A 143865-nucleotide genomic window follows, 5' to 3' on the forward strand; every position below is an offset into this window, starting at 1 on the left:
CAGGAGATGCAAGTTGGATCCCTGGGTCAGGAAGAGCCCCTGGAGAAGGCTATGGCAACCCACTCCAGTATTCTTGCCTGGAGAATCTCATGGACAGAGAGAGGAGCCTGGCGAGCTACGGTCCATAGGGTCTCGGAAGAATGGGACATGACTGAGCGACTAAACAACAGCAATAAAAAGGGGGAATCCTGGAAAGCAAACGGGATCACAGCCAAAGCAGAGAGCGCGGACTCCACAGTGTGCGGGTTGCCAGTCCAGGAACAGAACCTGAGCTACGGGACGAGAGCTCTAGCATCCGTCCCTGTGACGCTGGGCAGCTAGAATGGATCCTTCTTCACAAAGCCTGGATTCTGAAGAACTGCTCTGCCGACAAAAGCCGGACAAGAAATGCTACACCCTCTGGAACACGAGGAAGAAGTGGACCTTGGGTGGAAGAAGTCACTGGGGCCATGTGTATGTGGGATCCAGGGTTACACTCCCTTTCCAGACCAACTGAAGACACTGGGGCCCTTCAGAAGCAGCCATGAATGTGTTCTAAAGAAGTTTTTATAGCAGAAGTCATCAGATTCACCCAGAGGGGAACTCACAATGAGGAACTCACAATCAGAAACCACAGTCACCGTGGAGTCAGACCCACACCTGCACTTAGCTAGACCATTTGGAATCACAGCATATGAATATTTTCTCTTCTTCTAAAAGTTAACATCAACTCAACTATTACCAGAGTCTTCAACCCCCTCATTTCCAATGGATATAAATATTCCATTTGAACAAACTCTTTTTCATTCATTCACTCCTTTTTTGTTGAATACAGAGGCCACTTCTAACATCTTGCTGTCATGTATGCCATTCACAGGAATGCTTTCTCCTCATGAATAATAAGCAATGTGTCTATGTTTCTTTTTTCCCTTTAGGTACCAAGAAATGCGGACTCAGATCTATGATTTATGTGTAGCAACATATAGCCTGCTTCTCTAGGCCGTAATTTTACATAGGTGTATATGCCTAGCTCATCGTTTCATCTCTTATTTATTTATAACCCTGCTGCTTATTTATATTTTCTTATGCTTCCTATTGGCCTCCTCAGAAGTTTGTGGAACTGTTACAAAAGAATTTAATGAAATGTCAAAGTGACCATCTGTAGGCGTATAACTCTTCCTCTCTCTAGGAACTGTTTGGTGGTTCAGATGGTAAAATAATCTGCCTGTAATGTGGGAGACCTGGTTTCAGTCCCTGGGTTGGGAAGATCCCCTGGAGGAGGGCATGGCAACCCACTTCTGAATTTTTGCCTGGAGAATCCCATGGAGAGAGGAGCCTGGCGGGCCGTAGTCCACAGGGTCGCAGACAGTCAGACCCAACTGAGAGACTAAGCACAGTCCAGCACATACTTAGTACAGTTGCTGAGAATCACATGAGCAGATCAAACGAGCACAGTATCGTTCAGCCCTTAATACACACGACCCCAGAGCTTGCCAAAGAAGATAGGGGATCGTGGCTGAAACGTGATAGAGGCAACAAAAAGGAACCCTCAGTTACACCACCAAATGCAGGGCCAAAGACTGGGTCAGGCTGGTGTCAAAGATGAGGTTGGAGGGCTGGGAGTGTCAGCTGTGGCCTGCCTCTGACTTTCTCCCTTTCACTCACTAGCTCCTCGTTGTACCATGGGGCGTGCAGTGGGCACTCTGTCCAATCTTGTCAATGGAAGGAAGGAAGAAGAGCTAGGAAGAAAGAAGGGGCGGGAGATACCATCTCAGCCTCAGTAGCTCCTGGCTTTCCTGCACAACCTGCCTACCCTGCCTACCCTTTGGAAATTTCAGCCTGCAATGCATTTTGAGCCAAAGACATTTCACACGGCCTGTCCCATGAGCGACATGTCAGGCTCGTTATAGCATCGTGGGGCTTGGACAGAGAGAGTGACCACCCACTTCTAGACAGGACCTCTGGGTTCACATCCTGGGACATGTCCCACACTAGACGTTTCTCAATTTCATAGTTACACATTAAACCTCTCTTAGCTCCAGAGAAATGGCAACCCACTCCAGTACTCTTGCCTGGGAAATCCCATGGACGGAGGAGCCTGGGAGGCTACAGTCCAAGGGGTCGCGAAGAGTGGGACATGACTGAGCTACTTCACTTTCACTTTTCTCTTTCATGCACTGGAGAAGGAAATGGCAACCCACTCCAGTGTTCTTGCCTGGAGAATCCTAGGGATGGGAGCCTGGTGGGCTGCGTTCCATGGGGTCACACAGAGTCAGACACGACTGATGTGACTTAGCAGCAGCAGACATTTCTCATTTTTTACATCTTTGATTATAAAAGGTCACAGGAACACAGGTATATTCCGATCATGGCCTGTGAGCAGGAAACCACAGTAAGGGGAAACAGTTTGGATGGTGGCAAGACACATGGATGCCTGGGACAAGGACTGGGTTTCCTAATCTGTAACAAAGGACACGTCTCCTCCAGCCTCCTGTTGGACTCCGTGCTCCCATCTGAAAGACAGAACTCTGACTGTCGGTTCACTCACTGCCTCCCCAGCTAATTGGGAGTTATCTAAGCCCTGGACTGCATCTTCAGGGCCTAGGAGTATGGGGCACTCAGGAGGAACTCTGGGATCATTAAGGTAATAAATAACTGAATAGATGGGTGGATGTCCCTTTCTCCCCACTAAAAGGTAAACCCCAGGAACTCAGAGGTGAGTCTTAATGATCAGTAACTTCTGAGCAGAGTCTGACACAGCATAAATCTTTGATAAATGTTCATTAATGAATAACTTGTAGATGGTTGGCTGGATGGATAAATAAATGGATGGATGATGGATAGAATGGATGGATAGATGGATGGATAAAAGGATAAGAGGGTAGATGGATGGATGGATGGACAGGTAGATGGGTGGATGGATAGATAGACAGATGGGTGGATAAACAGGTAGACAGACAGATGGATGGCTGGATAAACGAACAGAGGGATGTACTATACTTTAGGGTTTGGGAGAAGATTCCTATATGAGACGAATTTGTACTAGATGCTTTTCAGAGTCCAACTAACTATCTGACTTTGCTTCTCCGTGGGCTTTACTGTGCTTTCCCAACAACCATGCGTTTTCCTGCGCCATACCTTCTGCGAGACAAGCCATTTCTCCTCACCTGTCCTCATCTTCCTGGAGAATCCTTACACATTTTTCAAAGAGCAGCACAATTTCCCGAATCCTCCCTCTCCACAGCCGATTACTGCCTCCCTCTTCCAGGCTCCTCTCACTGCCCACGTTGCCCCACAGAGCCTTGTTTCATAAGGCATTTCTCTCATTAAACAAGGAAGCCCCCAAGAGCAAAGACCAAGCCTGACTTCCCTGTGTGCCCAGGCCTGACCGCCAGCTCAGTCTTGGCTGTGGGAGCTAAATAGACTTTTAAGCTCGCTCTGCTTTGACTTCTTTAGCACATCCTGAACGGTCTTTAACCAGAATCCTATAAAATTGTTTTGAAGGTTAGGCAGAGCAGGCAATTAGTGAGTAAGATTTTACCAGCACATAAGAAAGGCAGAATTTCATCTTCCCTGGCTTGAAAGTTACAAGTTTCATTATCTGTTTCATCACATTAGCGTTTTTTATAAAAGCTCTATTCATTTCATTTTACCTCCGAAGTAGAAGAGGATGTTTTCCGGCTTTAACCGCTGAACTTACAGCTCAAGAGTGAGTTGTTTAGCAGCCTGCTCTGAGGTCCCAGCCATGCTTGGGACCACTTGGAAAAAGAGGAAACGAGACTCTATGACTTGAGACTGGCGACTCCAAGGTACAGCCACCAAAAACACGGGATTTTCTGTTATTGAGAACCCATTCTCACCCTGATTTTCACTAGCTAAATACGGAACATTTCTGACTTTAACTTTCCCATCAAATTTTGTTCCTCTCTGTGCACACGACATGCTGATCTGAAGGCTAAATGTGTCCTTCCAGATGACCTTAACCCTCCATTTTACAGATAGGGAAACTGAGGCCCAGAGAAGGGAAAGGACTGGCCTGAGGTCACAGAGGCCCTGGTGAGATAATGAAGACTGAGGGGAGCTTTTCCTTTGTTTGCCCTGCTGGTGATCTCTAAACTGGGCCTTCTTAGAAGAGCTGGGCCTGAAGGGACCGGCTGAGTGTGAATGACACGTCATCCCAAGCGCTGTTTGTGCTCAGTTTAGGGGTTTGTTCCTCAACCTTCAGATGCAGGTTCATCCCCAGATGAGCACATTCCCCTGTGCTCTAGTAAAAAAGCAACTGAGCATTTCAATTCTGCTATTTGCTCAGTTTTCTAGGCAGGAAAAGTCACATGGCTCAGACACGGGCATCCTAAAGCCGGTGAGAGATAGACCTGGAGCCCAGGGCCTACAGAAAAGAACGTAATTCTTCGCAGGGAGTTTTTATTCTCTACACCCTAGAAATTTTGTTCATTGGAGCAACTGATGCTGAGGCTAAAGCTCCAATACTTCAGCCACCTGAGGCAAAAAGCCGACTCCCCGGAAAAGACTCTGATGCTGGGAAAGATTGAAGGCAGGAGAAGGGGATGACAGAGGACAAGATGGTTAGATGGCATCACCAACTCACCAACGTGAGTTTGAGCAAGCTCCAGGAGACGGTGAAGAACAGGGAAGCCTGGCATGCTGCCATCCATGGGGTCACAAAGAGTCTGACACAGCTGAGCGACTGGACAAACAAACCAAACAAAAAACAGCCTAGAAATCAGGGCAGGGCTTCTCCTGAAAGGTCACCCATTCCATCTTTGGTGCTGGACTTTAAATCCAGCACCTGTATCTTTAAACCTGCATCTACCCAGTGCTTAGATACATTGGGAGAATGGTGACTTTCTGGAGACAGGACACAGAGGCACACATGGCCCTCACTCCTGCCACCACCTCTGTGGGCAGAACCCGCACAGCATCTTCATAAACACAGCTCGGTGCTGCTTTCATTTTTTGCAAAGTCTCCTTTCGAAGATTCCCAGGTTGCCTACCTGGTTTGTGGATGGTGCCCAGAGAGTTGGTGGAAAAGCGACTTGAGTGGAACATTTTTTGTGTCTTATAGAGCCAGAAGCATGAGAAGAGTGGTCAAGCGGGACCTCCCTGACAGTCCAGTGGTTAAGACTTCATGCTTTCACTGCAGAGGGCGCAGGTTCCATCCCTGGTCAGGCAACTAGGAGCCCACATGCCTTGGGATGTGACTAGAAAAAAAAAAAAAAAAAAGAATAGTCGAGAACTCAGTGGGTCTTTGATCCCTTTTCACTCAGGGGTGGGCTCTGCCTCTCACTCATAGAAGGAAAACAGTGGTTTATTAAGTGGCTGAAACCCATCTTCCCCTTCCATCTTGCTGACTGCTCCACGCCCAGCACTGGGAAAAGCCCAGTGAAAGGCTATTTCCTTCCAAAAGACCATGCCTCTTCCTCTGGATCTGTGATATTATTCCCAAGAAAAGCATGCTCCGATCTATCAACCTCTCACACAGGGGACGGGAAGAAGGTGGTGCTCCTGTGTGATTCCATTCAAACTCATGGGTGGGTGCGGATGCCCTCTACTCGAGCAGCCTCCTTCACGATGCGGACCCAAGGGCACCAGACCAAGGACACAGGGCAGCCAGACCTCTGTCCCACTGATTTCTGACCCCTCAAGGCCTCACCCAGTGGCTCTCCCTGGGAATTCAGAAAATGTTAGCTGAAAGAAACTAGACCCAAGTCTTGTCATTCCCAGACGAGGGCTTTTACTTCTAACCCACTTGGTCTCAAACTTGGCTGTTTGCGAGTCACCTGGGTCATTTTCAAAAATACCAGTGCCGAGATCTCTCCTCGAAAGAGTCTGATAGAAATTGGTCTGGGGTGGGGCCTGGACACGGATTTTGAAAAACTCTCACGTGATTCCAGTGTGTAACCAGGAGTGAGAACCACTTTTCCACATCACAGTGCTTCACAGAGGTAAAGAAAAAGCACTGCCGGCCTCTCATGCCATTATTTCCTGTCCTCTCAGATACAAGAGTAACGGGTTTGCGTCAGGAGAAAAATGGAGAAAGACCTTTAATTCACCCTTGGAAATAAGCTGTCCATCCCCTACCCTGGAAAGACACAGAAAAGGACAAGGTTTGGAGATCAAGTTAAATGTCCAATTTATTTTTATAACTTGAAACCAGAACAAACTTGGTTTTGAACAAGCGTACAAATGAAATGGCAGACACATGCTGAACTGAACATTGTGACATTAAGGGGAAAAAAAGAGGCCCAAAATCTTGTACAGAGAATAAAAGGAACAATAAATATTTTACTAAGCCATATTGAAATGACCTCCTGTCATCTCAACATTTTATCCATAATAAAAAAAAAAGTGCCCGTTTCTTAAACAGAGCACAAATACCAAGCAATAATAAATAGTTCCAAACTTGTAGTAAAAGACAGAACCTCCAAGTAAACAACAAAAGCTCATACAATAAGTAATAGAAAAGGTAATAAAAATATTTCGCCTTGCCAGTACAAATGCAAGCAATTTGACTCAATGTAACTTTGCTTCGCAGAGCTGATACAAGGAGCACCAAAATTCATGGGTTTGCCTGTGTTCCACGAAAATCCTTGACCGTCACTTAGGACGGGAACGAAAGGCTGACTTCCCTACTTTTCACATTTTTGCTTAGAGGAAGTCAGCCTCCTCCTCCTCCTCCTCCCCCATGAAAGACCCTCAAATGGCAAGTGGCAGGTTCCAATTGGGGGCAACTTTGAACCAAGTTGTGGCAGTGTGGAAAACCGGCCTGGGGTCAGCTGGGTCCCCCCGGGGCCCGGGGCCTCTCTCACTGGGTCATCTGCTTCAGTGTTGGCTTTTTAAACACAAAAAAAGGGAAGCAAAAATGCTCATTTCTCTGCAGTCGTCAGAGACACACTCTTTGTGCTTTGGGATGGCTTGATTCTGGCATCGTGGTGACTTTGCGGAAGCTGGTGAGAGCTGGCTAGCTTTTGTAACTACAGGAGGATTGCCTTGGAGGCTGCTCAAGGACCTCCCCAGGGCACCCAGAGAAAAGGGCAGCCCGTGGGGCTTCAGGTCAAACAGGTAGGAAACAAACATCTCAGCTTGATCTTCTGCCTCCTCCCCCCTTCTTTTTACTTTGCAAAGGTAAGTGGCAAGGAGGAAAAGCGTATCAAACAGAAAAGCGCCCAGAAGAGAGATTTCTGCATTTGGTAAAGAAATTGCCCAAAAGGATGCTTGCTTATACTTTCATAACCTGAAATATAATGGTTTCTTAGAGTTCCTGAAATAAAAAATGGCTTCCTGATATAGGCATTTTTTTTTAAACGTATTATTCCCTCATCCAAAAAACCACCACTTTATTATCTTAAAGCTACTTGGCTTTACAAAAACAAAGGGGGGCGGGGGGGGGACAGAGAGAGAGAAATAAATCAGATAAACATGAGCACACCGAGGACCGACAGGGGTGGGAAGATGGAGAGGAAACACGTGGGAAGGAAAGAGAAAGAACTACGGAAAGGCACCGAATTCGTCCCAGGCCCCAGGCATTTGGAGACTGATGGAATGTAGGTTCCGGAGAGACAGCAGCAGAGCAGGTAAGAAAGACAGCAGGCCACCACTGTCCACCACGAAAAGGTCCTGGCTGTGATGGGGACCCCTTCCTGAAATTCAATTGGCGCTGGTCCCAGCCGCAGACCACGTCACCTGCGCCTGGCTGATACGCCAGCTCCCTTTATCACATTCTGTTTTGTTTTGCTTTGCTTGCTTGTTTGACGTTCTCTCAAGGACTAGAGAAAGCTCGGTTTGCGTTTCTTTCTGCTCTGAAGGGTGGGAGAGGTGGTAGTGGTGGTGGGTGGTGAAGAGAAGGCCTGCGCTCTCTCCTCCACGTCTGACATCTTTACAGATGCCTCGCAGAGAAGGGAGGGCTCTGTGAAATGGTACCGACATCTTGACAAAAAAACTGATTTCTCCACTCAACACGAATAAAGAATTTCCCATCCGATCTGCTGTGGCCACACCAGGGAGCCTTGATGCAAGGTTCAGGGCACTCAGACTGAAGCCCTATTTTGAACAGTCCTTGGTAGAGGCCAATTCTGACAAAAATATATACAACTAAAATGATTTGTGAACCAAAGCATTTAGCTATTTCCTTTTGTTTCTTTTCCTCGAAGGTTGTCAAACAACCCTTTTTTTTTTTTTCCTCCTGTACAATAGGTCTTAACATACAAATTTTTTTTTGCAATATTTTATCCTGCCAAATTAAAAAAATATATTATGGCAGCCTGCTTGTTTTTGTTTTTTTTTCTTTTTATTTCCAAATTCACTAACAAAAAGGTACATTAAATCCCTTTAAAAGGACAAGCTTACAGTTAAAAAATTACAAGCTCCAGTAAAAATACAGCAAGTGCCTACATCATATGAACCAACCAATATATCCATTCCAGAGGGAGGTGGGAGGAGAGAATTAAGCACAGATCAGAAATGTGGGGGGTTTTTTTCTGCAAAGCAATAACAATATTAAGCACTTTTTTTTCTACATACTTTTTCTACATGGTGTAGCAATCCCCTTTTAATCCCCAAATACAAGTTTCTATACATTTTTTTGAAATAAAAATTCAACACCCAAGGCAGAAAAAAATTTACTAAAACTCCGACTTTACAGTTACTGTGACAAGAACAAATTATTATAGACCCACCATTTAAATTTTACTGCAACATTTTCAAGGAAAAGAAAAGGGGTTTTTTTTTTTCTTGTTTTGTCAAATGCCCAGGCATTCTCGATTATTACAAATACTGGTCCACTTTTACAGTAATCAAGAAATTTTCATATATATAATATATACTAAAACCCCGTCACCAAAAGAAAACAATATACACGCAGCCACTGTGGCATTTTTTTTTAATAACCTATTAAGCAAACTTTGAAAAAAACGATCGCTCCAACACACATACACACAATTTGTTTTTACCCTTGTATGTATCCAATACTGTAAACGTATTTTTAAGACAGAGTGCACTAAATTTAACTTTAGAAAAAAATTAGCCATTGTTCCTGAATTGTTTTTTCATTCAACAATATCAACTTGTACCTTGTGTCACTTGAGTTTTAATTCAGCAGTAAGTCACCTCCACTCCACATCTAAGCAGCGTTGTCCCACAGGCAAAAGGGGCTGAGGTTAATTCAGCTAATGGATATCCAGGGTTGTGCTGGGTTTATTTCTTCATTTGATTGGGTGTTATGGCATTTTCACGTCTTCAACCAGGATTTTTGAAAATTTATTTAAAGTAAATGTGGCTTTGTTTCTAAAGAAATGTACTTTTCTCATTTTATTTTTTTAAAAAGTCTTTTCATTGCAAAAGAAAAAAAAAAGTTTTGCATTTGTCTCAAGAGACTCAGATAGGAAGATCAGTTTTCAAGGCACTCACATCAAATTGAATGGCAGTAGAAACACTGTCCAATAAATTATTATTTTATTTTGTTCTTTATAGTGCCAGTACTGTGAATGCCATGCTTAGCAATACTGACACTCAATCTCAGCCATCCCTTACAGTTTAACCCACCTCTGGGCCAAAAAGAAGAAGATGCTGCAATTTCTTGTTGAGAAGCCATTTAATTTAAATGCAAACAAAAGCTTTAAAGTGCGGGTCAACAGAATTCAAATGTCTAATCTGAACAGTCCAATGCTTAGTACCTTCCAACCTAATGGGATAGGAAAAAAAAAAAAAACCGGAAGTAGCGCTGGGCACCTTCGGATGGAACTCTTCCCGCTTTGCAGTAAAAGGGAACTGAAATTGGCAAGATTCCGCCCACCCCATCCGTATAATGTCATCAGTGTGCAGAGAGAATACTAACTTCCCTCCAGCCACCATCAGGACACTTGTCTCCTTGAGAAACGGTCTGTTGTCACTGGTAGCAACGTATGACTTAGGATTTCTGTGGTGAGGGTGATAAAAAGAGAGAAAGAAACTGTCAAGCCAGAAGAAGCCTGAAAGAACATGGCTGGTTTCTTTCCTTTCTGTGTTATTGCAGGCCACCACCATCTATCTACCCCCCAAAGTACCCTCAGCCTATTTTATTTCGTCTAATCTATGGCAAATAGCAGAGATGGCATTCCAGGGCACACTGACATTCCAAGAAACGAATGGGATCTGCTGGGAATGCACTATTTTAGAACGCTCTTGGGCCGTTTCCTGGGGCAAAGTCCTCAAAAACTCCTGTTTCTCTGGCAGTGCTGAGTATTTGCGGGGGAGAGGAGGGAAAGCCCACCATTCAAAGGTTTCTTTATGTATGGTAAGGTTGAAGTCAACACAGAAAAGGCCTCCCTTACTCAGGACATCATCAGTGCTACATCTCCATTTCAATTCTGAAACAAAGTGCTACAACTTTAAAGATTGTTATCCGCTGTACATCCACCCCCCTCCCCCCCGCCCCAAAAAACGCATGCCACTTTTTATTTCAGGACAAAAAAAAAAAGAATAAAAAAGTAAACAACTTTAAAAGTCATTTAAGTGTTGGCTTCTTCACAAGAAATTACACATGCTTAGCTTAGATTTCAAAAAAAGCAGCGCCCTCCCCCCCCCAAAATTATAATTTAAAAGATAGCTTCCCCTCTACAGAGCTCAGGAGTGCGCTCAGGCTACTACTGGGTTAAAGAAAAAAAAAAACCAACTAAAGAAGGGATGGATACCCAACAAAATCTCTTAAAGGAATTTCAACAGAAAGAATAACAATAAAAAGTACCTGCACATGCCAAAAAAATTACAAAACCCAATAAATACAGAAATTATTGCACAGTTAAAAGGCTCCACAATATTTTTTTGTTTGTTTTTACTGCCTTAATCAACCCTCGGGTTTCCATAGGACTTCGCAGACACAGGTTAGGTTGGAGGGCCGCCTCCCCTGGGCCCTGGGGACCCGCGGGGGGCGCCGAGCGGCGGTGACGCGGAGGCAAGTGTCAGGTCAGCATTCTCTCGCTTGGCGACGGGGCGACTGTACAGGTGCGCGGGGTGGGGCCCGGGCCCGCGCGCGCGCGCACACACGCGCACACGCGCTTAGCTCCTCTCCGCCTGCTCGATTTTGACGTCGTTAGTCAGCAAGTGCTCGCCGTGCCACTTTTTCATGTGTTTCTCCAGGGTGCTATAGACGCTGAAGGGCATTTGGCAGATGTCGCAGCGGTACACCTCCTTGCCGATCTGCCCGTGCGTCTTCATGTGGCGCGTGAGCTTGCTGCTCTGCGCGCACGCGTAGTTGCACAGCTCGCACTTGTAAGGCCGCTCGCCGGTGTGGCTCCGTCGGTGCACCGTCAGGTTGCTGCAGTTCTTGAACACTTTGCCGCAGTACTCGCACGTGTCGCTGCGCCGGCCCTCCTTGGAGCTCGGCCGCCCGGGGCCTGGGCCGCCCAGATGCGGCGTGCTGCCCCCGCTGGCCGTGCCGCTGCGGCCCGACAACCCGCCGTCCAGCAGGTCCCCGGGCGGCGTGGAGAAGCGTAGGCTGCCGTTCTCGGACGAGTGCTCGGACGACGTGGCGAAGGGCGACTGGCGCGCGTCCGTGAAGCCCAGGAAGGGGTCCTTCATGAAGTGCCGCGACGCCGCATAGCCCACCAGCCACTGCGAGTACACATTCTCCGACGGGATGAGCGCGGCAGGCGGCAGCTCCAGGTCCTTCTCCACCTTGATGCGCTTGGCCGCGCTGTTGAGGCCGGGGCTGGGCAGCGGCGCCGGCTTGCGCGGGAAGAGCCCGGGGAAAGGCTCGGTGCCGGGCGCGAAGCCGCCGCCGCGCCCGTTGACCGCACCCCCGGGGCCCGCGTCGCCGCAGCCCCCGGCGGCGTCGTCGTCGCCCGGGTCCCCGCCGCCCCCGCCACCGCCGGCCGCGCGCTTCAGGAAGGCGCCGCGCTTCTGCTTGTCGGCCAGCAGGTCGCCGTATGGCGGCAGCGCGCCCAGGCCCACGTTCTCCATGACCTTGCCCAGCACCAGCGCCTTCTCGTCAGCCAGCGCCTTGGCCGCGGCGCCGCCGCCCGCGCCCGGCACGCCGGCCACCCCGCCGCCGCCGCCGGCGCCGTTCTCCCGGTTGCGGCTGAGCTCCGAGTCCATGCTGAAGCTCGACTCGGGCCGGCTCTCGTTCTCCAGCAGCAGCTCCTCCTCCTCCTCCTCCTCCTCTTCGTCCTCCTCCTCGGGCTCATGGCCCAGGGAAGGGTCGCTCTCGTGGTGGCGGAAGTCACCGTCGGCCGCCTTGAGGCCCTCACCGGTCAGCTCGCTGGTGCCGGGCTCCGGGGAGCTGGCAGCCGAGAGCCCGTCATCGGAGCGGCCTGCCAGCGAGCCGGCCTTGTGCATGTGCGTCTTCATGTGGCGCTTGAGCTTGCTCGCCTGCGAGCACGCGTGGTCGCACAGCTGGCACTTGTAGGGCTTCTCGCCCGTGTGGCTGCGCCGGTGCACAATGAGATTGCTCTGGAACTTGAAGGTCTTGCCGCAGAACTCACACGACTTGCTCTTGGCCGGCGGCTGCGGTGGCGGCGTGCCACCGGGGGGCATGGGCGGCAGCGGCGGCGTGCTCAGGAACGGGGACTTGGGGCTGGGCTGGAAGGGGTTCAGGAGCCGGTGCATAGGGTTGCCGCGGCCCGGGGACACAGGCGGCGGCGTGGAGCTGTTGCCCGCCAGCTCGCGGAGCCGCCGCGAGAAGTCCATGGCGGGCGAGTCAATGGCCATGGGGTTCAGGCGCATGACTCGGTCGAAGGCACTGGGGTGCTGGGCGACGAGCCCCATCTCCTCGGCGCTGAGGCGGTGCGGGTCCAGGTGGTGGCGCGGCGGCGGGCTGAAGAGCGGCGGCGTGCCGGGCAGGCGGCCCTCGCCAAAGCCCGGGTGGTCCCGCAGGATGGGGCCCGTCATGCGCAGCAGGTTGAAGGGGTTGCTGTCGCCCAGGAAATTCATGAGCGGGGACTGGGCCACGGCCTCGGGCCCCAGCGGCGGCGGGATGGTGAGCCGTGGCGTGAGCGAGCTGCTGGCCGGCCCGGGCTCCAGGTAGATGCGGAAGCCATGCGTGTTCTGCGCGTGCTGCAGCAGGAACCACGCGCTGTTGAAGGGCTGCTTGCATGTGGTGCAAATGTAGCTGGAAGGCTCATCTTTACCTGCGGAGACACACGGACAGAAAGAGGCAGGAGAGATGTGAGATGCGGGCGGCGGCGCGGCTCTCGGGAGCGGCAGCGGACCACTGCCGAGCAGGCCCAGGCCAGCGACCCCCTGCAGACCCCCTGGTGCACAGGCTAGAGAAGCCTCTGTGTGGCTGTTACTCCAATTGGTAGACCTCGCTCTGTGCCCTTGTAACATAGTGTCTTTAAACCCATCATCTCAGAAGCCAAAGGAGATGTTATTTGTGAAAAAGCCTGATTCCAACAATGGCAAATATACGAAGGCTGGGCTGCCTAAAAGACAGCGGGGCAAAGTTCAGCCATCCTGTAGATCCTGGTAGTTCTTTGAGGGTGGGGTGGGGAGTGGGAGGGGTACTGTCCTGGGCCTTGTAGGATGTTTGGAGGCATACCCACTAGAAGCCAGTCGCACTCCCTCCCCTCCCAGTCATGAGGATCAAAAATCTCTCCAGGCATTGCCAAACCTCTCTGGGGGACAAAACAACTCCCCCCACCTCCCCACCCAGTCATAACTAGGCAAATCTTCAATCCAAGGATGTTCTAAGAAACACAAATCAAACTGAATCACCTTGCAAACATTTTAAGAGAACTGGCTGATAACCTCTGCGTCATTTGGGAGTTGAACTACTGGAAATCGTAGGGTTTCATACACCAGTGTCTGTGCAGAAAGCACCATCCAAGTTAAACAGGGATGCGCATATGAACAGGACTTCAGCGTCGTAAGAACATCACCGCAGCTGCCCACCCCACCCCCCATCACTGCCCTTGCGGCCTCATGCACACACACACATACACCCCTAACCACAGCATGGAATCTGGCCTTGAAACCCCCCAGGGCAGGGCACTGGCGTATATGAGGTCCCTTGCCAGAAGGCTGAATGAAAGAGTGTCACCTCTGACAGGGCGATCAGGATGAACAGTGGCAAGTGTGAGTTTGTGACAAACTGGGCTCTGGCATCGGGAGCCACTGTTAGTGGACGTTGGTGGCATGGAGCCAAAACATCCTTGTCTTTGTCCATCGTTGGGGGCGGTCACAAAATGGGAGCCTGGACCTTCCAACCAGCACCTATTTCGTGGCCGACATCCTCAACCTGCGGGTGAAACTGGCTGTTTCTCCAGCCTGAAGCTCTCCTAACACTCTGTGAAACAGGACAGGTGTGGGCAGGCCCTGCCCTGCCCCCTCAGACTCGCTCACTGGCTGGAGAAGGGAAAGGGAACATGGCATCACAGCCGAGGTCTTGGAAAAAAAAAAAAACCCTTTTTGTTTTTTCAGACTTCCTTGTACCTGGAAGATTTTAACACTGATAAAGTACAATAGCTGCAAACTCCCCAGTGAAGCCAAAGGTGTGTGTTAGTTTCCAAACCCGGGATCAGGAAGGGAAGGGGAAGTATAGCTTCTGAAATCCCATATAGAGATGGAGTTTTTGTTTCTTTGATTCCCACCCAAGAAGTATGTTTCTTGGGGGCTTCACCCTTAGCAGTCAAAACTCTGTGGACTCTGAGATCAAATACCCCAAGTTCCTTATGGGTTAGACTTGATGGCTTCAAAGGAGCCTGGACCTCACTGAGCCATGCAGTGTGTGTGGGGGTCCTCCAGGAGTCAGGGGTCAGCATGGAGATTCTCCACAACACAGAACCAACTGGGCCAGATCACCCACCGCTGGGAACTAAGACATGCCTTCCAAGTCTGGTGGTCCACGGTCATCACTGCACACTCGTATCCAACAGGACATGTGTCTCCAGATTTGGTAGTGAGGAGACCAGTGGGTGGGTGATGGGGGAACGGACAGAAAGGGAAAAAGGATTCCAAAGCTCAGCTTCCCCTCGTTTTTAAACCCAGCTCCAGGAGAACTTCTGAGGCCATTTTCTTTCTCCAGGGTGTCTGGGAAACTTCCTTCTCCCAGCATGTCTGCATCAATTCAGTTCCCCATGCTGGAGCCCCTCAGGAGAATCTTCCCCCCCAGAAACGGGCAGGGAGGCCTTCCCAAGGCCCTGGGCAGCTGTGTTCCTCGCTTTGGGAGCGGTAAGGCCACACTGACACTTCAGCCTTCCCTTCCTGTGTGCCTACCCACTGTCGCAACAAAAGGCCATTTTTTGGGGGGGTGCATTTCATCGTCACATGACCGCCGAAGAAGGCCAGGCCAGGACCACGTCCCTACTGGCACATGACGATGCTACAGCCCAGAGATGCACAGTCTTCTTGGAGGTGCCATCTCCTGTCCTGGCTTATTAGGTGATATATGTGGGGAACGACAGACCAGTTCACCTCAGTCTCATGGGAGAGCTGGCCAGACGCCATAGTGTTTGCTGCTGCTGCTAAGTCGCTTCAGTCTCTGTGCGACCCCATAGACGGCAGCCCACCAGGCTCCCCCGTCCCTGGGATTCTCCAGGCAAGAACACTGGAGTGGGTTGCCATTTCCTTCTCCAATGCATGAAAGTGAAAAGTGAAAGTGAAGTGGCTCAGTCGTGTCCGACTCTTCAAGACCCCATGGACTGCAGCCTACCAGGCTCCTCCATCCATGGGGTTTTCCAGCCAAGAGTACTGGAGTGGGGTGCCATCGCCCTCCTCAAATCCTTTTCTGGAACAAGGCAGAATAAATAAGTAATAAATAAGAAGATAAAGAAAACATCCTTCTCTGACACCAGGAGCTAATAATAACACAAATGAAGTGCCACCTCCCACAAGGCCATAGATCTTCCAGTTAAAGATTGCTGGACTTCCCTGGTGGCTGGATGGTAATGAAGCCGCCTGCCAGTGCAGGAGACGTGGGTTCGATCCCTGATCCGGGAAGAGCCCACTTGTGGCAGAGCAACTCAGCCCGTGCACCTCAACTACTGTGCCTGTGCTCTGGAGCCCAGGACCCACAAATACCTACTGAGCCCACGCGCCCTAGAGATGTGCTCTGCAGCAAGAGAAGCCACCACAGTGAGAACTCAGAGCACCGCAACTAGAAAAAGCGCACACAGCAGCAAAGACCCGGCACAGCCAATAAACAATTTTAAAAATCCGTTGCTTTCAACTGTAAATCAATAAAAATAAATTGAAAAAAAAATAAAGAGCACTCTGGACTCTGCACCGGGGCTCCAGCCACTCTCAGTAACCGAGTTCCACACACACAGCAGCTCTGGCTCCTTGTGTTTTCAACTTGGGCCACCTCCTTTCCCCCAATCTCTTTTTTCATCATCTTCATTTCCTTGGGTCTCTCTGGAGCACTTCCTGTTTCTTGTTCTGATGGCCACACACTTCCTGGAAAGTTCTATTGCCCCTGAGGAATGCGGGTATCAGAAGACAGTGCAAAACTCTCAGGCAGACCAGGAATGAAATGGCCGATTGAAATAAATTTTTTTAAACTCAAGCAGCAGCTGCTGAGAAGCGTGTAGCTGCACGTTCTAAAGAACTCAGAGGTTTCCATTTCTTGTTTTTTGTTTCTTTTAAAGACAAAACAAAAAGAGTGAAAGACATTTATAAGATTCTAACTTAGAGAAGTCTAAGGAGGAAGTTTTGCTTGCTGTAGTCTCATCCTTCAGTCCTGTCCAACTCTTTCGCGACCCCAAGGACTGTAGCCAGCCAGGCTCCTCTGTCCATGAGATTTCCCAGGCAAGAATACTGGAGTGGGTAGCTATTTCCTCCTCCAAGAGTTTCTTTCCCACCCAGGGATCAAACCTGTGTCTCCTGCGTTGGCAGGCGGATTCTTTACCTCTGGGCCACCAGGAAAGCCAGAAGGAGGACGTTAACCTGTTCGGAATTTATCATCAGGTGGGGGAAGAGCTCTATGCATGCACCCACCAAATCAGATTCCACGGTCCCAGATCATGTCAGGATAAGCGCTTTTCCTTGCCTTTGAACAATCTGGTCCCCTCACTTCCCTCCACGCCACGGCAAGATTCACAGCAGGGGACAGTCTATCCCAGGATCTGACAGCTTCCAATGTTTTTAAATCTCCCATTCCTCAAAGCCCCTTCCTAAACAACGCTCTTTCCACTCTCCCCTTAACTTTTTTTTTTTTAATAAAATGTTCATTTCCATACTTCCACTTCACGGTTATCTGTTGCCTAGAAGTAGCCTTGAGCACTGAGACTGCTCACTTTTGAAAACTGAACAATGTCAGAAAGGCTTTGAAGAGCCACTCAGAACATTCTTCTATTCAAAAACTCACTAAATATTTTAGAAGGCAGCACACAGTCACAGACGGCTCATTTTTAAATGTGGCAGAAGCCCCTCGGTGAGAGGGCTGCTTCGGACGCCGGGCTGTCCCTGCTCCTGGAGCTCAGGGCCACTTGCCCAGAGGTGAGTTGGAAGCTCCAGCTGGTGCCAGCTTTGCTGATGGCCCAGACAGGGGCCATGCCCCAACACGCTGCCACTGTGGCTGCCACCAAGGTTCCAACCGAGAGGTCAACCCCTAGGTTATTTTGAAGCGACCTGGAAGTTGAAAAGTGTTAGTTGCTCGGTCGTGTAGGACTCTTTGCAACCCCTTGGGGTGTAGCCCACCAGCCTCCTCTGTCCATAGACTTCTCCAGGCAAGAATACTGGAGTGGGTTGCCATTCCCTTCCCCAGGGGATCCTTCTGACCCATGGATCGAACCCACATCTCCCTCAATGCAGGCAGATTCTTTACCATCTGAGCCACCAGGGAAGCCCTGAAGCAACTTACCCAGCAACATTAAGCCTGGCCTACAGACCTAGAAATGTCAGCTGCATTGGGATCACTACATCGGGCCTGGCGACTCAGAACCCAAGGCCAGCGTGTTTCCTTGTTCGCTTCCTTCCCTTTTCCTTCCTCAGACGCTTTTGGTATCTGTTGGCAGAAACCCACACCGGACCTTCTTTGCTGTACTGGCTTTCAAGAGAGACCCTTGTGTTTTTCTGTAATTCAAAACCCTCCCTGAGATCACTGTTACAAGAACCCTGAACAGCGGCACAAGTTCATACCTTGCCATTCCCTGCAGGAAGATGTCAATCAAGGGGCTTCCCAGGTGGCTCAGTGGTAAAGAATCTGCCTACAATGCAGGAAACATGGGTTCAATCCCTGGGTCAGGAGAAGGAAGTGGCAACACACTCCAGTATTCTTGCCTGGGAAATCCCATGGACAGAAGAGCCTGGCAGGCTATGTGTGTTGTGTATGTTAATTGCTTAGTCGTGTCCGACTCTTTGCAACCCACAGTCTGTAGCCCACCAAGGCTCCCCTGTCCATGGGATTCTCCAGGCAAGAACACTAGAGTGGGTTGTCATTCCCTTCTCCAAAAGGAACCACAGAAAGAAAGAAAGTGAATTCGCTCAGTCGTGTCCGACTCTTTTTGACCCCATGGACTACAGCCTACCAGGCTCCTCCATCCATGGAATTTTCCAGGCGAGAGTACTGGAGTGGGTTGCCATTTTCTTCGTCCATGGGGTCACAAAGAGTCGGACATACTTAGCAATTAAACAACAAGGTCAACCAAGTCACTTTACCCCTCTGAGCTTCATTTCCTCATCAGTAGAATGGGAATAACATGCCAGCTTCCGAAGCGGGCTGGGGGAGCAAATGAGATCCCACGCGATCCTTATAAAATCCACACATCCCCACGCATGCACATATTATGGTTGGGCTTTGTATGTTTCGTGTTTTATTATCCATCTTGTACCTGGCTGTGGATGTTTCAGGCGGTGCCCTTCTATGTAACTCTGGCTGTAATAAAACCCTAGAGGAATTTTAATGCAGCCGGCCTAATGCATTAGAGGTTCCAGGGAAATAGAAACTTGCAAACATTGAGGAAACATCATTTTTTATTGTGACTCTTGGGAACCAACACGCAACTGGGCTCCTGCAATGAAATGCTGCTCTCCCTCTTGGGGGTGTGTGTGTGTGTGTGTGTGTGTGTGCGTGTGCGTGTTTTAATGAGCACTGAAATAATTGTTCCTCCCTATTATGCTGGTTACTCTAATAATACCAATAAAGGTATCAGGGATGTTCAATAAAAAGCACACCTTTAATTGAGTTATTATTCAATAAAAAGGCCGTAATTGAGAGCAATAGTTTAAAAGGGCTCTCCTAAGGCCAAGTGATACCAACTAGAAGGGTATTGCTGCCTGCGGGGGATTTAGTGGTTCAGGGCTTCTCCAGAGCCACAAGCGGACATCGCCACCCAGCTCAAGCAGGGCCTGCGGTGATCGCCAGCCAGGGCCTTCCTCCACCCAAAGGTGGAGGCAAAAGTGAGAGTCCTGACACTTGGATGCTGAAGAACGAACTGAGTCTTGGCTTCACGTGTCCCTCTGTGGCTTGCGAAGCACTTGACAGGTGGTTTGGCATTTTCACAGCCATCAAGGCATTTTGCTCAAATATGACCTCTGAGGGGGCCAGGCCAGGTCCACATCCCTGCCGGCACACGGGGATGCTGCAACTGAGAGAAGCAAGAGCCCCGCCTCCCCTCGAGAGCAAGGGGAGGGCCACGCCCCTGCACAGGCTTCCCCACCCCTGGCTCCATCCCATTGCCCCCCAGCAGCACCTGAGAGATGGACCGTTCGCTCCTTTGTCGGGGCCTGTTTCACAATGTAAAGGTCCTCCTGCCATGCTGTGTGTGCCCTCCCAGTGAAGTACATCGATTACCCTTTGATGGAAGCCAGTCGGGTCCACCACGGGCTTGTCCCAGGAGTGGAGATGTTTCACAAGAGCAGGTGAGTCCCCGAGACAACAGGTCACTCAGGACCTGGAGAAGGGGTGATGAGATGCTGGGCAGTCAGATGGAAGGGCAGGCTGCTGGATTCAGGGTCCACCACCCCTGCCGCTTTCCCTCTCTGGGTTTTATGATGCCCAGTGCCCAAGGAGAGGGCTGGACTCACTGGCCGGCCACCTAGTCCTCCAACAGAATCTATACCTACTAACAGTGCCGTCTCTTCAGTCCCAAAATGATAATAATTATTATCAATATTATCAGATCCCCTGGATGAGGGCATGGCAATCCACTCTAGTATTCTTGCCTGGAGAATCTCATGGACAGAGGAGCCTGCTAGGCTACAGTCCATGGGGTTGCAAAGAGTCGGACACAACTGCAGCAACTAAGGACATTATCTCTAGATATGTAGACCCCTTATTAAAGAGTATCTCCCCTTTCATGATCCCAGAAAGAAAACTTTCAATTGGTTTCCTTGGGTGGGGGGGGAACCTTTGTAAGTTTCATATTCATATCATTTCTGAGCATAGTCATCTATGAAATCTACAAGCACCCCTGCTTGTTCTGAAACAGTTCGGTTCAGTCGCTCAGCCGTGTCCAACTCTTTGCGACTGCAGCACACCAGGCTTCCCTGTCCATCACCAATTCCCGGAGCTTGCTCAAACTCATGTCCATTAAGCCAGTGATGCCATCCAACCATCTCATCCTCCGTCATCCCCTTCTCCTCCTGCCTTCAATCTTTCCCAGCATCAGGATCTTTTCCAACGAGTCAGTTTTTAGTATCAGTATTAGTTGCAGCTTCAGCATCAGTACTTCCAACACACGCTACCAAACAAACCTCAGCCTCTCCGAGAGAGGTGGTGGAGCTGGGGGGGAAATAATGGCAGCAGTAACAATCAACTGTCCTTAAAGCCTTCCATGAGCCTCACGCAATTAAGGCAGACTGTCTTCACAACAACCCCCAAGGTCAAGGACTGTCATCAGCACCATTTCACAGATGAGGAAACTGAGGACTAGAAGAGAGAAGGTGATCCGCCCAAAGCCACACAGCCAGCTGTGGTCTGGATAGAGGCCTGGTCAAAAGAGGAAAGGGTGCAGACCCAGGCCCCTCCCAAGTCAAAGGACCCGGGGCAGGAGACGGGGCAGTCGTGTACACCTTAGGATCGCTTACCTTTCCTCCCAGCCACGTGCTAGGCAATGTGCAGACGCGTTGTTCTTGGCGAGAACTGCAACAAGTCAGTGAAACCCTGCTGACTATCTCGTGCAGAAGCAGTGGGTGTGCTCTGTTGGGTATTGGTGCCGGTTGGTAGTGACGGCAGTAGCAAGACTACTGTGTGTGCCAAGTCGCCCAGCCGCGTCTGACTCTTTGTGACCTGTGGACAGTAGCCCCCAGGCTCCTCTGTCCATGGGATTCTCCAGGCAAGAAGACTGGAGTGGGTTGCCATGCCCTTCTCCAGGGGAACTTCCCAACGCAGGGAGGGAACCTGAGTCTCCTGCCTCTCCTGCTTCAGCAGGCGGCGGGTCCTTTCCCACTAGCACCACCTGGGAAACACTACTGCTACTAAGTGGTCTCCCTGCTGCTGAAGTTGCAGAGCCAGCCTCAGTCCAACACAGCCAAGGCCCCTCTGCCAGTGGCTGTGGCAGACATCAACCGGTCCACCCCCGCACTTGCCCTGCCAGCCTCGGAATCTTCTTGAACCCAAAGCTCTGGACAGCTGCAACTGCCATCCCTGGACCTCAGCTCATACAAGCCCAGGAAGTGGGAAACCAGCATACAGGGCTGAATGGGCAGGTAGCAGGCTGTGTCCTATACTTGCCTTGCATTCACTCACTGAACAAGCAGGAGCTGGCCACCCTTGATCCACCAGCTATTCTGCTGGTCTCCAGAGATGCAGCTCTCGAATCCCAGAGGAGACAGGAACGCCTGGTAACCCTCTTGATTATTTCATGAAAAATGAGTGCTAGGGTCAAGTTCAAGGTGCTGGGAGAGAGAAGCATGCAAGGGCTTGGCGGACTTCGGGGCTTAGAACCTGCATCACTCCATGTAGTCTGCTGACTCTAAGCCTGTGACCATTTGCGACAGAGGCAGCTCAGAGAGCGCAAGCAGGTTGTATGAGACCACCCGACTGGGCTTGGGTTATTTATTTAAAATCCATCATCGGAACAGGAGTCCAGGCTCCCTGAGGACCGAGCTGACCCTCCACTGCCAGGACTCGCCACGCACAGGGTGACAAACGCACACGTGCTTCAGAGTCAGGCGTGCCTGTGTTAGCTGGGTTCTGGCTGCTTGCTCCCCTGCAGTCGGGGTCCCTGGAATCATCACAGGTAGGAGAAGGGCGTCTGCCCGGGTCTGCGTGAACCTGCCCTCCAGGTGAGGCCCTCCGGGCGAGGCCGCCTGGGGAGCAGGGCTCAGCTCAGCGTTCAACAACACCCCGCTCCCCCGGCTCACCGGGCAGGGCCCCACCCAGCACGCCCACGCCTCCCTGCTGGCTGTGTTCCACCCACCGGAGCACGCTGGGATCCAGGTGACTCTAAAGAATCTAGACACTCTTCCACCGCCCCGACCCACCTCTGAGCCACCCCGGCAGAGTGGGCAAGTAGGCGGGCCAGCGACCTTCCTGAGTCACAGCCTTGATGGTCCTGCTGCCCAGAGGAAGGGCCAAGCACTCAGCCTTCAGCATCTGGCTGGACTCACTGCCCACCAGTGCCCTGGCCCCCCGCAACCCTCCTGGTCCTTGCCTTGCCCGTGCAACTCACAGCTCCGTGCACCTGCCATTCCTGCCACCTGGAAGACCTGCCCTTCCTTCTCACCCGGCAAGCATCTTCTGAGACCTGGTCCCAGGACAGCCCCCTCTGTATCCCCACGGCCTTGCAGGTTTAGCTGCTCAGTCATGTCCAACTCTTTGCAACCCTATTGACTGTAGCCTGCCAGACTCCTCTGTCCATAAGATTTCTCAAGCAAAAATACTGGAGTGGGTTGCCATTTCCTCCTCCAGGAGATCTTCCCAACCCAGGGATCGAACCAGGGTCTCCTGCCTCTCCTATGCTGGCAGACAGATTCTTCACTGCTGAGCCACCTGGGACTCCCCCACAGCCTTGGGGGATTGCTACTTGACGTTCATCACTGCATGTCATCACCTTTCCTTGACTTTGCTGGGCTTGACACACATACAAGCTGCACGAGCCAGTGGTGGCTTTGTGCTCTCCAAAGGGCACTCACAGAGACTCTGAAAAGTGGGTTCTAATCCAGGTTCTGCATAAAAAAGAAACTCAGTCTCATCACAGTTAAGTGAGGGGCCCCAGATCAGACAGCTGGGTCACAGAGCCCAGATTCACACCTGGGTCTGAGCCCCAGGCCTGGGTTGTATCCGACACACACCTGGCTGCCCCTCCACCGGGCCTGCAGACTCTGCTGTAACCGGCCTTGAGGTGGGGCCTGAACCCACCACAGCAAACCATTCCACCAGCTTCCGTGCACCCTAGCGAGCTGACCGGTGCCGCAAGCTGCAGGCTGTGTGCAGGAAATGCCACGCGGAGCTTGGCTGAGAATAGAGCGGCCTAACATGTGAGAAACCTCACTCCACCACAGTCCACTCACTCTGAGAGCATCCTGCGGTAGAGGTCACCTCTGTGCTCCAGGTGCCCGGAGTTACCCTGGGCTGGGGGACTGGGCCCCCAGCCTCCACCACAGCCTCACACTGAGGCCCCGCCGTCCCCCAAGACGGCCCAGGTGCACAGAAACACGAGCGGAGCGAGAGTGGCATCTTTGGAAGTTACTTCACCCAAGGAGTAATCTTGTCCCAAACGGTCTAGGGACAGGCCTTTCTCATTCATTCATTCACTCATCCATCCGGTCGACATGTGCTGGGTGCTAGGACCCACAGCAGGACCTACTTGGAGGGATCAGCCAAGACCCCTCCCCACCCCCAGGAGACCACAGGTGGGGACCAGGGAGCAGGAATGGGCTAAGCTGTGACACAAAGGATTCTGAGGCACACCAGGGCCTGCCGAGTGACCTCAGTGCATCCAGGGAGCAGGCAGGCAGGAAACACCACATGGAGGTGAGTTCCAGACAGAAGGAAAGCAGCGCCTGCCCAGATCCAGGATGGGGGGCCATGCACGAGCACCTTTGGGTGAACTGAACAGAAAGCAGCTCTGGTGGCTGCAGACGGAGGCAAGGGGGAGCAGGAAGGGAGAGGCGATGAGGAAGGCCAGGCTCTGCAGAGAATTCTGCAGGCGTTTTCATCCGAGGCTGAAACCTGCTGGCTCTGCAGGGTTCCAGCGCAGGGAACATGCACATGCCATCCAAAGCCAGGGCTAACCAGTCAGTGTGAAGAGGTTCCCAGCTTTCAGTAGTCTTAGTCTCCTCCTAGAAAGCCAGGAGCCCTTCAGGACAACACCCAAGGTCACACTCCACCTCTACCCAGAGACCATACTGAGGAAGCAAAAGCCAGGAGGCTTTTCTCAGCACGTCTATACCTTTGTCCCTTCTTCCTTTCTTTCCTTCACACAGGCAGGCAGTGTTGTTCTGCGTGCCAGGCCGACGCTGAGCAGAAGGATGCCCACATGGAGCCTGCACTCCAGAGCAAGAGGCTACTGACTCCACAAGCGTCCACTAAGGCTCAGACCACTAGGTCACTAAGAAAGCATGTGCCAGGACCCAGAGGAGGAGAGGGTGATAGGCTGGGAGGACGAGGGGGACTTCTCCCGAGAGGAGACCCTGGGGCTGATCTCAGAAGGAAACGTGAGTCCACGTTGCAGAGAAAGGAAAGAAAGGATGTGCCCTGCAGATGAAACTGCAGGCCTGAAGGCTTAGAGGTGGGACCCTGGATTGACGGAGGGTAGGGACTGGATGTGGAACTGAAGAGCGGACGTGGGATCCATCTATGGAGGCTCTGAAAACAGGCAAGACACTGAGCCGCAGACAGACCACATTCCACTGCTGCGAATTCCATCACAAGGAAAACTTTTTTTTTTTTTTTAATGAAGATTTTCAAGCCCATACTAGAGGCCTTACTCGAATCACAAACTGTTCAGTATAACAAAATCTCAGGACAACGAAAGGATGGAGGTGAACCTCTGGGAGAGTTTGGTTTCAGACCAGACCTGCCCAAAGTATGAAACCATAAGGCATAAAGACATGAAACGGGCGGGGTGGGAGGGCGGGCCAGGTAGAAAACACAAAGAGAGAATTCCAAACCCCATCTATGAGGATCACTAGCCTCGGAAGCGAGGAGGCTTCTAAATCGGCCTCCCCGGTGTAAGTTCTGTTATGCCAGCCAGCCGCTTATCCGAGCACCAAAGTCTGTGAAGCCACCTTCAGGAATGGCTCGGTCCAGACTCTCAGCGGAACAGGGAAGGATGAAAACTGAACCACAGCTGCAAGCACCATGCACCCTAGATTTCCCCCCCAAACAGTCTCGATTTCAACTGCTCAATTCTGTGGTCACACCAGGTGTGCAGTTCAGGCTCAGGAAGCAGCCAGCCGGCCCCGAAACAAAGCGACACCGCTAACTGCGGGGACATCTTGGGGCTGGCTGAGAACTGTGGTGTTTGCGAGTCAGATGGAAGAGCCAGAGGCAGGACACACAGAGTCGGTTTGTATGTGGCAACTCACGGCATTCTCAGAAACCTGCGGCCCATTCCCCCAGACCATCTTTATACAGTACCCACGCCCCACGTTGCATAGGCATTGGGAATAACACGTCTTCCCTGAGACAGACGAATACACCATCAGAAATCTGCTTTCTGTAGACTTCACTGCAAAGAACCTACACTTTTCCAGTGGGTGCTGGTGAGCTGACAGATGTATATATTCTTCCCCCCACCCCAATATAAGGCTTTCTGAAAGGATTCTAGAACGCTAGGGACAGGAATTTAGCAGAGAACATGAAGAGGAAGCATAGAGCAGATCATCCTTATCACTTAATGGAAAAATACAGAGCAAATTAAGAAATTAAGGGGCAAAACCAATCATGCGGTAAGCTGCTCGCATGCGTGAATGCTGGCGTGTACACACGCATGCACACACCAAGCACATCTCACGCACATGTTCTGGCTGACACAGGAAGTCTCCCCTCTCTGAAATTCACAACTTCCTTCATGCAGCAGGCCTCCATCCTCCGTTTCCTTAAATCCACAAAAATCTCCACATTTCACCCCAAGAAGTATTACAGGGGCAGTAAATCTCGTTTTAATGGAGTGTACGTTTAGCTCGGAGGAGATAATTGACGTTATGGAGAGCCTCAACGCTGAGCTATATAGGTTAGCTAACGCAGAGGGGACTCATAGCCACACACCACAAACAAGCAGTAATATATGTATATTGTTCTGAGTGGCGTTACAGCAAAAGTGTTCGGGTCCGCAGGGATTGATAAAACACAAGAAAACAGCACACGCACACTTGTAAATTTGCCTCATTTGTCTCTGAAGTTAAAGGTTATTCCCTTGTTCTGAATCTGTAATAAAAACACGCTAGCCCAAGGTTTGTGGAGAATGTTTGAATATTTAAATTGTGTATAATGATGGGCAATTATAGGGTAAAAACTGGACCTTATGAATGGGGCAGCGCTGTCTGGATCACCAAGTGTTTCCCCAACCAACGACTCATTTATATTTAATGCATAAGCACTTCCAACCCTCCCCTCCACCCCTCCCCGCCTCCCCCACACCCACCCCGCCAAAGAGCTGGAGGGGCTGTTAACAGATCTCACCGCCACTAACCAGTAACCAGCCAAGCTGGGCTTTGCCCCGGTGAGCAGATTCCTTTCTTTCTCTTTCCTTTTCTCTTTTTAGTTCTGTTTTCTTAAGTACACCTAGTACGTCCCTGCAACCAAGAGCTGAGACCGAGGTCGTGACTCTCCAGGACAACTTCTGAGGCATCATCTTTCCCCATGGCCGGTCATTGCCTCTGTGTTGCCTGGGAGCCGAGGCCAGGAGGGTGGGGGTGGGGCGGGGGGTCTCCACCCCGAAGGGGGCGCCTGCTCCCCGGCGCCCTCCCTGGAGGACAGCAGGGGGCCCTGCAGGGAGCCCCAGCTGTGCTGCCCTCCGAGGTGGCACCTTGGCTTCTGGGCTGGAACCGAGGTGCCCGGTTGGCCCCAACCAGGTTAACCAACTGCAGTGTTAGAGTAACTGCAGCCAGCTTGTCACCGAGCACAAAAGTCATCAGCAAGTGAATGTTCTTTTCTGCACCACAATTAAGACGAATCAATACGACGTGCCACAAATGGTATTTTACTCTCAATAAGAACTCGAGCTGAGTTTATTCAGAATATTTTAGCGCTTCCCCGGGGGATTTTGGGCCGACGCAGATGGCAAATAAAGTACTCAGCCTAAGGCTACAGCACATTATGGTAATTCTAATGTCAGATGTACTTTAATATACAGCTCTATTTAATCACCCCATTATTTCACATTTCCATATGAAAACCTGCGGCACTTCTGCGACGCCTCGCCTCTGCCACAGCGCCAGCTCCCTCCAACCTGCGGGCAGCGGGGAGATGGCCATCCTCGCCAGGCCCGGCTCCCAGCGCCAGGGTTTCCGGATGCCCTCCGCACAGCGGAGCTGCCCGGCGTGATCGGGAAGTCAGAGGGTTCGGAGAGGCGCCAGACACCTCAGGAGGTGAGGGAAAAGAGGGGGCCAGCTACACACCTGCTACACACAGGTTCATGCAAAAATGCAGGTGTACACACACACACACCCTCAGATGGGGGAGAGAATTATACCAGGCTCACCCCTCCGCCACTCTCCAAACACCAGCATCGAGGCTGGATGGCCCAGTGGCTAGACCCAACCAAGGATTTAGCAAGGAGGCTGGCAAGACGTGCTTCCTGCCCCGTGGCTGGCACAGCACCACCCACCCACCAGCCCCACGAGGGCAGAGGGAGGCAGCGGCAAGGCCAAGGGTGAGAGGATGTATGCAGGGTGAGTGGAGGCTGTCTGGTGACAAAGGAGATGGGGAGAGCGAGCATTAGACAGGCATGTGGGGCAAAGGGGCTGCCGCTCAAGCTGCCCATGAGCCCGCAGGCACGAAGCCCCCAGAACGGTCCTGTGGGCTTTGCACCGGACAGTCTGAAGGGGAGGAGCCCAGGGCCCAGGGGAGGTGGAGCCACATGATTCCAAGTGGCTCGGCACCTCAAGGGCTGGCGCGGGCGGCCAGCTGGCGGGGAGAAGCCGGCGGAAGCCGGGGCTTTGGCTGAGCCCAGGAAATCGCTCACACGCTGTCACATGTAGACTTGGCCACACGGCACTGCAGAGAGGCCCAGCACGAAACCCGCTGCCGGCCCAACGTGAGATTTCTCAAAGATGGGCTGCTGATGGGCGAAAGGAAACCCAGCACCTGGCACCTGACCCTATTGGGTGCCCTGTGAACAAGTCAACATTTAAAGGCACAGCACAGGATTCCTGGAGACGGTTACAGCAGATGTATCCACATGAGACTCCAGCCTGCAAGCAGGCAAGGTTCCACTGCTGACACGTGCATGGGAGCGGGGGTGGGGCGGGGGGACCGCCTCTCAGGGAAGCAGGGAGGCGAGCCGAGAGGAAGGGATGGGGGGACAGAAGAAAGAAAGAGAACCAATATAACTGAGACGGTCCTAGCACGTATCGCCAGAAACGCTAGCAAATTCCTCAGAACTGTCCATTTACCAATAATGCGATCAGATACCTAATTCTAGCAGATATGCCTCGTAAGCGCAGTCAGCGAAAACTTTTTTTTTTTGAGGAAAACTGCTTGATGACTTGAACGTGCAGATTCTGGCTATTCCAAATCCTGCAGGTACCGCTGTGACCACAGCTCACCACCCACTGTCCACCACCTACCATCCACCACCCCTCAGAGTGGGATCATCCTGTGACTTCTTTATAAAACACACTTCAGGGGGTAAATTCAACAGTGGGAACTCACTCTTGATATCCAAGGCCTTTGATTCCACCCTATTATTATTGGTGATTCGTGAACCTAAAAATAGATACTAATATTCCCCAGTTCTCTTCCTGGCTGCAGCAACTGCCAGTTTGGCGGGCGGAGGTGGGGGTGGGGGGGAAGAGCTAGAACAGTGGTTCTAACTGATGACTATTCTGCCCCTCTCTGGGATTTTGGCAATGTCTGGAGATATTTTCAACTGCCGTGATTAGGAGGCTGGGGGTGCTACCAGCATCTAACGGGCAGAGGCAAGGATGCTGCTAAACATCCTGTGGCAAAGAGTGGTCCAGCTCCAAAGGACAGCGGTGCTGGGGTGGCCAGTCCTGAGCGAGATGCTCCGCCTAAGTTAACAGGGCTTCCCAGGAGCACCGTGGCTGCACCCAGCAAAGCTGACTGCAAGAGGAAAGTGGGAATCAGGGTGAGGCAGAGTGAGGAGGAGAGGAGAGAGAGGGTGGACAGAAAGTCTGAGACCAGAGGGGAGAGAGAGGAGGGGCCCCCATCACTGGCTTTTGGCAGTAAGCAGACTTGTGGAATCCCAGTCAATTTCATCATTATAGAAATCATGTGAATTCCAGAACTGCCTGGAGATGCAAATATCCGGGGCTCCTAGGGAGCTCTGTGCCTCGAAAAGGGGAAATGCCACCCCGCACAGGCAGAGGAGCAAGCAGCCAACGTGTTAGCACCCTCTCTCCCCGGCCCACCACCAAAAAAAAGAAAAAAATCCATCCGTGACGGACACCTCCCCTCCAGAACAGGGCTCAGCCACCAATGCCAGGGACGGCAGGGGCTGCCCTAGATTCAGCTGCTCAGACGTGAGCCTTGCAACAGCGGCTGCAGGAGATGAAAACCCAAATATACTTCCTGAAGTCAAAGAGATAAAAATACAATTTCTGCTGCGTACACCACTGTTTAACTCCGGCAGCAATCCTGACAGGTGGGGAGCAGGGGGAGGGGGAGTGGGGAGGATGACCACGCAAGCTTAAGTCCATTTAAACACAGACACACACACACACACACACACACACATACGATCTGGAGAGATTAAATAAAAAGTACAATTAGGACCACTCAGAATCCCAAGGCCTTGGAGGACATGCTGCCTCCGGAATATTTTTAGAATAATCACTAGAGTGATTCTTCTTAGTTGCAGAAACACTCCAAATCAGAAAGTCAATTTTTCCTCTATTTGCAGAAGTGAGCTGGCTCCACTGGACAGAATGTGTGTGTTTTGCTTGGCGGCTGTTCACAACGCTGTCTTGGCAGCGTTTCCTTGGAGCGCGCACGGCGAACCTGGCGCTCACACAGTAGCACTTTCATCTGAAGCGCCCGGGCCACGCTTCCCTAATAACAGCCTGGGAGCTGCAAAACCCCTGCAAGCCCAGCCCTTCACACGGGGAACAGAGCAGGGCTTTCGGGCCCCCTCTCGCCACAATAGGGACTGTAAACTGGGGCTGGTGCTTTGAACAAAACTACTAAAAGGCGGAAAAGAAAACAATGCCAGCGCATTCTGGCCACCTTTCGCCTCGCCCCCTGCCACACACACACACACACACCCCCAACCCCAGTGGTTTCTCCGTCCCTCCCGCTGCCCACACAGGCACCAGATTATCTTTGGATGGGTAGGGACGCGGCCGCCGCAAAGCCACACTGAGGCTGGGTCCCAGGGCCTGACAGATCTGGTTCTCCTGCTTGGTGGCCTCGGCTGAACATGAATGTGTGAACTCAACTCTGAGCTCTGGTTTCCTTCTCCACCAGTGGGGTTAATACCTGTCTTGAGTATCTAGAGCAGGCGTGTCAAGAATCTTAACATTGGGTCAGTGCCCCAGGGAGGAAGCTCTTTGAGGGTAAGGATGTGAATGGGTGAGTCAGGGAATGAGTGAATGGATGAACGAGTGAATATATGAGGGAAAGAATGAGTGGATGAATGAATGACCCAGTGAATAGATGAATGACTGGGTGAGTGAGTGAACTGAGTGAGTAGTGAATAAATGAGTAAGTGAATGAATGACAACAGGATGGGGCCAGGGGGAGGAGCAGGAGGAGAGGGAGCTCTCATGAGCCCACCCTGCTCCATCACTGATCAGGAGCCAGGGTCCCGCCCTCCCCGTCAGAGGAGCTGTCACTCAAAAAAGGGACTTCCAGGTACCATTTCCGCCCCGCCCTGGCTTCAAGAAACGTAGTTATTTTGGCCTCTTAGAACTGGCTCATCACCACTGTTTCTGCTTCACACGTTCCTCTTTCTTTCTCTCTGTGTTGTTTACAAAGGTTTCATTATGTTTTCAACTAATCAGAAAGGCCCCGCTAATACACAATTAACATGTGATTATAAAAAAAAATTAAAATAGCTTCCAGAAGAAGGAAATGTAATTAAGTAGAGAATGCTTTTCAATAAGTGCTTGCTTTAACCCATTGTCAGAACACAGTCTGCATTCGTCCACAATGCCTGGAACAGATGCCAAGGGCAGAATGTTAAAAGCAAGTTTAAAAAAAAAAAAAGGTCATTATTTTCTGGGGGAATAATAACCATCAACTTGGCACACCATGCTAGAAAACTCAGATTCCGGCTGCAGAGGGCTGACCTCCCCCACCCCAAATCCTCTCAGCACCGTTTTCTGCAAAAACACTTCCCTTCTAAAATATAAGATAAATGATTAGACCCAAATCTAACATAATAAGTGAAACAAAGTGAAGAAACAACAGCCAAACACACACATTTACAAACTCCACCATTAACAGAAGTTCTGGTCCAGACCCTGAAGAGAGCTTGACATCACCACTTTTTAAGCATGTCTGGGATCATTTTATTTCAATTATTTCGACCAAGTTTCAGAAGGAATCTGTCTTTTAAAAAAAAAAACAAATCTAAAATGGATTTTTAACCTCACATTCGAGAAGCAATCTGACAAATCAAAGGGTTTTGTCTTCTCCTCCTTTTCCTGCAGCCACCCCAAATAAATTCTTTATGTCAATTTATGGGCCCTATTGGAAAACACCCTGATGCTGGGAAAGACTGAAGCCAGGAGCAGAAGGGGATGACAGAGGATGAGATGGTTGGATGGCATCACTGACTTGATGGACATGAGTTTGAGCAGGCTCTGGGAGTTGGTGATGGACACGGAGGCCTAGCGTGCTGCAGTCCATGCGGTCACAAAGAGCTGGACATGACTGAGGGACCAAACTGGCTGACTGATGGGCCCCTATGTTGATGGTTTCTGCCAACCAAGTGGTGCCCCAGTAAACTGGAAGTTCAAGGAGTTCCCTTTTCCTTGAGAGGTCTGAGAAATGTGCGTGTCCCTACACATGAAACGCCTGGTCCTCACCATAATTTTCCCAAAATAATGGAGAAGAAGCAATATCGGAAAGCCCAGGGCTGGTGGCAAGGCCACCACACAAGTCACCTGCCTTCCTCCTTCAAACCTGAGCACAGAGCAAACGCTCCCAGCCCCAGACTATCCCCAGCTGCGGGCGGGCAGGCAGTGAACAGCCCACACCAACCTGGCTGGCCAAGGGGCTGGGGCTTCTGGACACGCATCCCACCACGGAGGTCGCCTCTGGGCCCTTCTGGGCACCGTCCAGTGCTGCCCCCAGTACCCTGAGCCAAGCACGAGGCACCAGGCTTCTGCTAATGGCATGGCAGCGGTTAGCTGGGCGACCCTGGGCAAGGTGCCCGACTTCTCTGGATCCAGCGTCTGGTGTGACATTCCCCATCTGTGAAATGGCCCCAAGAGGAAGCAAATTTCTCTTACAGGAAGAAAAGTGAGCGTCAAAAGGTTTAGGTGTTTGACCTGAGGTCCTGTAGGAAGTGCGAGCCTGGACGATAGGGCCCAAGAGCCTGTATTCTTAACTAGGGGGCCAACTGCAGCCCCCTGGAGCCGACAAGACCCTCGGGGGCGCTGGGCACCCACGGGCACTGCGTCAGCAGAACCTCACGTCATCCCACAAGGTCTGTGCTCTCACTACAACCCATGGGTGAGGAGCCTGCCCCTGAGGGTTTATTTGTGTCTGCCCAGGGGCCACCTGAAGTGTACAAGTAAGGCAGGTGACCACAAGGTCACTCAGCCCTCCGCGCGGTACCAGGTGGGGAAACTGAGGCTGTCCGGTGGAAGAAAGACTTCCCGTGTCACAAGTGTGTTCAGCGAGTCAAGCCCTGATTCCTAACCCGGCCTTCTAAATTGCTCGGCAAACTCACCCCAGGCACCAACAGGCTGGTCCACTCTGACCCAGGGCTCCTTTCGAAGAAAAGGAGGTGAGGTCACCGATGGCTCCCCTCAGCACTCCCATTGCACAGGTGAGACAAGAGAGGAGAAGGCACACAACAGGCCCACAGCCGACGCTTCCCAGCCCAGCACCCTGTCACCACCCCACCCCACACCCACCGAGACTCAGGACTCTTCCCTGGAACCCCTGAGACTATGACTTGCATTAACTTTATGTCTCTTCACTAACTCCTATTGGGGTCATTGCCTTGGGTTCAGATGGAGAATTTCAAGGCTCAGAGAGGTAAAGCAACCTGCCTGAGGTCACACAGCTGGAACCCATCCTGGGGCCAACAGCCCGGATGACCCTCAAAACTAACTGCAAATACGTTTCCCAATAACAGCACCCCAACTCTCCCCTAAAGAACAGGTCTCTCCAGAGTGGGAACCTCGATCCATCCATTCCTGAATCCCTTCATCACTCAGCACCGTCTGACACATAGTAGGTGCTCTTTCAACACTGGCTGGACCGAATCCTGCCCGCTGTCCAGAAGAGCCGTTAAAATTCTGCAGCCGGCGCCTGCCCTGTGCGTCTGCACGGCGCAGCAAGAACTGACAATTCTTCCTAGATAAATATCTGGAAAGAAGTCGGGAAACAATTAAAACTAGAAGCTAATAAATGATGGAGAAGCCCAGGAGCCAAGTCCTGGCCCACATCCCAGTCTTCATTCATGCATCAAAAATACCCCAGCAGTCCGAGCCTTCGAGAGGGCAGCTGGGCAGTGAGGCTGTCCAGCGTAATATAAATGGGAATTAGATATGATCGAACGTACTCATTGCATTCCCAACGGCAGACACTATCTCCCAACTCCCCCTCCTGTGTCTCCCCAGCCAAGCCCCCTCCTCAGGAACTCGTGACAGATGATCTTGTAACCAGGCAACCAGGAGGAGGAAAGGGCCCCGAGTTCCTCCACGGGATGCGGACGGCTGCGTTCCGCTGAGGGCGCTCCTGGGATGCAGGGCCGTGACACCCTCTTGTGAACTTTAAAAAGTCGGGGGGAGAGGGGTGCACGAGCTATCCCCCCACCAAGAAAACTTTAGCGCTCTGGCTTCCTCCTTCACCTCCTGAGCCAGGCCAGCTTTGCAGGGAGACAGGTTTCCATGTCCCCCACCCAATGACAAGTATAACTACTGACGAACCGGCAACAGAAGGTCCCAGGCCACAGTCTTTCCAGAAAAGACTCTTGCTCTGCAGCGGCCCATCCTCCTTGACTGTTTGCCACCTGCAGCTGTCTTGACAAATGCTCCCAAGGATTCCAGGGAGCCTCAGAGGCTCAACCTGGTCAGCTGCACTCTGGGCAAATATGTGACTGCAAAGACAGCGCTCTGTATTCATGGGAGTGCACGTGCTTAGTCCCTTAGTCGTGTCCAACTCTTTGCAACCCTATGGACTATAGCCCACCAGGCTTCTCTGTCCATGGCATTCTCCAGGCAAGAATACTGGAGTGGATTGCCATACTCTTCTCCAGGATTCATGGGAGGACACAGAAAAAGGCTCTCAGGGTTCTAGGCAGATGAAACGGAAGCTCTGTGAGCAGGGCGCACATATGCCCATCCGCTCTGACAAGTCAAAGTACTTTTGAGGCTGTGTTAGACACCTCGAGAGCTCTTTCGCTGGGCATGAGCCAGGTGTCTTCACATCCAAGGTGATGTTGGTCCTCACGGGTTAGGTGGGTGTCACGGTTATCACGCTGATGGTGCTAACAGTGAGGATCGGGGCTAGAGAGCGGAGAAGGAACATGTACCACGAGCTAGGAACTGGCTAGGAACCTGGCTGGAGGGATTTGCATACATGACCTCGTGAACTTTATTCTCAGCCTGGGACAATGCTGAGACCCAAGATCTACAACCAGGAGGCAACTGCATGGCTTCCTGCCTTCCTCACCTGTGCCCTTCCCACGGTTCAGGACAGAGCTTTTTGCTACCAGTCATCTTGCTTTAGGGAACTGTGCAGGTTTATCGTTGGTGGCACCAAGCAGACGAGTGAGAAGAGGACCACAGGCAGGGGGGCACGTGCACAGAAAGCCCAGCGCCCGCCAGGCACCACCCCAGGGTCTAAAGAACCCTCAGCCCCTTCCTGCCAGCTAGCTGAAGTCGGTATGCAAAGCAGGGTCCAGATGCTCGGAATTCAGGGCAGAGCTGTCATTTCCTTTCTTTCTCTCCAATAACCATAGTGCACTTAATAAAGAAAAGGAGTGAAGTCGGAAAATTGAAAATTGGAAAAAGAATAATTCTTTTCCGGGAGGCAAGCCTGTAGGAGGGTCCTGTGGGTATCAGAGGGTAAGGGGCACTCAGGGAGGAAATGAAGACCCTGTCTGGGGGGTGGATATGATCCAAGTATCTAATAAGGCTCTTCTGACGATGCTAAGATACACACACAGCCCCGCACGCTCCCTCTTCTGAGCTGCATGAACAGACGCGAATCTTGCTAACATCTCTATCAAAATGGAAATGACCACCGCCAAAGACTGGGCAGACACTGGAGCAGAGGAGATGCAGAGACTTGAGTCCATCAGCTCAACAGAGGTCCTCACGATACACGCCCCACCACCTCTGGACCAGGCAGCCCCAGAGGAGGAGGCCCTCTGACTCCCACGTTGGGGCCACAAGAAGGGAATGGAAATCATGGCAATAAAAAGAAGATACCTTCCAAAAGCACAGGTCTCCAAGCCTTTCGTGTTGGTGAGCCATCCATCACCATGGGGGTGACACAGTGTTTTCAGCTCATATCCCCCTGTTTCATCTAAGGGCCGGATGGTTTTCCAGGAAGTGGGAGGAGCTAATAAAACCACAAGCTTTGCAGAGCCTGAGGCAGGGTGCCGGGCTAAAAACTTCTCTTTCCAATCAGCCAAAGCCACCACAACTTTAAATCAATGTCACTGCATCTTCTGATTTTTAAAGGGACACTTTCTTCTTGTATTAATCGAAAACTTTACAAATACAGACCAGATACGGAAGAAAAACAGAAACCATCAAAGTAAACTGCCGTTAACAATTTGGCCGTCCCTACAGGCCCATTTCCAGTGGACTCAGGCACGCAGACGCCTACCGACTGAGCGCTTGCTGTGTACGTTTTTGGTCTGTGCGTTTCTCCCTTGATATTACACTGGATGCTCTCCCCCACATCTCTGGAAACACTGTGATGTCATTATCTTTCATTGCTGTGGGATGTCCTGTCGTATGGCTGGAATGCCATTCATGGAGTTCCTCTCCTCCTGGAATCCACTTGCTTCCAAAACTTTCCACTATGCCAGGTGGCGCAAGTGGTAAAGAAGCCGCCTGCCAATGCAGGAGACACAAGGGATGCGACTCCAATCCCTGGGGTTGGGACGATCCCCTGGAGAAGGAAATGGCAACTCACTCCAGTATTTCTTATCTGGAAAATTCCATGGACAGAGGCACCTGGAGGGCTACAGTCCACAGGGTCCCAGAGTTGGACACGACAAGGACACAGCAGGGGCACGTCCACGTTATCAGGCATATCCCCTGTTAGTCCTCAGGATGGGGACCCTGAAGTGATAATAGAATTCCTGGCTCCAGGGGTTTACGGGATCTCGTTTCTTATTCCCAGTTATGCCTCTGACCCTCCAGATACTGCCCTGCTTGACAACTCACCCTTAAAGGGCACAGGAATACCTACATGTTCTCAAGTCAAGAAAACTTTCCAGTTTTTAGTGTCTTTTTGTCTTATGGCTGCGAGATATGTGCGATCTTCATTCCCTGATCAGGGATTGAACCGGCAACCCCTGCACTGGAAGGCGAACTCTTAACCACGGGACCACCGGGAAATCCCTGAAAGCTTTCCATCTGATGGAAAATTTGGGAGAAAAAACTTTCCCAGCAGGGCTGGCAGGCATGCACGCATGCTCCTGGTCCCTGCCAGTCTGACAACATCTATGGTGCAGTTGGATGGCATCACCGACTCAATGGACATGAGTTTGAGCAAACTCCAGGAGATGGTGAGGGACAAGGAAGCCCAGTTGCAAAGAGTTGGACACGACTTGGCGACTGAACACCACCACCACCACCATCGTGCAGGACAGCTGTCTTCCCCAGGGCACCCCAGAAGTATGCCAGGGCACCCCGGAAGCACACCTAGCCCCAATGACCCACCAGTGTGCCTCCCTGGACACCCTGGACACCCTGGACACCAGCTCCCTCCCCACGGAATGATACCATTGTCCACAAACAATCACTTTTCAAAAAACAAACAGAAGGAGCATGTCGGCCCGATACTTTTGCGAGATAACTCGTCCGCTTCCTGAAAATGCGAGATAATGAATAAAAATGTTCATTACGGAATTATTCACTTTCCTCCCCGATTCACGTCTTGGTAATTACCGTGACCAGCCTAATAAAAACTGCTACAAACCGAAGGTCAACTGGCAGTTAGAAGTGTTCATTTTCATTTCAATGTATTCATCTCTGGCTCCTAATGGCCTCATTTTCTCCCATGCTCCTTAATAAATACCACTGAATTACAGGTTAAATAGCTAAATTAAATTATTGCAATTACAGCGTGCAGAGCCCTGAATCTGGGTTTACCTTTCCCAGTTCAATTAGAGGCGAAGTTTCAACAGCCGCGGAATTCTGATTGCTGTCAATATTCTCAATTGCTGAGAATCCGCGCGGATGCCCAGATATTTGGTGAGAGGGGCTTTTTCTCCCCCCCTGTTGTTTCCAAGGGGCTGACTGGAGCGCTCTAGACTGAAACAAAATCACACCATCAAAAGTGGTTTTTGGAAAGAGACCACAAGGCATAATTGATTCTTTTCGACTGAAAAGGGAAAAAACTTAGCAGGGTTCTGGCTAAATGTTCTGTGTGTGTGCGTGCGCTTGTGTGTGTGTGTGTGTGTGTGTGTGTGTGTGTGTGTGTGTGTGTGTACACACAAAAGAAAACCCCATCTTCTGAAGAGGAAAAGTACATTTCAATAAATCCTGACCCCCCCATCCACTGGCCCACAGTGATTTTACGGGTCCACATTAAAGAGCCTCCTCATTATTTAAATATATTTGAACGCTTGTTGCTATTGTCTTGCCACAGGATTAATTATCCAACATTCCTTATAAGACAGAGTGTCTTAATAATACAGAGTGCCTGGGAAGGGAAAAAAAAACCCTCGCCAGCTCCGTTTCCCCAAATCCCAAGATATGAGTGTCTATTTCTTGTGAAACAGCTCCCCCTTACTTCTCCATCCCTCTGCTTCGGAAGGCACCACATTCCACCACGGACAGGGACTCTCATCTCAGTGGATTTGGTTTTGTTTTTGAACAATCTTATTAACACACAGCACGGGTGAGCTCAGAAACCCGCTAGCCCCACCCAGGAGTGTTTAGAAACCTGCGACATTGTGGGGGTCCGTGTCACAGAGAAGAAAGCCCACCCACTTCCCTGCCCCCTGCCCCGAGCCCAGGGATGGTCAGACCTAAAGGGAGGACCAATCCCCCTTGGGTGGGCAGGTGGGCAGGGGAGGTGGGGATGCAGGACGGCTGAAATACCATTTGGAGCTTTCCTGTCCCTGTTCCGAAAGCCCACAGCTGAGCAGGTGCCAAGCACTGCCAGGGCCAGGGGGCGTGGGTGGCAACCGAGACCCCGCCCACATCGGCTACCAGGGCCAGGGGTCTGCTCCCCGCACTTGGCTTGAGAACCCACATCTGGAAGCCCTCCCACCACGACAGACGTCCTCCGGAGGCCTGGGCACTTGACGGAGGAAGCTCTGCCCAGGGCCCCAGGAAGACACATTGTCCATGAAGCTGGCATGGGGGGTGGGGGTGGAATCTGTGTTCACACCACGAGGCCCACCCCTCCACCCAGGATCGTGGCCAGGACTCTGCCCTGCAAAGGCCTGGGCCTCAGCCCCCCGGGGCCCCATGCCCCGGGACACAGGGCAGGAGGCTGGCATGACCGCTTCCAGGTCAACCCAGAAAAGAATCAGAAGCAAGGAGTCCAGACAGGGAGCTCCCCAGGGTGAGGCCTGCATGCAGGTCACCTCTGGGGCCTTCCCCTAGGCCTGGCACAGAGAGGCCCTCAGTCAATATTTGCTGACCCATACTGAATGGGAAGCAGCCTCCCAGCTGTCCACGGGCCGGCCAGACGGAGCCAGGCCTCCCTGCCCACAGCCAGCTGCCTCGGGCAGGCCCTCCACCCACACCAAGCTTTGCTGACATACAGAAGTGGGCACAGCCAGGACCGGTGTGGTGAGGAGAGGCCTGGGCACTGAGACAGATCAGAGAATGGACACACATCATCCCAACTTTCCAAGCCCCCAGCACTTTCCTAAGGACAGGATTAACACCACAGAGCATCCAGTTTCCCAGGAGAGGTGGCCAACGGCCCAAGCAAATATTTCTACAGAGGAAAACCTAACTCCAGCCAGGGATTTCTAACCCTGGAAGCCAAACCAAGACTCATTTTAAAGAATGCCTAAAAAACAAATTGACCATTCACTGCTTAAAGCAGATCAGTAGTTGAAAAGTTGTCACATATAATTAACACGTGAAATACTGGGGCTTTGCGGGGGCAGAGGAAGACACTGGAGATACAGCAGCCCTCCCGTGTACTAGGCTGGAGCCCACCTAGATCCTCACTCGAGCCTTGCAACAATCTGAGGACGCATCACCGCCATCACCGTCATTCTCCAGTTTTCCGACAACAACCTAAGATTCAGAGAGGGGCAGGGACTTATCCAAGGTCACACAGCTGCGGGCCCTCCATCTCCCATGGGAGGGCTGCCCCCTGGAGAAACAGCATCCCGCCCCCCCCCAGCCTGGCACCGGGGTGCCTCTTGAAGTGCTGCCAGCAGCCTGCTCCGCCCCCTCCGCACCTTGGCCGAGGCCCCAGAGTCAGGCCGGCAGCTTGTAGAGTCGGAGGGCCTTCTCCCTCACACCCGGTGAGCTGTCACTCATTCCCTCTGCCTCCAGGGACCTCCCATCCTCTGTGCAGACTGGGGAGGGACTCACGGCCGCCTTCATGTCCCGAGTCAGCCATGCTTGCAGAGCTCTCAGCCTCCCTTGATGGTCCCTGGACCCATCACACAGTCTCTTGGTCCTGTACCTGCTGTCTCCAAGGATCACATCCCTTGTCTCCGCATCCCACTGCCCAGAACACAGAAGGGCCTGAACAAGACCCTTCCCCTCCCTGGGCCTGGGTCTCTGGCTGCAGAGGGAGCCAGGCAGACAACGCTCCCACCCTCCACCGCGAACCCAGGGCCCCACAGCCTGAGTGCTCTGGGGCAGGTGTGGCCACTGCAAAGCTATGTCCAGGGAGAATCACGGGGCCTCCCCTGGTCCCTGTCCTCGGCCGTCCAATACCGCTGGGTCACTTGGACAGAACAGAGGAAAGCTGCCTTCCCAAAGCCTCCAGCACGCCCAGGCACCAGGCTGGGCCCTTCCACACGTCATCTCAAATAACTCTCCACTTCCTGGAGGAGGAAACTGAGGCTCAGAGATGGGAAAAAGGTTCCCGGCCACCGAGGGGGAAGGCAGCAGCTACTCCACTGCCCAGCAGCCCTGCTCTCATCCCTGAGGCCTCAGTAGGCAGAGCAGGCCTCGACAGCCACGTGAGCAAGGACCCACCAGACGGTCCGCCCCTGCACATCTCACCGTCATGGGTGTAGTCAATTAATTACTCAGTTCAGTCACTCAGTCGTGTCCGACTCTCTATGACCCCATGGACTGCACCACGCCAGGCCTCCCTGTCTGTCACCAACTCCCAGAGCTTACTTAAACTCAGTTCCATCAAGTCGGTGATGCCATCCAACCATCTCATCCTCTTTCGTCCCCTTCTCCTCCCACCTTCAATCTTTCCCAGCATCATGGGTATAAACAGTGTGTAAACCGTGCAGACATCCCCAGGCTCCGAGCTGGGTGGGGCATGCAATTATAACAGGAGCCCCCCCAACACACACGCGTTACACACACATTACAGCACAGCAGGAGGCAAGCACCTCTGCCCCTGGAGACCTGATCAATCCTCTGCATCACCCCCACCCCAGCGCCTCTCACCCCCATCTTTGGGCCAATGGACATGGCCAAAAGGTCCCGGGTACCACGCGGCCACCCAGTCTTCCCAAGACCCTGCAGATGGAAAGGCTTCTTCCCTTGGCTGGGATCACTGCCCCTGCCCCCGACCTCCAGGCCCTGCCCAGTCCTCAGAGCGTGGGCCCTCTGGGACCCCACTCAGTCCCAGCTAGCCTTGGAACAGAAAAGTCTGCATCGGGCAGGATGGTGGGGTGTGCGGATAAAGGAGGGGGTGATAGTTCGGTCCTGGGTGGTTGCTGCAGACAGGATCCAAGCCTCAGCTGTGGGGTGGCCCCTGGGGAACTCTGGAGAACTAGCTATTCCTGGGGGTCTGGGGGTGAAGGCTGCATGCTCCCTGGCACAGGACAGAGGCTGAGGCTTCGGTGAAGCCCCAGCTGGCCTGAGCTGAGCGCCCTGAGCTCCCCCTGTCTACAGTGACAGAAGGCATCTCACCCTACAGCGCAGGGTGGGCACAGAGGCATGGGGGCAGGGAGGCAGGTGGGGGACCCAGGACTTTGCTCCCCTCCTCCCAGCATTTCATCCCAGCAGCACACAGGTAAGGGCTGCACGGAGACCCCTTTCCCCGCCAACATGGCTCCACACATGTCCAGCCAGTACCCACCTTGACCCCTGAGCTGCTCACCCCAGAGCTGTTCAGTGCAGCCCCAGTGACAGGGCCAGGGCTGGGCAGCTGGGAGCCGGACACGGTCACATGCCTAACAAAGAGTCTTGACCCTTCTCCCTGAAAGGTGACTGACTGCCTTCCTCCCATGAACCTGGGCAGAGGGTGAGCTTGAGCCCAAGTAGGGGAAGAAATGTTTCACACTAAACTGAGAGTTAACATCCTGGTCACTCCCTTGGGTCCCTGAAGGTGGTCATGAAGTACATTCCTTGTTCAAAAAGGTCAAAAAAGAAAAAAACACCTTAATAAACTCACAAACTCATCCCCAGTAAGGCCACACAGGCAACATGAACATAGTCACTTGAAGTGAAGTCGCTCAGTCGTATCTGACTCTTTGTGACCCTGTGGACTGTAGCCCACCAGGCTCCTCCGTCCATGGGATTTTCCAAGCAAGAGTATTGGAGTGGGTTGCCATTTCTTTCTCCAGGGAATCTTCCCGACCCAGGGATTGAACCCAGGTCTCCCGAATTGTAGGCAGACGCCTTTCTGTCTGAGCCACTAGGGAAGTACAAGTTACTTGGTTTGGGCCCTAACTTAAGCCCACGTGGTGTGACAACTTCTCTTATCAAGGGTACCTGGGACAGGACAGGTGAGCCAGGCCCCAGACCTGTGGGCAGGCGTTCAGAAGATGTACCTCCATCAAATTACTTTTAAAGGGAGGATGAAATGATTGTTGCTTAATGAAATGTGATTTCACAGCAGCGGAAAGGGAGAATTAAAACAGGTCCTTGAAGGAACAGTGGGACTGTCCTGGGAAGGTGAGCATGAATTCTGGGGCTGGTAACTTTGACTGTGATTTATTCTCAGGCTTCTCTTCAGGGTAGTGTGGCCAGTGATTCTCCAGACCCCAAAAGTGAGAATCGGGGAACAACTCTAACACAGACACCAGGGCCAGCTAGGCCCAGGGAGAGATCCCATTCACTCTGGGTGCCCCATCCAGGTTGCACACAGTCTGGGGAAATTCAAGGATTTTCCCCAAAGCCTGCACCAGCCACTTCTGACAACAGTTAGCTAAAAGCAGCCACTGTGCAAGGTGTCGGCCACACAGACATCCAGGGAAAGAGGAAAAGTCAATTCCTGCACCTCCTATGTGCCAGGCCCCACCCCAGAAGCTTTACAAACCTCCACTTTCCAGAGGAGGAAAAGGAGCTCAAAGTATATCTATGCAGTCCTGCCCCTTCGCAGCCCTTATAGAATGAGGTCAGGAATAAGTTAATAAGCAAACTGAGTGTAAGTGGTAATGAGCAGAATTCAAAGAAATCTATTGCCTCCAACCATCAAAAAAAAAAAAAAAAACTAGTCCAACTACCTCTTAATCGTTGTGGAGCCATAAAGCCGGCCCCAAGGTCTTCCTTCAAATTCCTTTCCTTTGCGGAACAACTGCTGAAGGAACATCAAGGTCACCCTTCGAGGGGAGCCCTTTACAGGAAGCAAGCCTGTAGGACCGGGGCTGCCTTAACACCTGAGGCTGGAGCTCTGGCAAGGGAGCACACGAGCCAGCGAGGTTCACCTGCCCGGAGCTGGAGCCACTGGGGTCCTTCACCGGATTCTCTCTCCAGGGATGAAGAAGCAGAATGACGTCTGGGGATGCGGAATAAGAGCACCAGGCCCCCCAGTACAAGACGGTTCTGACGGTGCCATTGAGTGTGTGAATAATGTTTCATCTCAACTTCTACCGGCGTCAGTCTGAGAACCTGTCTCCAACTTCTGTATGCTAAAATGCCATCGTGATCCGTCCCTGTGATATTCTCTGTTCCTTATCTCGGGGATCCTCAAACTACAAGTCATGGAATGGCTGCTGTTTTTGCAAATAAAGTTCTATTGAAACAGCCACCCTCATCCAGTACACATCATCCACAGATGCTCTTGCCCTGTGATGGCAGAGCTGAGTAGCTGCAGCAGAGATGGTTGGGGCCCACAGAGCCTAAAATACCTACTATCCGGACCTTTATCTCAGATAAAGCCCTATCTTATCTAAAAAAAAAAAAGAAAAAGCCCTGTGATCAAGTCTCCCAGACTTGAAGTTGATGCAAAAATCTCTCTATCCTAAACCATTATGCTTCCTTTCATAAACAAATCAGAATTCATCATGTCTCCCTTTTTGCCAAGGCTGCCAGGAAGCTCAGAACTAAAGTCTGTGCTCCACTGCAGTGTGGGTCACTGGAACACCCTTCCCCATCCCTTGAAGGTAGGACTCCTGTTGTTTCATCATCATTCTAATGCTTCTGTTACTGGTTTACTTAAAGTAAGAGACTCCATATTCCTTCATTATGGAAGCGGCTATGGTATAAATATTAAACAGAGAGGACAGGAAGATGCTGCAGCTCAGGGGTCCCTCTGCACCATGATAAGTCTTTGCAGAGACCCCATTCTCAGAATTCACCCAGGGAAGGGAGCCCCATTTCTTCCCTTTCAGTCTCAACTTCCTCCAGCTGAGTCCTCTGGACCATGAAGCTGGGTGAGCTCCAGACACTTACTGTGGTCTCTTCCAGTGCCCTACCAGCTTCTGACAGGCAAGACACTCATGCTCTCAGACCTTCCTGGGCAGGGTCTGAGGGATAAGACCCGGAGACAGAAACACAAAACACAAAGACATAAATACAGTCCATGCCCTGGGAGCCTCCCGCTCCTCCACACAAGGGTGCACGGTGAAGGGCTCAGTCCAGAGGTGTGTACTGCATGCCGCCCAGCGGAGCCAATCCCATCCCAGGGATGCGTCTCTGTGGGAGTAAGCGGGCTGCCCAGAGTGACTCCGGAGCTTGCCGAGTGAAGTGCAGCCAGGCCAAAGGGCAGAGATACCCAGGGCCCAGAAAGGAGGCCAAACTCAGACACTCCCCAGCCACCACCAGGGCTGAACGATGGGGTTCTGGCCAAGCTCCAGCATCTCACGGCTCCACCTGGAAACCAGGTGCGTGGACGGGGTGACCCTGAGCTAACGCCCTCACACCAATGTCACAGCAGCAGCCTTCGGAACACTCGAGTATTTCATCAAATGAAGCTACAACAGGTGGCCGGGTACAAGGGGTGGAACCCAGTGGCAGCTCTGGGAGGTGAACTCCAAAGGCTCCAGAGAAGTTTACTTCCCCCTGGGCACTCCAGGGGGTCCCGACGCTTAAAAGCAAGAGCTCAGGGTTCAGTCCCTTGACCTCCTAAGCAGAACAGTTTGAACCTGAGCTCAGCCAAGGCTGCCACCCCTTCCCCCTGCAGAAAAGCCCATAGGGTGTCACGAGGGTGTCGGCCACAGACCCTGGGACTTCACTGAGCCCTGGATCCCAGGTGTGGACAGGGGCCTGCCCCCAACAGAGGCCAGTGTCTCCAGGGCCACCATCCACCAATCACTGCATTGCTTACTCAGAGTTTATCAGGCAGTTGCTGCCACTGCTTGCTGGCAGGCTCTCCTATTTACACCTAGCTTTCTCAAGGTCTCCCCAAGTGCAGAGGTAATAAAAGAGCCATTCCTTCGCAATGCAGACAGGGAGACTAACCCAAGCAAAGCCTAGCAAGGGCTGTGTTTAACAAGAGGAGAGGGGCTTTGGGACTCCCTCTGGCTCAACTTGGGAATTCTGGTTAATAGCGCTCACCTGGGAAGTGACCTGCCCAGCTGCCTCCATCCCATCCAGGGAGGCTGAGGGCAGAGCCTCCACCCAGAATTCAGTCGGACTTGTTTGAGGCACTCCTGGCCCAGGGCACCATGGGCGGCATGAAGGGGTGTTCGCTGGAAGGACCACTCTGCTTGTCCACCCACTCATCCCCCAGACCTCAGCAGGCCCCTTCAGTGAGCCAGGCAGGATGCTCACGTCAGAGAGGCAGAAGTGACTGAGTGATCCCTGCCTCAGTCTTGAGGCGGAGGGGCCAGGGGTAGACGGGACACACAGCCGGAACCTACACCGCAGCCAGCAGCCAGCCCAGGACACCCAAGAGGAGAGAAGGAGCCGCTCCCTGCAGGCAGAGAGCAGAGACAGCTGCACGGGAGGGAGGCAGCTTCCAGCCAGGTCTGAGTGAGTGAGTGTGTGTGTGTATGTTCTCAGTCGTGTCCAACTCTTTGCAATCCCATGGACTGTAGCCCACCAGGCTCCTCTGTCCAAGGGAGTCTCCAGGCAAGAAGACTGGAGTGGGTTGCCACGCCCTCCTCCCAGGGATCTCCCCGACACAGGGATTGAACTGGTGTCTCTTGTGTCTCCTGCGTTGGCAGGCAGATTCTGTACTACGTCTAGAGGGCTGGGGCCCTAGAAACCTGGGACGAGCCCCCCTCTGCTGCTGCTTCATACCCTTGTGGTTCTACAGGAGATCCTCGACCCATCTGAGCCTCAGTTTCCACATCTGTAAGGTGGGAGTGGCCACCCCATCTCAGGGAGGCTATGGTGAGGATTCAAGAGGTAAAGGGTTGGAAAGATGGGCCCCACAGGGCCCCCATCTCTCTCAGCTCACATTCCTACTGGACCCCAAAACTCTTCTTGTTGATCAAAACATACAGCCTCCGCTGACATCAGCAGGGAATTCTCAGGCGACTGAAGAGCAGGCCGCGGCTCTAGGGTGGAAACCCCTGGAGACCACGGAGGCCACGTGACAGAACAAGCCAAGTCCCAAACCAGGATCAGGTCAGCGGGAGGGCCTCCCCAGCCCGCAGCAGCTGTGACGAGCAGCAGGGAGAAGCAGGCAGCCGCGCCCCCGCACCCACCCCCAGGGCTCACGATAATCTCAATCAGGGACTGGCAAACACAGGTCCCCAGGTGCCGGGTGGGGGGAATCCTCAGCCTCGGGTGGACCAGCTCCCACTTCTCCAGGCAGCCAAGTCAGAGCAAGACCCGGGAGAGCGAGGTGGGGCCAGGACGCCAATGAGCTCAATGAGCTCACCTGCAGCTCAGGAGAGAGGCCTGGGATCGAACTGGCCAGGTCCACCGTCCTCTCTGCCTCTCGGTCAGTGCCCTGCAGAACACTCGAGTATTTTATCAAACGAAGCTACAACAGGCGGCCTGGTGCGAGGCGTGGAGCCCAGAGGCAGCTCTGGGAGGTGGGAGGAAAGGCCAGGCCTTTCCCTCTCTGCATGTTGACCGCATCGCTGCCCCAGAGCGTCAGACTAGCCCCAACACACACCAGCCCACAGCAGGGCAGCCATCATCTTTACTACTACGTTTAAGCCAAGGCCTCTCGACTACCTCCCCCAAGGTGTCCAGTAAACCCAGAAAGACCCACAAGACCCAGAGGTTCCCCTCAAGCAATGAGGAAATGGGGCACGGTGTGTCTCCTCTCCCATCATATTCCCTCACAGCAAAGTCATGCCAGGGTGGAAATGAAATTTCAACTTCTGGGCTGATGTGGTTGATGATGTGAACACGGATCATAGAAAACAGGAAAGCTGAGACAGTTGGTCCAGAAGAATGGCCAAGACCAGGGAGGAGAGGAAGAAGGGTTGCCTAGAATTTCCGTAAATCTCTGAACGACTGTGGTTCAGTCACTCAGTCATGTCCAACTCTTTGTGACCCCATGGACTGCAGCACGCCAGGCTTCCCTGTCCATCACCAACTCCCAAAGTTGCTCAAGCTCATGTCCATTGAGTCAGTGATGCCCTCCAACCATCTTGTCCTCTGCCCGCCCCTTCTTCTCCTGCCTTGAATCTTTCCCAGCATCAGAGTCTCTTCACATCAGGTGGCGAAAGTATTGGAGCTTCAGCTTCAGCATCAGTCCTTCCAATGAATATTCAGGACTGATCTCCTTTAGGATGGACTGGTTGGATCTCCTTGCAGTCCAAGGGACTCTCAAGAGTCTTCAACACCACAGTTCAAAAGCATGAATTCTGAAATTTACCAGCCAACAATAAACACAAGGCCACGGGTTTTCTAGTCCATCTTGCCTGCAGAGGTGTTTACAGAGAAGGTTTTCTCCAGGGAGAAATAACGGAGAATAGATCTCTCTGCTCAGCTAGCCACCTCCCTGGCTTCAACCCCTTCGCTCTGGGTCTGGAACAGGCTCCCAGAGGACCCAAGCAGCTTGCACCCAAGCACCGAGAAACCATCATCCTGAGAACTGGGCTCATGGCAAAGTGCAGAGGGCCTCTCAAGGGTAGAGACACAGGCAGCAAATTTGGGAAGCTGGCAGAGGGCAGGGGCTCCCAAGCAGGGTACTGAGGACATAGCTTCCCAAGGGGCACAAGGAGGTCCAGGAGAGCCCCTCAGAGCAGCTCACACTGGTCCGGTAGGGACACTTGGGTACTCCAAAGCCTGGGGTCTCCACACACAGCATGGGGGTGGATTCCGGGGCAGGGGTCCAGCCTTCATCACCACACCCTCCCTCAGCCCAGCTACACCTTCCCCTCTACCGACAATGACAATGATAGTCCTAGGACAATGGGCAAAGGTGCCCTTCCTGGGGCCTCAGTGCCAGGCCCTGTGCTAAGCACCGCGCACACACTGGAACCTAGGTAACTCCCTCACCTCTGTTCAGTAAGTGAGGAAACCCAGGCTGCAAGACCAAGGTAAAGGGCCACCATCACCCAGTTAGCAAGGGGCAGAGCTGGGACAAGCCCATGCCTGGAGACACCCTGGTAGGGCTCTCTGCTCACCCAGCTCTGCCCCTGAAAGCATCAGCAGGGTGGCCAGCGTGCACCAGGAGAGAAAGATCCAGGGTCCCCAAGAGGGCCTGCAGTCATGCTCGAGGGCATCATCTGGGCACCTCACTCCCTCTTGGTCTTGTGCTTGTCTCACTCCTCCCTGGCCCTTCGCAAAGCACCAGAGAAGCTGGCCACGGATCCTGGTCCTCAGGGTGGAGAGTGGATGCACCATTCATGCACACGCATGCACATGCATCCACGCATGCAAACACACAGACATGCACACGTGTGGATACACGTATACATATGCTTATGTGTACATGCCTGCACACACACATGCCTCCTTCTGGATACTCAAGTCCACAGCCCTTACTCCCCGGGGTGACTTTCCTAACATAAATAGACCTGCTGCTTTGGGTCCGGAGGCTCTGACATGCTAGCCCATCTCCAGCCCAGAGGTTCTCTTCTAACACTAACCCCCCATCGCGTCCTCCACCGTGGGTACCTCCATTCTAAACCCTTGTTTATTTTCTGGGAAATTTAATGGATAAACAACCTGCTTTTCCAGCCTGTGCTTCTCATGGTCTACATTTCTTCTTACTAATAAAAACAGGAAACTTCAACTTGACAGAGGTAAATGAACTTGAACCTGTGCCCACTCTTACTCCACCACATACATCCCCCAAAAGATGTGATGATTCCAAACTTAAGAAACCACACTCCATGTCCAATTCCAAAGCAAGAATCTTCCCCTATCCTGGTCACTGACTTCAGGTCCGTCTCCCCCATCCCCTTCCATCTCGGTCTTTCTCAGATGTGTCCCAAAGCACTGTCCTCATACCCGGGGGTTCACCTGAGCAGCGGGCGGGCTGGAGCACCTTGCAGAAGAAAGGGAAGCGGAAGCAGGATGGACCCCTCACACACACAAAAAAGACTAAATCTCCAAAAACTCAAGTGGTGCATCCAAGCCAGAGAAACACAACTCCAGGCTGGTCTGACAGCAGTAGGGCTCAAATCTCAGGTTTCTTCAATATGCAAGGCTGCCGAGACTCCCCAGGGGACCCCGCCTCCCTCCCTCCCTGCTCCCACAAGCTACATGTGGGGCTGGAGGCCAGCCCACCTATTGCCCGGGCCCCTGGTGAGAGGGTGAGCAGGTGGGCAGCACAGGAGACCACAGCCCGGGGGGCTAACCCCAGCCTCACTGCATTCTCCATCCTTCCCGCCTGCCTTGGTTTTGCTCCCCCAAAGTAGGGTGCAGACAAGAAGTCTCTGGGTCCACCCCTTCCCTCCAGGGACACCTCTCCACCTGGGTTTAGGACTTAAGACACTGGAAGTTCCCAGGAAAGAGATACCAAATCCAAAGGCCAATTTCTTGTTTGCTTTCTCTTTTTTATTTAAGGCTGCGCTTGGAAACTTGCATGATCTTACTTCCCCAATCAGGGTTCAAACCCAGGATCCAGGGGTAAGAGAGCAGAGTCCTAACCACTGGACCACCAGGAAATTCCCAAGACCAGTTTCTTAGAGGGAACAAAACCTAGCCTAGTTTCTGCACCCACCACCTGAGCAGGAAACACACGAGGGAGAGGGGACCCTGAGATTCTGTGCCAGGGCCAGGCCCAGAGCGGGAAGCCCACTGCACCCCACACCCATCTGCTTCCAATTCACATAAGCAGACAAGATAGGGAATCTTTTCAACTGGACGTTAATCATTGGCAGCAATTAGATCCCCGAGACCTCGCAGAAGGTGTGCAATGAGTCCAGGAACGCAGGAGGCCCTGGAGTGCTGAACAGCAGGGCCGCGCCAACCTAGGTGTGCCCACACCCAGGGAAAGAGGGGCCCCGGGTCTGCTCCGCTCAGGTGCCGCCTGCAAAGCCCCAACTGTGATCAGATGGCAGAGGGCTGCGATGCAGAACGCCTGGCGGATTATTCAGCAATAAGGTGTAATTGAAAGGATTAACGTGAATGCGAGGTTTCCCTTCCAAAAATTCGAGGAACGCCAAAGCAACTCTCATCTGGGCTGGTATGACTCATGATTTAATAGAGGAACTTAATTTTCACTTCTGAGGAATCTGGGCTCCGGGAAACATTGTCTAAGAAACACTCATTTTGCTCTGCTGACAACAAGTACCGCCACCTCGAGAGTAAAAATAAAGATTTCCCCAGCCGGCGCCCCCCTCCAGCCTCCCTGTCTTCCAGAATCCACCGTCAGCCAGCGGGTGGACCCTCCATGGGCCTGGGCAGAGGCCAGGGTGTCAGAAGAAAGGGTGCGGTCTGAGGTCCACCAGGCAGGTCCTAACTCGATGGGGTGGCGGGGACCAAGCCCTTGCCGTCTCGGAGGCACTGCTCAGGCTGGCCCGCCCGGAGGCGCCTGGCAACACCGCACAGGGAGGGCCCCCGGCCCAGCGCCCCGTGTGGGCAGGACGTGAGGCTGCCCACCAGCACGACAGGCACAAGGGCATCTTCCTCCTGATGGCCGAGGGCTCCATATGCAGCAGCTCCCGGCGCCTCCTGAAGATGGAAGGGCTCAGTGCCTGGAGCCTGAGGCATCGTCCTCCCAGCAGCACCGGCTCCCAGGAGACAGAGCCCCAAACCCCCCGCCCCCACCCCCACTGCCTGACGCTGGTCCTCACACCCAACAGGGGCCGATGGGACCAAGGCTCCGAGGTCAGAGTAACCTGTCACCACCCACCAGCTGCCTAGTTAGTGGAGGTGGGATCCCCCACCTCCATGACCAGAAGCTGGAGAAACGCCCAACCCCTCCCTCCTAGCTCAGTCCCTGTGCCCACACCCACAACGTCCCTGCCTCCCAGGGACCTTCCAGACCGGCCCAACTCCGCTCCAGATTCCAATGAGCGTTGAGTTTTACGGAAAAACTGGACCCATGGTGAGCATCTGGGGTGCAGATTTCTGCAAGCAGCGGTACCTGGCAGGCCCCTGTTATCCTGCCTCTTTACCACCCCAGCTGTATTTTCTTATTTACATGGCCCCAGCAGGTCCCCGTGCCCACAGCTTCTAGCTGAGGAATGGTTCCTGAAGGGGAGGAGAGATCAAGGGAGCTGGCTTGAGGCCACAGCTCCCGAGTACCACCATCACACCACGGAAGGGCCCCAAGTACCACCCTCACACCAAGGAAGAGCCCCGCAGGTGAGAATTTCCCATCAAGCATGACTAGACACAGGATGCTCCAAGATACCACAGATCCTCAGATGCTCACTGCTGCATCCTGGCAGCTCTGTCACCTGGCCAGCTGCAGCCAGGGTCCCTTCTCTATGCTGCGCACCACTCACCAAGGTTTCCACGAGACCCAACAGAAACCCCTGCCCCGACCTTGCAATGGACAACAGATACCCAGATCCCCTCCCCAACTCTTCCCCACCTCTGCTCGGGCGAGGGGAGAGGCATTCATTTATAAGTTGCCGATAATGTCACCCACCATTCATCCAAATGTGTCACTTACATCCCATTAGACTGTAATTATTTTTTAATTAAAACTAAGAAAACTGGCATGCCTGTGCCGACTTTATGCATCTGTTATGGGTTAAAATAGCTTTTAAAAAATGTTTCGGAGACCGCAGTCTATTGTGGCCACGGCCTCTGCCAAGGAAAACGCAAGCTTGCTTATTTTCTCCGTGGGGCGCAAGAGCGCCTGTGTGCGCCGGAACAGAATCGGCTGGCCGTGAAAAGAATTCTAAATAAAACACAAACATGGAATTTGGCAACGCCACAGAAGCAAGCTTAAGACTAATTCCAGCATGCGGACGGCTCTCACATAGTAAGTCTGGCTCCAGCATAAATGAAACCAGGCACTGTAAAATACCAAGCAAGTTGGAGTCTCAACTTAAAGAGACAGAACGCTGGTTCCAGGTATAAAAGCTTATTAAGCTGGGCTCGCTCTGGCTCCATAAATCCATAGGTTATTAGCTGTTTGCTTTCAGCCAATGCCTCCTTTCAGAGATGCATATGAGGAGAGAGAGAAAGAGAGAGAACAAGAAATGAAAACCATCGCTTTGCACTTGACTTTTAGTGCAGCAGTTCTAGAAATACTGTGTTCATTATCTCGATTAGAGGAGAGAGATTATCAGACCTCAAATACACACAGACTGAAACAGGAGGGGGAGATGCAGCAGGGACTGACCAATGCAAGGGAAGAGTGCCCACTGCACTGGAAACCAGAGACAACAGGAGGCGGGACTCGGCCACCGGGGGAAAGCCGCGTGGGTGCTGGAGTCCCTCCACCCGGGGAGACGGCAATGGTGAGCCTTGTGATAATAAGAATAGTTATAGCAACAGTAAACATCGTAGAGTAATACCTGCTACTATTCGCCCCCTTTCGTGTACCATCTGCAGTTGAAGGCAGTATAGAATTGATAAAGCAAGGACGGTTCTCAAGTCTAATCAAGTGGTTAAGGGCTCTGAAGTCAGACTCGCCTTGGTTTCCAAGTCTGTAAAATGGGATAACAGCTTGCCTTCCTTGCAGGGCTGGGCTGAGGGATACTGAGGATGGAGCCCACAGTGAGCATTTAGCAAAGCACCCCTAACAGAGTCGGGACTTTGAACCCAGCTCTCCAAGGGCAAAGTTGAACACCCCCCTCACCCCAGCACGCTCTCCTGGACGGGGCACCCTCCAGACTGGCCAAGTTTCCCAGGACTGGGAACTTCGGGCTCCCTCTGAGACTGGGGTGGGGCTGGGGACGCAGTCTCCTCCATTAGGCCCAAAGAAGGGCACTTCATCCACGGGGAGAGACTTGCCCTCAAAGGCTTCAGCGGGCCTCAGCACTGAAACTTGATCACACATACCGCAATCCAGGAAGAACTGCAAAGTTCAGGGAGGAAAAATAATCAGAAGTGTCTCCACATAAACACCCAGTCCTGGGCGGAACAGGGGCTCAGGGGAGGGCCCTGTTCTATGCTGACAGTGCTTCCATGCCACCACACACACACACACACACACATGCACAGACATGTACACACACGCACATATATGTACAGCCAAATGCACGTACAGACACACAGACTCACATATAAACACACACGTGTACACTTACCTACCCTCACATATAGGGCTGCCCACATGGTTCAGATGGTCAAGAATCTGCCTTTCAACGCAGGAGACACAGGTTCGATCCCTGGGTCGGGAAGATCCCCCGGAGAAGGGAATGGCAACCCTCTCCAGTATTCCTGCCTGGGAAATCCCATGGACAGAGGAGCCTGGTGGGTTACAGTCCAACAGGTCTCAAAGAGTCAGACACGACTTAGCACTAAACAACAACACTCACGTGTACACAAATACACACATACCCATGAATACATAATGACACACATTCACATACACACAAATACACACCGAGGCACAAACACTCAGGGCCTTCTATTACGGCGTCTGTGCCAGGCCCCAGGACCCTGGCAGAGGCAATGGGAAAAACCAGGGAGAAAATTACATGAGGCAACGTTCGGCTCCAAGTGAAAAAGCCACGGAACGTTTTCCCTCTAGTCTTGGTTATTCCTGCAGGTCCACTCAGACCTGGATCATCTCAGCCCTGACCATCTTGGTCCCAGAGCTGAACCAGCGTCAGTCCTCCCAGTGCACCCGGTGTGGTCACAGTCAGGCCCCGCAGGGACTATCCTCCCAGCAGAAGCACGCACGGCCACACGGCCAGGCTCCCGATGCTCTCACTCCCCCATGAACCGCCTTGCTCCAGAGGCCCCTGCAGCCTGACATGATGACATCACACATGTGCGTCTTCCTAAAAAGATGCTGGACGTCTTAGAAGATGCACACTAAAAATACTCCTGGCTTCTTAGAGCCGGTTTACAAAAATAATTGTATTTTCTTAAAAAAATAAATAATAAGATTATAGGTGAGTATATGTCCAGCTGTTTTTAGCTTCTCTTCAACTCTACTAATTTTTTTTCTCATAACAGTCATTGTAGACTAGTTTTTAAAGCCACCCCCTCTCTGTTAATACGTGTGTTCTGAATTGGCATGAGGCCAGAACTGGGGAGGGGGCAGGGGGCAAGGGGCGCACAGCCTTCCATAAACCACGCAGGTCGGAGTGCTGTCTAGAGAGGACCGTGTCGGAGAATCATCACCTCCTGGAGAAAGGAACATGTCGTCATTCCACTGGAGGTCAGCTCCAAGTTCAACCCACCACACTTTTGGGGGGTGCCCTGCCTGTGCCTGAATCTGTGCCAGGCATTGGGCGTTCACAGAGGGCACCGATTGGAGTTCCTGTCCTGGAGGGGCTCACAGCCCGGGAAGGGGTTACATGGCCACCCCTGAAATGAAGCATCCTTAGATGTTTCTAACCAAATCCTTAGAATCTGTGAATGTGACCTTATTTGGGAAAAGGGTCACTGCAGACAGAATTAAGCTCAAGATGTGAGATGACATCATCCCAGATTATCCGGGTGGGCTCAGTGATAGTTGCCCTTTTCATTTTAATTATCCCAGAGAGCAGACAGATCCCAAGGAGGAGGCCACGTGACCATAGAGGCAGAGACAGGAAGGATGCGGCCGCAAGCCAAGGGATGCCCGGAGCCCCCAGAATCTGGAATATTCTTCCCTTTGGAAGGAGCGCGGCCCTACTGACACCATGCTTGTGGACTGGCAGCGTTCAGAACTGTGAGATAACAAACTGCTGTTGGAAGGCACCCAGACCATGGTCATTTGCTACAGCAACCCTAGGGCCACAGAGAGCAATCACAGCTCTGCGTGATATCCCCCACCCCATCCCACCAGGGCCTCCCTGCTGGCTCAGAAGGAAGAGAATCCACCTGCGATGTGGGAGACCCAGGTTCGATCCCTGGGTCCGGAGGATCCCCTGGAGAAGGGTATGGCTACCCACTCCAGTATTCTTGCCTGGAGAATCCCCATGGACAGAGGAGCCTGGCGGGCTACAGTCCACGGGGTCACAAAGAGGCGGACATGACTGAGCGACTAACAGTCTCACTACTGCCCCTTTAACAAGGACCGAGGCCTCTTGATCAGAGGAGCAGACCCAGGGAGTTGCCCATAGTCCAACTCAGGATGCCTGTTCTTCAACCCCTCCCATGCCAGCAAGGCTGGCATGATGATGACCCCCTGCAGACAGGAGAGGTTCAGAGAGGGGCCACGGGGACCCTCAGACACCAACCAGCTCTCCCTGGCCCCCAAGGGCCCCCACCCTAAATACACGCTTTTCCTGTTGACCTGAACCCGAAGCAACGACCTGAGGACACAGCAGAAAGGACAGCGAAAACTGTCCATTTGCGAAATCTTCTCCCCGCCAAGGCTCAAGCTAACGAAATGCTTAGTGACAGCTGAAACCAGCGCCCGGGGAGATGGGGCCACTGGGGGGAAGCCTTTACAAGTGACATTAGAGACCCTCAAAGGGACCGAAGACACTGGCCCAGGACCACAGCCGCAGGCACCAAGTCTGAGTCCAGAGGCCAGTTCCTGCCCGGACTCTCACGCTTACTAACCTCATAAGCTGGGCCAGCTGGTGTCCACATCCCTGAGGCTTGGAGTCCTCAGCTACACACCCCAACCAACGGTCAGCTACGGGTGAGGAGGTGGAAATACTGGGCCCCTTGAGCACTGCTGGTGGGAATGTAAGAGGACGCAGACGCCGTGGGAAACAGGTGGGTGTTTCCTCAATGAGCAGAATTACCGTGTGATCCAGCAATTCCACCCTGGGTACTCACCACCCTGAAAGCAGGGTCTCCAGCCATTACGCACACACCCACATTCCCAGCAGCACCACTCACAGTAGCCAAAGGTGGAAATAAACCAGTGTCCATCGCAAGATGAATGGCTCAGCTGTGGTCCACCCGCACAATGAGTATGACTCAGCCTTCAACAGGAAGGTGTAACATATACGGGAAAAGAATCAGAGGAAGAATGGGTATAGGCATGCGCAAAACTGAACCACTTAGCTGGACACCCACAACTCAGAGAACATTGTAAATCAGCTACACTCCAGTAAAGCAAAATTTAAAAGGATAAATAGAAAGCAAGCCGATCCGAACACAGGCCGTGACGTGGAGGAACCTTGAGGACGCGGTGCTGAGTCCCGCAAGGCCAGTACTGCGTGACTCCACTCACAGGAGGCCCCCCGAGCGGCCAAGTTCAGAGAGACAGGGGGGAGTGAAAGGTGGTTGCGGGCTGGGAGGGGGCGGATGGGCAGTGAGCATTTAACGGGTACAGAGTTTCGATCTGGGGTGACAAAGTGCCTGCGATGGATAGCGGTGATGGTAGCAGAAGAAGCTGAGTGGATTTAATGCCACTTGACTAAAAATCATTAAGATGCTAAATTTCATGCTTTGTGTCATTTACCACAATAATTAAAAAATATTTTCAACACACACAGCCTCACACTGTTGTGAGAAAGAATCGGTGGAGACGGCTATACGCAGCCCAGAGCACACAGCGGGCCCTCAGGCCATGGTTTCCCTGCTGTTAAAGCAAGACAGAATTGTGCATGCCAGCTCACTCACTAAGTTGCACCCGACTCTTTGCAACCCCATGCACTGAGCCCACAGAGCTATTCTTTCCATGGAGTTTTCCAGGCAAAAAATACTGCAGTGGGTGGCCATTTCCTCCTCCAGGAAATCTTCCTGACCCAGGGATCGAACCTGTGTCTCCTGCGGATTCTTTACCACTGAGCCACCAGGGAAGCAAGAAAAAGCTCGATGCTGGTTCATAAAACACCAGGAAATTCACGAAGAAGGCGCCTGCCTCAGGAAACACTGGTTACACATGGCTCCAAGGCCGACTCAGGCGCCAAGGGCCTGGTCTCACCAGCCCTTCCTCACCTCTCGTGAACAAAAGGCCATCATTAAAAATGTCTGGGCTTAGGAAAAGATTCCAACTGCTCCTGTCTCTGCAGGGAGTGACTCCACTGTTGCTTTGACCTCCTTGGAGAAGAACTTCCGAGCCCTCTGCCCCCTTGTGTTAAAACCATAAATCACAGGTCCTCCAGTCGGCCGGCTCCCCTGATTCATTACCTTGCCCCTCTCCCTCACACCTGCCAGGTGGAAGGCCAGCGGGGTGGGTGGTCCAGAGCCAGAGAGGCAGAAGAGCAGCGTGTGGCCCCCACACCCAAGGGGACCTGGGTTCAAATCCCACGTCTGCCCTCTAGCAGCTGTGCTATGTGGGGAAGTCAAATCACCCCTCTGGTCAAGGTCACCTCACTGGTGACCTACAGAATAGGTTACCTTCCTAAGAGAGATGCTTAAGTATGTGGGAAGGCCCCCAGCAGATAGCCTGAGGCTGGGGAGTGTGGTGGGGGCGGGGGGGGGGGGGGGGGACACACAGAAATGATGACCTGGCCGTGACCTGATGGCGCCCTGCTGCCTGTAAGCACCCTGATGGGAGAGGAACTCACCGTGGTCGTATAACCCAGCCCGACCACACACATGGCCACACGTCATCCCCCACCCCGGGCTCTCGGATTATTATTAAATAACGCCCCCAAGGAGGGAGTGGCCGCCTCGGGCAGTCTACAGATTCCACCCCCGCCACACACCCCTGCCAGTACGATGCTGGGTGGCAGAGCACCACGGAGGGACCCCTGCCCGCCAAGGGTTTCTTCCCACTGCTTTTTGGATTAAATTGGCCAGCCCTGATTATGTTTGGATAAACTTTATTTCATGGTTTAGACGATTTTGGTTTGATTGTGAAATACGTACAGCAGGCAGTCCCTCCTCTGCCCCGCCCGGCCCTCGGGTTTGAAAAGTCAAGGACATCTTGTTCCCCCCACCAAAAAAAAAAAAAAAAAAAGCAGCCACGAACACCTCCAGCTATAAGGACGACGAAAGCGGGTTTCTTCTGGAGGAGAAATTGCTTCCGGGAAACCACGCGGAAACCTGAGGCGCGCATGGCACCCCCATGTGCTTCCACCCGCTTGCTCTCACAGATGGGAGCACGCCTCTGCGGGGTCTCAGTGCCCACCAGCTCCAGAGGTTCGGGCCAACTCAAGCGCTGGGAAGACTCAGACGGGGCTCCAAGTCCACCCGGCACGAGAAGGAACTCGAGGGCAATCTGATGACACAACTTCCCCCACGCTCCAGGCCTCTTCTTCAATGTCAAAACTTCCCCATGGGGGGTCTGAGGGTCCGATACTCTGTCCTTTCATAAGTTACTAACAAGTCGGACCCCTTGGGGGCCAGCTGGGGCTACAGGGGGGCTCACGGGGTCAGTGGGATGCCCCCACACACGTCTGTCACCCGGCCACGCCTGGGAAGGAGTCTGTTCCCCACCCCGCACCTCACCTCCAGGAGGAGAACCCAGTGGTCCTCCGAGACCCTCCCAACTCCCACGAGCCCAGTTGTGTAATTTCCCTTAAGCAGAGAAAGGCCTTAAGGAGCATGTACCTCCCAGTGTCTGTCCACCCCCACCACCACTGCGAGGTCCTCTAAGGCGGAGACCCAGGCCGCTCACTCCTGGACCTCCACGCCCAGCCCAGACCAGGCAGCAGCAGGACCCGCGGAGGGAGGGAGACGCAGGGGGCTCTCCCAGGACTGCGTCCAAACGCAACCCGACTTCCCACGGGTGACCTGCCTTTCTGTCGCCTGCCTCTGAGCCACCAAGCGGCCCAACAACGTGAAGCCGGGGGGGGGACAGCCCAGAACACGACTCCAGGGGGGGCCAGATCCACGTTCCAATCTCAGTTCGGCTCTTTGTGTGCTGTGTGAGCCTTTGTGCCTTGCATAGCCTCTCTGAGCCCCAGTATCCTCATGAGAAAAGGATGGGGCTGGACTTCCCTGTGGCCCAGCCCTTAAGACACTGCACTTCCACTACAAGGGGCTGCAAGTTCAATTCCTGGCTGGGGAACTAAGCTCCCACATGTCACATTAAAGGAAAAAAAAAAATCTGCAAAACAGAAAGGATGCGGCGGCCTTCCTTCCAGGTGTTACAAGGATGGGTGCCTGAGTGAGGTACGCACGGTGCCCAGAACGGTGCTGGGTCCTGTCAGGCCCCTGAGACATAGTGGCAAGTCTTAGGGGCAGTGATAGCACTGGGCCTTCCTCCTCTTTCATTCCTGCTAAGAAAACCTCCCAGGACAGACGTCTAAAGAGATGGCAACCAAGTCACTGGGGTACGGAGCACCCAAGGCCAGGCTTCTCTTTCCTGCCCCCCAAACGTCCCTTGGTCTGTGCTTCCCCACGTGCTGGCAATCAGCTGTGGCCACCCCAGGATGGAGGCCAATCAGGGGACCCTTCAAGGCAGGGATGAAGAGTGGGTGCTTCCAGGGTCCCCATTTCTCAGATGGGTAAAGTGAGGCTTGGAGAAAGACAGCAGCTAGCCCAGGGTTACAAATTAACACCAGCGCACCTTGAGAACAAGGAGCAAGCACGGTCCCGTCCCTGGAGCCTCCCACAATGCCTGCAGCTCTTCCACAGATGTGTGTCCACAACGGCATTTAATTTTTTTATTATGCCACAACGGCATAAATCCATGCCCCAGAAGAGATGAGCCACAGAAGGGATGGGGCAGCCAGCAATCAAAGGACAACGACAGAAAGTCTCAAAGCTGGGACACATGGATGCAGGTCCCCACCGCAGGTGGCAAAACTGGGGGTCCAAGAGGCTAGGTTCAGGGCTCCCCAAAACAAAAATTCTAGCAGTTGCCAAATCTAACTGCACGTATCACATGGCTTCAGCCAGATGACGAATTTCCCTCTCCAGTTTCCAATATGAACTCAAGAGGGGCAGTGATGTCTAGTGGGCAGAGGCTGGGGGAAGGACAGAGCGGTGCCACAGCACATCCTGCGGCCTCTTCCCCAGTCTATACCTCAGTGTCCCCCCTCCGGATGACCAACGGGTTGGGTAAGATGATCTCTCAGGACCCCTGGTCCCAGATCATTAAAAAATTAACTCAAGTCTTCGGTCACTGGAGGCAGACCCATTTCTGGGCCACTCCATCCATGCAGAGGGCGCCCAGCCTCCTCCGCCCCGTTCAGATCTCCTTTCAAGCTGCAGAACGTGGCTGCCCTGTTCTGAGATCTGTGATGTCGGTGGCCAGTGCTGGTCCTTCTCATCCACTAACAGCTTTAAAGCGCTGCACCCAGCGCTGCATTAAAAATTAATTACACATGCTATTTTATTGCCAGTGCATAATGTAATGAGCACCAGCTGTGCTAAACAGCCAAACTCCTTTTTAAGACAGCTATAAAAAAAAAAAAAAGGAAAGAAAGAAAGAAAGAAACTGCACTTCCAAATGCCTCTCCTGTCAGAGCAGAAAAACAGCAACATCTTGTGCGGATTTTGAACAGAATTCTTTGATTTAGCTCTGCCTTCAGAACGTCTGAAGGGCCGGCTCGGAGAGGCAAGTGGAATCTGGCGAGGCAGTGCAGCGGCCTCCAGTCGGGGATGTTGCCGGGACCCTCCTTTTATCTAAGGACAGTCACACGGGTAGGTGCCCCAGCCCCCACCCCACACTAGGCAGCACGGGCCCCTCCTGGCCCCCAAACCCCCTCTGATGCCTGGTGGTGTCGGACGAGATCTGGATCTGCAGCTCTGAGGGACAGGGGACTTCCCTGGAGTCCACTCAAGCCCTACTGCCCTTGGCCACCTCCGCCAGGCTGGAGGGGCGGCTTCCTCTGACCGGGGAGCCATGCAGCTCCCAGGAAGCCGGCAGACAGACACCGGAGCAGACGCCAGTCACCACCGACGGAGGGATAGCCGGCGCCCTCCAGCGATGTAGACATCAGCACAGGGCATACAGATGACCCTTTACATTTTTAATAACTCCCCTGAGAGCCCTTCCTCCAACAGTTAGCTAACCCCCCACGGCCCCTGGGACCCGGTGAGCCCAGAAAGACCCCACAAGGCACGCAACTCTGCAGCAAGAATCAGGAGAAAGGCAAGGGCGTATCTGGAACCTTCCCAGACAGAGGGCTTCTGTCCACACACGTGCACCCACACTCAACTTCTCTTCCTCACCCCATACTCACCCCTCCCTCCAAGGTCTCCATGGAGGCCCCCATGCCCCAGCAGGGCGCCTCTGTACCCACCCCCACCCCAGGATGGAGGCGGTGCCCCAGCGGGGACCTGGTGAGCACTGCCATCTTGGTCCACATCGCCCTGTGGCTGCCCACTGATCCTCCGGTGTTAATCAAACCCAGTCCGAAATGAAACTACGGCTTGCTTCTCGTTCTAGTATGAAATGTGCAAAGCGCAGACCATATCATTAACATAAAACTTCCAGAAATAAGGCCACTTTCCAGACAGACTGTATTAATTGCATCAAGCTTCCACAGCTAGGGTGGTCTCCTTCACGGCGTCCCATTGGAAGGCTCCAGTTATAAAAACCAACACAAAATGAACACTGGGATATAATTGAAGGAGGAGAAAAACGATAGATTCTACTGTGAAACCCTACTATTTACTTACAGGTATTCTTTTATCTTTATTGTCCTTTTAACCCATGCCAAGAAACCCCAGACTGGTTAAATAACACAGCAAGCACAATTTCAGTAGAAAAGTAAATTGAATTTAACTTTACAAGATTGCCCTGTGATTTCAGCATATACTAATGACTGCAACTGACTCCTTCTATTAAATCCAAACACTTCACTTCCCCGAGCCGGGATCCTGTGTGTTCTTGCTGGAGACCTTGAACTTCACCAAGCGCATGTATTAATCAATGTGGCTGATGACCATTTGCGGCTTTTAAATATGCAATGAAGTTTCTCGATTCCTTCACCACCTCCCAAAGCTGGTACACCGCCTGAGCCAGCCAAGAGGCTAAATGCCTTTAAGAATGGAAACTAGGGATCCAGCTTCAAGTTAGATTCCAAATGGAGCCAGGCAGGTAATGATATAATGATGTGAGATTCATCCTGCTTGAGCATGAATCAGAATGTCTGGAGGGCTCGCTCAGCAAGACGCATTGTTCTCAGCACCTGGAGAGCATGACCTCATCCAAACTTCAGAACACGCTTTCAATGACCCCATTTTACAGGTGACGAAATGGAGGCAGAGGGGTAGAAATGACTTGTCCAAGGTCACACAGCCATACAGGACAAAGCTGTCTTCACTCCACAGTCTGATACTATTTCTAATGACTGCCTCCCCATCATGGAAGCCTCAGATCAGGGAAAGGTTTGGGAGTCCAAAACCCCATTGGTGCTCTGAAAACCCCACCCCCACCTCGGGAACCCTAGCCAAATCTCACTCAGGCAACCCCTGCATCTCAGTAATCGAAACTGATCAGTATGTTCTGCTCTGAAGATCAGTATGAGAGAGGAGCCTGGTTTTTAAATGCTACATATGTACCACATGCAGAAGGCGATGGCACCCCACTCCAGTGCTCTCGCCTGGAAAATCCCATGGAGGGAGGAGCCTGGTGGGCTGCAGTCCATGGGGTCGCTAAGAGTCAGATACGACTGAGCATCTTCACTTTCACTTTTCACTTTCATGCATTGCAGAAGGAAATGGCAACCCACTCCAGCGTTCTTGCCTGGAGAATCCCAGGGACGGGGGAGCCTGGGGGGCTGCGGTCTATGGGGTCGCACAGAGTCGGACACAACTGAAGCGACCCAGCAGCAGCAGCAGCAGCAGCGTGCTTTACACGCGTTTCCCTGGTGGCTCAGTGCTAAAGAATCTGCCAGCCAACGCAGGAGACGCAGGTTCCATCCCCGGTCTGGGAAAGTGCCCTGGAGAAGGAAATGGAAACCCAGTGCACGATTCTTGTCTGGAAAACCCCATGGACAGAGCCGCCTGGAGGGCTGCAGCCCATGGGGTCACAAGAGTCAGACACATATATACAAACATATATATATATATATATATATATATGTATGCTAAGTCACTTAAGAAGTGTCCGACTCTGCCAGGCTCCCCTGTCCAAGGGATTCTCCAGGCAAGAATCCTGGAGTGGGTTGCCATGCCCTCCTCCAGGGGATCTCCCTGACCCAGGGATCAAACCCACATCTCCTACATCTCGTACATTGGCAGGCGATTGTTTACCACGGGCGCCACCTGGCAAGGCCAGAGGGGGAAACTGACATCCAGAAAAAGGAAATGACTTATTCAAGGTCACCATCCAGGTGGAGTCAGGGCCTGGACCAGAGCCCCAGACCTTTGACTCCCCAGGCACCTTGGAGAAGTTCGTATGTGGAATTTGCCAGGGAAGATATTTCAGTTTCCAGGAACACCCCCAAGTCAACAGTCATAAAGCAAAGGGGACCCCTAGTCCCTTCTCCTTCCTGTGACGATCAGAAGACCTGGCATTGGGGTCCTGGGAGGCAGGGCTGTTTAGGGTGCTGCCAGAGGGAAAGGTACATACACACATACACATACTTGTGTGGTTTTCTCCCCCATAAAATCTCATCCTTCCATAAATAACCTCGAATACATTCACCGGCATGCGACTAACCTGGGTGAACACGGTTACACCGGGGTTTCCCATATTAATTTGAAGAGAGAGGTTCAGTGCATCCTGATCCAAAAAGGAACAAGACAAAGTTAAGGACAGAAGCCCCTTTCCGTCTTTATAGAGGACCGCTTCTTCCTAACGGGTTACTGGGAATTTAATGACTCCATTCAAACTACTAATTAAACAGGCACTAAAAACACTTTAGCAAACAGCCCAGTGCCAGGGGCAGAAGCCACAAAGGGACAAACACCACTGGAATAGGATATATTTCAGGTCCTGACACTGATCTGAAAATATGATGGCACAACCTCACACAGGCTAATTACCGCAGACCCAGGGAGGAAAGACCGGGGCTAGGGATCGGGGCAGAGCGTCCGAAGCTGAAAGCCGGCCCCTGAGCAGGTCAGGAGAAGACGCCCAGGGACCCAAGGGACAGACATGGCCCCATCTCGCCCCCACTCTCCGGCACTGCCAACAACCACAGGGGCTGCTCACAAGTTCTGAGCCCTGATGGCATCAAGTTCTAAAGTCCAGGAAGGCCTCTGAGCCAGGTGAGCCAAGGCCAAAGGGGAAGCGGGTGCAGGATGGGTAGCCGTGGATCAAAGCCTACCTCTGCCGTCCCAGCCCCTCCCTCTGGTCGCCATTCCCGCTCCACCACCTGGCCCATCACACTGCAGGTCACAGGAGGGCTGGGACCCGCGACTGCACCTCAGGTTGCACAAGAATGAGTGAATGCATGAGTGAACGCATGATGGGAGCTTCAATACCTCACATCTCCGGGGGTCATCCACAAAGTGGGGGCAGGAAAGCTACCTCCTAAGGTGACCGTGAGGACTAAATTCAAGAAGGCACACCACATGCCTAGCACAGGGCAGCACACAGTAGGCCCTCAGTTCACGTTCCCTACAAGGAAAGCGGGCTGCACTGTGGCTGAGCAGGACAGAGTAAGAACATTCCCCAGGACGTTGGCCCGCACGGCCCAGCGGGAAGAGGGGCGGCCTTGTTGGGAGTCGGCCTAATGGCAAATCTCAGTTCACAGCCCAGGCCCAGCCACCGGCACCCCCCGAGCCTTGGCTTTCCCATCTGTAAAATGGGATTAATTAACTCGTGCTCAGCCATAGCTTCTAAGCAGAGCCAGAGATTAAGCACAGCGGAAGGCTGAGCCAAGCCCCAGGCAACTCCACTGCCAGGGAGAGCCTGTTCCTGCACCAACTTGACCGACACTCAGGCTGACCGTCAACAGTACGACCCCCCTATCCCAACAGCTGCAGCACGAATTACGGGAGGTCAAGAGAGCCACATGGCCACCCGGACGGAGCAGGTGCCCTGCACTCAGCAAGCAGGGGTCAGAGCACAGACCCACGGAGCTGGGACAGAATGCCCCATCGCCCTGAGCACCCGGGCAGCTTAGGACAGGGAGCCGCCCTCTTTGCAAACTGTGCAGATGCCTTCCTGGGTGATTCAGTCTATGCTCTGTGCATTCAGGACCCAATCCCGGTACCTATGACATCAGCATCTGTCACAGGAAGGGGCGCTGAAGCCTGCAGGCCACCATCCCACCAGCAGGAAGGCCTGGGGCTGGGCTGCCCACGGTCCTCTGCAGAGCTACATCTCTAACAGGGGCCACCCCTTGGGGCAGCTTCAGCTAAAAATACAACCTGCCCCCCAAAAAACACAAGTCTCTCTTTCAGTGCTCGAGTCAAGAGAAAGCCAGCAACACACCTGGTGCCAAAGCAGGGACACACGGAACCTGCCCTGGCGGGGCACTCACCCTGTCCTTTCCTGGTCCCTGTGGGGCACCCGCCACCACCCATGTCTGTATCAGCGTCAAGGCTCCTGCAGCCTCAGTGTCTTTTACATCAGGCTCTGCTGAGATATTAAGCAGGAGAGGCTGGGATGAGGGGTCCCCGCCTGCACATCCCAGGGGCCCCAGGCAGGAGCAGGAGTTTGGGTTTTGTTTGTGGAGGGAGAAGGGAGGTAACACAGCACAGGTCGGGTGGCTGCATTGCCCTGTCTGCCCATCTGTGTAATAGGTGACCACGCCAACCCCGGAGCTGGGCGCTCAGCCCCACCCCCTGCCCTGCGCGCCCCGCCCCCGCTCCCCACACACCCCAAAATGTTTCACTCCGTCCCAGAGCAGAAGCTAAAAGGCTCCTCCAGATGAACCTTTTTCTAAAAGTTAATGGGCAACATATTCTCGCAAAGAGAAACTCAGCATTTTGGAGGGCTCCGGCAATGTACACAGACAACCAAAGAATCATCTCCTGGCCGTGTGTTGGAGGGAGGGGCGGGGCGGGGGCGGTGGGTAGTGGCTGGAGTGGGGAGAGCAGTGGCGAGGGCAGAAGAAAACCTCAGATGTTAAGCGTTATCCAATTAAACTTTAGCTAAACAGCCGGAAGAGATGAAATTTGGAGGCTGGGACTGAGATCTCAGAAGGGACAGAGGCTTGGGGGGTGGGGACCTCCTGACCGATGGGGACCAGGGCACCGGCGTAGAGCTGTGTCATCATCCTTGGCATCTCTCCCCTGGGGCCCCACACCTTTGCCCCAGCCCACCTGCGAGAGAGGTAGCCGCCAGCCCTGCCCAGGGCACCCCCGCACCCCCCGGGAGCCCGCCCCCCACTCCACCGCGGCGGTCGGTTACCTGACAACTGACACTGACATCCAAAGGGAGCCTCCGTCTGACCCTCACCCTGAGTCCCGTCACCCGAGACAGGGAGCGCGCTGCAGCACGGCAGGGGGACGCAGGGCGGCAGAGCGCCCAGGGCGCGCAGAGGCGAAGTAATCGCGGATGGGTGAGGGTGGGAGGAGGTGGCAGCTATGGGGGCCATCGCTGGCAGCTGGGCAGGCCTGCACGGCCCTGGAGAGAAAACAATAGAAAAGGCTGGTCAGTCGGACCCTGGACTGTGCGAGGGCTTCGGGGAGTGGAAGGAACGGGGCCCGGGGCAGAGAAGGCTGCAGGCCACCCTTGCAGCAAAGGGGTGCAGGGTGCCAGCCCCTGCCGTGGGGGCGGGGGGGGGGGGGGCGCAGCCAGGACTAAGGGCGGGGTCAGGGAGTAGGTGGGGCCTGGCGGGGCCTGACGGGTTCCTGAGGCTACAGCTGCCATGTGGGTACCAGACTCCCATCCGGGGGAGGTCTAATGCCCGGGGCTGGGGCACCCAGGGGCGGTCAGGACCCCTGATCCCAGGCTGGTCTCCACAGGTGGGGGCTTCTGGTGTGTCCCGGAGCAGACTCCACTGGGGGATCTGTTTTCCCCCACATCTGGGCCACCCCCTCTGGAAGAGCCAGGAAGAGCCAGGAAGTCCCAGGCCGCCACTGTGTACTCTGTCAGGATAGGCTGTCTGTGCAAGCCTGGGGCACCCCCAGGTGGTCCCCTCCCAGCACCTGGGCACTGCCCAGCCTCCCGCCTGGAGGAGGGCCAGCTGGTGCCCTTTCCAGCCCAGAGCAACTGACACCAACACACAGCACCCAAGCCCCAAGGTCTTTTCAAAGGCTTTGAACCCTGTCCTCCTCCTCGCCCCAGAGAGCCCTGGCACCACTCAGCACCCCCTCTTCACACCTCCCCGTTTCTGACAGCGGCAACGCCCGGCCAGGGGCCTGCCGGTCTCCGCCCAGCCCCACAGCTCGCCCCGGCTCCCCGGCAAGATCTGCATTTGATTTGGCCGTTTATCTTAAATGGCTAAGAGACCACCAGGGCAAAACATTTGTGTGAAGCCCTTGCCAAAACCACAAGTGAAGAAGCCCAAATTCCCTGGGTAAATAATTGAGCAGGGAAGCATCAGAGAGACAAAAGGAAAACATCAACAAGATGACGGGCAGCTGGGCTCCGGGGCCAGCTCTGCCAGGGACTCACCCCCCACCCCCACCCCCAGGCTGCTCTGTGCCCCGCACAGGTCTAGGGGGGTGGGGATGTGCCCGCTCTACAGCCATCACAAGGGAGCCACAGAGCCCTGCAAACCCTCTGCAAGCCAGCAGCCTGCCAGTCTTCATCAGGAGCAAGCTTCCCAGCATGCCCTGGGGGCAGGGCTCAGCAGACCCATTGCACAGACCAGGAAACTGATGACATGACCACAGAGAACTGCAGACAGCAGCAGCCAGACCCACCAAAGCCCTGCTGGCTGTCTGGCTCCAGAACCAGGGCTCTTTCTCAGTACCTCCTGGGTCTCCAAAACAGGTATTATCTTGGACCAGGGGTATCAGAGCATGTAAAGACCGCCTGCACGTGTCCTGCCAAGAGGCCAAAGCTTAACACCCGCACCAACACCCGGTCCTTCTGGGCCAATGAGGACCGTGTGCTAGGCTAGGCTCTGAGCCAAGCCATTTCTGAGCCCAGGACAGCCCTGGAACGTGTGGCCAAGACCTCGTGTGCTGTTCCAGCCACAAATGCTGAGCGGAAGGCCGTGCCCCAGATTTGATGCAGGAACCTCAAGAAAGGTCACCGGCCTCCTCCCAGTAGCCTGCCCTGCCCGACCCTTGCCCAAAACTCCCCAGCACTGGAGACAGCACACTCATCCTTGTCCACACCTGCCTTCACACTACGGAAGGCACAGTGGCTTTGTGCCCAGCACCTGTCACTAGGAGCTGGACTCACCTGCTCCGCAGGGAAGACCACCTCCAATCTAGGGGGCGGGAGTGAGGGGGACTGAGGCTTGGAGAGGTCTGAACTTGAACCTGGAGTGTCTCCAAAGTGTGGAAGTGCCCTGCCTCCTCTGGGGGGTGAGGAGGGGTGCTGCAGCAGGGATGGGGGGACCAGGGTGCCCCAGGATCCTGAGAGGCAGGGCCATGAGGGTTGGGAGGAAGCCAGAGGGTCCTTGGGCTGAGTTGGGCCTCCTGAGCTTGCAAAGAACAACTTCCGGCCCCCAGGTTCTGGGTGAGACCACGGCACACAAGCCACCACCGTTTCCCACGGCTGAGAAAACCAGCTGGAGCATCCAGGTAACAAGCGTCCAGTCCTAGGCTCGAAGGGAGCAGAGCCTGTGTGTCCGCGGTTGGGAAGAAGGACCAAAGGGCAGGTCCAGCCACACCCCTTTCCTTCTGGAAAGGTCGGGCTTCGGGAGGCCAGAGTCTACAGGCAAAGTCATCCTCCAACTCGGATGGGGGTGGGGGGGCTGGGCCGGCCCCCAGAGGGGCTCCTGGGTGACCTCATTAGACTTCTGGCCTCCTCGAAGTCCACCTGCTCTGAGGAGCCTCTCCATGGAGGAAGAGGAGGGCGCAGCAAGGGTGAGGGGGCTTCCAATTCTAAGTGGCCCACAGAGGCCCCTCACGGTGACCCCTCTGCCCTGGGGGAGGTCCCCCTATCTCACCCAGAGAAGCTTAAGCCAGAACCCCACCCACAGGCGGAACTCCAAAACAGCCTCTTTCTGAAGCTGCAAAAGCCAAAGATGATCCGAGGAGCCACCTATTGTATGATGACAGGAAGTGTCCAGAAGAGCAAATTCAGGGAGACGACGGAAAAGGAGAGGAGTAGCTGTCATGGGCCCGGAGCGGGGTAGGCCGCAGGAGGCCCGGGCTAAAGAGCGCAGGATTTCTCTGGGGGTGATGGAGACACTCTGGCATCAGAGACTGCCGACAGCTGCACAGCCTTGTGAACAAACTCCAAACCACCGACAGCACACCCTAAACTGGTGTATCTTTCATTATGTGAACCTTATCTCAATTTTTTTTTTTTAAGCTCGACATGAAGACTGGCCACAGCATCGGTCCCAGACCACCTCCCAGCCATGGGCGTGGCTACCTCGCAAAGGGCAGCCAGGGAATCCAGAATGCCCTGGATAGAGCACTCGAGACCCTGTGACCAGACAATGCACCTACAGGCGGGCAGAGGAAGCGCTGAGCGCAGAGGCCCCGCTGCCTCGGAGTCCGGCTTCTGCCCTGCCATCTCCCGGCCGCGTGACCCGGGCTGAGTCACCGTTTCAGAGCCTCGCCTTTTAAGGATGGTCAGGACACGCCTGGCCAGAGCCAGGCTGCCAGTAAACACCCAATAACCGTCACTATCATTCATTTATTTTCCGTTCTGGAACTTTCCCTAACTCCCTATGCCCCCACCACCACCACCACCACCACTGCCGCTACAACCCGGCAGCGATGGCCCCCTACAAAGCCCTGCAAGTCACTCCTTTTAAAAAGACGCTTTCTTCTGAGGTCCAGGCCAGCTTCCCTCTGGACCTGTTAGAGACACACGTGCACCGAGGTATGTGGTGGAGGGACGCACAGACGCCATCTCGGCTTTACAAGGGATCCACGGTGGCTTAGAAATAAGACCTCTGCTGGCTCCACTCCTTGTCGTGGAAGTTCACTTTCCTTAAAGGAAAGAGAAGCCAAAAATGGCTGCGCATGTCATCTCGTTGAAGCCCAGCAGCTTTCCTATCAGATGGCTATCAGACGCCTCCTGTCCACGAACAAGGAAACTGAGGCTGGATGTCCGAAACCACAAAGCCCAGAGGGATGGGACTCTCGCTCCATGCATACAAGGAGGGACAAAATGTCCAGAAACAAGACCACTAAAACGTTTCTGAAGCTTCAAATCCGGAAGATTCTGAACGCCTCCCTCCGGAGGGGGAGTCTGTGACCAAGTCCCTTCTGGAGGGGGGTCCCTGCAGATGGTCCTCCGCCCTCACTCCGCACACATGCGCAGTACCCAGCAAACACGCCCACACCGACCGAGGCAGACACAAAAAACTGCCTGGAAAAGCCCCAGCCTGGTTTCGAGGGGAAGGCTCGCCTTTTTCCCATCGCTGCATCCTCGTATCCCTTCCCACATGGGAGGGTTACAGATCTCTAGCTAGCAAAGAGGAGCTGTAGAATACACGGGTGCAGGAGATGTATATTTTTCTCCCTACTGCTGCCTTTCAATTGATACATTTTTTAAGCCAAGAACTCCTACCCGTAGTGCAAAAATGAGTCATAGATCAAGGAGGGGAGACAGACAGGGAGCGAGTGTGTGTGAGTGCGGACCACTGGCAAGACCTGACAGCCCCCGCGCCCCCTCCCCCCACGCCAAGACATTAATTCTCACAAGTCGGAGAAAATTACTATGCATGAATGCAAAAAGCATGATCAGGAGTAATTAACATGGCTTCATATGCAAATTTTATTAATGCAGAAGTACAAAGTCATTATGCAAATGAGACTTACGTCAACTCTCTTGACAAATATTCATCTCTGAGGCTCAAGTTTCTTCCTTTTTATTTATTTATTTAATTTCTCCCCCCCCCCACCACCACCAATACACACTTTTTTTTTTCCTGGTTGTTTGGTTTGGTTTTCTTGTTTTGTTCTTTTGCAGGTGGGGGCAGGTAGCGCTGGTGGCCACTTCAGTGGCAGCAAACCACGAGGACTGTTTGACAAGTTTGCAGAGTTGTTTTTCAACCAGAGAAATTTATTCCTGCATTGTTGATTTTTTTTTTAGAGGTGGGGGGGCTGCTGCTGGCAGGTACAAGACAGCTCATAGGAGAAGAGGAAAAAAAAAAAAAGCTCTGGGCAGCAGCAGCCAATCACAACGCCAGAGCCTATAATGAGGGCGATTGATGGCTGTTTGGCTTTTACTGCAGGGTAATGAACGAGACACCAGTCTGAGGAGGGGGAAAATATGAATATTCATGAGACTGTGCTCCTGCCTTTGATGATTAAAGAAATTTTTAATATTCAAATAAGCACTTGCCAAGTGATTAACAAAGAACATGCACGCAGAAATATGGAAATGGGAGCCGGGAAAGATTTGAGAGGCGAACAGACTGCAGGAAAGGCAGCCCCGAATTTCATAAACAAGATAGGCAGATAACCCAATTCGCACGCGGGCAAATAAAAACATTTCTTTCGGATCGCTTCAATATTTTGCCAGCTACTTTGTCTTAAGAATGATTAAAAAAAAAACAAAGCTATGTATTAAGCAGGGCAGAGGGGGTCGAGGAGAGAGAGAAAGAGAGAGGAACCCCAGGAAGTCAAATGCTACGCTCTCATTGAAGAATCCTGGTTCTGGTCCTAGCCCAGCCCCCCTCCAACCCTGATGGGGAATCAGGACTCCTTCCGGTTCGGTAGTAGAGAAGGAAATGGCAACCCACGCCAGTAGTCTTGCCTGGGAAATCCCACGGACAGAGGAGCCTGGTGGGCTACAGTCCAGGGGGTCGCAAAGAGTCAGACCCAACTGAGCGAGCCGCTGGTCGGGTTTGGTAGAGAGGGAAGACGGAGGGAGACCAGCTAAGACTTGAAAACCCAGCGCTGGAGGTTCTGGCCTGCCTGTCTGGGGCACCTCGTGGCGGGGATACAGCCTGGGGTCGCCAGGTCTATCTACAGCACGTGGTCATTTGTTGCTTCGAGGCCAAAGCAGGGAACCATGATGTCTAAAGCAAGAGAGGGTGTGATTCTCGGGGTCTTCAACCTGGAGAGCTCAGGGCCTCCTCTACTGAGGCCCTGGTCAAATCATCTAAGGCAGGTAGTCATTGAGGAAGATGGGGACCTCTCTGGGAGGGAGGCGAGTGGACTCAGACTTCAGCACGGAGTCCAGCGTGGCCCCTATGGGGCCACAGAAGGAAAGGGGTCCATGGATCCCACAGCCTCCCTGAGCTGTCTGCCAGGGCCACAGGCTCCTATTTTAACAGCTCCACCATGGGTTCACAGTGAAGCACATAATAAGGGTATTAGCTGGTAAAACGATCCTGCAGTTAAAATACATCTAATTAGCAGCCGATGACATCCATTTTGGCAATTTCCTATTTGAAAGAAGCAGAGTGCTACCTTAAATGAGACAGGCAGTGGGTACTCACCCGACAAGCCCTAGCTTTCCCATCCTCTGTGTTCTTTCTCTGTCTTCCTTTTTGGGGAGGAACAAGGGGCGAGGTAGGGAGTGGGGCAGACGGCGGAAGAGACAAGACAGAGTCTAAGCAGTCTTCTTTGTTACTCAGTTTCGGAGCTATATGGGTCCCCAGGGAGGGGTACTGGGGTGGGGGGGATAAATTCCTTCACTCTACAGGTATTATTTCACGTCTTTTTCTTAGTTTTCAATAACCAAGTTCTGGGAACCAGCAAAGATGGTTCCCAGCCGTTCTGCATTTCATTATAAAATATGTAACAATAAGTCAAAGCAGAAAGGGAAGTGGACGCGGTAAGTCACCATGAGAACCTGCAAGCCCAAGGTCAGGTCCCCAACCCTGGGTGAGTGGGTATGAGGCACGGCTGGGTCACTGCACCAGAGCATTTGGGGGACCCAGAAATCCTCTATGGGAGCTGGGAGTCCCCAAGTTCCTAGCTAAAATCAAATTTAGTCACGAGAGTCTGAGCACCCATCAGGGAGTCCTGGCTGCCGTGGCTTTGGGCTTGGGGATATACGTGGGTAAGTATCCTTTAGAAAAGAAGCAAGGAAAAGGAGAAATGAAGCCTCACGGGGTTTGCACAGCTGCGTTTCAAGCCTTCCTTCAGGGTCATTCTAGCTCCCATCCATTTTGGCCTTTACTGGGGCCCCGTGCTGCAAACAGGCGTCCTCTACCTGGCTGGGAGGTGGGAATCCCAATGCAGGCGGAAGGGGCTGCTTGGAGTCCCTCATCGCAGCCTGGGTCGGGCCGGGCTTAGAGAGAAACAACCGTGGGTATCCGATGCCAGGCAGCAGAGAGGGAGGAGCCTGCAAGAACATCTCTGGGCTTAAAGCCCCGTCCACTGCCATTTCCCCAAGGACCATCCAGAGACCATTTGGAGCCCACAGTGACCTCGGGGCATCTTCCTGCCCGCACATTCTCAAGAAGACCCGGCCTCTGCGAGGAAGTCAGAAGCACAGCCCTCCTGACACCCCAAGCCAGGCAGCCTCCCGCTGTGCACGCCCCCACCACCCACCCAGCGCGCTCCTGAGATCCGACACGCTGAATCACCCGCTTCAACTATTTTTGCTCCCTAGACCCCAGAAAAGGGAGAGGCGAGGACGGGAACAACCATGCCCCCCAACCCCACCACCAAGCTCACTGTCTTCCCTCCACCAGGGCTCAAAAAGGGAACACCCCCCACCCAGCAGCTGCGTCTTGCAATTAGAAGCAGGCACATGGTTCCCCCCGTCCCCGCCAGGTCCAAAAGCAACTGTTCCAATGCCTCCAATCCCAATATCTGCAAGATGTCAGCAGCTAGAATACACCGGGCAGCAAAACCCTTCCCACGCCCTGAGTCAAGAATTGGTGAGCTTAGATCACCAATTCCAGAACCTTCGATGGCCCTTCCAAAGGGCCCAGTGAGGGAGCAGAGGAGACTTCAGGCGCTGCTGGGGAGGCAGGCTGAACCACACCCTGAGGACCATTTGGGGTAAGACAGAGGCAGCTGACCAACTACTCGGGGCTGACCAGCAGGAAAGAGCACACAGCTTAGATTCCCCTTTAGCTGTCTTTTGCGGAAATCTGTGGAGCTCTCTGAACTGCTGGCACGCCAGTAAAGACAATCACTTGACCTCCAACCGGGAAGTGAGGCCTGTGTACCATGGCTTCCGGCTACACACAGATAAACAGGTATGAATCCTCTGGGGTGACCTCAGCAGGAAGGGTCGGCCAAAGGAGGACCCACAATCCTGGAATGGGCAGGCCTGGGGACAACAGAAGGTGAAACCACGTGTCTCACTAGCTAGAAAAATGCATGCGTGCACATCTATTATAGAGAGATTACACATATACGCATACACGCATGCACGCATACATCAGCACATGGACATGTTAAAACATCTGCATGTATTCCATGCAAACTACAGAGGCCGAGGACAAACCCGAGCTGACAGATTCTGTGAGTCTCGCCAGCAAGAACAGCCGACCAATACCTAGCAGAGGAATGCCCCTTCCCCCTGATCTGAGCCTTCTGATTAGAAGCTGGGCAGCGGCTTCCATCTTGAGCAGTTTCTGCCCTGAAACACAACACATCCAAGAGCCTCCAGTAATTTTCTCTTGGGCGGCATCAGGAGCCACAGTCGACTACACGTATCTTCACAAAGCAGCCCTGGCCGAAAAGCTCAGTCTACATGTGGAAATCAGAAACTGGTTAGATCCTTCGGATTTCAAGCAGGAAGAATCTGGGACTTGGGGTCAGGACGCTGTGACTCTTTCCCTGATGGCCAGGGTCCAATGACCAGCTTGGCCAGGCAGGCCTTAGACACGTCCCCATTCATTTAAGGCGGAGGGGAGGGGCGGGGAGGAATCCACAGCCAAGACAGAAGTCACGTGTCACATGAAGGGAAGTAAGCCAGGAAGCGATTCTTCAGATTTGGTGCCTACAGTGGGTTTTAAACTAAGGGCATGTTCATCTTTTGCATCAGCATCCACTCTGCCTGGCACGTGAGGGAATCCTGGGAATACTGAATCCTGACACTCGTTCACAAACTGGTGAGCTCACGGGTGGTCGTGGTTTGCAGATCCCACCAACTCCAACACTGGCTCTGCCGTGCACAGAGTGCATGATGGAATCACAAGGACCGAGTCTGAACTGTGAGAGTCCCAGAGAATTTGAGAACAAACGCAAAGCAGCACAACCAATGAGAAGAACTTCAAGTCAACACAGCCCCCAGCAAGGAGGTTCCCGCGATCACTCAGTCCGAGAGGAGCGGGCAGGCAAAAGGGACCAGCGGGTGCAGATGGAGTTGTGGATTTGAAGAAGGTAGGCATCATGAACCGCCCAGCCGGCTCAATAGTAAAGAATCCTCCTGCCAATGCAGGAAATGCAGGTTTAATCCCTGGGTCAGGAAGATCCCCTGAAAAAGGGAATGGCCAACCCACTCCAGTATTCTTGCCTGGAGAATCCCATGGACGGAGGAGCCTGGCAGGCTGTTACAGTCCATGGGGTCGCAAAGAGTCGGACACAACTGAGCACAACACTTGCACACACAGGCATCATCAACCTTTTTTTATGATCAGACCATAAAATTCTCTACCTGGGAAGTAAGAAAATATGCAACCACTAGGGCCAGCAGAGTTCCTTGTTTTATAAGGACTAGAAATTTAACTCGATTAGTGGAATGCTTAAAAACAATAAATAATAAAGGAAGGGAGGAAGAGAAGGAGTAAGGGAAAGGAAAAAATAGAAAAATCTAATTGTATTTAGAAAAAAAAAAACCTGCTATAGCAAAAACGCCTTTTCTGGTTTTAGTTCTATTTATTAGAGTTACCTGCAATTGATCTCTACTGTTGTAATAAAAACCCCAGCTCCCCCCTGCATTTGTTGTTGACTGAGTCAATTTTTTTTTCCTTTCACTTCTTTTTTACCTTTTGCTAATGGACATATAGAATGTGAGGTTCAATGCTTTGCATCACGTAAGAACAAAATCTTTCTATGGCCTCTTTATGTTTCTAAGCCAAGTCTGAAATGTCACTGACTAAAATGTGAACAGGCCTGTAATTACTTTCAACAAAGTAGTTCCCTTTAACTGAGTTTTCTGTATGTAGATGGCATTTCACATACATATTGTGAGCCTTCCTTTCAGCGCAGGTAGCATTTGATGGTGAAAATCACAAATTTCTCTTCTAAGGGAGCCGTCTGACAGCCACCTTCTTACTTCCTTTTCGACATGAAATCATTTTCCTCTCCCAACACACCAACGGTGACGTACAGTGTGTGCACAACAAAATTTGTAAAAATTAACACTTCGCAGGATTAATTTAATAAAGATTGTTAGCACATTAACACCAGTAACATTGCTCCTTGCGATTCAATCCAGCCTCACTCGCAGTGCCGCTGTAACAGGGGTTTACGTTCAGCTGAGGTTTATACCGCTATTTAATGTAATTAAAGAAACCGGTAATGCAGTCCTCAATGGAAATATCATTTCTGTTGCAGAGTATTCCCATTAGAAACTGGGGGGAAATCAGACCACGCTGACTTTGATTTTGTTGTCATTTTTTTCCCCCCTCGGCTGTCTTTGAAGCAGAGCCGATGTCCTGCACTCAGACTGAATTCACTGCAAAGACTCCTTGATAAGACCAGCCTCGCCTCCTGGCAGGAACACCCAACATTTCTGTACCACTGTTTTGATTTTGAAACTGTTTAAAAAAAAACCAAAAAACTGTATTTTTTTAAAATCTGTAGTTAATATATTCAGCTGCAACTCTCTGCCCAGCAAACAGCCTCACACAGTGAAAATGACTTTTCAGAGACCGACCAAACAGCATTGTGGATAAAAACCCAGAGGAAGGGATGCCTCCCTGGCTGCTCTTCTATAGAAACAATGATAGTCTAGCTAGAATCCCAACAAGCTCCCCTCTCCGAACCCGGACCAGACTCGAGCTTATAACCTGAGTGTGATCACAGCCAGCACTGCTCAGGAGGCCTCTGAAACTAAACAGACACAGAACCAACTCGAAAACAGGGCGGGGGGGAGAAATCGTGTATCACATCATCCAAAATGGCAGAGAAAATTAAGTCTTGGGGCTGAAAAGAACCTGACTCAGCTCTCCAGGCCGAGACAGCCCCTTCTTATCCACCGGCTGCCTCTGGCCCCTGGGGCGGCCAAGAGCGAACAAAAGTGAGACCCTTTCTAAATCTGCTAGCCGTAGGTCCCCATGCTGTGGGGTGGGAGTGACTGGTTAGGTTTTCTTTTCCCCCCTTCCCTAAGTGCATTTTAATACCCTCAGTCTACATCCTAATTTCTTTGGGGAGGAAAAAAAAAAATTAGTGTCACTTAAAAAAACGTCACTCTGTTTTGCAAAATGCAGCAGCTTCCTTGGCAGAGAGAGAGGCTGGCTGGCATTATCCCCTCGTTTGACAAAACTACTATTTCTGGGCATGTGCTCAAAAACAGGTAGGAAGCAAATGCTGAGAAATAAGGAAGTAAAAACAGCCAACAGATTTTTCACTCCCAAGAACGCCAAGCGTAAACATGATTTATTTAGCTGTGTTTAGCGTCTGTCCTCCATGCAACTACGAGCCCACTTGGGTTGAAGGAAGGGTGGGAGGAGGGGACGATGTTGGGGGGAGGGGACAGGGAGGGGGACAGTGGGGGACAGAGAGAAGGGGGGGCAGCCCAGAACCCAGGATAGATGAGGACTTTCTGAATGGTTTCGCTCAGAGTTTTAGGAGAACAAGAATCTTTTTGCCCCAATATACATGCATGTGTCAAAAGAAGGCAACAGTAATCGGCTGCTTAATTAACGAGCTGCCACTAACAAAAGATAGAAGACACAGTTCATACAAACAGTATTTACACGGGTGCAGCGCGATCCTGTACACCACCCGCCCCCTACCCAGCTCCCATTTGCCTTCCTCTTTTGCAAACCAGGTGAGCTGGGTGCAGGGACCTGGGAGGAAGCCCTCCGGGTTGGGGGGTTCTGGGCTTCCAAGTCCAAGGGGAAATACCAGTGCCTTCACAGCCTTCGCTGCCCACCCCTGCATGCCCACGTGGAATTGACTGAGATCTGTATTCAATTAAGGAGCACCAGCCAGCTTCTGGCTCCAAGCCTGCACCAACACAGGCTACACGGATCTGCCATGCCCCCGCCACCCGACTCCAGCTCCCACGCCGATGCCAGGGAACCAGGGCTCCACCATGTCCCCCGTGGAGAAGGCAGAGTGCCACACTCGCCTCAATCCCACCCTCAAGTCTGGGGTCTTGGCCCTCCTGGAGGGAACCAACCAGATATACCAAGAAAGCATTGGTATTTTCCAACTAGCAAACTTAAAAAGCCAGAGGTTTGGGGCCTTGCCAGAGGTGATTCCTATTAAAAATCGAATTCAGGTCATTTAGGATTTGCTGGAAAAAAGACTCAAAGCCTCATCGAAAGAAAAACAACGACAAAAATGTAAGAGGAAGCCCCAACAGGACACGTGGGCCTCCCATTTCCCTTGTGAAGGTACCATTTCAGGGGAGCCAGCTGTGTGCTCAGTGGGCATAAATGCCAATTTCTGTTAGCTTTGCGATGCAGTGGCATAGCAAACCGAGAATTTCCTCACCAGTCTGCACCGAGCACTTTCCTCACCTGCACCAAGCAAGACTGTGCACTTACAGGCTGCCTGCTGTATGCATTCCTCCCCAACCCAAATTTACACTCCCTTTACGCTTCTCTCCTCGGGCTAGACACCGGCTATCAGGAAAGACACCTTTTCTGGGGTGTTCAGGTCAAGGACAACAGCTCTGTACTAGGCTTCTGAGTCACACGGCAGCCCCCAACAACAACCAGGAGCTGAGGGAGAGGGAGCAGCTCCTTAAAATGAAAGAGGATGAGGAAAGGGCTCTCCTATTGCTATCAGGTCCCTCAATTGGAAATTCAGGTCCTGCCCCTCACACCCCTCCTCAATCCCCTAATTCCTTCCCCTCGTGGAGAATGACAGGCTACACAAGTAGCTGTTTGGTTCCTTTCCCTTTTGCAAATTAGTCATCCTGCCCCGTGGATTAAACAAAAACAGTCGACACTTTCATGATGTCTTTGCAATCAACAATTACTGTACTTCACTCCTCCAGAATGGTGTGTTTTCATATCTGGATGGTGGCAGGAGTGTAAACAATGGGATAGCCCCATTTTACAGATGAAGAAGTGAAGAGATGAACTGGTCTGCCCTGGGTTGTTAAAGAACAAACCCATTTCAGCCCTGTAGGTGTTTTTGTCTCTACATCAGGGGTGCTCTTACACCCATCAGCACAGGGTAAAGACAAGTTTAACCCAGAGTCAGACGCTGCCTTGGAGGGCACGCTCCTAGAAAACCCTCTAAGAAAATCTAGATTGCCCAAAGTAATAACACTGAAGATGCTTAATGTACCTCTGGAGGAGGCCTGCCTGGGATCCCTGCGGCTACCAATTCCATGGGTATTTCAACACGATCCAACCCACAAAATCCCTCATTCTCAAGCAAAGCTTCCACACGTGACAAGCTAGCCACTTGGGCCCTGCAGACCTGTCCCACAGCTCAGAACAACATGCCTCAAAGGCAGCCGACCGGCCGCTCGGACACAGAAAGGTGTGTGTCCGCCAGAGGAGGACGAGGACTCGGGGGGCTGTGGGCTCACTCTGAGGATTCTGAACGAGAATCTTCCACCACTCTGCCCCAAACCTTTACTGAAATCGAGAGGGAGAAATCACTCATAATTTTCCTCACTGTTGAGCCGTCAAAATAAAGAAAACAGAAAAAAGGTGGCCTGCTCCTCCCTGTGACAGGCATTAAATCACCAATCGCACATTTACCTGTCTTGCAAGCAAAACCTGAACAGTCACCCCACGCCCCCACCCCACACACACACCTTGTCTCCAAAAATCCCGAAATGGACATCTCTCTAAAGGAACTGCATAGACCCAGGACGGGGCCCCTGGAACACACACCCATAATTAGTGTTTCTTGTTTCTTTCTGTAAAGGAATCCGGTAACATAAATATTAATCAAACACGAGAATCTGCCTCTTCAGTTTTGGACCATTATGCGTGCGGGATTGTGATCTTTACCCGTATTTACAGATATTCAAAGGCAGATTCTATCTTGTTAGAACTGTTATAAATGGACGTCTGAGAAATCAACGAGCAAGTTCAGGCACATAAGAAAACCTTCCTGTCCAGGACTGGCAGCGGCTTTGAGTTCCCAAGTGTTGAATTTGTTACCTTTTCCGTAGGCCTTTCAAAAAAAAAATTGACAAATGTCTTCAGATTCCTCCAGCAGAAAAAAAAAGCAAGCTGCTCAAAAGTTCGGGTAAGCTAAATCTGAGATTTTTTTTAAGATCAACTCTTACTCAAAATGCCATGAAGGCATTGTTTACAAAAAACGTTAGCCTCTGAGAGCAGAGAGCGTGCATATTAATATTCTGTTATGATTTGGGCCAGCCCAAATCATAAATATATATGTATATACATATTTTTTCAAATTATCTTGACTCTTGTTACAGCAAATATATTCTGCTTGATTCAGACCTATTTCTGAAATAATGGAAAATAGAGACATGGTTCCAATTCTAGCTAGAAAAGCTGTCATGGTGAAGGTAAACTTTTAATCTTCTATAGGCAAACAGCATACATTTTTATTTCCAGAGCAACAGCTTTGGGAAAATGTTTGAACATTCTCTTAAGAGCTTTGTGGTAAATACATTGGGCGTCCAACCAATGCTTTTCTGGGTCTTTAAGGGACTGTTGGAGTGCTTTAAACAATTGGAGGCCAATTTTTAGGAAGCAAAAATAAAGAGAGACTCCTAGCAAGGTGACCATTTGCATTCAAATTCTCTTTGGGGGAGTTATTGTAAGAGGTCGGCCTGGAGGAAGGGCTGACATTAATTCCCTGTAATTCCAGGGGGCTTTGTGCCCCATTCTGGTGGAGGGTTGCATTCCCACACAATTGGGAAAACACTTTTGTTCTTGAGTGTTTTAAATCCCAGCCCCAGGAATTCCCTCTAGAAAAGCAGGCTCCCTCTCCTCCCCTGCAAAAAAAGAAAAAAAACTCCGAAGAAAACCACTTTTGGACAGGGCTTTTTGGCTCCGGATGGACACAAATTATGCACAACCGGACTCTGAGGAAGGCGCCTTCCAACCGAGCCTCACCTGAATCTAGGGAACCGCCGGGCTCTGTCGGGCCAAGGCGGGTGGATGAGGGCGGCACGACCCTCTAGAGCTTAGGCAGCAGGAGAGGAGACGCCCCCCGCCCCAGCCCCTCGCCAAGATCCGGGACCAAAGCCCGCGAAGGAAAGCCACCCCAGCCCAGGAGGCCCGCCCCTTGTGCACGGCGGCTCGGGAAGGGGGGCCGCTCGCAGGACTTTTCATGGGTCCTGAAATGCATTTCCCCACGCCCCGGGAAGGTCACCAGCGCGGGCGCCCACCGGGGGTCCGGGGAGGGAGCAGCGGCAGCGGTGGGAGGAGGGGGCGGCCCAGAGCGCACAAAGGGGCCCCCCGGCCGGCGGCCTCCCCGCCCTTGACCTTGGGTCTCCGCCTCCATCCATCTCCCAGCGCTGCCAGGGAAGGGGGCTGGCCTGGGGCCAGGGGCGAGCTCGCTGGGCGGGTTCGGAGCAGGGGGCCGCCAGGGGGCCGCCTAGGGCTGGGGGGAGGGTGGGGGAGGGTCTCGGAAAGAAAGACTCCGGGCCAGCCAAGTGCTCCCAAGAAACCTGCATTCCAAGTCCGCGCCTGGTGGGCCTCGGATTCACTGCACGCCTCCACCCCCAGGGAAAAGTGGCCTGGAGGCGCGAAGGAAGCCCCCTTCCCCTAGGCCGACCGGAGGACTCGGCCGCCCCCCGCCCTCCTCGGACACTGGGCCCCGAAGGGGGAGGGGAGCTGTCACGGGAGGAAGAAAGGAGCGCGCCTTCCCGGTGAGGCCAGACGCGAGCAGGGTCAGCTGCGCCTCCTCCGCCCGCCCCTCGCCGCCCAGCTCGGGCAGCTGGTCCATTAAGCTCCCGAATTATGCATGGGCCTGGAGCCCCCCTCGGCCCTCCCGCTCCTGGAAGACACAGTCTACGCGCGCCGCCGCGGCCCGGGACCTGGAGGGCAGGAAGGAATGGCTGATGGTCGCACAGCCCGCGCGCCCGGGGCGCAGGCCGGAGTGGCCGCGGGAGAGTCGGCCAGCCCGGCTGCCCCCAGCGGGGCCCAGACGTGCCCAAAGACCCTCGAGCGGAGCCTCGGCATGCCCGATCAGGAGAGGGGCACCGGCTGCAGGGGAGGCCCTGGAGCCATTAGGAAGTTGCCAGAGTGTCCACCCATTTCCCGAACGGGGTCGGGGTGGAGCCCTGCGCCCCCGCTGGAGGTCGGCGTTACCCGCCACAGAAAAGGCTATTGTGTGCCTGGTCTTGGCTAGGAAGAGGGACTAAGAGACCCCCACCTTGCAGGGCCCCCCGGGGGGCGGGGCCTCAAGTGCTGTCCCCGCCCCCCTCCCACGGAGGGAGCGGATGATTTGCAGGTGGTGGGCGCCGTCGGGGGAGGGGTGGGGGAGTCATTGGAGATCCTGGGGGGACGGGGGGCGGGGGGCGCGGCCAGAGGAGTCTTACACGTGCCAACCGTCCGGACACACGGACAGTTAGTTGCATTAGTGGTAGGGCAGGTGGCGCCCGGTTTCAGGAGAGCGGGAAAGAGGTTCAGTCTCAAGAGTTGGGCGGAGTTAAGATGTCCATCTTCCCACCGTCCCTGCTAAGAGGCCGACGACCCAGGCCCCACCAGCGACCCTGGCCCCAAAGCGTGGGGGCAGCCTCGCCCGACTGGGGGAGCCAGGCACCGCCCGCACAGGAAGGCTGCTTTCCGCGTCTGGGACCGCGGAGCCTCGGGAGGCACGACCCCGACGCCAGAGCGCGGACCTTGTTTGTGTCTTAGGCCCCATTTGCGTCTCTTCTCCCCCTCCAGATCTCAAGCAAAGGCCAGGTCAGGAAAATTACATACTTCTTTTTCCCCGGGGAATCAAGTCGCCTTGCCTCCTTCTGCAGGGAAAGTTTTACAAGCCAGTGATGTCAGCGATGCCGGGAGAAGACCACACTGTTTAGGTTTCTTAATTGGCTGGCTTTGAACTCCGGGTGGGAGGGGGAAAGACTCCACTGGCTCCCTTGGAGAACTTGGTTTTGTGGGGTCTAGCAGCCTCAACTTTTTCAGCCAGTCTCTGGGGTGGGAGGGGCCCATCAAATGTTTGTCCTGCTTCTTTCTTTAGGGAGAGGAAGGCCCCTAGATGACTGTGGTTATACTAAACCCAGGAGAGGCAGTCCCTGACCTCCAGCCCCAGGGGAGGACCCCTAGAACCCTGCTGGTTGGGGGGGCAGGGAGGGGGCGCGCTAAACTCTCCAGATGCCATTCTCTGGCCCAAAAAACCCAGAGGACCAGGTACCTGAAAAAGCAGGCCAGCTACCTGCTTCCAAGGCAAGGGATGTGGGTAAGATCCCTGGTCCCTTTATTTTTTGAAATAAAGCCAGTGCTTTCTCTGCTACTTTCCTGGATCCCTTTGGTACCTGGTGTCGGGAGTGACAAGCATGTTTTCTGGACATGGCTGGGTTAGACAGACGTACCCCCCACACACCATCGCAGCTCAGCCACTGGGGCTGACAGGCTGTGGGTCTCTGCACATGCAGGTTCATCGTGGGTGGGCAAGGACCTGTTTACACCTTTGAGTCTGGACTCACCTGCCTACACCTAAGGCTGTGTCCACACTGGCAACATGAAGGCCATGGAAGCTGCCCAAGGGTCAGCAGCCCTGACCAAACAGTGCCTTGACTTAGAAAATGAGCTGGCTGGCGCAGGCTGGGGGGGTCCACCCGCTTAAGTCACATCCAAGTAACTGTCCTCTCCTCTCCACCAGGAAGGGAGGATTCTGACTTCTCACCTCCAACCAAAGACCCTTGCGTTGCTATTTTTCCACCCCAAGGAGCCGGGGGGGGGGGGGTTCCCAGTTTCCATGCTGTCTGAGCAGCAACCAGCAACCCCTCTCCCAAAGGGGTCTCTCATTCACAAGGTCCCACCTCTCCTCCCCAGGCCTCCTCCTTCCACATGACCCAGCCTCCCCACAGACTCCTCCTTCCTGGGGACGGCCCCCTCCCCCTAAGGGCTGGGGGAGGGGGCCTCCAGATCAAAACCAGTAGATGAAGAGGACCCTAAGGAAACCCACTTAAAAATAAAATAAAGCAAAGCCTTGAGACGTCCCTGGCGGTTAGGACTCTGTGCTTCCAACGCAGGGGGTGTGGGTTAGACCCCTGATCCACAACCAGGATCTTGCACGCTGCCACAAACAAACAAGATGAAGTGTTACATTCTCCAAAAAGGCCTCCGCCACCCCCGAGTCCTGATCCACCATGCCATCTGGAGCGCCTCCCTGGGCTCAATTCCAGCAAAGCTGACACTCCTGCCCGCTTAGGTCACTGGTTGCCTCCTAGCAGTGCCTGGGCCAGGGTGGGTCCATGTTTTGTGGGGACTGAGGTTTATACACTTGGGGAAGGAGAGGTCCTCTTAACAACCACACCACCAGCCCCCATCTACAGGATGAGGGACAGTACCCAGAAGGGGCCAGGTCACTAGAGGGACCCAGAGTCTAAACTCGATGACTGTCACAGGGCAGCACCAAATCCTCCCAGAAGAATCGTCACAGCGCAGAAAGAGACCCCGTGTATCCTTTAAGGTAATACTCATCATTTTCCGTCACCGATATCTTCAAAGAAAACTTACTTCCTAAGCCCACTATGTAACAAATGAGGAAAGTCCTGGAATGAACTTTCTTTATTCAACAAAATTAAACTTTCAGGCTTCTTTTAGAAGAAAAAAATTAAAAAAGGGAAGGGGATTTAGGTGGGAAGTTGGAGTCCACCCCTCATCCTGCACAGGCTCTTGCACCTGTTAGAAACCGCTGGTCACTCCTTTTCCACTAAGGAAGCTCAGGCCCAGAGACGGGAGGGTCTGCTCAAGGTCACACAGCATGCAGGGGCCTGTCTCTCCCCAGGCTTCATGCAATAAACCCACAGGCCTGTTGCTAACCCAATCCTGACCCTGGGGGTCAGCTCCTAGTAAGATGGCTTTTGCGCAGACGGCAGAAGGCACAAGCAATCCACAGACAGGCATAGGACGGCAGTGGGGTGCACCCCACACTGCACCCAGGGTTCCTTCACGGAGCTGCACCCTTGGGAAACAGGGAGCAGAAGGGGCCCTGCCAGCCACAAAGACCCACAGGAACCCCGAGTGCCTGGGCTCCCAGGAGATGACTGGGTGAGGACCCCCATGCCACCCTGTGAAGGTCACTTGCTGGCTGGAAGTCAGGAGCCTGGTTTCTAGAAACAACCATGCCACTGACTCACAGGACACAGGCAGGTTAGGCAGGCATCATCCCTTGGCCTCCGACTCAGCACAGCACAGGGTGGCTGAGCAAGGCGCCCACCCTCACTGTGACTCAGTTTCCTCATCTACAAAATGAAAGTAGTATCTGATTTACCGCCCTAGTGGGGTGGAGACGGTAGATGGGAACGCGGGGTGAAATATGACCACGGGCAGCACGGGCTTCACCACAGGAAAGAACACGACTGCCGGAGTCCACATCTGGGGCCCCGCTCACTGGCTGTGTGGTCCTGGGCAGCCGGAGTCCACATCCGGGGCCCTGCTCACTGGCTGTGTGACTGGGCCAGTGACTTCACGTCTCTGTGCTCCAGCTTTCTCTTCTGCACAGTGAGGCTGCTGGGAGGATTACATCAGTGAGCATGTGTAAAGCCCTTCAAATAGTGACTGGCACGTTGTAAGCTCTAATGAAGACATGTTAAATTAAAAACCCAAATACGAAAAACTCAGATCTTTTTGTCTCCTCCGGTGAAAGAGGAATCCAAGGGCACAGGGTGACAGCCAGGCTGCCTTATTTATGGAGCTGTCTTAGCCCACTCCTGAGAGATTCTGGAGCTGCTGGTTATGCATTAGTCAGCCATGAAAATTAGGGGAGGGGGGGAGCTGTCAAAAGGCTAATAAAAAACTTAAGTCAACTGCTAACTATTTACTGTCAAATAAAAACCCTAATAATAATAATAATTGAGGCTGAATGTTGGTTAGGTTCTCCTCTTGAGAGCCCAGTGCCTTTTTCTCTCTCTCTTCCTTTACTTTCCTTCCCCTTTTCTGCACTCCTGCTGGAAGTATGGATCCACCTATATAAATCAGATCGTAAGGTCCCTAACTTAAAAGGGGGAGGAACTGACCCTTTCACTGACCGGTATTTTGCGTCTCCATCTTAGTTCAATACAACTTCCAGCTACGATGCAGCGCTACAGTCACGTTGCGGAGCTTACTGACACTCTTTGCCATGGTGTGAACAGAGTACAAAGGTTACCTGCTGTCTCTCGCCTCCCTGAGACCGCCCATCCCCGTTTACAGGAGAGGAAACCAAGACTCCAAGAGAGGAAATGGCTTGCCTTGAGCTGCAGGGCTAGGCAGCCTGGTGTGGCCAGAGCCCTGCCAACAACCAAGTATGCAAGCTCAGACAGGTCTCTAAACAGGCGAGGATGGGCAAAGGCAGAGATCCTTCCGGCTCAGGCCGGAACCCCGCTCACTCCACTGGCGATTACTATTTAACAGTTGCAAACACACAGGGACCTAGTAACAGGCGTGTGTGTGTGCCTGTGTGTGTATGGGTGTGTTCAGTCGCGTCCAACTCTTTGCGAACCCATGGACTGTAGCCTGCCAGGCTCCTCTGTCCGTGGGATTCTCCAAGCAGGAATACTGGAGTGGGGTGCCATTTCCCTCTCCAAGGGAACTTCCTGACCCAGGGATCCAACTTGCCTCTCCTGCACTGCAGGCAGATTTGTAACCACTGAGCCACCTGGGAAGCCAGTATACACATACATTGTTTAAACCACACCTTAGAACAAGCCTGACCAATAAGAAAGGTTAGCTCCATTTTACAGGAAACTGAGATTTGGAGAGGTGGAAGGTCCTACAACAAGTCACCGGCAAAATACCAGTTCTAGCCCTGGTCCATCTGAATTACTGCTTTTATGTTATTGCTCTTCTGCCACCTGTCTCTCCAAACCTTCACCAGGAAGTGTGGGCAACTGTATGAGCATGCCTGGGACTGCATCAAGGTTTCTGGGGCCTCAGGTTTCCTGGCAGTGTTTCCAAGGGTCACACCTGGGACAGGCTTCAAAGACCACCTTGAATGGGGTCTGGAGATAGTGCCTGCCATCAATAGCTCCACCAGCCAAGCAAATCAGAATCCCTCTCCCTAAAAGCCTCCATACTCTGTGCTGTATGAAGAAGCCAGGCAGCCCTGAGTTTGATTCCACTTTGCTGGCAACCTCAGGCAAGCCCTTAACCCCTCTGAGCCCCAACTCAAAGTGGGATTAGAAACATCTATTTCAGAGTGGGGTTAATAGTATCTGTTTCAAGGTGAGATTTCAACCCAAGAAAAGCACCTAGCTCAGTGGGTGACCAGGTTGGTCCCCTCTGCCCCACCACCCACCAGCCCTGCCCAAGATCTGAGGTCAGTCCTGCAATGCCCAGCTTACCCCAGCCAGAAACTAGGGCCATATCCCTCAGACAGAACAGTCCAAACCCCTTGGTGCAGACAGAACTAATAATTAGCTGTCATGATTTAATAATAAAAAATATAATCCATGCCACAACACACATGGATTTAACTAATCTTAATTTGAAGGGAAAATAACAACTCTAAATATATCAAATGCAGGGGTTTTTTTTTTTAAGACAACCTGCAAGTGGGGTTTATCTCCAGTTTCCAGCACAAGCAAGTTATTTAGTTTCTGCCACTGGCCAAGCTAATATCCTTTTCTCACACTTATTTTATTTATTTTTTACAGTCTGAAACGAACGTTTTCCGAGAAGCAGTGTAAATCCCCTGGCTGAGCAGAAGCCCTTTTCTGCAATGCATTTAGTGGCTGGGACCCCAAACCGAAGCCCTGGTGTGTGCCCTGCCCGCCACGTGAACCCTGCCCTCCACCCCCAGGAGCATCTCCAGCCCTTCCCGGTTCCTGATAAAGGAACCAGGTGGAGCCATCACAGCACGGAACTGCCGCCCCCTCCAGCCCAGGGGGCCTGCCAACCCCTGTCGCCTGCTGCTTGTCTCCTGCATTTCTCCAGAAAGCTGACACTTGGCGTTTAGGGGAAGGAGCAAAGAAAAGGCCAACCTATGGCTGACAGCTGATGGCTCATTCCTCCCTTGATAGCTTCATTTGGTTGTGGAAGGGGTGGTAACGCGCAAAAATGAAATACCTGTGATCAGGGGCTATACAATGGGAATTCTAAGGCGGAATATGGAGGGAATGGCTGAGAGACATCCAATAAAAGTTTTCAGGACACTGACTCTGAAAGGCAAGCATCTCACACCACCAAGCGGGGTCCGCGCTCTTTTCAAAGCTTTCCAGATGCTTCCATTTCTCAGGGGTCTATCTGAGCCCAGACCCTGTGCCGGGTGGGTGCTTAACACTCTCATCTCATTGAATTCTGAGCATGAAGCCAAAAAAGCAGGTGCAGACGAGGAAACCGGGATCTAGAAAAGTGAAGCAACTTGCCTGGGTGGGCTCGGAAATCCCACCCTGGGCTACCGGCACCAGAGCAGCTCGTTCCTTCAACCCTCCAGACCCCTCCTCCTGGGCGACCTGCCCTCGAGTTGTGACCAGATGACAGTAATGTGACCGGAGACAGGAAAGGAGGGGCCACACACCAGACAGGACACGCGACTGTCGTCCTGAGGTTGTTTCTGACGGGCAGCCTCAGAACCCAGTGGAAATTTCTCCCAGATCCCAGGGAAACCAGTGGTCACCATTCTAACACCGGGAGATGATGGAGCCAGAGAGAGACAGCAGAGCATCTCTGAAGGAGGAGGGGCCCACTCGTATCCGCAGCATGCACGCCACGCGCACGTCCTTTCTAAGCATCACGATTATCGTTAGGTAGACGAGGACCCTGCAGCTCAGAAGGGCACGTCACACTGCAAGTGGCCAGCAGAAAGCAGGGTGGGCGCAGACTTGGGCTCCCCAGTGCGGATGGCAAACCCAGACACCCCTAACCCTACTCCGCCACACCCTTCCTCGAGATGCCCATCCCAGAGAAGAGCTCAGAGACTCACGCTCTTGGCAAAGCCTGGACCCTGCTCATCTCTCCTCCCAGGGTTCACTGCTCCTGCTGCCCTCGATGGATGGGTCCCCGAGCTCCATCAGAATCCTCCTCAGAGGCAGGGAGGATGTGGCGGGAAGGGATCGTAAGAAACAGGAGGAGCTCCTATACAGGTAGACATGTATCAGATGCCTGCCCCTGGGTCAGATCTCCAGCCAAAGCCCCCACCTCTGGCCAGCACCAGCCCTCCATCTGCAGGGGGGCCTTGGACAGAAGCTCGAGGGACCTCCTCCAGCCCCGGCACACCGTCAAAACACAGCACCCCCGAACTTGACCATGCACATCAAGGGCAGGGCAGCTCACACCCTGGCCATGTCCCCACATGGCCACCTCCCACCATGCTCCTGCCCCATGGGGGCTCTTTCCAGTGGGGATGTCCAGGGTCGGGGAAGGGCAGGAGGTTCTAGTTGAATGAATGAATGAATGCAATGGGACAGGGGTCCCCAACCTCCAGAATCTAATGCCTGATGATCTGAGGTGGAGCTGATGTAACAATAATAGCAGTAAAGTGCACAAGAAATGCAATGTGCTTGAATCATCCCCAAACCACCCCCCACCCCACCCTGGTCAGTGGAAAAACTGTCTTCCACGAAATCAGTCCCTGAGGCCAGAAAGGTTGGGGACCGCAGCCCTAGGAGACGAGGCTTCAGAAACATCCTCTCTCCAGTCTCCTACTCCTCTATCACTTAAAAAAAAAAGTAGTTAACTAATGTCTTTATACCCATCTCCAGAATACCATCCCAAAGAACGAGTGCCACTCTGGGGTAATGACTCACAGAACTCCAGCTCAGTTCTCACCCTGGGGATGTCCTTAATAGTGGAAGTGCACGCATGGCTCAGTAACTTTGGACCGCAGCCCACCAGGCTCCTCTGTCCATGGGATTCTCCAGGCAAGAATACTGGAGTGGGTTGCCATGCTCCCTCCTACAAGGGATCCTTCCAATCCAGGGGTCGAACCCATGTCTCCTGCATCGCCTGTATTGGCAGGCGGATTCTTAACTACTGAACCACTCGGGAAGCCCCTAACAGTGGAAGGGACCCCCCACATATTTACAGACCAGCCCTGCCCAGCCCATCTCTGGAGCCCAGCCTCTAGAAGCACCTGGTAGGAAGAGAGTTGGGACCTGCCTGTCTAGACCACGCTCAGATTGTGGGCTCCAGGAAAAGCAGGACCCTCACAGCCATGTGGGCGCCCCACCTCAGACCACCAAACCAGAGGCCAAGTCCTAGGAATCAGCACCACCCACACCAGCTACCGACCAGGGCCAGCTCCGGGGATGACAGGGGTGCATGGACAGGCTGGAGCATCCCCTCCCAGCCACGGCCAGGAAGCAGGGACAGGAAAGGCCTGGGCAAGGCCAGCAGTGCCTGGGGCTGGGGCAACAGCTGGGTAGATTTCCGGAAGCCCAGGCAGAGAAGCGCCTGGAATTCCTAGTCCCCCTCTTAAAATATAAAGACTCAATTATCTTTGAGCAGCTTGCTTTACACATGAATTGACACATTTATTTTACAATAAATAACTAAAAGTTATCTGTGTTTCCTTCACTGTTAATCTACACAGAGAAATAATAAACAGGGCTTGTCTACAAAATGCAACTACTACAGTCCTCAGAATTCAATTAAGCTAAAATAATTAATGCTCCCACCATATTAAATGACTTTAAACATTTGAGCTACTGAAGTTTTTATTCTTTAATCTTTCCTTTTTATTAAATTTAAAAAAAAAAAAAAAAAGAAGAGGAAGAAGGAAAAAGTTGGTGTCAAAGTAGGGAGGGGAAAAGGCAAAAAAGGAGCCTGGGAAGGAAAAATCATGATGGGCTGTTAAAACGGAATGGTCGTCTTTAGCTGACACAGCACGGAGACTGTCTCGTGCCTTTGATTAAAATAACATTTTAAATGCTTTGAACAAACATATCTCCTTAGACTTCTAAGGGATTATTTTACATATATTTTCGAGAATGAAGAAATCCATTCGTCCTGTTGCTGAACAGAAAAGGCCAAGAATATCTTTCGTCACACACAGAATAAAAATACTGTAGGCCGCTGCAGCATTACAACCTCGAAAAAGGGAGGGGGGCAGAGGGCGCCAGGGGTGTGGGGGTTGAGGACAAAGCCGCCTTGGAGATTAACTTTGCCTTTTATGAAATCATATTTAGTCGCTTTCTTAAACAAACCTACCCACAACGATCTGCAGCCTCTCATTGGAAAATACCTTCTCTGTGAAATGAGGATTTGGATGGGCCCTGGCGAAAGCAGAAAGCCTTCCCATTGAACCATGAATGGGACCCCTCTCGTAGGCAGAAGCCACTCCCAAAAGGTCTGTGTGAGCTGATGCCAGGTGTCTGTGCCACTGGTGAAAACTGTCTCTCAGCGTCGGACAAAGGAAAGAAACACAGACACAAGGGGCCCAACACCTTCCTCGTGTCAGGGCTCCGGCCCTAAGGAAGGTGGGATCACTCAGACCTGCTTGGCGCTCTGAGAAACCGGGGCAGACGGGACTTTGGCCTGAACACGTCAGACACTTTTCTCAACGCCCTGGGCAAGTTGAGAGTGTGGGAGATTTCACGCTAGGACGCCAGCCAGAAGGCCAGCCCCACAGGCCAGTCTGGTTGCACAGGGTCTCCCCAGGGCCCAGCCCATGCCTGCAGGACTCGGCACTCCACTGCAGGCCAGAGACAGAGTTCATTAACCCCACTGTGCAGATGGGCAAAGGGAGGCTCAGGGTCACAGAGCTGCCCAGTGGCTGCCCCAGAGCAGCTGGCCTTGCTGCGTCATCTAACTAACTGTCTCCTGGGTGACGGCAGGGTGGGGCTGGGGGCGTCTCCTGGCCACACTCATCTGTCCCACCCATGGGAGCAGAGTGTCCTGGTTCCACCAGGTTCACCCGCCCACCCCAAGTAGCACCCAAAGCCTCCGTCCACCCAGCACCTCTGTTGGTTTCCATGACCCAGACGTGGTGGAGATGGATACAATCTTCTCGGCCAGCCAACTGCTTGTGTGCTGCAGTGCCAGAAAGTACCCCCAGGAGGAAAGCCACACTGGCAAAGCATTTACAGAGCTCCTGCTCTTTGAACCTACCCACTCGGCCCGCCAGGACTGTCCCTCCTGGTGACACCAGGAGAAACTGAGGCTCGGACCCTGAAGGAGCTCGTTCGAAGTCTCCTGGCAGGATCCGAGCCCTGCACGCGCTCCGATAGCGTCCTGCCGCTTCTAGGAAACCCGGGCCAACCTGGGCCCTGAGCTCAGTAGGACAAACCAGAAGCCACCACTCTGGGCTGCACAGGGCACGGGTTCCCTGAAGGAGGCCCTGGCGAGCCGTGGCCTTGACCCGAACAGAACTTGAGGCCAACTCCCTAGGCCTGCCTGAGGACGCCAGCCCTTGCACCTCTTCTTCAGGTGATCAAAGCCAGCCATCCAGGTGGCCCACCAGGTGAGCATGCCAGAGGTGATGGCCAACCTCCCTCAAGGAGCACCGGCTCCAGCCAGGTTCCCACGAGCCCCTCCCTGGGCCCACTTCTAGCACCAGGCAACATCAGAAGGGGCCTCTTTAGACAGATGGGAAACCGAAGCCAGAGAGTGGATGAGAAAAATGAGGGCCCCCAGCAGGCCCTGCCCACACGCAATATCTCATCAAGCCTCACAACAACCCCCAACAGATAGGTCTCATTCACTCCGTTTCACAGATGGGGAAACTGACTTTGTCCAAGATACGAAGAAGAGATTCCAACGCGATACGGTCGGGCTCCAAAGCCAGAGACTAAGCCAAGAACACGAGCAAAGTCAGGGCCAGCTAGCCTTCCCAAGGTCCATCCTGCCCTCCCAGCCAGCTGCGGATGAGGCCCCCACCACAGAGTCCATTGCCAAAAGCAAAGCAACCCTCAGCCCGCTGGGCCTCTCCGAGCCCCAAGTCTGTCTCCCCCTGAGACACCCGGATGGTAGCCCCTAGATGAGGGCGAGCCCATCCTGGTAGCCCCTCGGGCCCTCCCAGCATTGCCACCCTCAGACAGAGGGTGAGCCACCCCCGCCCCCGGCACAGCAAGGGGCGAGGGCGGGCCTGGGACCCGAGGGGTTGGGGTGGCTTCTGCAGCGGCCAGGCGAGGGCAACGTTCCATACCTGCGAGGTTCTCCTGTTTGGGGCAGACGCCTTTCGTAGGTGACAGCAGGTGGTCATCCTCATCAGGGGTCACCTGGATCCCGATCTCCACTGGCTCAGACACTTTCCTGAGCTCAGAGCGCGAGGAGGGCGGAGGGCTGCCCTTGTCCAGGCCTTTGTCATAGCAGGCCCCCAGGCTGCCGCCACACTGCTTCTTCTTGTGCTCTATAAAAACCAGGATGTCTCCCAGGGGGAAGTTCATCTGACACTGTCCACAGGTGAGCAGGTCAGGGTCGGGGCCACCCACCATCAGCCCCAGGCTGCCGGGTTCCTCTATCTCCAGACCCTCGTCTTCCTCGAGGATGGTGGCCTCCACATGCTCAGGCTCTGCTGGAGAGAGAAAGCACAAGGGGAGGGGCAGAGAAGACAAGATGGGCTTAAGGAGTCACAAGACCCATCATTCATTCCAACCCTTCCCCACCGAGAGGCAGGCCCCTCCACTGTGGGATGCGAAGGGCTCACCACGTTCCCCACCCAAGACTCCTGGAGGTAAGAGGTTCGCCATCCTGCGTGCCACAGATGGGCAAACTGAGGCTCTGGGTGCAGCCCTTGCAGCTCCCAGAGGTTGCCCCTTAAGCAGTGCGGATCTCACGGCTTTCTAGTTTATTTCCTGCCGATTTCCCTTCAGTTCAGCATACGGACACACACATGACCACCTGCACATCCACACACATCCTGGTTCCACTAGGGGCTAGACCATCCCCAGCCTGGTGGCAGCACGATGGAGAGGCATCTCGAAAACTCTGCGACATCTCAGAACCACCTGGGACCTTTGAAAACCCCCAGGCACCCAGGCAGTACCCCAGACCAATGACACCGGGAGTCAAGCTTCAGGCTGTCTTTTTTTTTTTTTTTAAGGCTCTCAGGTGATTCCGATGGGCAGCCAAGGCTTAGAACAGTGAGCCAGAGCTGTTTCTCCCTGCTCTGGCGGGAGTCGCACACCCCTCTTCCCTCCCACCTTTCATTCAGGTCCTCCCCATTCATGAGCGCCCCTGCTTGCATTCCTCTACCTGAGACCTGGCTGCACACCAGACAGGAAAACAGAAACCCAGACGGGCGTCCCGGGGCTGGTCTTTCCAAGAGAAAGAAAGGACCCGGGCTCAGAAAGCAACAAGTGAGCATTGGTTCAGAAAGAAATATCGAAGGGAAAGAAAAAAAAAAAAAACAGGGAAGAGATGCGGCTAGTCAGCTGAACGAGGCAGCCAGCTTCCCTGCCAAACACTCAGCTTCTGGTCAGACTTCCATCGCTTTGTAGATTTTGCCGACATTCACCAACTCCCTACTGTCCTTTTTTGTTGGTCGGTTTTTATTTCACTCCCAGTAAAAAGAAAAGAAAGAAAAAAAAAACTCTTTAGACTCCAAAAGCATTTCTTGGCAGATGACAAACCACACTTGCAATGGGCTGTATGTTTTCATATTTCTTTAGCCGCCGATCTACCTACCTCCTTTCATTTTTGTTTTGTAGGGGGCAAGGGACCCAAATATTTTGAAGCTAATAAATGCCTCAAAAAGCAGCAACCCCCTCAGGAAAACCTGGGAGACACGGCCAACCAACAGGTCATAAATAAGGCAACTGGACAGTGAAGTTGCATCCACGCTCAGGGTCTGAGCAAACTCGAGGTGAAATTTGTAAAGAGCAAATGTCAATGTCCTTGTAGACAGCGCCAGTGGTGGGGTCTTCCGAGAAGCCAGGGGCAGCCAGGGGTCTGAAACCCGAGGAGGCAGGTACGGTTTAAGTTGTGTGGCATTTAAGAAAGGATGATGAAAACCACAGAAGAACAGAGGGAAGAAACAGGCTGGAGGAAAACACATTCCGTGGCAGTGAAGTTATTGACGGGCCAGAGCCAAAGAACAGATAATTTAAGGAAAAAATCCTGTGGCATCTTCCATCCTACATTATAAATCACGGCTCTGTGTGTTCTGAGCACAAGCTTCTTCAGGGCCTGTGAGAGTCCGTGTGGAAGACCCAGCAGACAGCACAGGACATGGAACACGCGTGAACTCTGCACGCAGGGGTAGGCGCCCAGGTGTTGCGGAGAAGGGAAGTGACCATCTGAGATCCCGCCCGTGCTTCCAAAAAAGCAGACGGAGCCCTCGATGAATTACATGTAGAAATGCACTGGCGATGCGGCCGCCCAAAAACACCCCGCAGATGAAGAAATCCGAAATCTCTTGTCTGCATACCTCTAACAAAAAAAAAAAAAAGAAAGAACCTAGAAGGTAAGAAAAACCAGTGTGCACAAAGGCGGCCCCAGAAACCATTAATTACACTTTAAAAAGAAACCAGAGTTTACTTAAAAAGGAGTTGGAAGACAATGCTACATAATTAATTTACCAATTTATTTTATGAAAAGATGCTTTGCTATGGTTAAAATGTAATCACAACCCTCACGCCGAACAGTGTTTCTAGGGGTACCGGGTTCCCTGCGCACGGTTTGTCAGAATGTTAAAGGTAATTATTCGGTGCCTCTTTTCCCTTTAATGATCTAACATTGAGCAATACTGTTTATATTGAAAAGCTCGCACCTTTAATTACCAATTACATATACATAATTTCAGAGCCAAAGGAGAAGGGCTGTGAAAACAGTTCTTTAGAAATATAAGGATGTATTGTGCACCATTGCCAGAGAAGGAACTCTTAATAAATGGGAGGAGGATGTCAAAATACTGTTTTGTTAAAAAAAAAGAGAGAGAGAGAAAGAAAGAGAGGCACAAAGGAAATGAGCTGAAAAAGCGAAAAAAAAAAAAGGACAAAATGAAATCGAGAATTCAAATCAAACAGGGGTGAGTTCTGTGGTAGAAAGAGTGGAGGTACCTGGTCCTTCTGAGCGGACCTGGCACTCAGCGGCATCTGTAAGGGCATTTGATAAAAAATAAACAAAGACAATATTTCATCCATCCGAACCCCAACCTGATCATCCTTTCTGTGGACAGGGAGATGTTTTCTGTCATCTAATTTCATCTTGGCTTCCCCCGTCTTGGTTTTGCGTTTCATTAAACTTTTTCAGCCGAGTCCATCAGTCCGTTCTCCCCAGTGGGAATTTTGAGAAGAAGCCTGAATAGTTCCTCTCTGCTGCGGGATTTTAAGCTACATAATCTCAAACTTCTTTTCTCTTACAAAAGAAACAGGCTAATTTAAAAATGAGCAAAGGTCATGCAGGCCTGTTCATAGGTATTCATCCTTCTCCTCGCCATCTTTTGCTAAGGGACTCTGTACCAACACTTTTCCTTTTTCCTCCTTTTTTTTTTTTTGTTTTGTTTTGTTTTGGTAACATCTGGTATTCCTTCCTTTATTTGGCAGTCTCTGCCTTTTCACTTTCCTCCTGCTGCAAGCCTCGTGAGCCCCAGTAATTGAGTTTGAAAGTATCCGAAGCCGTTGACTGGGCTGCAGGTCTGAGTTCTGCCTCCAGCCCTCTTGCAGCCAGCCAGCCTGGGCAGCCAGGCCCCGCTGGAGCCCCATCCAGAAGACAGCTCTGAACTCAGGTCCCCAGACCCAGGGTCCAGCCCTCTGCCTCCTCCAAAGGCGCCCAGGAGGAAAAGAAACAAAAGCATGTCCTTCCCCCGCCACGTGCAGTGCTGAAAGTAAAACTCCTGGAGATGACAGGGGGTGTTCGCCCAACTTCAAGGATCCGGGTTTCCTCTGCCCACCCCATCCCACCCCACCCCCTCGGGGCGTGGAGCCCTGGGCTCTGGCTGCTGCGGGAGGAGCTTCCCAGGAAAGTAGCAACGTCACCCCGAACCCCCAAACTGTCAAGCTTTTAGGTCAGAGCGGGTGGACCAAGACAGCTTGCTGAATCTCATGCTTGAGGCCTTCGGAGACACCCCCAAAGGCGGGCTGTGGTTTCATTTCCTCTGCAGGCGGATACTGAGCTGGGCGTGTGTGTGTGTGTGTGTGTGTGTGTGTGTGTGTGTGTGCGCGCGCGCCTGTGTCCCTTCTTAGAAGCCGATCGCTCACAGAAGAAATAAAAGGAGAAAGAACCACTTGCCCAGGCTCAGAGAAGGGCACAGTGAAATGGGGCTGCCCCCCACAAACCCTCCTTCCTCAGTCCTGTGGGCGCGGGTGGAGACCCACTGCCCCACACGGGCTCAGAGGACCAGGCCCCTGCCTGACAGGCAGAGTCGCCCAAACTGCCACCTAGAGATGAGAAAGTACCAGAAAAGAGAAAAGTCACATATACACAAAGCAGCCTTTCAAACTCCCAGACCCTACAAACCAGCCCCTCCGGCTGCCTTGTCCCACAAACTCCAGCCTTTAAAAAAAAAAAAAAGAAAGAAGAAGGCAAAGATGAGGTCCTTTCCTCGGAGAGGATTTCCGCTTTCAGGCAAAGCTCCCCCAAGAGTCAGCTGCCCTCACTCTCATGAGCCGAATAAAGTCGACGGATCGCTGCGACATTTGACTCAACAGGAGGGAAGATGACTGAGTGCAGCTGATGACTTGTTCCAACAGCAGGTACCTGGCTGGGGTGGGTTCTGAAACGTGACATCCTAAAGCACATGGACAAACATATATTTACTCACACACACAGTTACATGTTTGTCGTCATTTTCTTTTACAACAAAACCACATTTCATTTACAAGGCAAGGACTCCTCCCAGCTCATAAATACACTTAGAAGCAATGAAATCAGGGTTCACAGATACTAATGGACATTCCTGTTAAGTGGACGGGGAAACACTTGATCCTCAGACCAGTTCCCCCATGCCTCGGGCTGGCCGGGAAGGAATTTGGGCAGAAGACAGAAATGGAAAGACATCATTAACACCGACCGGGCCAGGCAGCCCACAGGCCCCCCAGCAGCTGCAGAGGCTTAGCGGGCCTTACCTGGCCAGGGACCCCCACCCCCATCACACGCTGGCTCCAAGGGCCCTGCCCGCCCTGGGTCTCCTCTAACAATTGCCCCTGCACCTGCCCTTCGGGGAATTCCAACCAAGGGGCTGGCCTCCTGCTGTCCCCAGAGCCCAGAGCATGTTCCCTGCCGCACACACAGCACGCAGGCCTGCGTCCCCTTAACCCTGCGTCGATTCAAATCCCAGTCTTGTCCCTTAATGGCTAAGCCACAGACCAGGAGAAACCCATGGAGAATTACTGTTTCGGTGATCGGGGTGGGGTGGGTAGGGGAAGGAGGTGGGGGGAGGGGTGCCAGGATCTCAAAATCCTATGCCACCGACGTCACCACCGCCATCCTATTTGTACGCGTGTTTACAGGAGACGCTGAGCATCCACGCGCTGAAGCGCCGCATCCGACGGGAAGACACGTTACACCTGCTTCCTACGAAGACAGCCTCCGCCAGCCAGCTCCAAACCAACAGTCTGCAAAAGGATTTGTCACTCTCCTCCCCGTGAACATCCAGGGAGGGGCCGAGACCTCTAAACGCCACCAAAATGCACCCCTCGACGGAGCACACTTTCTGAACCGCCATCAACGTTTGATTTATTGGATCCAAGAGAAAATGACAGTCGTTGCGGGCGGGGGTGGGGGGGCGGTGGAGACGAGAGAAGGAATCAATTCCTGGCAGAGAAAATAATCTATGACTAGAGGACGCCTAAAGGCTCGACAAGAGGTTTATGAAGTTCTCGGCTCGGAGGGAGTCACGCAGGGCCAGCAGAGGAGTCGGAGAGGAGCCTCAGCCGAGCCAGGCACGTGTTTTGAACGTCCTCAAGGGGCCACGAAGGGTTAGGACCCAGCCCCGTCTGGCCTCTAGGAAAGGCTTGGGGCTGCTGCTGGACCCAGGGAGGGGGCAGCCGGGCTGGTCCCAGGCAGGTCCCACAGATCTGGGCTCTCTCTTCCTGGACCACCCGTCCTCCCGGGAGGAGCAGGAGGAGGACTCCAGCCGGCTCCAGGTGTCACATTGCTGGGGGCCCAGGCCCCGTGCCACATTCACACTCAAGGGAAGGGCACAGGCTGGGGCCTGCCACCAACCCCACCAGACCCTGCCTGCTCCGCGCCAAAAGCAGCACCCGCCTCAAAGTGAAATCTTCCATATTTCTGACATCTGGACAGAAAGAAGGAGGCCGGGGCACAACCTCATCTGTAATGTGGATTTCCCTGTCCGTGAAGATGACCTGGGCTCTGGCTGACCAGGCCCATCGCCGGAAGACCCAGGCTTGACCTGCATTTCAGGGAAGTGGGGACTCCTGATCCAAGGAGATGTTTGGGACACAGGAAGAACCCAGTCAGCACTCTTCAGGAAAGGTGGGGGGGGGGGGGGATGGTTCTGAGGGTAGGAAGAACACCCCCCTCCACATACACAAACTGTCCTCTATGCCCCCAACCTGGTTTCAGGATACTTAAGCACGTTAAAATCGGCTCCCAGAAAACTCCCCTAACTGGCTCGACAGACTTGATCCAAACTCCCCACCTCCCCCAGTGCACCCGCCTCTCCAGATCCCCCAAAACTGAGCTCTGGAGGCCGGGTCTCACACATCCAAAAGGAAGAAAAAGACCCCACGAACAAGGAAAGCACCAATCAGGTGTATTCACAGAGCCCATTCACTACCACAAGGTGACTAAGAACAAAGTCAAGCCCACGATACCAAAGCACGGAGTGACCTATGTTTTGAGAAATCAGATAGTTCTTTAAAGAAAAATGCTTTGCTACAGAAATCCTTCTAAACACATTCAGAAGATTCAATAAACCTGCAAACACCTTAAATTTTCAGACACGACAAAGCTCGTAATAAAACATATAAAAGCATTCTTCGAGGCCCAATGAAGAGATTTGTTTTCTTTAATGCTGTGCCTTTTCAAAGGTGCCAAACAGAAGAAAAGGACCGTCCACACAGGATGCTGAACTGAGAGCCTTTAACTGGAGGCGAGGCTCTGAGGCTCATAGCAAAACAACAAGAGTGGAAACTGCTTCCAACATCTCGTTTCCAAGGTAGAAATTTAAACTTGATTCCCCCCACTTTTTAATTCTCAGCAGTGCATCCATTTCTGAGGCTCACGTTCATCACAATAACGCTGGCACTCAACTTTCCTGAGTCATTTTTGCTTGCTGTTTTAGTATAGAACTCGTTAGAACATTCTCAAGTGTATTTGCATTTCTGCAGTTCAGTCGAAGGGGGTCATAAAAAAGTTGTGTAAAACAGAGGATTTTTTTTTTTTTTACTTTGAAGTTACCTAATTCGGTGTGGTCTGGGATTTCATTATCGTAGCAGAGCTCGGGCTGGCTAATTCAACACCCAAGCAGATTATCAGCTGCCTCGGAAAGAAAGAAATAAAAAATGAATTTCTTGAATTTCAGCAACTACACAAAAGACTTGCATATGTCAAAATGCCGGACGAGAGTCCCCATGAATGTAGCACCATTAATCAAACCGCGATCTCGTGTCACTTTTGCCAGTAAAAAAACGATGCTTCTCCCCTTGCTCCCCTCACTGGCTCGTGCGGAAGACACTCGAAGTGTGTCCCTCGGCTTTCACGTGCCTCCAAATAGCCTGCTCTCGGCACTTTTTATACATGCCTGGGGAAAACCACTGCTCAAGGGAGCCGGTCAGCAAATGGCTTTTCTTGGGGAGGGGAACGACAGCTAGGGTAGATCTCACTGACGTTTGGCTGGCTGGGAAGGAAGGGTTGTGAGATGAGGAAGAGGGCCTTGCCAGGCCCCCAGGCCCCATCATGGGATTAAACAGAGAGCTGGAAAATGACAAAGCCACACTCAGAGCAGCCGGGTGACACAGACATCCATCCCTGATGTTCTGCCGTGCCCTCTCCCTTTAAAAAAAAAAAAAAAAAATGCCAGTAGGCCCAAAGCTAACGCTACCTTCAGAGAAGGATGCTTGGCCAGCATCAACAACTCGACTGTGGCCACAGTTCCCAAAGAGCATTTATTTCCCCCATCCTTGCAAATGTGACAACAGCATCAAACCCAGTCCAAAGCCCTTGGAGAGTTTTAGCTAAAGGTAGGACCTACCCAGACAGCCAGAGGGTCCTTCCTTAAGCCATAGGAGATGCAGGAGATGGTCCCCAAAGGTCAGGAACCCCATCCTAACCCTCCTCCTCGTATAATTATTTTCTTCACACGCTGTCGAACCTGTAGTCTGTATTTAGTTACAGCTTGTGAAACTCCCCCAAGTTCCAAGGCAAAGGATTGGGGATTTTTGAAACGACTTTTTTAACGGTTTTCTGCAGGCCAGAGGCCACGGCCCCAGCCCAGGGGTTCAAGACAACAGTGGCGTTTTATCTCTGAGTTGTCAAATGAGCTCACTGCCGCAATGTGCTTACAACAGGCTTGATTCAAACATTAAATGAAGTAGAGAAATCATCAGATAAATTGCTGGCCCTCTGTACTGCAGAGTGAAGGCTCTTTCCCCGGCTGATGACAGCGCTAGGCTTTTGTCTGACCTAATTTATTTCTCTTTTAGGTTAGAATAAAGCACTCCTTTCCTGTCTCCACGTAACCTCTTCTGCCCATGGACTGAACTCAGTACAGGAGACTCAGGGTTAACTGTGCTGTCTGCAGATTTCTTGAACTTGGAGAAGAAGACATTATAGATCCAGAAATCCTGTGATCAAAAGCCCACATATTCCCTAGCACGAAATTACACGGTTAGGGGAGAAATCATCTCGTTAAAGGCTGTCCATTAAGGGCACCGTTCGGGGTGAAAAGCATTAGCAAAGCTGGGTCTCGCAAGCACATACTCCTCTCAAACAAAGTTTTACATGTTATTTGAGTTGGCATTTTATCTCTTTGGGGACTGATGCTTTTTCCCTTAGTACAGTGGGAACATTACCTAATAAATGGAATTGAGAATCCGAGTGTTATAAAATCTGAGCTGAAAGGATTTCCATTCATCAAGCTGTTTTAGACACATGACTCCCCAAGGCAGCGGCAGATCGCGGGGTCTGTGACATACAACACAGGAACGGACAAAACGAGGTTCACGTTTCCCAGACAACCCCCCCACAGCCCATCCCGTGTGCCTCGACGACCTAATGGAATTCATAAAGTCAAGACCACAGACGAACTAGAGGAAACACACCCGTTCAAAAAACTAAGCACTGCAATTGTTCTCAAAAAAAAAAATTAAAAAGAAAAATTGTCCCCCCATCTGCCTAGTGAAGGCTTGTAAATCAATGCCGATAGCTTGAAAATAGATTTCTCAAACTTATATTCTCATTTTGTCCTGCTCGACTCTCTGCAGGAAAATCAATATTACAACTTCACACTTAAGACATTTTGCAGCAACGTAAACGGCTCTCGCGGCTGATGGAAGCCTGGTCCCGGCCCCTCGCGGAGCCGGCTCCGCGCATGACACGGGCACGGAGCTCCCCCTAGCTGCCAAGTGGCGCCAGGCACCGCTGGGCGTTGCAGCCTTGCCATCCACCAAAAGCCAATTCAACTGAAAGTTTATTTTGGAAAGTCTTTTATCACAACAAGCAACAGAAAATGCAAAAAAGATCGGAGAAAGGAGATGAAAAGGAAAAAGGGAAGGTGAGGGCAAGCCGTGTTCTGAGCCCAAAAGCAAGCGCCAAGAGCCCGATTCTGACAAGCAGCTAGAAACTGGTGCGCTATGCAGCGGGAAACCGGTCTGTGGGAACCCAACTGCTCAGCCTGCTTCCAGTTCCCCTGAGACAGAAGGCTAATTACTGCCCAGTGCACCCAAAGCTGGCCTACCCTTTGGAACCCTAAGACCCAGTTAGCCCTGCACAGTGGCCACCAAAGCACCCCACCCAATCTGACCTCAGCCTCCCTCCATGTTCCTAAGGCTGGCTTCCCCAAAGCAGCTGTATTCACTCCGGCATTTGAGAAATGACTCGCTTTTCTGTTACGACATATTTTGAAGGCCAGACAAAAATCTCCAAGGCCAAAGCACAGACAGAGAGCAACCCCCTGCCCCCGCACCTCCCACCCTCAAAAAAAAAAAAAAAATGCCACTGTACATAATTTTCAGGGAGGGAAAGACTACCCTTTAAAAATACTAGGGGTTGTTAAAATATGCTCATGGCTGTCTTCTCTCAGGTGTGAATTACAAATGAATAGAATCAGCCGGGCATAACACCTTGGATGAACACGGTTTTACTCTCCCTTAGAATCAGAGCAGCTGACTTATGTCACACTTCTAATGATATGGGGTTCCCTTCTGTGCAGAAGGGGGACAAACTTCACTCCCTCCCCAGAATTATCAAAAAAACAGAGGGGCCTAGATCTGATGAAATTTATCAAAGGCCCAATTTTGAAACATATGTGGACACCTGGAGATACACTCTACCCTGGGGAGTTAAGATAATTGTAAGCACAGCGGCCTTCAAAACATACAGCTACAGCAAAACCTAATTTAAAAGGCAACCATGGAATTAACACGGTGAGCCTAACTTCTGCATCAAATCTTGGGTCTCTCTAGTTGTTTTGCAAAATCGTGAACTCATACGGAAAATTACTAATCTTCCAAGGAAACCTGTTGGGGGGGTTGTTGAAAAATAAAACCACCTGCACTGGAGTTGAGTTATCTACCCCGGACTTGTTATTTCCTTCGGAAAGTCTCAGGCTGGGGTTCATCTGCCTCTCCACTCACCTTGCCTGGCACCACCGGCTCACGGCCCTTTCCTCTCTGCCTGGTCAGTCCACTGTCCCTCATCCTCCCCTCTTCACTATTGTCACTGAGTTGTTTTGTGTTTGTTTTTATTAATAGCTGTGTCTGTCCTCCGGCTTTAAAAGCCACATCCATCTGGGTCAAACATTTTGAAACAAACCAGAAGCCTAGGTCTTCATCCCCAGCTGTCTCCCACACTCTCCTCCCGGGCTCCTCTTCTCTCCGACCTGTCTGTAAATTTAACTAGCTCATTATGGAGTCCTTCTCCGCCTTGCCAGCCCCCCACCCCCAAGATTATCGATGCCGTTTGTGTGCTCTCTGTGTCTCAGACCATCAGTTATCCCAAGTTGCATCATCTCGAAAGAACCTGAAGCCAGCGGGCTGCCACCCAACTGAAGATGTACCACGCTTTAGGTGGTTTCTTTTCACATTTAAAAGCTAAAACGTGGGTCCCCGATCAGGGCTGTGACAGCACCCATTTGGCTGGCCAGGGCTCCAGAGCACCTGAGACCCACGACTCCTGCATCGTTGAGGAGACACACTTGTACAGGCCTTAAGCCTAAACTGCATCCCATTCTTGCCTTTCCCCCTGCCTGCATTCCCACCTCCTGGGTGACACAGGACAGACAGAAAAGCCAGCTGCTTTGGGGATAATAAATAGCCTTGTCTGAGAACTGGTTGGACCACTCTCCCTTCTTAAACCCCTGCACATGCCCTGGGCTCCATGGGCCCCTGAAAAGCAGGCAGGATATCCTTTCCCCCCCACCCCCTGGTCTCCTTCTCCCCATCTCTCCTTCCCAGCCACTGCTCCAGGGTTATCCGGGCTTTCCCCAGCACTGCTCTGAGCAAGGCTGAGACAGACAGCCATGGAACCAACGAAGGAGGGAAGGATGTCACACCAGGCACCCCTGGCCCCCCCACGACACCCAGCCGCCACCAGTGCTCCCGGCCAGGGCTTGTTCCCGAGGTCCCAGGAATGCCAGAAGGGGAGAGAGCGAAAGCAAAGCGAACCTACCTGCTTCTTTCCCCCTTTACACACAAGTGCAAACACTCCTGGCTTCTTCGCTGCTGCCAGCTTGGCAATGCACCCCCCATAACTCCCCCTTACTGGAGCACCCCCCCCCAACTTCCCCCTCCTCAAAAACAACCCTTGCAATTATACAGAGGCTCTGTGGGGCAAATTGCCTCCTGGAGAAATTAGGTGTCTGCAACTACAGACATTCTAACAGCCGCTCCACCATCTAGAGGGGGGAGTGGGGGTGTAGAATAAGAGATTGCAAAAGGCTCGATAAACGACTAAATGTCAACGGGTGAAAAGGACCTTGATCAAACCAGGCTCAAATCTGGTTGCAAAACATTTTGTTTTAAATGCAACCAGCAAGTCTTCTTGGATGTTACAATGGTGAAAAATATAAGAGAAGCCCTCTTCCCTCCCTCTAGAAAGGCGTCCCTCTCCCAAGGCAAGCCCACTTTCATATCTATTCCCCTCCCCAAAAAATAATCATAAATCCACAAATTCTTACTAATGTATGTGCTGTAACAAAGGAGAGATGGCAGCAGCGGAGGCTCCGAGCAGATGGCTCCTATGCTGGGTTTTCCGGGGAGGGGAGAACCCCTTTATATATTTATTTATTTATTTAAATTTTTTAAAATATAACATAAATATTCGGCTCTCGGCCGCCCCGCAGCCAGTCCTCGGCGACGGATGGGCGCACAGCCCTCTCCAGCTCCGCGCCGGCAGCCGGGCCCCAGCCTGACAAGGTGATCGGAGGATGGCAAGGAACACAACCTGCCCGCGGTTTCGATGGCACCCAGAGGATGTTTTATTTCTATTGCAATTTAAAAGAAAAATTTAAAAAAAAAAAAAAAACCAACGGCGACTCTGGCACCGCGAGAGAAAGGACCGCGGGGAAAGGTTTGCGCGCGGCGGAGCAGCGGCCCCGCGGGCTGCGGCGGGCAGGGAGCGCGGCGAGCCGACCTTCCCGGTGCAAGTGTGCAGGCACCCGGGCGAGCTCCCCTGCCAACACCGTACCTGGCCCGCTCCCGCACGCTTCTTCCCTTCGCTAAAGAAACCCGACCGGGACGCTGGAAGCGGCTGCGTCTCTGCCCCCTTGACTGACTTTGCCTTCCCCGCCACTTGCTTGAAACCCACATGATTTCAGCCGGTGGATTTCCACTGCGACCTGCCTTGTTTATTTAGACAGGGGAAGATGAAAGATCTGAGATAGGCAGATGGGTAAGAGATGGATAGGTCTCTTTCCCTTTTTTTCCTCTTTTCTTTCTTTTATTTTTTTTTCCACTATTTTACAAGCACGTCCCTCTCTTCCCACTCCGAGCTGACAACCCTTTCCCCCCAGCCCCCTCGTGGCAGGGATTTTTCACCAGCCCCCGATGTCCCCCACCTTTTTTTTGGAGTGGGGGGGAAAGAAGACAAGAACATCCCAGGAGACAGACGGAGGTGGGGAAATGGGGGTGGGGGTGCAGGAGCCCAGCAAACAGCCACGCAGCTGGATTCTTTTGCAAATAGCACGAGGAGGGGAGAGAAAGGCGGCAGCGGAATCCGAGGACCGGCGTGGCCGGCGCCCTGCCCGGCCGGGTGCCGCGACTGGGGGAACTCGGAGCCAGCGGCCACCCTTCGCCCTGCGTCTCCCCCAGGCCCGAGCGCACCCCGCTCCCCTCCGCCGGCGCCGTCAGCGCGGACCCACGCGCTCGCCAACTTTTCCCCACTTCCCGGCTCCCCCCTCCCCCTCCGCTCCCCCAACCCCCTCCCCCCTCCTCTCCAAACCCCGCCACCAGCGCCGCCGCCGCCACACACGCCGCTCGGAGGGGCGAGCGTCCAGCCGGGCTCCGCGCGCACACACACACACCTCCTCCAGCCTGCGCGCCCCCTCCCCGGCCCCGGAGCCCGCTCCGCAGGCCCCCAAGCCCCGGGCGCATCGGACTGCGCAGCGCCCGGACTCCCCGGGCTGCAAAGAAACTTTCCTAAGGCCCTCCCGCCCCCCCCAACCAGGCTCTGGGCCGACGCCGCTGCCCCTGTGCGAGCCCGCGGGCCGCCCGGGCACCCGGCCCGGCTGCGCCCGGCTCGGTGTCCCCAGCCCTGGGCGCCCGGAGCCCCACGCTCCGGCCCCTCGCGCGCACGCCGCAGACACTTACGGGTGATGATCTCCCTCTGGGACAAGTGCTGCGGGTTGCCCTGTTTGCGGCGGGACATTGCCCCGGCATCTATTCTGACATCGCCCGGAGAGCTGGACCGATTGGGGGAGCCGGGGGAGGGGGTCCGAGCCGCCGCCGCTGCCGCCGCGCCGCTGCCGCCGCCGCACCTCCTCCTCTGCCCGGGTTGGTGTTTTGGTTTTTTTTTTTTTCCTTCCTCTCTTGCCCTCTCTTCCTCCTCTTCTTCTTCTTTATTTTGCGCTTTCTTCTATGCTGTTTTTTCTTTTATTTGCAAAAAGAAAAAGAGAAGGAAAAAGAAAAAGCAAAACCTCTCGATCTAAAATAGGAGAAAGGAAAAAAAAAATCTGCTGCTGCTTGCCGCGGACTGGCTGGCTTCTTCAAAAATATATTCTTTTCAAGGAAAAAAAAATTGCATACACTTCTTCAAACTGCTTGGCCTCCTGGACTTCCAAATGTCTCGAACTTAAACCGGATTTTGCACCGGCTCCTGACACTTTCAGGGTCTGGTAGGTGTAAAGCGCACTTCTACCAGGAAGGGGGGGGAGGGGGGGGAAAATGCAAACAAATAAAAAATAAAAGAAAAAGAAAAGAAAAAAAGCCAAGAAAACTTGAGGACTTGTCTCGTACCCCCTCACCCCGCCCCCTCAAAAAACCCAAAGCAATGTAAAACTGCCCCGGTTCGGTGGTTTCTGGGTTTTCTGCGGGCTGCCTGTTTTTTTCTCGGAGACTGACCCTTCCGAGGCTCTGGGGGGACTCCAGGAGCGGCTCCTTCCCAGTTCACCTGGCAGGCTGGCGCCGGCCGGAGAGGCTGCCGGGTCCCCGCGAGCGCTCCCCAGCGCTCCCCTGGAGCCGCTGGCCCGGGGGGAGCTGGGCTGCGGGGCGGCTCACCCAGTGCGCCTGGGTCGGTGCGGGCGCGGACTGGGAGCTATAGATTGCAACGTGAAGATGGCGGAGTCCGGGTTCTCTGGGAGCTCTCGGTCTCTCTATGGCTGGGGCTGCCTCTGTACAATGGGATAAAATTCAAGTTCAAGTGCGGACGTGACGTTTAATCTGCACTAGAGACAAAAAGACCCAGAGAGTCGGAGCACTGGGGGCGACTAGCGGTGGCTTTTTAACATTGTACCCTGTAAGAGAACAAGAAAGCACACACACACAGAGACACACTCGCGCGCGCGCGCGCGCACACACACACACACACACACACTCGCCCGTGCGCACACCCGCAGTTCAGGCCGGCCACACGTGCGGCGTTTTTTGTGTGTGCGCTCCTCTCCTCCCGGTGCACTGGCCGCGCAAAATGGGGGGAGAGAGGGAGGGCCGTGGGCAAGATATTTTTAAATAAAAGAAAATCGTCTCCATCCCTCCTCCCCTCTAGGGAGCTGGACCCCCAGAGAAGGGGGGCGGAGTGCGGTGTGCGTGGAAGTAAGTTGAAGCAACGCAAGTCCCCACCCACTCATTGGAAAGCTCTTGGGGGGTGGGGGATGGCTATGAAAGAGTGTTGGGGTCGACACGAGGACTAGGGCCACATGGTCAATTACTCCGTCTCCCTAGGAAAGTAGTTTGGTTGTTTTCACTTTTATTGAGGGGTCGGGGTTAAACTTCCAAAAAGTGTCTCCATATCAATCCTAATATTTCAAACTGGGAGAGCCAAGGGGACAAGATAAAAGATACTAACAGGAGAGAATTCGGGGCACATTGAGGGGCAGGGAAACGTGAGACCTTGTCTGAGTCCCATTCCGGAAGGCATGTCCACCCGAAATCTTTGCGCTCCCTGCACCTCATCCCATTCAGTCTTGGGGTCAAACACGGAGCCCACCCCTAACGCCAAGGTTTCTCGGAAGCATGGGGGTGAGGGGCACGGGTGCTTCACGTGGAGAGTGTCTCATAGTTGCCGACCCAGAAGTAGGTGTGGCCGGATCTTTGGACACACTCGCGTGGGTGACCCCCCTCGGGTCCCCCAATCCCTTCCCACCCCTGACAATTACCGCAGCCTGGAAGTAACGCCCCCCGCCCCCAGGGCTCCTCCGCCCAGGGCAGGACTTGAAATTGCCCGTCAGTCTGGAAAGGGAGGACACAGCTGCCTTGTCAGCCGTTTGATCTCCAGCCGGCGAGGCTGAGAGGAGGTGTGGGGGCCTGTCCGTGGCCCGGGGACAAGGCCAGGACGCGGGCCGCGTGGACATCCACAATCCCCCCTCCAACCTCCCCGTCCCTCCTCCAGCCGCGGCCAACTTCATCCTTTTCGCGACTTGACCTCCCGGCTGGACGCGCCACGCGGCCGGCCCCCTCGCCCTTCCCAGGGTTTCTCGGGTCTGGGGCGGGAGGCGGCCAGGGCGGGTCGGGGCCTGGCTCGGGGCTGGGCTTCGCGCGAGCCCAGCTGCACCCACCCCACCCCGCCCCCCAGGCCGGGCTCTGGCGGCCTCCTGGGAGCGCAAGGCTGGGCCGTGACGCCTCCGGGCGCGCCGCCTCCCTCCGGGCCTTTTCCTTGGAGGGGTACGGGGCGGGGGCGGAGGGGGGGGGCGTTGTTCGCCCCCAAGGTCTTGGGTGGGGCGACGGCACCGACAACTTACCGGAGCGCAGCGCCCATTAGCGAGGACAGAAAGAGCTCCCTGCCCAAGCCACCCCCCACTAAAAAATAACAATAAAATATGTTCTAGCAGGCAGTTTCGCGGACCGGGCTTCAGGGTCGGGGGACGAGGTGGTAGAGACTGGGCGGAGGGGGTGAAAGGGGGCGAGCGAAGAGCCAGTCCGCATGACCTCCCCACCCGGGACTGCATGCCCACCACCCACCACCGACACCCCACCTCCACGTGGTCCAAAGTCTGGAAGCACCTCCCTCTCCTCCCATCCAGCCCCGCCACGAAAATCTTTCCAGGAAAGTGGCCGAAGTAAGAAAGAAAAAAAAAAAAAAATGCCGACACGCACCTTTAATAAACTTCTCAAGAATACCATACACCGGCCATCCCAACTCGCCCACATTCTTAAACTTGGGAGAGTTTGGTTTGTTGGTTTTTTTTTAAGCTGAGAACTGGCGGTGTGAACTCCAGAGAGGGTTAGCGTGTGGCCCAAGGTCACACAGCGCAAGGAGGCAGGTCTGGACTCAAATTGCCGGCGGTTCCCCGCCGCCTGCGCTCAGGCGCCCGAAATCCCAGCAGGCCGACCCTCGCCCTCCCGGGGTTGATTGCAAGGATGGGGACTCGCGTCTGCGGGCAGTGGGGGTGGGACTGGGTGACCCCCCTCCAAGAAAGCCCCCCCCGCACTGTAGACTGCGCGAGGCGCCCGGGGTCGGGAGTGGGGAGGGGGCGCAGCGGCAGCTGCTAAGTCGCGCGCACTCGGCGGCGGCGTCTGGGGAGGGGGCACCCCGCCCCACCCCCAGCAGGAAGTAGCGGGCGAGGGGCGGCGCGGGCCGCGACTGACCCGGGGAGCACTTCCTCATTGGCCCCGCGCTGCCCCGACGGCGGGAAGAAGGACGCGCGGGCGGGCCGGCGCAGGGCTGGACACGCCGCCGCCCGCCGGCGCGCTCCACCTCGCGGCGGCCGGGGAGAGGCTGCCCTGCCCCTGCCCGGCCCTGCGCTGGCCGCCTCGCCTTCCTCCTCCTCCTCCTCCTCTCGGGAGAGGCGGCCGGGCGCAGGCAGCGAGCGATCCCAGCTGCCGCTCCAGTCTCCTTTTTTTCCCTCTGCCCGTCTGGCACGGGCATCATTAGCTCTGAAAGCTGTTAATGTCTGGTCTCACAGCTCCCCCTTTAGTCTTGCTGGGCTCCCTGTCTCGCGTTCCAAGCCGGATCAATAGCCGCCTCTCCGCCGACCTTGACCTCTCCCTCGACCCCTCCCGGCTTCGGCAGCTGGCCCGCGCTAATGTTTCCCCACTCGCTTGATGCCCAGACAACAGGCAGGCGGAGCGGGAGGCGGGTGGCGGAGCTCGGGCCCCAGCCCCATCCCTGTTACCCTCCCCAGGACCCCAGGCAGGCCAGCGATCCAAGACCCTTCCGAGAAGGTTACTGCACCCGCGCGAGCGCGGGGGCGCGCGCGCGTGCGCGCACACACACACACACATACCATACCCTGATCTACACACACACACACACACACCATACCCTGATCTACCGAGGCTTTGTTTAGAATAAAAGTCACTCCCTTCCCCAAAATGGAGGGGAAGGGGGTGCAGGTGCTTGACATATGAAAATAAAAGGGGAAAGTGCAAGTACAAATATGGCGCTAAATACCACAATACAACCAACTGGGTTCTCCAAAACCTGCTGCAGACCTACTGTGTGCTGGGCCCAGAGCTGGGTCTTTGTGCAGACAGGAATCAGATGGAAAGAAACGCCACATTTTCTGCACTCTTAAAAAAAAACGACGACGGTGTCAGAAAGCTTTTTGAACTCACAAATATTTCTAGCTTCGCAGTGCATTCCAGCAGATAATCCTTCATATTTTTCAGTCTCTTTAAATTTCGTTATTGAGGAATAGTTCGAGAATCATAAATCGTTTTGTCAAATCAAAGTGCATTTTTATTAACCTTGTGTGGGGCTCTGGTTCCCAGTGTGGCTGCAGGGCCCAGGCCATGCAGTGGGGGCAGATTAAACAGTCACATGACACCCCCTCCCTCCAAGCCAGGCTTTTTAAAAATTCTTTGAACAATTCTCAGTACTTAACTCTTAGCGCTATTTGAGATTCTGCAATGTTATCTTTGCCTTCTGAGCTGTTATATTTTGTATTACGTCTTTACTAAAAAACCGGAACCAATCAAGATGTGTAGTGTCAGTATAAATGGGAATTCTCAAAATTTCTGCAGAAAGAAAACGGATGTTTCATTTGTTTTTTACACAAGGCTCCACCCTCTAAAATGTAGTCAGATAACTTTGTGGCAACATAAAAATTCAATGACCTGTCTTATCAAATTATCTTGGATTTTATTTCCGGTGCTTAAAAAAAAAAATCCAGGCAAAGAGAAGGCAAATCTTTTCATATTCACAGGTGGGCAAACACAGAAGCAAACTGTATCTAGTGATTTATATTCCTCAGCATCTGTAAATGCTATTGACTGTGAAAGTGAGGATAAATAAAATGCACCCATCTGATGGGTAGATTGACTTGTTTTAAACTTTTTAGGAAACTGCAATGGACGTCCTAAGCAAATCATATTTACGTACATATTAATAAGGCCCCCAAGATGGTCCTTATCTCCTTCTTCACTGTTCCCGAATCTCTAGGAGTTTTCAATTCCAAAAGACAAAAAAGGCATCTTAAGCTTCCTGGCATATCTTCTAGAATTATTTTATGCCATTTCTGAATATTACAGCAAATTTCTAGGACCCAATAGCTCTCGATGAAAGCTTTGCTAGATTTGGAGTTTGGTTTTTGTTTTGTTTGTGTGTGTGTGTGTGTGTGTGTGTGTGTGTGTGTGTTTTGCATTGTCACCTTATAGCAGAGGCTGAACCACAAAACTTGCCTTCCAACAAGTGTTGGGTTGATTCTTTCCATCCACTGAAAGTAGCAGCATTGCTTTTCTTAAAGCATGACATCATTCACACCTTCTTCATCTCTGCAGTAATACCTGGGCTTGATACTGACTCCCAGAAGGATGGAGCTCTTGGAAATCTGTGAGGCTTCCCTGCCTGCTGTTTTCATAGCTGCAGCCTATGAGGGGTTAAACCAAAGTCGCTGTTCCTGATTCATGTATTATTTTCCTTAAAAAAAAATACTTACCCAGCTCTCCGTATATGAAAAAGACTTACACCCACATCGAATGTTCCTAGCTCTGTCCCTGTCATCAGAAATGATATTGAATGGCTCAGTACTAGGGGATCTGGAACTATTTCTACAGCTTTCTCACCTCATTTGGAATTTTCTTGCCTTGCTAATTTTAATTCTTTAGTTGAGTCATCAATTCAAATTTGGTCGGGATTGGCATCACCCAGTTGGTCGTTTTGATGGGAATGCTGTTCACAAGGATGGTCAGACTTCACCAGATCCCACCCACCATGTCCACAGAGATCAGCATGGCTGTGGTGAGTGTGTGTGTGTGTGTGTGTGTGTGTTGCACAGAAAGGGTCTCTCCACTGCTTTCTGTCTTGTCATCAACTCTCCAAATTGCATATCTGAAAATGCAAAACACACACACAGAGACACCAGCTTGAAGTCAGTGGTTTAGTGACCGTCAATCTACCCTCTTTAGAGCACAGACAAGGAAGAGAGAGTTAAAATGATTCATCTGGGGAAAGAAACTGGGATTCAGAAGAGTGTTTTCAGACCCAGCTCTGGCTGTCAGAGGCTGTCGTCGGAACTGGAGCTACAGTGAGGTGACTGCTGATAGGAAATGGGGCAGGGGGTGGCCAGCAAAGGAGGCAATAATGATCACCTTCTTAACAAGGGTTTTATGAGGCCGTGAGGATTAATTAGTTTGTATCCTTAAGCAGTTCGAGAAAAAGGAAGTTTCAGTAAATGCTAAGCTGGAGTTGTAGACGCATCTGAGTCAGTTGTGAGCTCGCCCCCCCAACCCCCCCAATCTGAACGCAGGCTCTGAACACTCCTGTCTGCGCTGTGATGCTCTACAAAGGAAGTGGTGAAAAAGGGAAGTGAGGGGGAAGCACTCGCTTAGGCAGGAACAGAGGAGAGAGAGGCATGAGTCAGGCAAAGGCACTGCTAATGAAGATGCTGCAAGGGGGCGCTTACCAAAAAATAAAACTAAAACCGGCCAGTACCTCGCTTCGGCTCTGCCTTCCAGAGCTGGAAAAGACAGGGGGATCTGGGAGACCTCATCTGCAGTCTCATAGTTTTAGAAGCAGCCACGTAGGCTTTCGAGTGAGTTCAACAAAGGTAGCTTGTATCCTAGAAAATATTTAAGGGCCATTCCCTCTACTCACTAGAGGAGGGTGAAGGTTGCAAGCTGACAAATAAGCCTCTGCAACTCAAAGTTTGAACTGCAGACGCATTGGTGGAGACGGAATAATATGTCTACAGAAGGTGGAAGTTGTCAAAGTTCTTCCATTCTGTGCTTTCTAAAACACTGTCTCTGCTTGAAGACACACAATTTACAAAGCTCAATTTACAAGGCAGACAATTTGCAACAACAAAAGGTAATTAATGCTGCCCAGGGAAAACTGAGATGCTGGATTGCTGTGCATTCTGGTATTAGTTTAAACTGGGTCCTTTTTTAAAAAAATGATTTTGGTGTGATTCTAAGCCTTTGGAATCATTGAAACAAGAATGGCTTCTAAAATATGGATATGGCAGTAACGTTTCGCATTTGAACTTGCCGCAAAGCCCCTCTGCTTCTCCCTCTGCCTGTCTTTCTCTCTCTCTCTCCCTCCCACGTGTCCTGAAATGGACCCTGCGCAGGAGCAAAAACATCGATCTCTGACCTGTCTCTGATGGTCTACCATCTACACACGGCAGATTTATGGTCGATTTTTTGCCACATCTGAATTTGGACCTCCGGATTCCAACGCATAGATTCATCAGCTGCTAGGATTTAGCACAGGCATCTGCAGTTTCATTATTTGTATCTGCTTAACAGGAACAATTAGAGAACTGAGGAGTGAGGACGCCTGTTTGGGGACCGTTTCGGTATTGTACCCAGACCACACATTCCAGCCGGGTAGGAACACAGTAATGTAGAAAGCATTAGTGGATTTAACGCTCTGCGTCGTGTTCGGGGAATCGAATTGTCGTTGTTTCTGGCAAGAACTCATACTTCAACTGATATCTATCAAACACCTTAATTAGCTCCAGTGGCGCTAGTGGTAAAGAATCTGCCTGCTAATGCAGGAGATGGAAGAGACGTGCGTTCAATCCCTGGGTGGGGAAGATCCCCTGGAGGAGGAAATGGCAACCCACCCCAGTATTCTTGCCTGAAGAATCCCATGGACAGAGGAAGCTGGTGGGCTATGGTCCACAGGGTCACAAAGAGTCGGGCACGACTGAAGCAATGAGGCCCACACACACCTGAAGGCCCCCAACCCAGAAGCAAGCCAGGTAGCAGGAGACAAAGCAGGAGCTGGGCCGGGGTGCCCGGGCCCCCCTGACTTCCCCCAGGGCCCCGTGGCCACCGTTTGGGAACTAGGATGCACAGGCCATGGTCCAAAGTCAGACCAGCCCTGGCTCTTGCCGCCGCGGCCACAGGGGACAAGCTGGAGGGTGTTTGGACGGTTTGACGGGTGTATGCCACCAGGGTGGGAAGAGGCCACAGTGACATGCGCCGTTGCCGACGGTAACTGAAGTCTTTTCCTCAGCCAACCGTTCCACCTGGACTTCAGCACAAATTATTGTTTTCAATTACCACCTGTGTATTCCTTCCCATGCAACTTATTGATGTAAAATTACAGCTACACCGGTATAAATAAGTTATGCTGCAGTTGTAAAATGGAAGAAATTTTGTTGTAGCAATTATGTTCAGCAAGATGACAAAATAAATTTCCAGAGCTGTGCCTGCAGTAACCTGGGGAATTTAAACCTCATAATTTCCATTCATTTCAGATAATTTGGAGTAATTTCTATATGTAATAACTTTGTAATGAAAAACACAGCGGTACTGAAGTGATTTTGCTCCGTTTTTTTTTCTCCTATGGTATACATGGCACAAAATAAATGATAAAAATAATATTTCCTTTTTATATGTGTGTGTGTTGAGTAATTCCTTCAGCAAAAAAAAAGAATCATAAACTAATACCCAGACTAAATCTCTGTCCACAAAATGAAAAATAAATTGAGTTAAAGAAAGTGAAAAAGTATGAAAGGCTTTGGATGTTTTATTGTGACTTTATTGAATTGTCTTATTCCCAGGTTTCTTCCGATCTCTAAGGGTTACACTTCCTAAGTAAAGGGTTGAATGCAGGCCAGCCCCCAGGTTCCTAGGAGAGGGCCACAGGGAGACTCCCCCCGCCCCCGAAAGCTGGAATATCCAGGCCAGGTGGCGATGTCATTCCCGGAAACTGTTAGGAAAGACAGTCTCGTCCTGAGATGAGCTAGGCTGTTCTGAGTTGCTGCTTCCCATCAGGTCTTTAATAGCAACTTTCTCCGCAACTGGAGACAACTTATTAGGCTGAACAGTGGTCACAAGAGGGCCTCATTTAATTAAAGACGTGGCCAGAAGGCACCGCTTCCCTGGTTGCCCCGTGCCCTGCCGGACCTCTGACAGTGACACTCACCAAGAATGCAGACGGCCCCCGAACGCCTGGCGTGATCCCCCGGAAGCTCCCACTGAGCCGTTAGAGGTGACAGGAATTACAGCAGCTGCATTACTCCCAGCGCCGTGCAATTAGCCTCCAGCGCCCATCAAGGCTCTCCTCCACACGAAGAATGGAGGCTGGTTCTGGATGAGTCATCAGCCCCTTAAACGCTGCCTGCCAGGAGAGAAGGCCAGACCTCTTGTCGGTGCCCAGGAGAGCTGTCTGCCACCTCCAACTCGAAGTTTCTCCCTCTGACCCTGCCGCTGCATGCAGCTGGGGGTGGGGGAGCAGACCTGGGATCTCAGGCTGTGTACCGGGTGCCCACTGGCCGGTTGGTCCAGAGAGAGGGGAGAGGACCTTCCTTCTCAGCTCAGTGGCCTCCCTGGTCCGATGGGGCTCCAGAGCACCTGCGGGCTGACAGTCTGAGCAGAGGTGAGCACCGGCCCGGTCACTGGCACCCAGCAGTCAGCACATAGCATCACTGTGACTCACACATCGACATCACACGTAGATGGGGTGGATGGCGGGCTTGCCACGCGCCAAGCAGGTACGTGGCACCGGGACAGCCGTATGGTTCCTCATCCAGACAGACCTGAATTTGCTCTCTACCCCTGCTCCATGGACTGTGCGGTGAAGCAGACCCAGGATAGGACCACAGTGGCCTTGTCACAGCCCACCGAAGGTTCCCATGGTCATGCCTCCCAAGTGCCATGGGAACAAAGCAGGGGAGGGGTCAGGGGTCCCAAACACCGAGTACAGAGTTCTTCCCAGACCCTCAAGGCCTGCTAGGTCAGAAACTCGAGTTTATCTTATCTGATCCTGGGAAGAGAAGGACCTTCATCCCCAGGAAGTCCAAGGCCAGTCTCAAAGAGGCAGAGCAAGAATCACTGCCGGGTTGGTGTCTGGTACAAACATGCCACCAGGCTCGGGCCAGATTGGATTTCCAGCCACCCTGCAAGGCGGCCCCTGGAGGCCCTGCTGGGCGTGGAATTAAGTCAGCAAAGGAAAGTGAGAGCAGGCAAGACCGGAACCCAGGGAGAAAAAGGAAATGTAAAGAGGACCAAAGATGAGGTTAGTAGAGGAATCCCCCACACACACCCTGGGGAAACAGCAAAATTCAGAAAACGTAACCGTGGCTCTGAAACCAAATCATCTAGAAATGGGACGAAGGAGCAGAAATAATGAAGGTCTGGAGATGCTGAGTGTCATAAAGGACTCAGCAGAGGAAAGGGGCTTGACGCACAGCACAAGAGAATGGGGGTGGACAGAGGGGTCTGCTGGTTAAAGTTTAGGTCAGACAAATCACTAATCCTGGCACAGATTGTTATAGAGTGCAGAGCCCGGTCCCCTTCCCTGACTTGGGTTTGTCCTTTCAGCAACCTCTCAAGATGCACAAGCTTCTTGATCCACACCTCCGAGAAGCACAGGGGTTGGGTCTCCCCTGCCCCTGCTATTTGCTGGGAGACCTCAGGCGAGCTGCTTCCCTTCCCAGAGTCCCAGGTCCTCCTATCCCAGTCCTCCAAGACTCTCAGCAAGGATTACATCACATAATCTGTTTGAAAGCCTGGAGCATGGGACCTGGCTCATAGTAGGAATAGAGCAAATTATAGATATTATTATCACGGAGCCTTAAGCTTAGGTCAAGAGGAAACTCACATCCAGCCCAACCTATGGTATACACAGGAGTATTTTGTTTCAGGAGTGAAAAGAGTAAAGTTCCCTGGACTTCCTTCATGAGCATATTTGTGCTGGTGAAGCACCTGCTATGTACTGGAGACCTTGTCTTTATCAGCACACAGGCTGTAGCAAATCACTGGGCTCTCTGAGCTCCTTAAAGCAGACGACAGGGTCTGCCTTCTCTCCATGGACAGTGACAGACACATAGTGGCTTTGCATGAACGAGGCAGCAAGACCTCAACGCAAGACCTAAAAATGCCTGCACGAGGGCCCTGAAAAAGCCAAGCACACAGAACTACGGCTGAGAGATTCGCGGGCATCATCTCGGAGATGGGGGCCAGAGGCTCGCCATTCATTTCCTTCTGTTAATCTCCAGATTCCCCAGAGTCGACACTTACGTGTTTATAATCAGCCACAAGAAATTAAAAATTAAAAGTTGTGGCTCCTATATACTTTGTGTTAGGGAGCAAGAGGGGAGAAAAACTGACCACCTATGAAAAAAAGACTGGAAAGAGAGACAGAAATGACAACCACTATTGTGTTAGGATGATGGGATTAGCAAGGCTTTAAAAAGGGCTTCCTAGTAGCTCAGAAGGTAAGGAATCTGCCTATAATGCAGGACCCTGGGTTCAATCCTTGGGTTGGGAAGATCCCCTGGAGAAGAGAATGGCAACCCACTCCAGTATTCTAGCTTGGAGAATTCCATGGACAGAGGAGCTTGGTGGGCTACAGTCCATGGTGGTCACAAAGATTTGGATACTACTGAGTGACTAACAGTGCTTTTATAAGAACCTACTATTTCAAACCTTCTAAAATGTCATAGAAGACCTACCTTGCATTTTTTGTAAAAGAATCAGGGGAGCAGTGATTGGACCCTGAAGAGCTCTGTGATGGGAGGGCAGGGGGTGTGGCACACACCTGGCTTTGAGATGCAGTGAATACTGTCCTAGCAGGGTACCATCCTGGGGTCAGGGGCCACTGAGGGATGAGGTTAGGTGGGACCCTTTTTAAAAAGCTGCATTTCCCCACTTCTTTCCCTTCTGTTTGGGGGCCTCGGTTGCCTGATGCTGCATGCCGGATTCTCTGAAGTCCAAAAGGGCAGGTATTAAAAGCACTTCTCCCCACCTGCCAGGGATGCTAGGAAGCTGGGGTTGTCCCCTTCCCATCGGTGTCCACTGCCTGGCTGGGCTCTGCGCAGGGTTCGTGCTAAGTGGGGGGTGGGGGGTACTCTTAAACAGGCACAATAAAGAATGTCCTCTCGAAGCTTCCCCCTCCTTCCCACCTTCTGTCATCCGGGGAGATAATTCATTTATGCAGCTTTCACAGAAGACTGACATTTTCGACTTTTTTAGCAGAATAAATTTATAAGGTAAATTAGGGGGTGGGAGCCCTAGTGTCCTAGGCAGATTCAAACTGGTAATTACAGAGGGCCTAATTATGTATTCACCGTGGATCTTTCTGGAACAGGGAAGGCTACAGGGTAGCTCTTGTTCCTCCTGCCGAGGACAGTCTCCCCTAGAAACTTCACAACCAGCGTTTGAGACTGTTTTGCTTCCAGCCCCAAGCCATCGTGCGGAAGAGCTTCTGTCAGCCGTACCCATGCCCTGGTATTTGCAGAGAAAATCCGGATCCTAGTCAGGCTGCCCAGATTTTCCCCAGAGATTGTGAGGTCAAGTATTCTTCAGATCGGGGTAGGGGGGCCTGACTTGGATAAAATAAAATAAAAAAATTTTAAAACCACAGTTTTTAAAAAGCCCTGCTTTGTCACATCTTCCCGCGATACCACTTCGAATTCAAGACCTACATCTACAGCCTATGGTATCAAAATTACCACCCAGCCATCTTCCCTGCTTGGCTGGGAGCTCCTTGGGAGTCGAAACTGTATGTTTTACTTCTCCTTCTCATTAAAACTCGGCTTGGGGTCCGGTCTCTCTATAGTCAATGAATAGAAAGGCCTAGAAAAGGGCACAAGTGGCTCTCAGAAGGGAAGGACCCCGGGCCTCAAAGTGGTGAACTGGTGAAGGCCAGCCTTTCTCAGGCATCTGAGCACATGCAATGTTTGGACGTATCTGAGCATCTTAGTTCCAGAGTCCCCCTCTCTAGAGCCAGCCGCCCCTCATTTTCCAGAGCACTCTCTGCTCCCCTGCTGTCTGATCATTCACTTGGTAAATATGGGCTGTGCCCTGTTATGGATTGAATTGCATCCCCGCCCACCCCCAAATATGTTGAAATCCTAACACCTGTACCTGGGTATGTAACCTTATTTGGGAAGAGTCTTTATAGATATCACTAGTTAAGGCAACCTTACGCTGGATTAGGGTGAACCGTTAATCCAATATGACTTGAGTCATTATAAGAAAAGGAGAAGGCGCACAGAGAGAAACACAGAGAAGGCAGGATGTCCATGGAGACCAAAATCAGTCCAGCAGCCATCTGAGACTAGAGCAGCAAGGAAGCATTGTCCCCTAGACCTTCAGCAGGGGTATGGCCCTGCTGACACCTTGATTTCAGACTTCTGCCTCCCCTCCCAGAATGGTGAGACAGTAAACGTTTGCTGTTGTAAGTCCTCCAATCTGTGATACTTTTGTCACGGTGGCCCTCGGAAGCTGGTACACACTCCCGTCCTGTGCCAAGCCGGGATCGAGGCACGGAGAACAGAGCAGAAGCTGAGAGGATGTATGGAAGGTTCCTCCTTCCATCCTGGGCCCCCAGGTGTACACCTCTGCTGGCCTCTTGTTCCCACTTGGCACTTGCACGAACTTCAGACTCCCATTATAAAGGCAGAACTTGGGGAAGAGCAGAAAGTCAGTGGGGGAAATTCTAGGGGTGCAGAAGGGCCTTCCCATCAGCCCTCAGATCACATCCCCCCAAGTAAACTCACACCCAGCATCTCCACAAAGTTGACTCTAAAACATGAGCCTGCTTCTCTGAAATCATTCAGCCGCTTGCGGTGTTAGCTTGGCGTGTGGTCAGGTTTCATTTTCATTTGGGGGTTTAATAAACAAAGAATTTTTAAAAGTCAGAGACAACAGAGAACTAACTACTCTGCAGTGTAGCCGACGACCACGCAGGACTAAGGCTATGGGTTTGGATAAGAGTTGGGTCTCTGGAGTTTTACTGAAAAGCATTTGGGGTGAAATAGAAGACCCACTGCCCTCTCCTCCCCCACCACCCCACACACTAGTGAATCATCCAAGCCAACAAAACCAGCCCAGCTCCTACACGTGCCAGATGGGAAAGAAAATTCTTTTCTTCCCACCCACCCCCCACCTCCCATGGACCCCTCTTAGGAAAGCTTCAGCCTGGGCAGGACTGACTCCGGATGGCTCTGCCACCTTCCAGCCTGTGTGTGCAGCCGCAGGGGAGCTGATTAGAGAGTTCACACTTCTGAGAAGTGCTGGGTCCTCGCCCAGACACAGGCGTCTGCAGCTTTGACCAAACGTAGGCTTGAATGACGTAGATGTAACAGGACTGTCTTCTTGTTAGGCTGAGAAGCAGTGGACAGGGAGGGGCTTCCAGAAAAGAACAGACACAATCTGGGCCCCTACTATACGCCAAGCATGGGCTGGGCTGTTGACATCTGCCCTTCCAACGTTCCTACCCACCAGTTGGATATCAGTTAGTTTCCAGGAGGGGAAACCAAGTTCTACAGCCAGCCCAGTGCTCTAGGCAGCAGCTTCAGGGTTAGGACTCCCAGTCTGGTGACGTGGGTACCATTCATTTCTACATCCTCACATTAGTCAGCCTCAGACAGGCTGTGATGCAGAAACAAAATAACCTCTAATGGTGAGAGTTTGACACAAGAAAGGGAGTTTCACTGATGTCCTATACTTGGCATGTTAGCGGCCCTCCTGCCTCTCTAAACCACTCCTGGTGGCCTCCAGGGCCATAGCAGGAGAAGAGGGATATCAAAAAGTCCCATTGCCTCTTCAGTGCCACAACCCAGAAGGCACACATGTCACTTTTATTCACAGCCCATTGGTCAGAGCTAGTCATGTGACCAAACATAACCTCAAAGGAGGCTGGGAAATGTGAAGCAGCATCTGGAACGCTGCAGGGCTGTGCCTGTCAGTCACCATAACCAGAAACAGCATGAGCTTGAATAAAAGGGCAAATGGACCTTAACTGGAAATACCTCCACCAGTCAATCTGGGGAGCAGAAGTATGGCTCCCTGAGAATAATAGCATGCCTGATTTGTTACATAACTGTACTTAGGATTCTTATCCTGAGCTTCCCCACACACACACCGCCCCCCCCCCCCGCCCCCCCCCGCCATCCTCTGATATTTACTGATGGCACTACTTTTTTATCCATCTCTCACTGAGCTTGCCCCCATCACATTGAAGACGTGAGGGCCTTCAGAGTAACACAGAGACCTTCATCACTGCACAACTTCCCACCAGGAGCAAACAACCCTACAGGATGTACAGGGGCCTAGTCAGCTCCTCAGAAAAAAGAGGCTCACGAGACAGAGCCCCTCTGGCCCAGAAATGTGTTCGTCTGAGATGCTTGTCAAAAAAGACCTTCAAACTCTGGAAGGTGTGAGATAACTGTCGAGAGTCACGTAAGACTTTTTATGACCCCATGGACTGCAGCACGCCAGGCTCCTGTGTCCTCCAGGATCTCCCAGAGTTTGTTCAGATTCACGTCCACTGAGTTGGTGATGTTATCTAACCAACTCATCCTCTGCCGCCCCCTTCTCCTCCTGCCTTCAATCCTTCCCAGCACCAGGGTCTTTTCCAATGAGTCAGTTCTTCGCATCAGGTGGCCAAAGGATTGGAGTTTCAGCTTCAGCATCAGTCCTTCCGATGAATATTCAGGGTAGGTGTGTAGGTTGATGTAAAACACCCAGGCTTCACTTCAGAACCCTCAAAATAGTGTTTGATGGATGGATTTAGATCAGGGAACTTTTCAACTGGGAGGAGTCAAGAGATGATGCAGCCCACCTACCTCAGAGGGAATCTGAGGCCGGGGAGGGGCTCACCCTCAGAGGGAGACCCCCAGCCCTGGGGGGTCGCCCCCCGCCCCTGGCTCCCAGGCGGTGGCCGCAGCCCCAGAGGCCCCAGAGGCCCCAGGTCCCCTTTCCAACAGTCAGTCAACACATGAGAAATGATCACTTAAGAAGCCACAGGACTTTGTCTCCCGTAAGCCTGAAAACAGCTTAGGAAAGCTCACAAACCTCAGCCACCTCGGATGACAATGGGTGACAGGAAAATGAAGGGTGTGATGGGAACCTTCCATCTCCAGGGGAAGAAAGGGGCAACTCAACACAGGGTTTCCCTCCCCCTACGTCTCCCTGCATCCACCCCTGGGTGCCACCTGCGCCCTGCTCCAGGTCAGACAGGCAGCCCTCACCTGAGCAGGGTGTTGCCTTCAGGGAGGCCACCAGGTCCTAAAGAACCAAGAACTGACTCAGGAGGGATGAGGGCATGGAGGTGGGGGGTGGGGCCCTCACTGAGCCCTGCTGATATCCCGGTCGGGGCAGGGGTCTTGCCTCGGCATGCAGGCCACCCAGAGGTGAGCCTCTCCACTCTGCCATGTCTTTGTGGGTCATGAGGCCCAGCATCCCTCCGAGTGAGAAACGGAACCCCCAGACTGCCCCAGACTCGCCATCCTGACGGGTCGGAATGGACACCTCGAGAGCTGAAGGAATCCCAGGATGAGTGGCTGAGCCCCAGTTGGTGACAGATGGGGAAACTGCGGCCCACTGAAGCCCCATCCCCAGCCGCATCCCCTCCCTGCAAACCAAGCACGGCCTTCCTTCCTGCATCCCTTCCCTCTCCCTGGGGTGGGGCAGGGGTCTCCGGCCCAGCTCCTGCACTCTGGAAGCACGTCCCCCTCACCGCCCCCCTCCTCAGGGTTTGGCTCCGTCCTCCTCCCTCCAAACCTCTTAGCCCCGCTCCAGGGGCTGCCACCCGAACCCCTTCCCAGGCTTCAAGAATTTTCCCTCGGCCCTGAGTAACTGCAGGCAGAGACCAGGGCTCACTTGCCTGTGTGTGGCCCGCCTTCCTTCCGAGGAGGCCCCCAGGATTAATGAAAGGAGCCGCGAGGGGAGGGGCAGCAGGTGGAGGCGAGGACTCGGGGCTGCAAGACGCCTGCGGGGGCAGGGCGGGATGCAGGGCCGGAGGACCGGGAGTGACTCAGCGCGGGGCTGCCCGCCCTGGAGGAGGAGGCGGCCTGCTCCCTCACCAAACGCAGCACCCAACACCCTGCGTGATCGCAGCTAAGAAAAAGAAGCGTACGAAGGAAAATCTTCTCGGTCATTTTTAATAAAAGGAAAAGAAAGAAAAAGAAAAAAGGGAGAGCAAGATTTAAAGGCAGAAAGAAGGAAAAAAAGAGGGAGGAAGAAGGAAGGAAGGGAACTTCCCCGCTGGTCCAGTGGCTAAGACTCCAAGCTCCCAATGCAAGGGACGCAGGTTCAACCACTGGTCAGGGAACCAGATCCCGGCCGCCACAACTAAAAGTTCACATGCCTCAAGTAGAGGTCTTGCAGGCCACAGCAAAGGCCAAAGAGCACGCGCGCCGCAACAAAGGCCCAGTGCAGACAAATAAAAGTAAGCACTCTTTTTTTTTTTTTAAGAAAAAGAAGGAGGGGATGGAGGGGAGGGGAGGGGAGGGATGGGGAGAGGCCACACAGGGCCCCCTGGAATTACCTTCAGTTTTCCCCAAGGCTCACTCACCTCTTGGCCCAGGCTACCAGGTATAAACCACTCGGCTCCCGGCAGCAGGTCCTGTGAAGGATTACCAGGGATGCAAGCTGTATCTGTGCAGCCAGGAGCCAGTCTCCTCCTCTGGCCTCGGAAAAAAAGCCTCACTTTGTTTTTGTGTCATCTCAAAAAAAAAAAAAAACCATTTCCTGAGCCCCTGCTATGTATAAAGGCCTTTGACATGAAGTACAAAGGTTGCTAGATAGAGACCAAACCGAATTCATATCAGAGCTCTGATACTGCCTGGCAAGGTGACCTCGGACAAGGTACTTCACCTCCAGCATCTCAGTTTGCTCATCTGTAAAGCGGGAGTCCTAACCAGATGTCAGAGCCCCTGAGAACTCACTGAGCTAAAACAGGTGAAAGTACTAAGCATCTGGGTATGGCAGATCCTGTGCACATAAATGGGCTCCAGATAAATAACCAGTACCAAGCAGAACGAAGCAAGTTCCAAGTAGCTGAAGATATGAGATGTTGTGCAAAAGCAAAGGCATGATACCTCTGAATAGGCAGATCAGGGAAGGCTTCCTGGTGGTGGGGGCTCCTTGCCTCCCTTTCAAGACTCAGCACAATGCCACTTCCTCCAGGAAGACTTCTGTGCCTGATCAGCTGGGTCAGGCCCCTCTACAAGGCTTCCACCAGCCCCTGGGGCTTCTTCCCCCACACTCCAACCCGCCTTGGGGTGTAAATCTCTGTAGGTCCATCACTGCTGCTAAAATGCATGGGGGGCAGAGATGGTGGCTCCTTACCTCTGAGTCTCATGTGAATGACACATCCTAGGTATGGAGTAAACAGCTCCTGTATTGGGGATTATAATTAAAGCATGCTGTGGTTTCCCCACACCTCTCCCAGGGGACCACCCCATTTCTCCAAGGAATGCAGATTCTTGGACGTGATCCACTCTTACTCAGTTGAGTTGCTGCCTCCCATCCCCTCCAGAAGCCACTCCATCAGCTTTGGCTCAGTCAGCTCCAGCCAGCTGCTCTTGACAAGGTCACCACTGCCCTCCATGCTGCTAAACCCAGTGGTCATACTCGGGCCACGTGTACCAGACCGCTCAGCAACCTACAGTTCAGCCAACCACTCCCCGTTCTTCCGTGGGCTTCCAGGAGGCCACGGGGCCCCAGTCTTTTTAAAACCCATTGCACTAGTCAGCAGTCTTCTTTCTGGCCCCTCCCCATCTCTCCATCTCTGGACACAGAACAACCCCAGGGTTCATGTCTTGGACCTCTTCTCAATTTACACTCACCCATTTGGTGACATCAACTTTACAAGTCCTTTCAAAGCTACACGGCACTGACTCCAAATTTATATCACCATCCCCTGCACTCTGACTCCACCCAAACACCTGCTTGATCTCCTCACGGGGTCCCTAACAGGCACCTGACTCTTAAGCTCTCCAAAACCACGTCCTGGACGTCCTCCCCAAACCTGTCCCCAAACCGAGCAAATGGTTATAGCTCAGGCTAAAGTCCAGGGGGTCATCCTGACCTCTCTCTTTCTCCCAGACGTGACATCCACTCCATCAGTCCATCCTATCAGTTCTACCTTTAAAGTCATTCCAGACACGACCAGTTCTCACCACCTCCTCTGTTACCTCCCTGGACCAAGAGCCTTCCATCGAAGCTTTCCCTCTCTACCCTTGAGTCTGCTCCCAATAGCCAGTCTGACTGTTTGAAATGTAAGTGAGATCTCAGCTATATTCTATTCAAAGCCCTCAGTAAAAGCCAAAGACCCTGCAATGGCCTGGATGCTCACAGGTGGTCTGGACTCCATTACCTGTCTGACCTCACCTCCATCACTCTTCATCTCTCTTGCTCTGCACTGGCCTGCATTTTTTGTTTTCAATTTACTGGGGACGTGCAGGCCTCAGGGCCTTTGCACCTCCTGTCTCCTCTCTCTGCTATACCCGCCCCCCTCCCCAATATCTGCATGATGTACTGCCTCCTTCCTTCAGATCTCTGCTCAGTGAGCCCTGCTCCTCCCCACCTCCAGCCTATTTTTACACTGAAACACAGATAACTTAGATGAAATGAACTAATTTCTTTAAAAACACGACAACCGAAATTGACATAAAAGCAAGCAAAAAATCTCAACACTTGTGTCTGTTAAAGATTAAATCTATACCTTAAAATCTTTCTCCCCTCCTGCCTCTTCCCCTTTCTCTCCCCACCCCAAGCAAAAACAAAAACAAACCTTTAGGTCCAGAAGAATTCACTGGTGGATTTTTCCCAACATTTAAAGAAGAGATGATACCAATTTCACACAAACTCTTCCAGGAAACAGAGAGGGAATACTTCCTACCTCATTTGATAAGGACAAATATAATGCTACACTTGATCTTAGACAAAAGGCCAAGAAGCAAAAGGACAAATAATGCTCATAATTATACCTGACAAAGATACTATAAGGAAAAAAATGACAGTCCTTTATCCCTCATGAACACAGAGGTGAAAATCCTAAACAAATTATTAGAAAACTTGATATCACAATGTATTCAAAGGAAAATACACCGTGACCAAGTGGAATTTATTGAAGTAATGCATACTTGCCTCCTTATTCAGCAATTGATGTACTGATGTGGAATGATCTCTAGCATATGGTAGAGGGTGATAAAGTAAAGGAGAATCTATAGTATATTACATTTGGTGTAAAAGAAAGTGAAAAATAAGAAAATATACATTCATCTGCTCATCTGAACAAAAAGGAACAAGAAAGATAAACCAGGGACCAATAACACTGACTCCTGTACTAGCTTTCTAGGACTGTCATTACAAAGTACTGCAGACTGAGGGGCTCAAACTATTGACATTGATTTCCTCATCAGTCTGGGGGATAGAAGTCCAAGATCAAGGTGTCCGTCCGTAAGGTCAGACTCTTCTGCAGCCTCTCCCCTTGGCTTGTGGGCGGCCACCTTCCCTTGGAGGCGTGTCTGTGTTTCACTCGCCTCTTTGAGAAGGCCAGCCCATCCATACGACCTCATTTCAGCGTAGTTACATCTTTAAAGGCTCTATCTCTGGATACAGCCACATTCTGAGGTACTCAGGGTTAAGACTTTACCATAGAATCTGTAAGTTTTGCAGTTCAGTCCATAACAGTTACCTGCAGAGCTTGGGTGAGAATGGGGTGGGAAGGATGGAGGGGATGGCAGAGGGCAGAAGAATATTTCTGAGTGTGTGTGTGTGTTAGTCGCTCAGTCATGTCTGACTCTGCAAACCCAGGTTCTGTAGCCCACCAGGCTCCTCTGCCCATGGGATTCTCCAGGCACGAATACCGAACTGAATAGCCATTTCTTTCTCCAGGGACTTTCCCCACCCAGGGATGAAACCCGGCAGGCAGATTCTTTACCATCTGAGCTACTGGGAAACCCTTCTCTGAGTATATTATTTCACATAATCCTGACCATATTAATGTTTCACATTCTCAAAAAACAGATTAAAAATCAATGAGGATGGAGGGAGAGCTCTAAATTAGAATAGAAATGACACAAGAGCTGAATTTAAAACAATAACTACACTGAAGGGAGAGAAGTAAGCAACTTCTGGACCCAGTATTTGCATTACATGCCCGCAGACAATAGAAAAAAGAATTTGAAGCAAATATTGAATTTTAATTAGTAAACTTCCTTTTTGCAGAGGTGGTTGTTGTCGTTCAGCAGCTAAGTCGTGTCCGGCTCGTCGCGACCCCGTGGACTGCAGCTGCTACCCGTGGGGTCACAAAGAGTCAGACACAGCTTAGCAACTGAACAACAACAACAACCGCTTCTGCAAAAAGGAAGCTTACTAATTAGAATTCAGTGTGGGTTAGCAATTTTGAAACTACTCTCCGCACATTCTGCTGCTGCTAAGTCGCTTCAGTCGTGTCCGACTCTGTGCGATCCCATGGACCACAGCCCATCAGGCTCCCCCATCCCTGGGATTCTCTGGGCAAGAACACTGGAGTGGGTTGCCATTTCCTTCTCCAATGCAGGAAAGTGAAAGTGAAGTCGCTCAGTCGGGTCCGACTCTTAGCGACCCCATGGACTGCAGCCTACCAGGCTCTCCCGTCCATGGGATTTTCGAGGCAAGAGTACTGGAGGGGGGTGCCATTGCCTTCTCCCTCCGCACATTCTAGGATGGGACAAATAAGTGAGTAGATTATTGATAACAGGAGCCAGGCTTTCCACTGTTGAGAAGGCAGTTACAGATTTGGAAAGAGGGAGGGGAACTTCCCAGGTGATCCAGTGGCTAAGACTCCAGGCTCCGTATGCATGCAGGCTGCCCAGGTTTAATCCCAGGTCAGGGAACTAGATCCCACATGCCACAGCTAGGAGTTTGCATGCTGCAACTAAAGATCCTGCGTGCCACAACAAGGATCAAAATCCTGCATGTGGCAACTAAAACCCAGTGCAGTCAAATAGGGAAACTAATTAAAAATATAAATATTTTAAAAATACAAATATGGAAAGAGGGAGAGAACATCAATATGAGATCTTGTTGGAAATTGGAGTTGTTAGTGTAAACTTATAGTTTTTAATATATGTATAGATAGTTAAATACAGAAATAAGTATAAAGGCACGTAGACATGTATGTATGTGTGTGTATGTGTGTGTGTGTGTGTACAAAATTTCCCAGCTCTACTGATAACAGAGCTGAGTAGCAATGAGCATACACAAAGAAGAGATCTTGTTTTATAAATAATATTCTCCACTCAAAGGAACCACTGGCTGATTCCACTGGTGTAGGGAAGCACAGATGAACAACTTAAAGCAAAAAGCAAGGAAATGTTCAAAAAAACGATGGAGGCATGTCAAAAGTACAAGAACCAGACCAAAGGGGTTTCCACTAGGCCAGTCTGGGACAATTAAAGCATCCAAATAAATAATGATAACAAATGATTATAACCTACAGAATAAAGTAAGACTCTGAGTCCATATGATTCATAAATAAACAAAAAGAAGGACTCCCTTAGAGTAGAAAGTCAACTAATAAAGGTAGAAAAAGACATTGTTAGAAAATCACTATTTGGTAGTAGTAATAATAATAACAACCCATTCTATCAGTAGAATAAATGCATAGAATAAAAGCCATTTTAAAATATAAGTGGCCTGTGCTCTTTAAAAGGATCAGTGCCACAAAACAGGAGGCTGACTGAAGAGGCGTGATAAATTTGTCCAGTAGATGACCTTGGGTTTCCTTCTAGAATAAAGGACATTATAGTGACAATTTGTGAAATGGTGAAATCTAAACGATGATTTAGATAACAGTTTTGCACCAATATTCATTTCCTGATTTTAATGACCGGACCGTGGATACATATGCATATGTATAGATGGATAGATAGATAGAGATATATAAATATATTGATAGGTATCTGTATATGTATGTATAGATGAGAAATTCTTATTTTTAGAAAGTACAGACTCTGAAATATTTAGAGATAAAGAACCATCATATCTACATCTTACTGTTGAATAATTCAGGAGAGAGAAAGAAGGACAGAGAAATGTAACTGTAGCAAAATATTAGCTTTTGAGGAGTTTGGATGACTAGCATCTGAGAATCACTTGTACCGTCCTTACAGTCTTTCTGTATGTCTTCGTTGTTGTTCAGTCACACAGTCATGTCTGACTCTTTGCGACCCCATGGACTGTAAATCTTAAATTTTGTTAAATAATTAGTCAGTGTGGTAAATTGAATACCATTCTTGACACTTTCCATCTCCTTCCTGTGCTTTCTTTTCTTCTGTCACAGATATCGACATATATCAGTGTAGTATATTTTACTAATTCTGTTTGTTGCCTGTCTTCACTTGCCAGAATATAAGCTCCTGAGGGCAGGAAGTGGGATCTATTTTGTTCTCTGCTGTGCCTCCAGCAACTAAAACAGGGATTGCCACAGAATTTTAACAATAAATGTTTAAATAAATCATTTGCCCAGAGCTGTGCTCAACATATACTTGTTGAGTGCATTAGTTGGGGGGGTGGGGGGGAGAATGAATGTTAAGTTGGGCTTGAGTGCAGCGTTCCTGTGGCCTCAAGTTTAACATTTGAATGCAAAGGTTAATGGAAAGCACCCGCTACATTCCATCGGGCTTCCCAGATGGATCAGTAAAGAACCCGCCAGCCAATGCAGGAGACGCGGTTTCGATCCCTGGGTAAGGAAGAGCCCCTGGAGGAGGAAATGGTAGCCCATTCCAGTAGTCTTGCCTGGAGAATCCCACGGACAGAGGAGCCTGGCAGGCTACAGTCCGATCCCTGGGTAAGGAAGAGCCCCTGGAGGAGGAAATGGTAGCCCATTCCAGTAGTCTTGCCTGGAGAATCCCACGGACAGAGGAGCCTGGCAGGCTACAGTCCATGGGGTCGCAAAGAGTCGGACACGACTGAGCTATTGAGCGCGCGCGCGCGCGCGCGCACACACACACACACACACACACACACGCACCGCATCCTGTCCCTGGAGCTTGCTTTCCAGTGCTGCTGCCTAAACCTGGCTTTGATGAGTCTATTCCCACCTCCACGATGGCACTGTTGGCCCCAGAAGAAATGTCTGAGTCTTAGCTGTCCTTAGCTCCCAAGGTGAAATGGAAATAAATTCTCTAGCAGCCACCAGAACTCACCAAGATCCAATCACAATCCCAGGACTATGAGTCAAACCTTCCCAAATATTCTCTCAATATTCTCCCCTGAGTGTACTCACTGCTCCTCCTCGTAGGCAAGACTGGAGGGCAAAGGAAGATCTAAGAATGCCTGATTTCTAGCTCAATTTGGGGAACAGCTTGGGAAGATGCAAAGGGAACCAAGGAAGTTAAGGTAGCAGAAAAAAATACCTGCTCCCTCCTCTCTGTCTCCCCTCCTGCCCAGAGAATTTGTAATTCCCAATGCTTTAGCATTCCTGGTCAGTTTCTCATCATGACCTCCACTCCTATTTTAAAACAGTTGTTCTCCAATTTGCAGGCCTGTGAGACTCACCTTAACTTCTATGCAGAGCACATCATGAGAAATGCTGGGCTGGATGAAGCACAAGCTGGAATCAAGATTGCCAGGAGAAATATCAATAACTTCTGATATGCAGATAACACCACCCTTATGGCAGAAAATGAAGAAGAACTAAAGAGCCTCTTGATGAAAGTGAAAGTGGAGAGTGAAAAAGTTGGCTTAAAGCTCAACATTCAGAAAACGAAGATCATGGCATCCAGTCCCATCACTTCATGGGAAATAGATGGGGAAACAGTGGAAACAGTGTCAGACTTTATATTTTTGGGCTCCAAAATCACTGCAGATGGTGATTGCAGCCATGAAATTAAAAGATGCTTACTCCTTGGAAGGAAAGTTATGACCAACCTAGACAGTGTATTCAAAAGCAGAGAAATTAAAAAACAAAAAAAGGCAGAGAAATTTCTTTGCCAACCAAGGTCCATCTAGTCAAGGTTATGGTTTTTCCAGTAGTCATGTATGGATGTCAGAGTTGGACTCTAAAGAAAGCTGAGTGCCAAAGAATTGATGCTTTTGAACTGTGGTGTTGGAGAAAACTCTTGAGAGTCCCTTGGACTGCAAGGAGATCCAACCAGTCCATTCTAAAGGAGATCAGTCCTGGGTGTTCATTGGAGGGACTGATGTTGAAGCTGAAACTCCAATCCTTTGGCCATCTGATGCAAAGAGCTGACTCATTTGAAAAGACCCTGATGCTGGGAAAGATTGAGGGCAGGAGGAGAAGGGGACGACAGAGGATGAGATGGTTGGATGGCATCACCAACTCAACAGAAATGAGTTTGAGTAAGCTCCAGGAGTTGGTGATGGACAGGGAGGCCTGGCATGCTGCAGTTCATAGGGTCTCAGAGAGTCGAACACGACTGAGTGAGTGAATTGAACTGAACTGAGACTCACCTGGGATACTGATGCAATAGGTCTAATAAGAAGTCCTGGAATGTGTGTTTTTAACAAGATAAAGGACCAGAACTCAAATCCGGGAATCTGCCTCAGAGCACATGCCCTCAACCGCTATGCTATGCTCTTGTAATATAATTATTTTTTAAGGGTGCAAAAAGTAATTACTAGGATGTCCGCTACAGGATTTTCCAGTATTACAAATACTGGAAACAAACTAAATGTTTACCAACAAAAGAGTGATTCATTAAATTATGATGCAGTGGGATTCTGCTCAGGATGGAGAAGCTTTCAGGAGACCAATGTGTCTGTTAAGAACAAGTATAAAATGCAGATAAAATTTTAGAAATTCTTCTTAAAGCCATCATGGCTATAAGCAAGAATGTAAAGCAGTTCTCAACAAATCTGAAAATACCTAAGTCATTTAAAGTTTGTTCTTGATCAATGGTGTAATTAAGTCAGAATTCAATAACAATAGAAAAACCTGAAGTGCTGAAAATGAAGCAAAACATTGAAAGGTCGAAACTTCATGACCTAAGTATCTATTTCAAGTTAGGAAAAATAAAAGCATACTAAACACAAAGAAAAATAGGAAATGATAAAGAATGAAGCAGAAATAAAAAGAAAACAAGCATATACTAGAAAATTGGCAAAAATAAAAATTAGTTCTTTGAAAAAAGATTAAAATGGATAAACATTCAGAAAAATCAATCAAGAATCAAAGAGAGAGAAAATGAATTACCAACATTAGAAATGAAAAGACTTCAGTACAGATCTTATAGGCATCGAATAATCACTTTCTAAAATATCTGAATGCTTAGATGAAATGTCCAAAGGCCTGGAAAAGTGCAACTTTTCAAAATGATTCAAGAAGAAATAGAAAATGTGGCTAGTATACTAATATTTTTTAATTGTTTTGTAATTCAAAATCTTTCCCAAAATAAATATCCAGGCACATATAGCTTTCCTAGTGAATTTTTTTGAACATTTAAAGGAGAAGTAATGTCATAACACTACACAAACTTTTCCAGAGAACAAAAATAGGGAGGTTATTTCCCAATGAATTTTATAAGACCAGCTTTATCTTGATGTCAAAATTCTGATGAAGGCATATCAAGAATATAAAATTATAAGTCAATTCTTCTCATGAAGAGAGATGCTAAACTCCTAAACAAAACTTAAGCAAGTTGAATCAAATGATTTACAAACTGGCCACATGTGATTTATCTCAAAATTGCAAGGATGGTTTAATGTTTGAAAATTAACCAATTTTATTCACCAAATTCTCAGAAAATGTGGCAAAATTATAATATCATTTGATAAAATTCAACATCCTTTCCTAAGGAAAAAACATTCTTAGAATTCTTAGAACACAGCTTTCATATCCTGATAAAAATTATCTATAAAAAACTGATAGTTATAATCATCTTTATCTTTGCTTCTTAATATAGAAAAGAAGACAAGGATCTCACTACCATTTATATCAACATGGCTCTGAAGATTCTAGACAGTGTGATAAAGAATGACAAAGAAATAAAGGATATAAGAATTGGAAGAGATGAAACAAAACTGTCATTTTTCTCAAATAACACAACAGTATAAGTAAGACATCCAAATACACATATGAACTGTTAAAATTAAGAAGGGAAGATGACAAGACCGTTAGATACTAGCTCCGTGTGCAAATATCATTCTTACTTCTATATAACAGCAGCAAGCAATCAGAAAATGAAATTTTGAAACGATGCCACTTCTGGCCTGTTGTAATGGCAGAGGTAATTGGTTTGGCAACTACTCCCAAATATAACAATCGTAAAGCCTGCACAAAATTTATTAAAAGGAAATCTATTTGAAGGTATTTTAAAATTATAAAAAGGAAACAGAGACAGGAAGAGACTTTGGTTAGAAAAGAGGCCACTGCAATGGGATAAAAATGGAAATATGTTGTTTTCCCTGATATGACTGAGAGTGATCTCCAATCCCCATACAACCTATGGCAGAAAACTTCAGATTTCCAGGCTTGATGAGGTAGAGGAGCTATTTCAGAGACAGCAGAGTAACTAAAAATTGAAAGGGGGTGGGGGAAGTTCCTAGAAGCAAGAGAACAACAGAAAAAACAAGGCTCAAAATCTAAGTGCCAACTCTGCCCCAAACCCTGGGTGATTGCTCACTTCTACATGCATACTGAAGAGCCCAAGGAGCTTAGTGAAAAATCGCTTGGAAATCGGAGAAGAGCCTCCCTTTGAAAGACAGAACTGCTCTGGAAGAACTTTGAAAGTTTGTTGCATTTTTTTTACTAAGGCTATTCTTCAGTATGCAGAGCAGTCTTCAGAAAGTTGAACTGTTACTGAATATAGAGATCAGAGCTCAAGGTTGGAAAAACAGCTGGAAATTTAAGACAGAAACCATAGGAGCAAAGTCAGAGAAAGAGTGAATGACAAATTATGGGTGTGTCTAAAAGATATGGTTTTTCCAATGGTCATGTATGGATGTGAGAGTTGGACTATAAACAGAGCTGAGAGTCAAAGAATTGATTCTTTTGAACTGTGGTGTTGGAGAAGGCTCTTGAGAGTCCCTTGGACTGCAAGGAGATCAAACTAATCAATCCTAAGGGAAATCAGTCCTGATATTCATTGGAAGGACTGATGCTGAAGCTGAAACTCCAATACTTTGGCCACCTAATGGAAGGAGCTGACTCACTGGAAAGACCCTACTGCTGGGAAAGATTGAAGGCAAAAGGAGAAGGGGATGACAGAGGATGAGATGGCTGGATGGCATCACCGACTCGATGGACATGAGTTTGAGCAAGCTCCGGGAGTTGGTGATGGACAGGGAAGTCTGGCGTGCTGCAATCCACGGGGTTGCAAGGAGTTGGACACGACTGAGCGACTGAACTGAACTGAACTTTCATAATTTGGCTAACCACCAACTTATGCTGGTACAGGGGAGACTCCAGAATCCAAGCTAAAATTATAGCAGCTAGAAGTTGAAAAACTAAGGATAGAAGAGATGATGTTTTAAGATGTTTTAAGAAGATTACTGATGAAAGTGAAAGTGAAAGTCCCTCAGTGATGTCCAGCTCTTTGCAACCCTGTGGACTATACAGTCCATGGAATTCTCCAGGCCAGAATACTGGAGTGTATAGCCATTCCCTTCTCCAAGGGTTCTTCCTAACCCAGGGATCAAACCCAGGTCTCCTGTAATGCAGGCAGATTCTTAACCAACTGAGCTATCTGGAAAACCCTAGATTGCTGATGAGCTAGAACCAAAAACATCAACAATCTTTAGAAGAACTTAACAGAATCTAAAATAATGTATTATCCATAGTGTCTAGTTTTCAACAAAAACTTACTAGACATGCAAATAAGCAAGAAAATATGACATATATCCAGGAAAAAGTTAGTCACAACTCCAAATGAGCACAGAAGCTGAATTAACAAAGACTTCGAAGTAGTTATCATAAATACTTAACAGAGATCTGGTGTTTTAAGAGAGTAAATGAAAATGTGACCTTAATAAGTAAACAAATAGGATATTTCAACAGAGAAAACAAAACTATTTAAAAAGTTAAATGACTATTCTACTGCGGAAAAATAAAGAGCTGAAAAGAAAACTTTATTACATGTGCTTAACAGCCATTTGAAGATGGGAGAGGGAAAAATATCACTGAACATGAAAATAAATGACTAGAAGTTATACAAAGCAATGACAAAAAAAAAAATTGAAGGAAAGGGAGAACTACAGAAAAATATCAAGTCCAATATACAAATCAAGGAGTTCAAAAGGAGAGTAGAGAGAGAAAATTCTAAAAAAGAAAAAAAAAACTTTTTTTTAAAAGAAATAATGGTCTAAAATTTCCTATATTTGGTGGAAAATGTTAAGTTACAGAGAGAGAAGCTAAACAAACTCTAAGCAGGATAAATACAAAGAAAATGACACCCAAGAACATCATAATGAAAAGGCTGAAGGTGAAGATACAAATTCTTGAAAGCTGTCAAGAAAAATGGTACCTTATATAGCAAAGAACAAGAATAAAATTAAATAATGTCTTTTCATCAGAAGCAGTGATGGTTAGAATATATTAAAATTACATTTTCAAAGTACACAAAGAAAAATAAAACTACCAACTAAAAAAAGACCTGTCCTTCCAAAATGAAAGCAGGGACTTCCCTGGTGATCCAGCGGCTAAGACTCCACACTGCCAGTGCAGGGAGCTGGGTTCCATCACTGGTCAGGGAGCTAAATCCCATATATAGCAACTAAGAGTTCACCTGCCACATCTAAAGATCCGCATGCTGCCGCTAAGACCCGGCGTAACCAAAAATATATTTAAATATGGAATTCCAGTGGAGTTATTTCAAATCCTGAAAGATGATGCTGTGAAAGTGCTGCACTCAATACGCCAGCAAATTTGGAAAACTCAGCAGTGGCCACAGGACTGGAAAAGGTCAGTTTTCATTCCAATCCCAAAGAAAGGCAATGCCAAAGAATGCTCAAACTACCACACAATTGAACTCATCTCACACGCTAGTAAAGTAATTCTCAAAATTCTCCAGGCCAGGCTTCAGCAATACATGAACCATGAACTTCCAGATGTTCAAGCTGGTGTTAGAAAAGGCAGAGGAACCAGAGATCAAATTGCCAACATCTACTGGTTCATGGAAAAAGCAAGAGAGTTCCAGAAAAACATCTATTTCTGCTTTATTGACTATGCCAAAGCCTTTGACTGTGTGGATCACAAGAAACTGTGGAAGATTCTGAAAGAGATGGGAATACCAGACCACCTGACCTGCCTCTTGAGAAACCTATATGCAGGTCAGGAAGCAAGAGTTAGAACTGGACATGGAACAACAGACTGGTTCCAAACAGGAAAAGGAGTACATCAAGGCTGTATATTGTCACCCTGCTTATTTAACTTATATGCAGAGTACATTATGAGAAATGCTGAGCGGGATGAAGCACAAGCTGGAATCAAGATTGCCAGGAGAAATATCAATAACCTCAGATATGCAGATGACACCACCCTTATGGCAGAAAGTGAAGAAGAACTAAAGAGCCTCTTGACGAAAGTGAAAGAGGAGAGTGAAAAAGTTGGCTTAAAGCTCAACATTCAGAAAACGAAGATCATGGCATCCAGTCCCATCACTTCATGGGAAATAGATGGGGAACCAGTGGGAACAGTGTTAGACTTTATTTTTTGGGCTCCAAAATCACTGCAGATGGTGATTGCAGCCATGAAATTAAAAGACGCTTACTCCTTGGAAGAAAAGTTATGACCAACCTAGATAGCATATTGAAAAGCAAAGACATTACTTTGCCAACAAAGGTCCATCTAGTCAAGGCTATGGTTTTTCTAGTAGTCATGTATGGATGTGAGAGTTGGACTGTGAAAAAGCTGAGCGCCAAAGAATTGATACATTTGAACTGTGGTGTTGGAGAAGACTCTTGAGAGTCCCTTGGACTGCAAGGAGATCCAACCAGTCCATTCTGAAGGAGATCAGTCCTGGGTGTTCTTTGGAAGGAACGATGCTAAAGCTGAAACTCCAATACTTTGGCCACCTGATGCAAAGAGTTGACTCATTGGAAAAGACTCTGATACTGGAAGGGATTGGGGGCAGGAGGAGAAGGGGACGACAGAGGATGAGATGGTTGGATGGCATCACTGACTCGATGGACGCGAGTCTGAGTGAACTCTGGGAGTTGGTGATGAACAGGGAGGCCTGGCGTGCTGCAATTCATGGGGTCACCAAGAGTCAGACACGACTGAGCGACTGAACTGAACTGAACTGATATGTAGAGTTTTTAATGAAAGCAAAAAAGCCAAAAAAAAAAAAAAAAAAACCCAGTCCAACATTACAAGAAATGCTAAAGGAAGCTGAAGGGAATTGACATGAGATGGTAATTTATATCTAAAGGAAAGAATAAAGAATAAAATGCACCAGAAAAGGCCATCATGTGGGTAAATTTTAAGATGTATTTATTTTTTGTCTTAATGGCTTTAAAAGGCATATGATTGTTTAAAGCAAAACTAACAGCACTGTACTATTAGGTTGAATGAATACAGATGTAATATATGTAACAACATTAAAGGAAACCATTGTCTCAAGGTTCTTCCACTTTACCTGAAATTTGTATAGAAATACAAATCCTAAGCAGATAAAGATGCCTAGTGTAATCTCTAGGACACCCATTAAAAACAATGTTGATATATATAGCTATAAAGAAGAATTTAAATAAAACATCAGAAAATTTTGTTAACACAGCAAAAGAGAAACAGAACAACAACAAAGATGAGATACACAGAAAACAAACACCAGCATCGCGGATCTATCCCCCACCAAGTTAGCAATTAGCTTTGTAAGAAATGGGTCACACACTAAAATCAAAAGGCAAAGACTGTCAGACTCGATGAAAATGCAAAATCCAGCTAAATGCTGTCTGCAACAGATGCACTTTAAGTGCAAAGATGGTTTGAAAGTGAAGTCATGGAGTAAAAGGTACCATGCATACAGTGAGCATAAGAAAGATTCAGTTCAGTTCAGTCACTCAGTCGTGTCCGACTCCTTGCGACCCCATGAATCACAGCACGCCAGGCCTCCCTGTCCATCACCAACTCCCAGAGTTCACTCAGACTCGCGTCCATCGAGTCAGTGATGCCATCCAACCATCTCATCCTCTGTCGTCCCCTTCTCCTCCTGCCTCCAATCCCTCCCAGCATCAGAGTCTTTTCCAATGAGTCAACTCTTCGCATGAGGTGGCCAAAGTACTGGAGTTTCAGCTTCAGCATCATTCCTTCCAAAGAAATCTCAGGGCTGATCTCCTTCAGAATGGACTGGTTGGATCTCCTTGCAGTCCAAGGGACTCTCAAGAGTCTTCTCCAACACCACAGTTCAAAAGCATCAATTCTTCGGCGCTCAGCCTTCTTCACAGTCCAACTCTCACATCCATACATGACCACTGGAAAAACCATACCCTTGACTAGATGGAAAGGTGGATTGGCTCTATTAACATTACACAAAATAGACTTTACGAAAAGTAGTACTGAAGTGAAATTCATAATGATAAAAGAATCAATAAGCAGAAAGATGTAAAAATTATAAACGTGTGCATTTAACATCGGGGCTTCAAAACACAAAACAAAAACTGACAGCATTAAAGAAAGGAAAGCCACCACTGGAGGGTCAGGGGCAAAGATCCACCCGCCAAGGCAGGAGGCCTGGGTTCGATCCCTGCTCAGGGAAGGAGCAACCAAGCCCGTGCACCCCGACTGTTGAACCTGTGCTTAGAGCCCAGGAGCCACAACTTCGGAGTCCACATGCTACGACATTTGAAGCCCTCTTGCCCTAGAGCAAACGTTCTGCAACAAGAGAAACCACCGCCAGGAGAAGCCGGCACCCTGCAGCTAGAGCGTAGCCCCCTCTCCTTCCCTAGAGAAAGCCTCCTCGCAGCAATGAAGGGCCAGCATCACCAAAAATAAAGGAGCTAACTAAATTGTTAAAAAAGAAAGGGAAGTTATAAACCAAATCCCTTATAAAAATACACAAAACCCTTGATAAATATTAGCAATCAATTCTAGCAATATATAAAAATGGTAATACATCATAACCAATTAGAGTTTATTCTAGAAATGAAACAGTTTAAGATTTGAAAATCAATCAATGTAAGTTATCATATTAATAAAATAAAGAAGAAAACTGACATAATTATCTAAATAAATGCAGAGAAAGCATTTGAAAAATTTCAGCACTCACTCTTGATTGAAAACTCAGCAAACAGAAGGAAATTGCCTCATCCTGCAAAAGGGTATCTACAAAGGAAAAAAACTATAGCTAACACCATACTTGGACTTTCCTGGTGGCTCAGTGGTAAATAATCTGTGGGCAACAGTCACAAAAGAATCAGACATGACTTAGCAACTAAACAACAACATCATACATCATGGTAAAAGACAAAACGCTTTCCCCCTGATAAACAACCCAAATGTCTATCAGTGCTAGAATGGATAAATAAATCTTAGTATGATCATACAACAGAAACTACAGATCAGTGAGCAAATACTGATAAAGGAACCGTTGCAGTATGCAACAAAAGGATGAATCTCATGAAACCAGATACAAATTTTTACATACTATATGAGTCCATTTCCATAAAGTGCAAAAATAAACAAGCAATTAAGCCACAGTGATAGAAGTCAGGATAGAGGGCACATGTGAAGGAAAACAATGGCTGCTAGAGTGTTGATAATTTTCTATTGCTTGACATATGTGGTGGTTACACAAATAGGCTGGCTTTTAAGGAATTCATTAATTCATACAATTGTGGTCTGTGTATATTTTTCTATGTATGTTACATCTCAATTTTTAAAGTTACTTTAAAAATGATGGTGCCTCCACTCTATAAAATGCCAAGTAACCATTTTTTAATGAGGTAGCTTTTCCTACATGTACTAATTTGAAAATCTCCTCAAGACACCTTAAGGGAAAATAACCAAAAAAAAAAAAATCATATAGCATGATAGTAGATTTTAGAATGGGCTATTTATTATGCACGTAAGTATACACACATTCACATACATTTTAGATGGGTAGACAGGTATAGAAAGATAGATATTAAATTGAAAGTTTTGAATGAAGCATGAAGATGGAATAAATTTGAAATTCAAAACTGAGAGTCCCAACTGAGATGAAAATGTTCAAAGGACATACTAAGTCAGTGGCATATCCTAGTACCAAGTGTGGCCCCATGAGAATAGTCCGCTCTGTGTGCAGACAATTGTCTGTACATAATTTGAAAACAATAATAAAACTAAGTAAGCATTACTCTGCTTTTTATTAACGCCATGCATTGGCCATTCTAAATAATGCTAGTAATAAAATACTCCTCCTGTGGGGGGGGGGAATCTTTTGTTGATCTAAGTTCTAAATAATTGTTACTATCACATTTGAGTTTTAATAATATGTAGGCAAGTTTAAAAATTAGCACATTTTATAATGTACCCTTTATTAAATATTGTATCCTACAAGGAAGTTAAGGCAAAGAATTTCCAGTTAAATGGTTTGTACCCAAGACGCATAAACTCAGTTCCATGTGTTCATTTGGAAAGTAAGTTCATAATGGTGGGAATTATTCAAGCTTGCAAACTGAGAGATATGGTGTCTCGGACATAAGCATATTTTAGCTCATGGATAAAAGGTTTTACTGAATTTAAATGTGCTTAACATTGGGCTTCCCTGGTGGCTCAATGGTGAAGAATCTGCTTCCGATGCAGGAGACACAGGCTTGATCCCTGGTCTGGGAAGATCCCGCAGGCCATGAGGCAACTAAGCCCTTGCATCACAACTACTGAGCCTGTGCTCTAGAGCTCAGGGACCACAACCACTGAAGCCGGTGCACAATGGAGCTTGCGCTCTGCAACAGGAGAAACCACTGCAATGAGAAGCCCATGGGCCACACCTAGGGAGCAGCCCCTCTCACCTCAACTAGAGAAAAGTCCGCACAACAGCCAGCATCCAGCACAGCCAAAACTAAATAAATAAACAAATTATTTTTTAAAGTGTACTTGACATTGATAGTTTTTTTTAACGGTTGTTAGTTTTTAAGAACCAAATAGCAACCAAGAAAACAATTATCACTGATTATTATGTGATCATAACTAAACATTTTATTATGTTGACGAAGTGTTAAAAATCGTTGACTTCGGGTGTTAACTACATTAAGTATGCTACTGACCACAGGGATACTATAAAGACTCAAAAAGAAAATATATACAAAACTCATGGCATAGAGCCTAGTATATAGTAGATGCTCAATTCCTGGTAGCTTTGTTATTAACATTCACAAGTGATTGATCCCCATTCGTCTTCTTAAACCACATATCAATTTCCATCCTTTGAGAAGCTGAGATTCAGACGGAGTTCAAAATTTCAGTCATGTGCCAAGCCCTGTGATTAGTGTTTTATATGCATTATCTAGTTTATTACCCAGAAACTCTCAGTTCAGTTCAGTCGCTCAGTCATGTCCGACTCTTTGCGACCCCATGAATTGCAGCACGCCAGGCCTCCCTGTTCATCACCAAGTCCCAGAGTTCACTCAAACTCACATCCGTGGAGTCGGTAATGCCATCCAGCCATCTCATCCTCTGTCGTCCCCTTCTCCTCCTGCCCCAATCCCTCCTAGCATCAGAGTATTTTCCAATGAGACAACTCTTCGCATCAGGTGGCCAAAGTATTGCAGTTTCAGCTTTAGCATCGGTCCTTCCAAAGAACACCCAGGACTGATCTCCTTCAGAATGGACTGGTTGGATCTCCTTGCAGTCCAAGGGACTCTCAAGAGTTTTCTCCAACACCACAGTTCAAAAGCATCCATTCTTCAGTGCTCATATTTCCTCACAGTCCAACTCTCACATCCATACATGACCACTGGAAAAACCATAGCCTTGACTAGATGGACCTTTGTTGGCAAAGTAATGTCTCTGCTTTTCAATGTGCTATCTAGGTTGGTCATAACTTTTCTTTCAAGGAGTAAGCGTCTTTTAATTTCATGGCTGCAATCACCATCTGCAGTGATTTTGGAACCCCAAAAAATAAAGTCTGACACCATTTCCACTGGTTCCCCATCTATTTCCCATGAAGTGATGGGATCAGATACCATGATCTTTGTTTTCTGAACGTAGAGCTTTAAGCCAACTTTTTCACTCTCCTCTTTCACTTTCGTCAAGAGGCTTTTTAGTTCCTCTTCACTTTCTGCCATAAAGGTGGTGTCATCTGCATACCTGAGGTTATTGATATTTCTCCCAGCAATCTTGATTCCAGCTTGTGCTTCATCCAGCCCAGCGTTTCTCATGATGTACTCTGCATAGAAGTTAAATAAAGAGGGTGACAATATACAGCCTTGACGTACTCCTTTTCCTATTTGGAACCAGTCTGTTGTTCCATGTCCAGTTCTAACTCTTGCTTCCTGACCTGCATATAGGTTTCTCAAGAGGCAGGTCAGGTGGTCTGGTATTCCCATCTCTTTCAGAATCTTCCACAGTTTCTTGTGATCCACACAGTCAAAGGCTTTGGCATAGTCAATAAAGCAGGAATAGATGTTTTTCTGGAACTCTCTTGCTTTTTCGATGATCCAGCAGATGTTGGCAATTTGATCTCTGGTTCCTCTGCCTTTTCTAACACCAGCTTGAACATCTGGAAGTTCATGGTTCACGTATTGCTGAAGCCTGGCCTGGAGAATTTTGAGAATTACTTTACTAGCGTGTGAGATGAGTGCACTACAGAAACTCCAGGAGCACTATTTTTATTGTTAGCTAATATATTACAAAACTAGAGGGTTTTTCTCAAACTTACTTTCTTCAACTCATCCAGCTAATGTGAAAGCATTAGTTGTTCAGACATGCCCAACTCTTTGCAACCACATGGACTGTGGCCTGCCAGACTCCTCTGTCCATGGAATTCTCCAGGCAAGAATACTGGAGTGGCTAGCCATTCCCTTCTCCAGGGGATCTTCCCAACCCAGGGACTGAACTCAGGTCTCTCAAATTGCAGGCAAATTTTTTACCATTTGAGAAATATAAC

The 143865-nt window shown here is 51.2% G+C and overlaps 1 protein-coding gene across 1 annotated transcript; it reads right to left on the minus strand.

Moving 5' to 3' along the window:
* Positions 1 to 11028: 11028 nt before the first annotated feature.
* On the minus strand, positions 11029 to 106919 carry BCL11B (BCL11 transcription factor B). The gene is made up of 4 exons (XM_052659848.1): positions 106862 to 106919; positions 93136 to 93504; positions 66197 to 66412; positions 11029 to 13097 (listed from the first exon to the last, which is right to left on the minus strand). The coding sequence occupies exons 1-4, from the start codon at positions 106917 to 106919 to the stop codon at positions 11029 to 11031; spliced, it is 2712 nt and encodes a 903-aa protein (XP_052515808.1).
* Between the last annotated feature and the right edge of the window lie 36946 nt (positions 106920 to 143865).

The sequence above is a fragment of the Budorcas taxicolor genome, chromosome 21, assembly GCF_023091745.1.
Source record: "Budorcas taxicolor isolate Tak-1 chromosome 21, Takin1.1, whole genome shotgun sequence".
Lineage (NCBI taxonomy): Eukaryota > Metazoa > Chordata > Mammalia > Artiodactyla > Bovidae > Budorcas > Budorcas taxicolor.

Coding starts and splice junctions, on each gene's coding strand:
- BCL11B (XM_052659848.1), bottom strand. CDS start 106,919: ATGTCCCGCCGCAAACAGGGCAACCCGCAGCACTTGTCCCAGAGGGAG. Junction 93,505..106,861: donor CCAGAGGGAGATCATCACCC/GTAAGTGTCTGC, acceptor TTCTCTCTCCAG/CAGAGCCTGAGCATGTGGAG. Junction 13,098..66,196: donor ATGTCAGTGTCAGTTGTCAG/GTAACCGACCGC, acceptor GTGTCTCCGCAG/GTAAAGATGAGCCTTCCAGC.